The following is a 111,396-nucleotide window of genomic DNA, read 5'->3' on the forward strand; positions in this document are numbered from 1 at the left end:
TAAATAGAATAGAATATATTTTATTCTAGTAAACTTTTGCAAGTGCTTTTGAATAATTAAATCAATTTACCAATTTCTATCAATCGATAATTGCAATCTATCCTTTCCCCTCTAGCTAAACGTAAAAGTTGTTCTAGGATTAGGTAGTTTGAACCATACCTAACCTTTTGAATTTCAGTCTTTTACCTTTTACCATGAAGAGTTTTTAGTTTTTACTGACGCTTGTTAGATAGAAAACAAGCTGTCATCATCATCATCATAAACCAATAGACGTCCACTGCTGGACATAGATCTCTTGTAGGGACTTCCACGCGCCACGGTCTTGCGCCGCCTGGATCCAGCGGCTCCCTGCGACTCGTCTGATGTCGTCCGTCCGCCTAGTGGGGAGTCTTCCAACGCTGCGTCTTCCGGTCTTTTGGTCGCTAACTATGGGCCTCATAAGAAAGCTCAGAGTCACTCAGCGGGCGATGGAGAGAGCTATGCTTGGAATTTCTCTATGTGATCAAATCAGAAATGAGGAGATCTGTAGGAGAACTAGAGTAACCGACATAGCTCAACGGGTTGCGAAGCTGAAGTGGCAATGGGCAGGGCACATAGTTCGTACAACCGATAGACGTTGAGGTCCCAAGGTGCTGGAATGGCTGCCTCGCACCGGAAAACAAGCTGTAAAAAATATTAGGTTAATCCTATGTACATGTAAAAAGACTTGTTCTGAGTTACTGATCTACCTATCAACGCACGATTTTTGGAAATTCCACTTCTAAGGGGGTGAAAGGCTGTATAAAAGTTCGTCATTTTTCATTTATGTCGATGAAAATTGGTATTTAGGCTTTCTGTTAGTTTTTTTTTTTTTTTCACCATAAAGCACCATTATAAAATGGTAGCTTTATTGCTACTACCATCTAGCCTATGGGCTAATAAGTAATATTATTCTAGCTTAAACTTCTACTTATGATTAATTTTTAAATCTAATTTACAGTCCAGTAACTGTCCTTAGTTTATTATAACACGTACTTACAGTTCACTATGTTCTTGTGACCTATGCTTTCTGTTAGTAATGAAGAAATACGTCGTGGTTCAGGATTTTTGAAAATTTCAACTCTTCACCAATTTTCAAAAATTCAACTCAATTACATCCGGGGCGGGTCAGCTAGTAAGTAGTAAGTATTAAATAAAACTTAAAATTGTATTTATTTTCGAAAAATTTGAGATACGTGCCCGGGATCGAACATCTGGATCCCCAAATCTAAGGAGGCCGACGACGCGACGTCTTCCCTAATAGGCTATCACCGATTCTGCTAGTAGTACCGCTAGTCAAATAAATTAAAGCAAACAAATTGTTTAGTCCGTAAACAAGTAAATAATCGATATTGCATAGGAGCATCACTATAATGTTGTAACCGCACGCGCATGTTATGACAATCAGTAAGGTAACGACTGCCCGATTTATCGATATCGATTCGGAGCAAGGTCGACTACGATAGCCATCGGATGGATGAGAGCTTTTTAATTTAGGTACCTAATCAATAATTTAAAGCTTCAATAGCTCAACCGGTATAGGAGTGGACTGAAAACCGAAAGGTCGACGGTTCAAACCCCGCCCGTTGCACTATTGTCGTACCTACTCCTAGCACAAGCCTGACGCTTAATTGGAGAGGAAAGGGGAATATTAGTCATTTAACATGGCTAATATTCTTAAAAAATATATATATATGTACAGTGGCGTGCAGATCATAGAGGCATAAATGCACTGCTTACCCCAGTTGTAATAGCTCAATGCATATTTTTCATTATGACCTGCATGTAAACAGGTTCCTACCTAACTAATGCCTACCCTGGCTTCGAACACTGTGCACGCCACTGTATATGTATTAGTTTACTAGCTGATGCCCGCGACTTCGTTCGCGTGGATTTAGGGTTTTTAAATCCCCGGGGAACTCATTGATTTTCCGGGATAAAAAGTAGCCTATGTCACTCTCCAGGTCTTTAGCTATCCCCATGCAAAAAATCACGTCGATCCGTTGCTCCGTTGCGACGTGATTGAAAGACAAACCAACAAACAAACACACTTTCGCATTTAAAATAAGGGTACCTACTGATAATTGACTAGCTTATGCCCACCACTTCGTCCGCGTGGACCACACAAATTTCAAACCCCTATTTGTGAAATAGGGGGGTTTAGTATTGAAATTACAAAAAATATTTCTTAGCAGATGTCGACGTTATCTGCATGCCTTTTTTCAGCCCGATCCGTCCAGTAGTTTGAGCTGTGCGTTGATAGATCAGTCCAGTCAGTCAGTCACCTTTTCCCTTTATATAATATTTAGATACATCACATACGAATTGCTAAATTATAATTATTATTCTTACTTAATCAGTAAATCTAATTTTCTTTCTTTAGGAGACCCGTGCTCAGTAGTAAGCCGGCGATGGGTTGATCACGATGATCTGATAGATATCATTATATACATATAACATGGCTATCGGTCGGTTGTCGGTTTCTCAATCTTAAGTCGTGATGTGTCTCGGTGCGCCGCAAATAGCGATTAATTATTTTATATGCGCCACAAGGCATGAGAGTAGAGCGGTTTTATAGTAACTAGCTTATGCCCGTGACTTCGATCGTGTTGAGTAGGTACCTACACAAATTTCAAACATCTTAGGGGTTGAATTTTTAAAAATCTTTTCTTAGCATACATGTCTACGTTATAATTTATTTGCTTATAAAATGCTATTTGCATACAAAATTTAGGTTGAGCTGTTCGGAGCACACGCAACGGAGCAATGTAATGACGTGATTTTTGCATGGGTATTATAGAATATTGGGTATTTTTGCATGGAAAATTATAGAGTTCCCACGAATTTTACAAAAAATTAAGTATACGCGGACGAAGTTGCGAACATCATCTATAAATATATAAAAAGGAAAAGATCACTGAGATTCGCTGAAATTTGGCATGCAGATAGTTATATTATGACGTAGACATCCACTAAGAAAGAACGAACTGTCAGTTGTGACATGCTTCCCTTTATTGAAGGCGAAATTATTACGAAATTGGCAGAAATTGGTAGGACATTGCGTCGTCAGCACTTGGCAGTATCCTGTTTAGACGCGTATGAAACATGTCTACCTCTTTTAAGGCGTATTATCATAGGCTCGCCCACTCGGTTGCGCCCGCTACCGCGCTTGCACCCGCGTTTCGTCGTGAAAACGCCCATGACTTGTACCACACCCTAAACACCTACACAACGCAATTTTCCAAATGCACGAATTAGCTATCGGCTCAACGCTCCAAATTCATATCTAATGATAGCGGCATCGAAGCGTGCGCACATTTGCATTCCCAATAATATACCTATTACCTACCTATGTAGACGACCTCCGTGGCGAAGTGGTGGTGGATTTATAATATAGGTCTCGGGTTCAAAGACAAAACTAGCTTATGCTGACGACTTCGTCCGCGTGGACTACATAAATTTCAAACGCTTATTTCACCTCTTAGGGGTTGAATTTTCAAAAATCCTTTCTTAGCGGATGCCTACGTCATAATAGCTATCTGCGTGCCAAATTTCAGCCTGATCCGTCCAATAATATTTTGAGCTGTGCGTTGATAGATCAGTCAGTCAGTCAGGCACCTTTTTCTTTTATATTTTTAGATTATTAGAAATCAGTGATGCATTACCAGACACTTAGTGTAGTGGCAACCGCCCTGCCAGACGCCCTTAAACTTTAACAATTTATTAAACTTTAAGGGTGTCTGGCAGACAGCTTTTTGATTAATTATTATCAATTGTCGAATAATAATATGTGTTAAGATAATTTTAGATTAAAATCCACGTACTTAGAATGAAGACGTGGACATCTTCTATTTGGCCCAAAGATAGTTTACATCCTAGACACAGACCATCATCATCATCATGATCAACCCATCACCGGCTCACTACAGAGCGCGGGTCTCTTCTTATAGTGAGAAGGGTTTTGGCCATAGTCTACCACGCTGGCCATGTGCGGATTGGTAGACTTCAAACACCTTTGAGAACATTATGGAGAACTCTCAGGCATGCAGGTTTCCTCACGATGTTTTCCTTCACCGTTAAAGCAAGTGATATTTAATTAATTAAAACGCACATAATTCCGAAAAGTTAGAGGTGCGTGCCCGGGATCGAACCCCCGACCTCTGATTAGTAGGCGGACGTCCTAACCACTAGGCTATCACTGCTTTTACACAGATACAGGTTACTTTTTACCACGAACTTTATTTGGTACGAGGCTTCGGCCGTGGCTAGTTAACACCCTACCAGCAAAGCCGTGCCGCCAAGCGATTTAGCATTCTGGTACGATGACGTGTAGAAACCAAAGGGGCATGGGATTAAAAAATCTGCCATACCCCTTCCAGTTTAGCCCGCTTCCATCTTAGACTGCATCATCATTCATCACTTACCACCAGGTGAGATTGCAGTCAAGTTGCGGTGAACATCCATAAAAAAACCGACGAAAGTGTGTCTGTCTGACTGCTAGCTTTTTACGGCTCAACCGTTCAACCGATTTTACGAAATTTGGTACAGAGGTAGCTTGCATCCCGGGGAAGGACATAGGCTACTTTTGATCCCGAAAAATTAAAGAGTTCCCACAGGATTTTTAAAAACCTAAATCCACGCGTACGAAGTCGCGGGCATCAGCTAGTAATTAAATAAAAACTAAAATAAAAAGCCAATGGTTTTCAAAGTTCTTTATTTCGATATCTATTTGAATCACAGTCTACAGTAAGTATTTATTAGATCACAATACAATAATAATTATTAATATTTTATTTATTTATTTAAATAATACCGCAGTTTATAGACGTCTCTATTATAATTTATTTATTTAATACAAAATACAACAAAATGGTATAAAAAATAGGCAGACTCGGTACTGTTAGAGTGTCTTCACACGTGCGGTGACATCGCGGCGTTTTCAGTTTGATAAAAGATTTTAAATATAAAACGGTATCGAACTAGAACGAATATACTACTTATATGTTTCACTGAATACATCTATTCGTAATCTGAATAAAATTCGCATTCTGAATAAAAAATATAACTACCTACTTGTAAAAAAATCGTTACACTGTATTGTGGTATTAGTCCAATTTTGTAATGCTGTCTCTTTTTTGGCTAGAGCTTAATATGGTTGCCAAAAAGTGGCAGCATTAAAAATTTATTGCCCTTGTGCAAGTGGACCTAAGTTTAACGATTCAATAAAAAATGGTAAACTCACATATTTAAGTAAAGCAATAGGTAGTTTAGTCAAATTAGTTTCAAAAATATAATAAAATCATATTTTTTGTAATTACTGTGGTAGACATTATTGTTTTTTATTGTTTAAGATTTTAAAAAACATATAAATAAGCTGTCACTTTTCAATACAATAATAGATACTTATTGTTTTATGACAATATAATACAAAAAAGTTACATAAAAAGTTATACATACATTAAGAGAAGCAATATTTGATACATTTTATTCGGACCAGCCGATGTTTGAAAATACATAATATTATATTATTAAGTAGTAAATTTTATGTAGTTAACTTTTAACCGCGGCGTTTCTTGTCGCGTGTGAAGTGCTCTTACAAACTTAGTTAAACTAGCAACAGGAACTTGGTTTACTCGATGATTTTTACTTGTCTATCCGTCCGTATCACTTTGCTGAAAAGAAAAAGAAAATTTAATAGTCGCCTGATGACGTCCTCTCTACTAAATACTAATAGAAACTAGCTTATCCGCGTGGAGTACACAAATTTCGAGCTCCTATATTAATAGGGGCTCGACATTTGTGTAGGTACTCTACTCCCCCTCAGGGGTTGAATTTTTAAAAATCCTTTCTTAGCGGATGCCTACGCCATGCTAGCTATCTGCATGCAAAATTTAAGCCCAATCCGTCCAGTGGTTTGAGCTGTGCGTTGACAGATCAGTCAGTCAGTCAGTCACCTTTTCCTTTTATATATATAGAAAAACCGCCCAAGTGCGAGTCAGGCTCGCGCAACGAGGGTTCCGTACTACAGTCGTATTTTTTCGACATTTTGCACGATAATTCAAAAACTATGATGCATAAAAATAAATAAAATTCTGTTTTAGAATGTACAGGTGAAGACCTTTCATATGATATCCCACTTGACATAATTATATTTATTCGAAAATTGAAAATACTGATTATTAGTTTATGACCACAATTTTTTTTTTGTGTGATGTAACCACAAATTCACGGTTTTCAGATTTTTCGCCGAATGTCTGCTATAAGACCTACCTACCTACCTGCCGAATTTCATGATTCTAGGTCAACGGGAAGTACCCTGTTGGTTTCTTGACAGACAGACAACAAAGTGATCCTATAAGGGTTCCGTTTTTCCTTTTGAGGTACGGAACCCTTAAAAATTAATAGGAATACTCTTATTTTCGAAGTTAGTACTCTATACTTACTCGAGCCGGATAGACGAATGTCTTGACCTCCGTGCTGCCGAACAGGTTACTGGCGCGGCAAGTGAACTCGCCCATGTCGCTCCACAGCAGCGGCGAGATCACTAGCTCGCCTGAACGAAGCACCTGGAGAAGAAGAAGAACAATATTACTAGCCATACTTAATACCTCGGAGTTATGTTCATTTAAAGTTGCTTTACCGGTGAAGGAGAACATCGTGAGGAAACCTGCATGCCTGCACGGGTGTCCATGGACGCGGCAGGGCAACACTATGTTGTTGCCGATGGTGTCCTTTTATGAGACCAGTGGCCCTACCGCGGTTGTTTGACAGCTACAATGTCACGATCGCAATCATCTCTGATTGGTTATCGCTCGCTCACTATTGGCCACAATGCATTGTTGCAACAAGAATCGCACAAATTCAGCCAATCAGAACAATTGAGATTGTAATAATGATTGATGCAGGTTTTAGACAATCGCCCTACAAGATGCGTGGAGAGGGAGATTAGCTTGACCTTGTACTTGCGCAATGGTGATGACGTGTGAATAGAATAGAATAGAATAGAATAGAATAGGATAGGAGAGGATAGGATAGGATAGGATAGGATAGGATAGGATAGGATAGGATAGGATAGGATAGGACAGGACAGGACAGGACAGGACAGGACAGGATAGGATAGCATAGAATAGATTAGAATAGAATAGAATAGAATAGAATAGAATAGAATAGAATAGAATAGAATAGAATAGAATAGAATAGAATAGAATAGAATAGAATAGAATAGAATAGAATAGAATAGAATAGAATAGAATAGAATAGAATAGAATAGAATAGAATAGAATAGAATAGAATAGAATAGAATAGAATAGAATAGAATAGAATAGAATAGAATAGAATAGAATAGAATAGAATAGAATAGAATAGAATAGAATAGAATAGAATAGAATAGATTAGAATAGAATAGAATAGAATAGAATAGAATAGAATAGAATAGAATAGAATAGAATAGAATAGAATAGAATAGAATAGAATAGAATAGAATAGAATAGAATAGAATAGAATAGAATAGAATAGAATAGAATAGAATAGAATAGAATAGAATAGAATAGAATAGAATAGAATAGAATAGAATAGAATAGAATAGAATAGAATAGAATAGAATAGAATAGAATAGAATAGAATAGAATAGAATAGAATAGAATACAATAGAATAGAATAGAATAGAATAGAATAGAATAGAATAGAATAGAATAGAATAGAATAGAATAGAATAGAATAGAATAGAATAGAATAGAATAGAATAGAATAGAATAGAATAGAATAGAATAGAATAGAATAGAATAGAATAGAATAGAATAGAATAGAATAGAATAGAATAGAATAGAATAGAATAGAAAGAATAGAATAGAATAGAATAGAATAGAATATGTTTTTATTCAAGTAGACTTTTTACAAGCGCTTTCGAATAGTCGGGTAGTTTTAATTTACCACTGGTTTGGAATGCCGTTCCCACCGAGAAGAACCAGCAAGAAACTCGGCGGTTGCTCTTTTTAAAGAGCAACCGCCAAGCGGCGGTTGTGAGGATGGGTATCTATGCTGCCGCGCGATTAGTTTGCATAGGAGCAATACTGTTGTTAAGCCCAATGATCAAATCCATTCGAACTTAAAATAGGACTTAGTGCTCTGTAGAGAAAACTTTGATAGCGTGACAGAGGATGCATGGTGAGACCTTGTGGCGACATCTAGCTTGTGGGATGTAATTTACTTCAAGGCTGCACAACCCTTTGAAGTTCGAATAGCGTCATCTAGTGTCTGTATATGGAGACCGCATCAGATTCATCAGTCGTGGTAATACCCTCACCTTCATCCTGGGCTCGTTGGTCACGTCGAGGCCACCGTTGGTCTGCCAGGTGACGTTGGGTCGCGGGTGTCCCCGGACGCGGCAGGGCAACACTACGTTGTTGCCGATGGTGTCCACGAACACCTTATAGGAGACCAGGATGCGAGGCGAGAGAGGGACCAGCTTGGAGCGTTCCGAGGTGTCTGTGCTGCCATCTGTTGACGACAAAAGAAGTTATAGGCGTCGTCGAAGCTTCACCTACAGTTGTCAGGCGTCAAAAATGTTATAGTCCGTACAAAATGACTCCGCACGCGCCATTTTAGCTTTATGGGTCAACTGTCATGTCAATAGAACTTTTCACCTCATAGATAAAGAAATTAGAAAGTAATAATAAATTCTTATTACATCAAGAATTAGTAGGTACCTACTTAAAATTTGTTTGGTCCACTACTCATACTTACCTACATTTGGAGCTAGGTAGGCTATGATGCTTTACAGCGATCACGCACTCATATTTATTATGTCATAAGCTACCATGTAAATCAAAAAGGAACGTATTTTCATGGACTCGGATCGGATGAGTGCGTAATCGCCGTTACGGGGAGACGAAATGCGTTTTATGAAGTGAAAATTCGCCATGCTTTCAGGTATAGAATGAGGCAGTAAAGAGTTACGGCTTCCGCCTCAACATTCACAGGGAAAAGCTAACTAAATAAACGGAATTGTGTCAAGTAAGCAAGGTTATATTGTAGGGAAATCCTTTGTTATAATAATAATAACCCACTGTAGTAATGTTTTATGATGCGCCTCCGTGATAAAACTTGTTTACTTCCTTGTATGCTTATTTGCTAGCAGAATTTTATAGGCGCTACATTTTCTATAAATTCCGCAAATTGCTAATGCGCGTGGCCGCCATTTTAGTGACGTCAGCACTACACTGAAGTACGGGCGGCGGCACGCGCAGTCACAGCCGCGGCGCGTGCTCGAAATGACTCCCTTGAAAAAGGACCCCGGATGGGTTCGAAACTAGTCGGGCTAACGTCGACTAGACACGTGAGTACAGCCGGGACAGATATTATTTATAATGGAAATCACTGACGGTAGTTTAAACGCTAAAATAGACTGAAGTTCCGAGCTGATGGTATATTTTTACTTAAATACACGTCAAATGACGTCAAAATGACGTCATTTCAATGATAATGAGGCATGGTTCCAGCGCAATAGCAATTTGCGGGACTTATAATTAGCTATTAGTTCGTTAAAGTTCATATAGAGTCTAGTGTTTGTAATGTGGAGACCGAGACATAGAGTTCGCGACAGGTCGAGATGCCAATCGGGGTGCGAGGCAGGGGGATTTCCCGCACACCCGCACAGCGCACGCGCTATCCCGCACGGGGTTAACGCTAGGGCTGTACCCCGATTGCGATCCCGACCTGTTACGTACTATACCGATCGAGTTGATAATAGGTTTGTCTTACCCGTGCTGTAGACGATGGTGCTAGCCCGAGCAGTGCCCTGCCCGGCCACCACCAGGCACGTGTACTGCGCGGGCCCGTCGGTTCGCGACACCAGTAGAGTTGATGACACTCGCGCCAGGGAGGACGGGTTAGAGTCTATGATCTCATTCGACTCTTTGTCGTACTGGAACGAAGAATGAAATGGGTTAATTTTAGTTTCTTGTTAGGCATAGACCACCACCTATAAACGCCTAAATCCTAATAGCCGAACACGCCCGCTCGCCAAGCTTAAGCACTTGCTTAGCATAAAAATCGGCCCACGCCCGTTCGGTACCCTCATTCCGCAAATTGTCTTGATTACGTGACTTTTAAGTCCACCAATCACAACAAAGCATTCTCCCCTGTCCCCCGCCAACATTTTACGATTTTCACGCAAAACCTTGTACATATATGCGTACTCTAGGAGTTGAATTCTCTGTGTTGTTAGGATAATCTCTGGATGCGTAACAGCGAGTGACAGAAAAACTTTTACTGACTTGAATCTTTTAACATTTATAGACACAAAACGTTGCTTAATCAGTACAATCTTTGAAAATGCGTACGTCGTAAACACGTCGATGTTAGAACGCCTTTGATGTCAGCAATATGAACCGCTTTGATATCAGTATCATAAACCGCGTGTCAGTATCATGAACCAAGTTGATGCCAGTGATATGAACCGCTTTGATGTGAGTGTCATGAACCACTTTGATGTCAGTGATATGAACCGTTTTAATGCCAGTGTTATGAACGGCTTTGTTGCTCTTACCTCATACACAGGCGCGTCGTTCTTGAACCAGTGCACGGAGGGCGCGGGTGCTGCTATCGCTTCGCAAGTCATCTCCAGCGTCGTACCCGGCCGGTGTGCGTTGCGCGCTGCGGGCCACCGCGTTAGCGTTATGAACCGCTTTGATGTCAGTGTTATGAACCGCTTTGGTGTTCTTACCTCATACACAGGCGCGTCGTTCTTGAACCAGTGCACGGAGGGCGCGGGTGCTGCTATCGCTTCGCAAGTTAACTCCAACGTCGTGCCCGGCCGGTGTGCGTTGCGCGCTGCGGGCCACCGCGTTAGCGTTATGAACCGCTTTGATGTCAGTGTTATGAACCGCTTTGGTGTTCTTACCTCATACACAGGCGCGTCGTTCTTGAACCAGTGCACGGAGGGCGCGGGTGCTGCTATCGCTTCGCAAGTTAACTCCAACGTCGTGCCCGGTCGGTGTGCGTTGCGCGCTGCGGGCCGCCGCGTTAGCGTTATGAACCGCTTTGATGATGGGGCTGCCACTGCTGGAAAGAGTTCAAGAAGTTAGAAAAGTCACCTATAGCACAGTATAAAGAGAGACACAGTATTTCGACGCCCTTGATCTCGTGGTAAATGACGACCTCATGCCATGACTTTGCCATATAGGTCCCGGAATTACTATAGGGCCATCTCGGGTCGCTCGCTTACCGCACGATTGCTCTGTCTAGATGGCTTCATATTCATAGAACCTTTGGTAGGTAATAAGTAACATAGGTACTATGATTGAAAATGGTTAACGCCTGATGAGATTTTCGTCGCTGTCATTTATATGGGATTACGTATAAGTCCAGCAAATTGCTAATGCTCGTGGCCACCATTTTAGTGACGTCAGCACTAGACTGAAGTTTCGAGCTGATGGTATATTTTTACTTAAATATACGTCATAAGACTCGAAGCGTTTCGTCGTATTTTCGAGCAGTCATAGCTTCGGTCTGAATGACGCTAGATTCTTATTTCGGCTGACGTCAAAATGACGTCATTTCGATATTAATGAAACATGGTTCCAGCGCAATAGCAATTTGCGGGACTTATAACAGAGAAACCGCTATAGTTGGATAGAGTATACCTTGTATCTCACCATTAGATTCTATATGGTTGTCAATTTCTGCGAGTAGTTTCAGGTGTCTGTTGACGTTGGCGCCGCCCGCTAGCGCCGCGGTGGCGAGGATGAGAACTAAATAATACATGCTTTGTACGGGATGAGATTCTTGGTTATACTGAAACAATGAGAACAATACTGTTATTACTAGACTTCCTCCCTGGCTTAGTTGTGAGCGCTGTGGTCTTATTAGTCGGAGGTCCCGGGTTCGATTCCTGGCAGGGGAAATTTAGAATTTTATATTTTCTAAATTTTCTCTGATTTGGTCTGGTGGGAGGCTTCGGCCGTGACTAGTTACCACCCTACCGGCAAAGCCATGCCGCCAAGCGATATAGCGTTCCGGTACGATGCCATGTAGAAACCAAAGTGGTTATGGGTTTAATGAAAACTGCCATACCCCTTCCACTTCCAGGTTAGCCCGCTTCAGGTTTTCATTTCATTCGATGTTGTTAAATTAAAGCATTCAAGCAGTAGGTAAGTACAGGTTTATAATATATTAAATGTTAATAATTATCTACTAATGAGTCATAACCATAACTTGGTTGTAATAAAGCGTTATTATTTATTGATAACGTGGTCTCTGTAAATAGAGATCGTGGAAATGGTTAAAGGTTGAAGGAAGCTTTCATTGTAAAAAGTCGTAGGTTTTATCAGTGAAATACCTCATAGGTCCTACATCAGACCTAAATTATTATTAACTAGCTTTTTCTCGGGCCATTCAGTCCACGTGGACTACACAAATTTCAAACCCCTATTTTACCCCCTTGGGGGTTGAATTTTCAAACATCATTTCTTAGCGGATGTCTACGTCATAATAGCTATCTGCATGCCGAATTTCAGAATGATCTGTCCACTGGTTTGAATAGATCAGTCAGTCAGTCAGTCACCTTTTCCTTTTATATAAAATAATCTATAGAGGTAAAAGTTGTAAGCAAGCTTAAATTTTTTACAATTAAGTGCGGATTTTTGCTAAAGAAACTCGTAGCAAGACTTTCAAATATTACTTTTCTTAGAGTAAAATAAAAATAACTAAGTCACTGTAGAAGCTCAAACAATTTTATCCCTAAATCAAATTATAAAAAATTCGCCTGAACTCTACATTTTTGATCCCACAATACCTACAACAAAAAATAAAGTCTACTGTTCTATTTATAAAATAGTAAATAACTTATACTTACTATAACTAATAACTAATACTTACTATACAATAATATACTTATATAAGCACCTTTTAATAATAGTTAAGTACAAAAAATTAAATTAGAAGAATTCATACAAAAAACACGTGGGATTTTTTTCTCTAAACCATAGAGATAGAATAGAAGGGCCTAGGTAACAGTAACTTTGGATTGCATCATCTTTTTTTACCGCTTAGGTAAACGTTCTAGAAACAACACATTTTGTCTTATAGAAAACATATTTGATTTAAAAGTAAATCAATATGATTATTTACTAAAACATTGCTTAATTTTTCTAAATATTACACTTAGGTAAGTACCTACCTGTTAAGATAAAGAAACAAAAATATTTAAAAGCTTAAAATATAAATTTAAAAAAATAGAAAAAAGAAATACCTTTTGAATTAACCGCGAAGGTTTTATTTTACGCGCGAAAAACTCCTTTACAAATCTACACTATAGGTTAGGTTATATACAATAATAAAAAATATATAACAAATATAATCACTGTACTTATGTGTAACCGAGCACGCACTTTTTATAGCAAAAAAAAAGAGATTACAAATCACAGATTCTAAATTTCTAAACGTAAATAAAAAAAATATAAATTCGTTCTAAAATCGGACACACTTTTTTAATTTAAGCGCGCACATACAGGAGCATTGGACGGGACTAAATGTGCTGCTTAGTATTGCCGCATATATATAGGCGTCGAAGTTCTTGAATTCCAAATTGAAAAATGCACGCATAGGACGCCATTTCACTGGGGAGTTGCGACACGAGGGCGATAAGACATATTATCGTGGTGTCGTATCGTAACCTATTCAAAAAGATTCAAATGCTAAAAGGGGCAGTTTTGCACTTACTGCTAACTTCACTATACCCTAATAGGTATTATAAAGGAAAGTTTGTGTGTATGTGTGTATGTTTGTTACTCTTTCACGCAAAAACTACTGAAAGGATTTGCCTGAACCTGAAATGGAGATGGATTATACCGATTAATGCATAGGCTACTTTTTATCCCGAAAAATCAACGAATTCACACGGGATTAAAAAAACCTATATCCACACGACCGTAGTCGTCTAGTAACTATAGTTGATTTATATCGCCAAAATTAGTAGGTACACTTATTATTAAGTTAGAGGGGGCTATTAGGATCCCGTAACTTGTTACCATTTATATATTATAACAATCATTTTTAATTTTAACGCAATAGCTATGTAATTAAGATACAAAAAATAAATTTAAAAGTAGCTCAAGGTTTTCTAAAAGTTGTATTTCTCTTTCAATAGATGGCGTTAGTAGTAATTTCAGTCGTGAAAAATAACTTCCTTAGGTGAAAAATGAAAATGCGCTGGTTTATCTGATGTAGAAACTGAATTTTAGTGTTATAGTCGACGCATTTTAAACTGAGTCGTCGAGTTATCTGTCTGTTTCGCTCGCACTTACCTACGATCTGTAAGCGCGAGCGAAACAGACAGATAACTCGACGATTCAGTTTAAAATGCGTCGACTATAGTATCTTTAGGCTGTGGAAAAGACAGAAGAATCTGCTCATATTTGGGAAAACTTAGAGGTGCCTGGAATTGTGGTAGATAAAAACGAATCGCCATGTGCAAAGGCCTCTTTAAATCCACGTGTGCGAGTCTAGGCCCAATCTGTTTTATCTTTCTATGCGTAATGATATCTAATCTTATCATTTTATTCGCCTTAGCTTCCGGCGTAAACTTTAGCGCGAATACTCAGTCTTGGGGGGATGTGTGCTCTAGTTGTGACAACGCTTATTATTTATCAATCGATTGAAACAATTGGCACCGATTCCGTTGTCTTTCTCTAAACTAAATTTAGAGTATCTGCATCCTTTTCTTTTTAACAATTCTAAAAAGGGACAGAACTCAACTGACTCTAAATTTAAGTGCACGCTACAAATTTAAACAGTAGGCTCGTGACTGTGCGCTAAAATCACGGGTTTTACCATCTAAAAATTTCTTTTTTCTCAAGAAAAAACCTACTTTGAAAATTTCAAGTTAATAATATCAACAATCAAAACTTTCCCATACAAACTTTCAACCCCTATTTTACCACCCCTATGGGCGAATTTTGGTATTTTTAAAGGTCGATGTACATTATTTTCTGCCGCCTACTGTATGGCTACATGCTTCAAAATTTTCGAAAATTCCACCCCTTGCTGATATTCAAAAACTCCGCTTAAGCGAAGCCGGGGCGGGTCAACTGGTAGTATGATAAATTCGCTGGTCCCGTGGCCACGAGACTCTCGTGGTGACGAGACCACAGGCGGGCTTGGTAACAGAAAGTTCGTTCACGTGGTAACGAGGCGCGATTGGTTGTGCAGCGCGCACAGTTGATCAATTGATCATTTATCAATCGTTTATCAACGTTGCAACGCTTTTATCCTTTTGCACTTCCGAGTGCGGTTGCTAACTGAGAATATTGTTAAGGAGCATCTACACACAACTGTCATCATCATCATCATGATCAACCCATCACCGGCTCCCTACAGAGCGCGGGTCTCCTCTCAGAGTGAGAAGGGTTTTGGCCATAGTCTACCACGCTGGCCATAGCGGATTGGTAGACTTCACACACCTTTGAGAACATTATGGAGAACTCTCAGGCATGCAGGTTTCCTCACGATGTTTTCCTTCACCGTTAAAGCAAGTGATATTTAATTAATTAAAACGCACATAATTCCGAAAAGTTAGAGGTTCGTGCCCGGGATCGAACCCCCGACCTCCGATTAGAAGGCGGACGTCCTAACCACTAGGCTATCACTGCTTTTTGCTTTTCACACAACTGTAAATGCATGTAACTCTAGTAGTTGTATACCGGGTGTAACCAGAATTCTAGCAAAAACTTAGCGTTTTGTTATACTATCTAAACACAATCCAATACCAATAACCATTTGCCTCATTTTGTAGTTTTAGTTAGTATTTTGATACGGAATAAAAATCGATGTAGCTATATGCATATAAAACTAATACGATACGTTTCCAGAAGCGAGGAATTATCATAAACAAATTGTAATAAATTCGCGTCAAACCCACAAGAAGATGCGCAGCTGTAGAAAGCTTGTATATTTGCAGAGGTAAATAAACTCCACCTTTTACTCACCTATGAGTATTTGAGGGCCTCTCAAGAGCTGGAACAAAGGAGGGTCAATTCCTGAATTTCAGAAATTGGGGCCGACCGCCAAATCAATGACATTGGGCCGAATTGAAATTTCAAACGATTTTTGGTATCACACTGTCACAAATATTACAGGGTGTAACCTGAACGCTGGCAAAAACGAAAACAGGTGATAGTCAGCGATATGATACCACCGAAAAAAAAACAGTAGGTACCCTTATTATATATGCGAAAGTGTGTTTGTTTGTTGGTTTGTTGGTTTGTCCTTCAATCACGTCGCAACGGTGCAACGGATTGACGTGATTGCATGGGTATAGATAGTGACATAGGCTACTTTTTATTTCGGAAAAGCAAAGAGTTCCCACGGGATTTTAAAAAACCTAATTCCACGCGGACAAAGTCGCGGGCATCACGATTCAAATTCACGATTGCAAATAAAACATCTGACTGATGCTAGAGGTCAACGAACGTTCCGGAAGTAGGCCACTCGGAGTCAATGCCACGTCGTAGGCGGGGCATTGACCCGAGTTTTGCACGCTATACATTGCGGGGTTGAAAAATACTAAATCGCTAAAACTACAAAATGAGACAAATGGTTATTGGTATTCCGTATTGCATTTGTGTTTAGATAGTATAACTTATTGTATATGCGAAAGTGTGTTTGTTTGTTGGTTTGTCCTTCAATCACGTCGCAACGGTGCAACGGATTGACGTGATTGCATGGGTATAGATAGTGACATAGACTATTTTTTATTCCGGAAAAGCAAAGAGTTCCCACGGGATTTTAAAAAACCTAATTCCACGCGGACAAAGTCGCGGGCATCACGATTCAAATTCACGATTGCAAATAAAACATCTGACTGATGCTAGAGGTCAACGAACATTCCGGAAGTAGGCCACTCGGAGTCAATGCCACGTCGTAGGCGGGGCATTGACCCGAGTTTTGCACGCTATACATTGCGGGGTTGAAAAATACTAAATCGCTAAAACTACAAAATGAGGCAAATGGTTATTGGTATTCCGTATTGGATTGTGTTTAGGTAGTATATAACAATAACGCTAAGTTTTTGCTAGCGTTCTGGTTACGTAAATCCACGCGGACGAAGTCGCGGGCATCATCTAGTAAGTTATATGTTCAGAATAAGTATTTTTTTAATGTAGCCGTAAGTGTTATTTTTGTAATGTAAGTAGCTGTAAGTTAACCTAATAAATAAAATAAAATTTATGATCAAACGAACTTACCTGTAAGTGAAGTTCGATCCAAATTATGCGAGCAAGCTTCATTCGACGCGATTTGGGGTTTTACTTATTGTAGCAACACTTTCTAGCCACCGGCCTTCACGTTATTTGTAGTAGGGAAAAAATAATTTACGTATGGTATCACTATTGTGTTCGCCATCTTGTAGACATCCCTGCATTGACTCATTAGTTTAAAGCTAGTTAGGTACCTGAAAATAAAATAATACCCTGGGGCAATACCTATTTATGATGTTATTATTTTTACATGACGTATGTAGGTATGTATGCATAGGGAGGGTCAAATACGATCATGCGTATTATATTTTATCATTACTAGATTAGGGTGGGTTCTCCCAAATCGCGTCGAATGAAGCTTGCTCGCATAATTTGGATCGAACTTCACTTACAGGTAAGTTCGTTTGATCATAAATTATGCTTCACAAGCTTCATTCTAGCGATTTGGGGTTTTACTTATTGTAGATGTTTATAGCTGTTCATAGTAAAAATAATACATTAAAGAAATAGGTAGGAACGACGGTCCCTGTGTGGTATAAAATGACACACTAAAAAGTATCTTATTATATATTATTTTTATTGATTTTCTTCATAGAAGTGAAATAATCATTGATTTTATGATCACAAAAAAAAAAAAAACCATGATAAAGTAAAGTTTCAGGTCTTATAACTACATTACAAACAGATTACCTACTTAATTTAATCACAATTATTATTATTGTTCGTAAGAGTGGATCGAGCAAATGAATTTTGATCGTTAACAATCTCCTTATTATAGAATTTTGCAAAAACTCCCGATGATTCACTCCAACCAGCTGTCTTTTTTATAACATCAACACTGACTCCAATTCTATTGGCAGATGAAGTAGATGCATGGCGAGTGCTATGCGCGCTGAAAATCGATATATCAACGCCACTTTTACCCAAAATGAACTTTATCCAATGACTTATAGTCTGAGATGAAACCTCCTGATGAGGTCTTTTATAACTTAAGAATAATCGTTCTTGGTTATTTACACGTAAAGGTGCAGTTTTATTCAAATAAGCAATGATGCTTAATGCTGGACAAATCTCAGGCTGGGGAGTGAAGAAAGGGAGTCTTAATACAGGTTGATTTGTGTTAAGTCCAGAAGTCTTTATAAGATCCGGTATTTTAATAATAACTTCACCACCCTGGTTTATAACAACATTACTGATTTTGATAAGGGAGATGGTCTGGACACGATGAGCTGTTACTAAAGCAATAAGTGTGACTGTTTTCTTTGACAAATCTTCTAAACTTAATGTATGGTTGGGCCAGAATTGGCTTAAATAATTTAAAACAATATTAGGTTCCCACACTATATCATATTTAGGTGTGGGAGGTCGTAACCTATATACTCCCTTCATGAATCTTTTTATCCTATTATCATCTATGGAATTTCCCATTAACAAACTAATTGCTGCTTTATGCGAGTTAATAGTGCCATATCGTACTCCCTGATCAAAAAGTTGACTAAGGTAATGTATTATTTCCGGAATAGATGCAGAATGATAGCATATGTTTTTAACCTCACAATACTTAATCCATGATTTAATACAGCCATCATATTGCTTGTACGTACTATCCGTCATTGATGATAGCATGATATCCACAGATCTTGAGGAAAGTTGTCGTCCTAGTAGTGTCTCCCTGACAATCTCACGGCAATCAGTTCTAGTGAACTGTGCAGATTGTGATGAATTCTGAAAGGAGATACGAGCAATTCTTTATTTGGGCGAAAGTATATTTCCTTAGAGATTTTGATCTTTTTATATAATGGATACCAAGGCTGTGTTTTCCAATTTGGTATTACAACAATACCTTCAGCTTTATCATCTATAATTTTTCGTATCATTTTTAATACCATGGAAAAAGGAGGAAAAGCATAAAAATTAAGATGAGTCCATGACAATGTGAAAGCATCAATTGCCCAAGCTTCAGGATCTGGCTTCCAGGAAACATAAATGGGACATTTTTTATTATTTCTAGAAGCAAACAAATCAATGCTAGGTTGTTTTAGTGACAGAATAATTTCCTGAAAGGCATAGTCTGCAAGTTCCCATTCTGTCTCTTGGAATTTCATTCTAGACATTGCGTCTGCTTCCACATTGTCTTTGGAGCTGATATATGATGCAAATATGAAAATTTTTCTATGTTCACACCATTGCCAAATTTGACGAGTAATTTTTTCCAGGTGTGCATACTGTACGCTACCCATCTTATTAATACATGCTATAGCTGTAGTATTATCTATACGTAAAAGAATCTCCGTATTAGTAAGATGTTTAGCATAGACCTTTAAAGCAAAGAAAGCTGCTTTAAGTTCTAATAAGTTTATATGTTGCATTCTTTCCTCCTCGGTCCAAAAACCATAGACTTTATTCTTATTACAGTATGCTCCCCATCCCGTAAGAGAGGCGTCTGAGAATATTTCACACCCATAATGATGAGTTCGTACTTTAGCATAATCGTTCATTATGTGTCTTAACCACCATAACAAATCCTCATGCAATGTATTTGGAAGTTTTACGATCTGATCATATGAAGGATTTTCCACTAAACATAAAAATTTAAATCTTTCAAAAATCTTGGTATATAACCAGGAATAATCTATAGCAGGGCAGACTGATATCAACATACCAACAAATCTAGCATAATTACGTAAACTACATATTTCTGTATTTAAGAATTTCAAAATTAATTTTTGAATCTTAAGCCTCTTCTCTTCGGGTAGTTTCAATACCATCTTTTGAGAGTTAAATATGAAACCTAAATATTTACATTCTCTTTTAGGTGTTAAGCAACTCTTTTCATAATTTATTATAAATCCCAGATTTTCGAGCGTGTTTTTAATAAATAAAATATTTTTATTGCACTCTAAATATGATTTACCAAAAATCATTATGTCATCTAGATAAATAACTGTTAGTATATTATTTGACCTGAAGTACTCCATTACTGGTTTCAATAATTTTGTAAAAACATAAGGTGCCGTCGCCAGCCCGAACGGTAAACAATTATATGCATAAAGTGTATCATTAAATTTGAACTTTAAATATTTTCTATATGATACATGAATCGGCAATAAGTAATAGGCATCTTTCAGGTCAATAGAAGCCATGAAACAACCTGGAAACATAATTTTGGTTGCAGTACGATAATCTTCTAATTTAAAATGTTCTGTTTTAATAAACTTATTTAAACATTTTAAATTCAAAATAAACCGTTTCTCTCCATTAGGTTTCGGCACTAAAAAGACACTAGAGACAAATTCCTCTTTCTCATGATTACATTCCGAAATTGCATTGATATTCAATAATTTTTGTATACATTTATTAAATTCCAGTAATTCCTGGTTTGAATGTGAAATAGTATACGGTATATCACCACGACTAGGCGTAGAAATAAATGGAATTTCATAACCGTCTAACCAGCCTAATATAAGCGGGTCGCTAGTTATATTTTCCCACTGTTGAGAGAAGCAAGACAATCGCCCTGCATAACGTACCTCGTAGTTACTGTTCAATAGCGCTGCTGTCTCTGACGTCGAGGGGGCGGCGGCGGGCTGCGGCGGTAGTGTCGCTGGCGGCTGCTTGTTGCCACCGTTGCTGGTGCTGCACGATCCTGCAGTCGTTGTTTCCCCATATAAGAACGTGCAGCTGTTTTCCGATACGGGGTCCTCTGGTTTAAAGACTTGACATTGCTAGGTGTAGCTGTCATAGTATTCTTGTTTGAATTAGAGAAGGGTGTCTTATTTGGTATGACCTTTAAAATCTGCCCAGATCTATTAATACCCTGGGCTGTCTTGAGTTTTTCTGATATATTGTCACCAAAAAGATACTTCCCTGGTACTGTGTCCATAACTATGTCTTTCATCTTATTATTTATTGAATTTATGATATGTGTTCTTCTCCTCTTGGTTTCAAGTTGATATAAGTCGCATAAAATGCGACAGGCATCGCTAATCGGTCTTAATAAGGCTGATTTTATTTCAATATTTTGTAAATTCTTATCGGGATCGTTTACTATCGAGTCTACCGATTTGCCAAGAGCAGACAATGCTATCCCGGTCTGCTTCTGTCTGTGAAATATAGCGAAATCTCGTTTCACTAGAGGCTCTGTTAATGCTGCCTTTACTTCGGGATTTAGGATTGGCGGTATCAATATTTCTAAATTATTAGGTATAGGATATAATTTGATTAGGTCTTTTTTAATGTCTTCTTTTAAACCCTTCTGCAAAATCTCCTGCCACCTAGTGGCAATATCCCTATGTATAGGTAGTCCTAATTCACTATTATTCTCAGGGGCGTCACCCAACAATGAAAGAATTGAACCATCTAGTTCAGGGTCAGTACTTCCCTCCAGACCTGCGACTGCAGAATCGGCACCACCGTCTTGCAAAACTGTCGTTTCGACAGCTGTTCCAGGTAATGCCGTCGCTGACACGATATCTGGACGTTCATCGTCATGTACGGCCGTGGTGTCAAAATAAACCGACAAAGGATCACATAATGCGTCATTCTCCGACTGATTGACATCTGAAAAAACGTACGAAACGTTTTCTATTTCTTCTTTTGTTAAAACCAAAAGTAAGGTGGGTACCCACTTCAAATGAAAAATAAAAATTATTATGAAGTGGGTAAGTAAATAAAGTAAGAGCTTGTAAAACTTAAATTTGATGGAGCAAACCCAAGGTGGAATCTCGCATCATAGTATTCATAAAAGGCGTAAAAATGAAGGAGTAAACCCATAGCGGAGTCTCGCATCATATTATAGTGTAATGGCGTAATTATGAAGGAGTAAACCCATAGCGGAGTCTCGCATCATATTCATAAAGGTGTAAAAATGAAGGAGAAAACCCAAAGCGGAGTCTCGCATCATAGTATTGTTTAATGTCGCAATTATTGCGAATGATACTTACCGTTGTTTTCGTCACTTGAGCTGGAAGGTAAACGCATTATACGTCTTCTTGTTGGTGCCAATTTCTTTTCCAATTTTCTTATTTTCTTCCTAATTTTTGCCTCCTCTTCCTGTGCTTTCCGTTTTCCCATGATGAAACTTCTTTATAATCTTGAAAAACTGCTTCAAAAACCCTAATATTATAATATAAATTTTGAAAAATAATTCTGCGTGCGAAGGCCTCGAGCACGAAAATGTTAATGAGTCAATGCAGGGATGTCTACAAGATGGCGAACACAATAGTGATACCATACGTAAATTATTTTTTCCCTACTACAAATAACGTGAAGGCCGGTGGCTAGAAAGTGTTGCTACAATAAGTAAAACCCCAAATCGCTAGAATGAAGCTTGTGAAGCATAATAAAACTTAACAGAATCTTTGCAGTGTGGACCGCGGAAAGACAGAGCTTGGCGTCGCCCCTGAGCTTTCTTATGAAGCCCATTGAGTTAGCGACTATGTCTCGGATTTTCCTTTCACAGAACACTGAAAATAATCCGTTCCCTCAGGGTGGGATAATCCATTTTCCTTAAGAGCGCAGACAGATTTTTCTCTATATTTAAAACAGTTCCAATAATTCTTCAAGGATGCGGAGTCTGCATACACGAGGATAAGTAAAAAAAATGGAAAAATGTGGCCTGAATCGATTTCAAAATGTCATTGAATTTCAGATCAATGAGAATTAATCGATTCAGTCATTCAGAATTTCACTGTAAAAATCGATTTCTTGGAAATCGGGTTTCTTGTTTGAATAAAACAATTTAGAATTAAGTGGGTGACCGTTTATTACTTAATTGTGATTTTTTTTCGTTTACTAATAATTAAATATACTAGCAGGAAAGCTCAGCTCATCAGCTTTTGCTGTCAGGAAAATTTAGATAATCTATAGATTATAGATATATAAAATTCAAAGTCCTGACTAACTGACTGACTGACTTATATACCTAATATCAAAGACATGAAATTTGGAGGGTACCTAGGTATGTCCTTTGTAAAGAGTAGGTGTCCACTGAGAAAGGATTTTTTCGAAATTCTACGTTGACTACCTAACTTGACTCTGTCACACATGTTTATATGACGTTTTGTCGGTCTCAACGACAGAGACAATGCTCTACAAATCTGCTATCTCCTTATAAAGGTCGATATACATTACTTTCTGCCGTCTACTACTACTAGAACTACTTTGTATCCCGGAAAGTCAAATAGATTCCACAGGATATTTGAAAACCTAAATCGAACGAAATTGTGGGCATTATCTAGTTTATAATAAGTAGTGATTAGAATTCTCAGCCCATGTAACAACTTGGAGAAATATCGAGAAAATCTATGTCGAAGAAGAATTATTAAAGAAGACATTAAGTAAAATCGATTCAAATATATTCATTCCGATATCCGATTACTCGCTGCGATCTGATATGAAATTACAATACTATCTTTTGTTGCGAAATACATTCTACTAGGTATTGTATAGTCCGCGACAGGTCGAGATGGCAATCGGGGCATGAGGCGGGGGGACGCCCCGCACACCCGCACGTCACCCGTGCTCGCCTGCACCGCGTTAGCACGGGGGCTATGCGGGTGTGCGGTGCGCCTGTCTGTCTGTCTGCTAGCTTTTCGTGGCCCATCTATTCAACCGATTTTGATGAAATTTGGTACAGAGATAGCTTGCATCCCGGAAAAGGACATAGGCTACTCTTTATCCCGGAAAATCAAAGAGTTCCCACGGGATTTTCAAAAACCGAAATCAAAGCGGACGCAGTCGCGGGAATCATCTAGTCTAGTATAAGTTTTTTTAACCGCTTTTAAATAACAGAAGCCGTGCGTCGTGAACGTGATAGCTTAGTGCTTAAGACGTCCGTTTCCTATTCGGGAGGTTGGGGGTTCGATCCCGGGCACGCATCTCTAACTTTTCGCATTTATGTGCATATTAAGCAATTAAATAACACTTGCTGGAAAACATCGTGAGGAAACCTGCATGCGTGAGAGTTCTCCACAATATTCTCAAAGGTGTGTGAAATCTGCCAATCCGCACTTGGCAAGCGTGGTAGACTATGACCTAACCCTTCAACCAATCATGAAATGCGGTCAAATCATGATCAACCTTCCAAAGGGTTGATCATGATGGTGCACAGATAACATCAAACGAGTCTCAAGGAGTCGCTGGATGTCGGCAGCCCAAGACCGTGGCGCATGGAAGTCCATACAAGAGACCTATGTCCAGCAGTGGACGTCTATTGGTTGATGAAGATGATGATGATGATGAAATCTAAAATTGTACGTGGAAAAATTCATTCAAAATCATGTAGGTACACGTTTAGGTATACCCAAGAACTAATCTAATCACTAAATCAAGTCGTTAGTTTCGTTTACAATATCTTTCAACGGTGCATGCGTATTTTCCGGTTCAATGTAAACAAAATGTTAACAATTAGTGTAAATATTTTAGTTTTTAAGAAAAATAGAGTAAGCGCGTTGAAAGATCTGCGATATGTCTGCGGGGGCCATGTTAAACAACATTCATTTGGCATTTTTTTGGAATTGGGGCCACGAAACTGGCGAGCGTAGATAGCATCGTCATTTTGGAACCCTCGTAGCTTTAGTTTTAAGTTTGCGTTATAATTATCACCACTATATCTTACAAATCTAACACCATACCAGACCATCAATAAGAGTAATTTATTACCTATTTTGAATAAATCATTTGACTTTGACTTTGACTTTGACTTATTCTAATCTAATCTAAATCAGCCTGTGCTGTCCCACGTCTGGGCAAAGGCCTCCCTCCGATCCTTCCACAATTTTCTATTTCGTGCCTCTTTAGGCCACGTAACTGTAAATTTATCTAATTCATCACGCCAACGTCGCCTCGGCCGACCACGCTGGCGTTGATGATTCTGGGGCGTCCAAAAAGTTTGACTTATTCCTTATTTTTTTTTTTATTTAAGGGAAACCTCAAAAGAAAATAAGGCACCCTTATAGGACCACTTTGTTGTCTGTCTGTCTTTTATGTCTATCAAAAAACCTATAGGGTAGGTACCTACTTTCCGATGACCTGGAATCATGAAATTTGGCGAGTAGACAGGTCTTACAGTACATACACATAAGGGAAAAATCTGAAACCCGTGAATTTGTGGATATGTATCTGAATTTAAAAAAAAAAACAATATATATATAATATATATATATTTAAAAAAAAAATTAAAATGTATTCATGAACAAATAATTAGTGTTTTCCGTTTTTAAGTCAAGATTAGTATACCAAGTGGGGTATTTAAAACAGATTTTTATTTATATTTATGCATACCTAATAGTTTTTGATAAGATTGTGCAAAAAGTCGTAAAAATACGACTGTAGTACGGAACCCTCGGTGCGTGACTCGAAAATGATGTTTTTCTTCCTTTTCTTATGCTTATGCTAGCTTATGCTAGTTGCACTATTGTCGTACTCCTTGTACGTGGTGGGGTTTGACCTGCCAACCTTTCGGATTTCAGTCGACTCTTTTAACCGTTGAGCTATTGAGGCTCTGATCGCCAGCCTGTAGAGATGTACAGTTGAATACTTATAAGCACATACTCATCATACCAAACAAGTTGTAATTAATAGTAGATTATTCAACATGGGGGTAATGTAATGTCTTACGTCACGGGCACCGGGATAAATCCCAAGCATAACGAGGGAGTCCAGAGTAGCTCCCGAGCGTAGCGAGGGTGTACTGCATCTAAAATCCTGAGTGAAGCATGGGGTTTAGGGGCGCCCAAGAGGTTTAGACTAGCAAGAACTTCTTGCAAGTTATTCTGCAAGTACTTGCAGAACTGTTTACACTACGAGCAATATTGTAAATGTACATACATTTGTGTCTTGCGGCAAGTCCAGCAAGTTACAAAACTTGCGGAAGTGATTGTTTACACAGTAGAAATAACTTGCGAAAGTCAACTTCTGCAAGTTTTGTTGCTAATCTTGCTTAATACAATCCCCAAGTTCAAAACTCTACTTTTCACACCTCGCAAGACAATAAAACCAAAATCTTCGTATTCGTAATTTGGCATAATATAAAGGACCTAAGGATACCTATTATTATCTAAGATTAAAACAAGATGACATGGAAATTTGTCGTTTTTTACAAGACTTTTTACAAGATCGCTACTTTCATAGCCCTATGCAATCCGAGGAAAGTTAAAGTTTCCATTGAGTTTGTAATTATTCTAAATCAAGAGTTTTGCGGTCACGTTACTGTTCAGATTATGGCCTAAGAGCCAGCGCGTGCCAGACCTTCCTTATTTTATAAAAGCTGAAAGTTTCTCTGCGTTTTGTCCCCAACACTGGGAGGAACGTTTGTTCGGATGTTTGTTTGAATCATGGCTGGTGGCTTTGCGAGATAACAGATAATAAAGGCGTTAAAAATATTACGTTTTTTTTTATTTATTCAGATACAAGTTAGCCCTTGACTGCAATCTCACCTGGTGGTAAGTGATGATGCAGTCTAAGATGATAGCGGGCTAACCTGGAAGGGGTATAGCAGTTTTTATTAAACCCATACCCCTTTGGTTTCTACACGGCATCGTACCGGAACGCTAAATCGCTTGGCGGCACGTCAAAGTGTAAAGTCTATTTTTTTCTTTAGGATAGATTAGAAATGACGTCATGCATTGCCAGACACTTGTACGACGGCAACCGACTGCCATACGTCTTCATTTTAACGTTTAAGAGTGTCTGGTAGGGGTTTCCTCTACACAGTCTACACTGTGTCTGGCAATTCATATCGTGATTTCAAATACTACTCCAAAGAAACTATAAAAAACTAGCTGATGCCCGCGACTTCGTTCGCGTGGAATTAGGTCTTTAAAAAATTCCGTGGGAACTCTTTGATTTTCCGGGATAAAAAGTAGCCTATGTCCTTCCCCGGGATGCAAGCTATCTCTGTACCAAATTTCGTCAAAATCGGTTAAACGGTTAAGCCGTGAAAGCTAGCAGACAGACAGACAGACAGACACACTTTCGCATTTATAATATTAGTATGGATTGACTTTATACTTTGACGTAAGACTTTTTACATCTTTATTACCTGTTATCTCCCAAAGCCACCATTATCCATACAAACATCCAAACAAACGTTCCTCCCAGTAGTCTTAGTGTTGGGGACAATACGCAGATAAACTTTCAGCTTTTATAAAATAAGGAAGGTCTGGCACGCGCTGCCTCTTTCTCTATTATGGAAAGCACCGTTGAGCGAAAGATTTACGCTTCGTCGAAAGGTGCGGGAGAAATTTAGTTGTTTTAAATATGTATGTTCGGAATTCGGGAGTTTACCAATGCAAAAAACCGGCCAAGTGCGAGTCAGACTAGCGCACTGAGAGTTCCGTACTACAATCGTATTTTATCGACATTTTGCACGATAAGTCAAAAACTATTATACCTAAAAATAAATAAAAATCTGTTTTGGAATGTACAAGTGAAGCCCTTTCATATGATACCCCACTTGATATAGTTATCTTACTTTGAAAATTGAAAATACTAATTATTAATTCATGACCGCAATTTTTTTTTTGTGTGATCTAATCCTAAGTTCACGGTTTTCAGATTTTTCCCCAAATGTCAGCTATAAGATCTACCTACCTGCCAAATTTCATGATTCTAGGTAGGGGGAACGGGAAGGTACAGACCGACAGATTGACAGACAGACAGACATACCGACAGATAGACAGACAACAAAGTGATCCTATAAGGGTTCCGTTTTTTCCTTTTGAGGTACGGAACCCTAAAAAGCAGATAGTTAGCCCTTGACTGATATCTCCACCTGCTGGTATGTGACGATGCAGTCTAAGATGGAAAGGGGTATGGCAGTTTTTAATAATGCCCCTTTGGTTTTTATATGGCGACGTATCGGAACGCTAAATCGTTTGGGGACATAACTTTATTTTTATTTTTATTCATTATAGGCGCACGCTTGACCACGATCACACCTGATGGGAAGTGATGATGTGGCCTAAGATGGGACGCGTTTGCCTAGAAGGTGCCTATTCACTCTTGTTTTAAAGATACCCGGATCATAATTGACAGGAAACACTGATCTAGGAAGAGTATCCCAGACCCTAGCAATGCGTATAAGGAATGATGACGCAAAGCGTTTCGTACGCGAAGATGGAATATTGACATTTTGAGAGTTTGAGAGTTGACATAGGGGTAGAAACTCGCCCGGTGTCTTGCGGTACGGTGGTAGAAAGGTGAGGGAGGGACAAGATCGAACAGCTCCTGAGCACACTCTCCGAAATATATCCTGTAGAACACCGATAGGCCGGCAACTTTTCGGCGATGATCAAGACTCTGAAGCTTCCCCAAAAGTGGTGAATCTTCGCCTATAAGTCTCAAATGTGTGCAAAGGAGAAAGCTCGAATATCTGGGCCATGTTATGCGCAACCCAAAATACGATCTACTGCAGCTTATAATACAGGGCAAGATAAAAGGCAGACGTAGACCTGGCCGTAGACGAATATCCTGGCTCAAGAACCTTCGCCAGTGGTTTAACATGAGTACAAGATCACTGTTTAGGGCAGCAGTAAACAAGATCCAGATAGCCTTCATGATTGCCAACCTCCGGTAGGAGATGGCACTTGAAGAAGAAGATAAGTCTCCTGGCTCGACGATGAACGGCGTCTAAACTACCTACGAACTTTGCTCTCTTGGGAATGAGAATTGGGTTCCTCTTTGTAAATGACCACATTCACAGTAAGTAATGCGTTCCGTGAACCCTTTTTTTAATCCCACCACAGTTGGTTAAGAATATTGAATATTCAACCTTTATGTAATGAGTAAAGGTTGAATATGACATATATCGCCTGAGTGGTCCCCTGAAGAGGCCCCTATTTTGTCTATGAATTCCAGTGTAAATATAATATTAAACTAATTTCAGGGTTTTTTTTTATTTTTATTTAGATACAAGTTAGCCCTTGACTGCAATCTCACCTGGTGGTAAGTGATGATGCAGTCTAAGATGATAGCGGGCTAACCTGGAAGGGGTATGGCAGTTTTTATTAAACCCATACCCCTTTGGTTTCTACACGGCATCGTACCGGAACGCTAAATCGCTTGGCGGCACGGCTTTGTCGGTAGGGTGGTAACTAGTCACGGCCGAAGCCTCCCACCAGACCAGACCAGAAATTTAGAAATTATAAAATTCCAAACCCCTGCCAGGAATCGAACCCGGGACCTCATTAAGACCACAGCGCTCACCACTGCCCCAGGGAGGTCGTCAAAGGGTGATCTGATTTTATTGCACGGTATAGTTTAAATTTTAAATAATTCATATTTTTAGTGCAAATGTTTTAATGTAAATGTCGGATCTCTCTAAGTTTAGAAGTCATTTCATTTGTACTAAACATTTTTAGAATTCGTATTAAGGGTACTCAGGACGATGCTTTCTTCATACAAACGTAGGAGGGTAATTACTACATTACTTGATACTGTACGCTCAAAACTAAGTATTATATCGATTAATCTCGTCATTATCTAGGTTTATTGATATATAAAACATTGAAAAAAATATTGATCTTAAAGTTACGAGGGTCAAAAGTTTCCTATTTTAACACTAAATTTATGACAACTTTGGGCGTAAATAAATAAGATTAGGGGTATGAAAATTCTAAAGAAATTTAACATTGGACATAGTTTATTTATTCATTAGTTGAAATAACTATACTTTGCAAACATAAACTTAGTAGTTTTTTCTCAAAAATATTTTTCCTAAACCCTTGATTTCGGTGAAAATCATCGTGCCTCTCACCTTTCTCATACAATGTCAAGTGAAAAGCAAACAGGTTCGGTCGGGCGTACTGCGTCACCTTAAGTGTAAAATTAATTTGTTAATGTTTGAGGTCTTGTCAAACGAAGGCACGCGTACGACAGAATAAGTTTAATGCTAACGATCTGATGAAATAAACTAATAAGCTAAATAAGCTAATAAGCTAAGAAGGAATGTTATTAAGTCACTCGACACCTTCCTGATTACCTATTCCTGGCGCCAGGTACGAGTAATCCCGCACTAAAATAGAAAGCTATGCGATATTTTGAAAACAAAATCCGCAAATTGAAACGTTACTATTCAATGGGGAATTCGATTGTTTACTAGTTAGGTCATGAGTCCTAAAAGTCGCTCAGCGTGCTATGGAGCGAGCTATGTTGGGTATCACTCTCAGGGATAAAATCCGGAACGAGGAAATTCGCAGAAGAACAAAAGCGACCGACATAGCTCAAAGGATTAGCGCGCTGAAGTGGCAATGGGCAGGCCATGTCTGTCGCAGAACCGATGGCCGATGGGGCAGACGTGTTCTGGAGTGGAGACCTCGTACCGGTAAGCGCAGTGTAGGACGACCCCCCGACCCCCCGCCCGCTGGACCGATGACCTGAAGAAGGTGGTGGGGAGCGGTTGGATGAGGAAGGCGGAGGACCGTGTTTGGTGGCGCGCTCTTGGAAAGGCCTATGTCCAGCAGTGGACGCAAACAGGCTGATGGATGGATGGATGGATAGGTCATGAGATTTCGAATAATCGGTTTAAAGATTCAGAGCATTTCAGAGGCTGTTATATTCTATGAACTTCATAAAAAGGCTTCTAAGATCATTCAGCGGGCGATGGAGAGGGCTATGCTCGGAGTTTCTCTACGACGCGACTATGTGATCCTATCCATTTTGGGCAGATCACACCTACCTAGTACAGTGACGAGTCAGTGTCCTCGGCCGAGTACTCGGTTGGTGGTACACTTTAACGAGTGAGACGGAAAAAAGTGGCTGTGACATACATCCAGACAGACAGACAGGCAGACAGACATGACGAATCTTTAAGGGTTCCGTTTTTTGCCATTCGGCTACGGAACCCTAAAAAGTGTTATTTCTTGTACGATGGTATGGAACCTGTGTACAGAACCTTCGTGTGAGAGTCCGACTCGCATTTGACTGAGTTTTTGCAGTTAAAAGATTTTTTAATAATTTGCTGCGTAGCTTTGACCTAAAAATCTCAAGCCTCAATAGCTCAACGGTTAGAGGAGTGGACTGAAAATCGGAAGGTTGCCGGTTCAAACTCCACCCGTTGCACTATTGTCGTACCTACTCCTAGCACAAGTTTGACGCTTAGTTGGAGAGGAAAGGGGAATATTATTCATCATTGGCTAATATTCTTTAAAAAAAAAAAAAAAACCCAAAAATCCTCCACAATAAATATTTAAGTACTTAGCATAATAAAAAGTTGTTTTACATAGTATGTACTTATCTTCTTCAGGATGAAGGCCGAATCATTTGCTTATACAACGGTTTTTTTTAACCTTGATTTGTTAAACAAATACCGCTGTCAAGGAGTTCTAGAAAAGTCCATATCTTAGAACTCATACAATCAATTTTTTTTAACCATAATAATATTATCGCTTATGGGCAGATTACACCTACCGAGTAGTGAAGCGAGACAGTAAAATGTCACTCGGCCGAGACAGTGCTGTGGCTGAGAAATTGCGGCGAAATTGCACTTGTTAAAGTGTTTATACCAACCGAGTACTCGGCCGAGGACACTGACTCGCCACTGTACTCGGTAGGTGTAATCTGCCCATGAGAAAGAATATGGCGGCTCAACCAATAAATCTAGAGGTGCTACCACGGCCTTGTGCAAAAAACCTTGCAAAAAAACTGGTGCGCGAATGCCGCAGAATGACAGCTACAATGCGACAGCGTTCAAGTCAAGAAGCTTCGAGATGTCTTCTTGTCCAAAATTCCTCAGTGCTTGAAGACCAAAGTCTTCGAACAGTGCGTGTTGCCAGTGATGACGTATGGACCCGAGACATGGTCGCTAATTATGGGCCTCATAAGAAAGCTCAGATTCACTCAGCGGGCGATAGAGAGAGTTTCCTTACGTGATCAAATCAGAAATGAGGAGATCCGTAGGAGAACTAGAGTAACCGACATAGCTCAACGGGTTGCGAAGCTGAAGTGGCAATGAGCAGGGCACATAGTTCGTACAACCGATAGACGTTGGGGTCCCAAGGTGCTGGAATGGCGACCTCGCACCGGAAGACGCAGCGTTGGAAGAACCTCCACTAGGTGGACGGACGACATCAGACGAGTCGCAGGTAGCCGCTGGATTCAGGCGGCGCAAGACCGTGGCGTGTGGAAGTCCCTACAAGAGACCTATGTCCAGCAGTGGACGTCTATTGGTTGATGATGATGATATTATAAGTGGAAAGGAATACTGATGCCGGAAGGGCGTTCCATATCCCAGCGATTCGGATTACAAACGAGATCGGATTACCTATACTAGTGTTGTAACGAATGTCATATTTTGGACATTCGCGGATTCCGCAGTAATTTCGCGAATGCGAAAGCGAATATGCAAAAAGATGCGAATATCCGCGAACACGAATGCGAATATTCGTTACATCACTAGTACCTACGTGGAATGTCAACTACGTATGGACCTTGACGATGTCTTGCCTATATAATAAGCCTATAGAATTTAAAAAAAAGGAAACTCAAACTCAAACTCAAATTAGTTATTCAGAATAGGTAACATTTTACGCTTCCTGATTGTCATTTTTTTTTTTTTTTAATATTATAATATTCCCCTTTCCTCTCCAAATAAGCGTCATGCTTGTGCTAGGAGTAGGTACGACAATAGTGCAACGGGCGGTGTTTGATGACTTTGAACCGTCGACCTTTCGGTTTTCAGTCCACTCCTTTACCGGTTGAGCTATTGAGGCTCATTTTTAAGATGATTTAGTGGTGATAATTAATACGTACTTAAAACTAAAGCTACGAGGGTTCCAAACGCGCCCAGGTCTGAGAAGAGCCCACAACAAACTCAAAACATAATTATGTTGCGTCGCGGGTATGGTTGTACCTAAAAATCGGACCGTCTACTTGGAGTCTGCAGCTGTCCTGCCGCGGCGCGTGGCGCCAACAACATAGTCATATTCTATGTTTGTAGTATAGGTATCTAGTTTACATATGGATCATGGAATACTACGAGATCGCGTACTATGACAGAGAGACAAAACATTGTAAAAAACCGGTCAAGTGCGAGTCGGGCTCGTGCACCGAGGGTTCCGTAATTTGGAAGGCTATGACGTGTAATTATTTTGTTGTTTAAATTAACCTCAACTGCAAATGAATCGCCAAAAATTATTATATTAAAATACTAATTACTAGCTGACCCGGCGAAATTCGTACCGCCTAAAAGTAGATTCTTTAATTTTTTTTATACTTCAAATTTTTCTCTCCGTAAGAACCATCCTCTTACTTCAAGGAATATTATGAAAAAAGAATTAGCGAAATCGGTTCAGCTGTTCTTAAGATTTGCGATTAGCAACATTTCGATTAGATAGGTTTCATAATAAGTAGCTACACCTAGGTATCATTCTTGCGTATAAATAAATGTACACGAGATTTTTTTTCTTCGAGATTTCTGAACAGTTTGAATTTTTTTTCTTTTGAGGCGCGGCGGCGGCGCCCTAAAAATTGAGGTATATTTGCATTCCATAACATTCCATCAAAACATTTCAAAAAATGTCTATTTTGGCTAATGTTATGGGTCACAGTCTACAGACAATAACACTGAAAAAATTTATAAATAATTTTGACAAAATGTTTTATTTATAAACGATTTTTTTCGATGTTCTTGTGTTATGATTTTTTCTCTAAAACTGTTACATCAGTAATTAAGTAGATATTTTTAACCGACTTCCAAAAAAGGAGGTGGTTCTCAATTCGGCTCGTTTTTTTATGTATGTTCACCGCAACTTGACTGCAATCTCACCTGGTGGTAAGTGATGAATGATGATGCAGTCTAAGATGGAAGCGGGCTAAACTGGAAGGGGTATGGCAGTTTTTTTAATCCCATGCCCCTTTGGTTTCTACACGGCATCGTATCAGAATGCTAAATCGCTTGGCGGCACGGCTTTGCCGGTAGGGTGGTAACTAGCCACAGCCGAAACCTCCCACCAGAAAATTCCTTCTAAACTAACGCTTTGAAGCTTTGAACTATGAATAACTAATAATATGTCACTGTGCCAATTATTATTTTAAGAAGACTTCCCTAAAAGCACTTTAACAAAATGCCTATCTCTTCATCAATCCATTAACCTAAAAAAACTTAGCCCAAAATGCCCAAAAATCCAATTTTTTCCAAAAATCTCGGAAATAGTAAATCCCCATGCCCACGCCTAGCAACTGATAAGGAATAGTTTTTTTACCTGCTTGGACGAAATAAACGGGAATGGGTAACGACATTGAAGGAAAAAACTGGCGGCCTAGATCTTGTAGTTAGGCGGGTTTCCATTGTCGCATGGCAACAGACTTTCACTTTTTACCCGACCACGGGAGGGTATAGTCTAATCCAAATATATAAAAGAAAAATCTAAATATATAAAAGGAAAAGATGATTGACTGACTGACTGATCTATCAACGCACATCTCAAACTACTGGACGGATCGGGCTGAAAGGAGGATCGCCCGTGAACGGGCCCTCTTTTATGGCGTCGTGTCAAAACTTATTTTTTTTTTTAAATGTGTTATTATTTTTTATGAAAACATAATCGTAAAAAAAATAACACATTTAAAAAAAAATAACGTCTTTTTTTCACTCTATTATTGAAAATATCCACAATTACAGTTAGAATCGTAAACATGCATTTATTTAGAAGAAGTATTAATTAAATATAACCTCAATATCAGCAATATAAAAAATAAGATTTCTTTATAACCAGGGTGAATAAATAGAAATCGTTTGCAGAATATAAAGAGTTAATTATTTGTCTACAAAATAAAATAAAAACCATGGTGACATAACAATTATATTAGGGGGGGCCCAAAGCTCCTAAGAAAATGGGCAATGTCTTTTTGCACGTAGATTTTTGAAAATTTCATCCCCAAGGGGGTAAAATAGGCGATTGAGATTTGTGTAGTCGCGAACATAGTATACGTAGAACGTAGTATAGGTATACTTACTCAAAAGTGTTTGAATCATAAACAAAGCTTATTATAAAAAGAGCTTTGAAGCTCTGAAGATCTGAATTCTGAAGTAGTTCTTTATAGTTTACAATAAAATTCTAAAAGCGATTAGAGAAGTATCCAGATGGCCACAAGTGGTTCTTTGATAGTAAAAAATATCCACAATTAGTTAGTCAGTTAAAAACAAAAAAGATTCAACTGCAAGCTTTCAAAATTTGTTCCCTAATGCAAACCACAACTTGTGATATTTCGGCTTTGTAGAGCGTTGTCTCTGTCACTCATACCTATATGACGTTTTGTCGGTCTCATCGACAGAGACAATGCTCTACAAATCCGCTATCTCCTTCTAAAGGTCAATGTACATTATTTCCTGCCACGTACTGTAATAATATATACCTAGTAGACGAATCTTTAAATTTTAAACAACAGTGTAATTTTAGTACAAATTCTGCGTGCCTGTTTTGCAAGGAGAAACGTTTCTACTGAAAACACTGTGTAACGTTGTAAGAAATGTATCTACAATTTATTTGTATAGGAATATGTAGAATTGAAGTTAAATTCTATGATCTCATTCGGATTGCAGTCCGCTACTAAAATGTCCTATACATGATATTACTTCATTCTTAAATTGATCTTCCGAAATAAAACCGTTAAACTCGGAATATCGTGCCGTATATAACAATGGAAATGCTTCATTTTTTCGGTTTACGTGACACACTGCACGGACAGACGATCGGACGACAAGTCAATTAACGTGTAACACGAACAAATAAATCCAGACTCTATTTGTTTGTCATTAAAGCTGAAAATCGGTTAAGGTGCTTTCGTGAGCACTTGCATAGGTTTTTTCCTGCGTCTAATTTTGATGAAGCGATGACTTTAAAGTACATTTGTACGTTTTAAATGAGTCAGTCTTTAAAGATGATTGACTTCGGACTAGGATGATGTGATGGAAGATATTGCATTTTATTAGTACCTTTTTTTTCAGATACAAGTTAGCCCTTGACTGCAATCTCACCTGGTGGTAAGTGACGATGCAGTCTAAGATGAAAGCGAGCTAATCTGGAAGGGGTATGGCAGTTTTTAATAAACCCATGCCCCTTTGATTTCAACACGGCATCGTACCGGAACGCTAAATCGCTTGGCGGCACGGCTTTGTCGGTAGGGTGGTAACTAGCCACAGCCGAAGCCTCCCACCAGACCAGACCAGAAAGGAGATTGCCCATTTTCTTAGGAGCTTTGGGCCCCCTCTAGTATAATTGTTATGTCACCATGGTTTTATTTTTATTTTGTAGACAAATAATTACCTTTTTATATTCTGCGAACCATTTCCATTTATTCACCCTGGTTATAAAGAAATCTTTTTTTATGCTGCTGATATTGAGGTTATTTTTAATTAATTCTTCTTCAAAATAAATTGATGTTTACTGTAATTATGGATATTTTCAATAATAGAGTGAACGAAAGTCGTAATAAAATATATAATCGTAAAAAAATAACACATTTTTAAAAATTAATTTAAGTCTTGACACGACGCCACAAAAGAGGGCCCGTTTACGGGCGATCTCCTTTAGAAATTATAAAATTCCAAATCCCTGCCAGGAATTGAACCCGGGACCTCCCACTAATAAGACTACAGCGCTTACCACTGCGCCGGGGAGGTTGTACCTACAGTACAAGATGGCAATCGAGGTATGGGGCGGGGGACGCGGATGCTCCGCACACCCGCACGGGCGTCTCCACCACGATTGCCATGTCGACCTGTCGCGTATAAAAACTGCCATATAGGTATCCAAACGGGTATTGGTTTAATAAAATCTGCCATACCCCTTCCAGGTTAGCCCGCTTTCATCTTAGATTGAATCATCACTTACCACCAGGTGAGATTGCAGGCAAGGGCTAACTTTTTTTTTTTTTAATTACCAACATAAAGAATGTTTAACAAATCCATATTAGACACAGCAAAAAACCACGAAGGTTTATAAAGTGTGTCATTCCGTCTACTTCTTAATACATAATAATAATAATAGTGTTTCTATAAACAATATAAATTGTTTATAGAAACCCTCATTACATTACATTTCATACAAAAATGGGGATCATTACAATTTGTTAATATAATAGGATTTTAGCTTATATTTTAAATTAAATCTAGTTAGTTCATTTCTAAACTTGTTATCTAAAGTATTTATTAGGCGAGGGATTATGTATGCACTGGTGCGCTCACCGTATTTGTTTTTTTGAAGGTACGGTTATTAGTTTGTTTTGCGTAACTTTGCGCGTCTGCATTTTGTTTTGAACTTGTAATGGAATAAATACGAGCGGACATAGGAACATAACCTTCGTTAGTGGGTTGGGTACCTAGGTATTTGGTTAGCCAGGTGATTGCCCCGTGGAAGATAAGATCATCTTGTAAGTAGTAGGTAATGATAAAACTACAGATATCCTCAATGAATCATCGATATAAATGACAAAGATATGGTCAAGCGAACAAAGTTTTTCACGGTTTTGGAACCAAATAAATCAGTGCCACCTCTTAGGCGCCGTCCTATTGTCATCGTTCGCGCGATGATGCGATGTGATTTCATCGTGCGTTGCATTACAATATGAACGCATCGCATGATCGCGCGATCTTCAATAGGATATTTTAGTAGAACGCGCGATCATTTTCGTCGAACGCACGCATCGTACAGCGCCTTAGATACTAATGAACGAACCGTTTGAAATCCAGACGTCACTGAGGTTGCATTAATGCTAAAGCACCACTGAGTCGGTGCAATTTTGTTTGTTCTATCCCTGTCCTTACGAAGTAATGTATAAGTCAATGCTATGAATGCCACTTTTTGATCATGTATGTAACAGCTACATTAGTGACATTGTTGTGCATATAGGGTTGGTACAAGCTCGATAGAGAACTTTTAAATATTATTGTTTTTAACTAGCTGGCTTCGCTTGGTGTAGATTCTGAAAATGCATTAAAAATCTAGAGTAAAAATTAGCCGTTGGAGGGTGTGTTCTTTGTAAAGACCATTGAAATGACTTATCCAAATTCTACCACTAGGTGGGCTAAATGGGGATTTTATTTTATTTTATTTTGTTTATTGGAAAGTAATCAACGGCGTACCTAATTACATAATTTTTATTTAAATCTAAATCTAGTTTGAACAGAAGGCCACAAGAGATTACTTAAAATTGATAAAATTATAATTAAAACTAAGATTTGTACTCCACGCGGACGAAGTCGCGAGCATAAGCTAGTTATCTATATGTGTATATGTATATATAAAAAAGAAAAGCTGACTGACTGACTGACTGATTTATCAACGCACAGCTCAAACTACTGCACGGCTCGGGCTGAAATTTGACATGCAGATAGCTATTTTGACGTAGACGTCTGCTAAGAAAGTGTGGCGGTTACCACAATAGAAACTAGATGGCGCTGTTCAATCGATGACGTAGTCCCGAACAAATGTACCGCCGATAGCAATCGCACTAACGGAGTTTTCTGCAATCTGGACTATATATAGAAGTTTCAAGACATAACCGTCGGCCCAGCTGGCGCTACCGAGCACAACCAACCGCTCGGTGGGAGATCTCCCCTTTGGTACGGTCGAGCCTGCACACCGCTCCCGTACAATTTAATCATGACCGGTCGGCCCAGCTGGCGCTACCGAGCACAACCAACCGCTCGGTGGGAGATCTCCCCTTTGGTACGGTCGAGCCTGCACACCGCTCCCGTACATTGGTGACCCCGACGTGATCAAGAACGGTCGCACACCTCAACAACCGACGAAATCAAGAATGGTCGCACACTACAACAGCCGACGTCATCGAAGATAAACCGCACACCGCCGCACTCCGCACTGGCGCATACGTGATCAAGGGTGATCGCATACATCGCAACACCTTTGGATCACACACCGCAAGCCCGACGTCTCCTCCAAACTCCAAGTCTACAAGCAGCAACAGCAAGCACATCGAGGCCTGTAAGACGGATGTAGCCACAGCTTCGGGGCACAATGGCCCTGCACTCCATCACCAGCTACAAGCGTCCTGGTCCACCGCTTCTCTGGTTGGTTAGCAGCCATTGCCCTTCCTTCACACGCCTTCACGCTACAACGCCACCTCTCTTCACTGCTTCACACTACGCGTTCGTCTCGGAGGGGAGTGATGTGGCGGTTACCACAATAGAAACTAGATGGCGCTGTTCAATCGATGACGTAGTCCCGAACAAATGTACCGCCGATAGCAATCGCACTAACGGAGTTTTCTGCAATCTGGACTATATATAGAAGTTTCAAGACATAACCGTCGGCCCAGCTGGCGCTACCGAGCACAACCAACCGCTCGGTGGGAGATCTCCCCTTTGGTACGGTCGAGCCTGCACACCGCTCCCGTACAAAAGTATTTTTGAAAATTCAATCTCTAAAGGGGTAAAACAGGGGTTTGAAATTTGTGTAGTCCACGCGGATGACGTCGCGGGTATAAGCTAGTGTATCTATAAAATTTTCTAAACATATTTTTCATTTTCATTTCACTATTAGCAAGCTGAAGTGGCAGTGGGCAGGTCATGCCAGTGGTAGAGCCGGAAAGTCCTTGAGTGGAGACCGCGTTTAAGCAAGCGTAGTGTGGGACGCCCTCCAGCACGATGGACCGACGATATAAAGAGGCTGGCGGGAAGTGGCTGGATGAGGAAGGCTGAGGACCGGGTGTGGTGGCGCTCTTTAGGGAAGGCCTATGTCCAACAGTGGACGTCCACAGGCTGATGATGATGATGATGATGATTTTTCATAGGGGTTGCATTTTCAAAAATCCTTTCTTAGCGGATGCCTAGGTCATAATACCTATCTGAATTCTGCATGCCAAATTTCAACCCGATCCGTCCAGTAGTTTGAGCTATGTATTTATAGATCAGTCAGTCAGTCAGTCGAATTTTTCTTTTATATAAGTATTTAGATTACAGGTGCTATCTTATTTTATTTTATTATCTTATTAGGCTCTCACGTTATAACGTGAACGTTGGCAGCCCTGGCCATTATGCGTGATTATCACAATCATATCGTGGTGAAGGTATATCCTTTCACGAACACGTGTAGTGTGCTACGTGCTACGTAATATCATAGTATACCCACCTATTATACTATGTTATACAAGCAGTGGCGTGCACAGGGTTTAAAGCCAGGGTAGGCATTAGTTAGGTAGGAACCTGTTTAATGGCAGGTCATTATGAAAAATATGCATTGAGCTATTACAACTGGGGTAAGCAGTGCATTTATGCCTCTATGACCTGCACGCCACTGTATACAAGATACGTATATTATTCGTCCGCGTGGATTTGGTATTTCAAGTCGTAGGTACCTAGTACCTACCCAGTGGCGTGCAGTTCATAGAGGCATAAAAGTATTGCTTACCCTAGTTGTAAGGACCAGTGCTCATTTTTCTTTAGGACCTGCCATTCTATAGGTCTATATAAGGTGTATCTAAGGTCTATCTTACTAATGCTTACCCTGGCTTCGAACTCTGTGCGCGCTACTGTATCTACCTATAGTATCACTTTTATTTACAGACTGCCTAGAAAAAAAGAGTAACGCGGCAGAAAATAATGTAAATCGACCTTTAGAAGGAGATAGCGGATTTGTAGAGCATTGTCTCTGTCGTTGAGACCGACAAAACGATAGATAGAAATAGATAGATAGAAATACTTTATTGCACACAAAAAAAAATTTACATAACTATTACAAAAAAACTAAAACTAAAAAATAATTGTATGCAAAGGCGGCCTTATTGCTCATACGATATAGGTATGAGAAACAGAGACAACGCTCTACAAAGCCGAAATGACATTCTAAAGGCCGATGTACATTACTTTCTGCCGCGTACCGTCAAGGGCGGATCCAAGGGGGGGGGTCACGGGGGTCATGACCCCCCCCTGGGCTGCGTCCAGGACCTAGGTGGACCACTAATTAAAATTGTTAAAAATAATGTTTTTTATATTTTTATATACCTAGATTTTATGTAAGTTCCTTCAATACTTAATCAATTTAATATAATATTTTGTATGATGGCAAAAACATTATGTTCTTGCGAACAAACGCATCCAAAATTTGAATTTTACCGCGCCACCGCTACCTTTCATCGAGATGTCACATTTCGTGTGTCGTTCTTCAATTATTGAAGAACATCACACGGCACTTGCCCAGGGCCCACGATCGATTGGGGCCCAGTAGTCCCTGCCAGATCACCAAACTATAACAGACCAACCGATATTTTAATACCCAAAAACATATTTATTTCGATAAAATCAACGGTCAAAAAAGCCATCTCAAACAAAGGACCGTAGAGATTGTTAAATAGTCTTATATCCGATCTTTATTGCCTTTACGCAAATGATAGAATATTTCATTCTTTTTCACACTTTTTAAAAAATTCCCGACAGTAAAAACCTCTAAAAGTAAAAAATAATATGTATTATATACCTATAATGTATTGGTCGGATTGGTCCTTTACGTTTATTATTTATAGTAAAGTTTTTATTATCCAAGCGATCGTTGCATCTGGGGACCCCTAAAGATAATAGAACTATTCTTTATACAACAGATGACTTTATAGTTTTTAGTACAAAATTTTTGGCATTTATCTATATCGTAATACAATATTTCTGACATTTATCTTTTCTTTTTTGTAAATAATGTCATAAATTTTGCGCTCGCTTCGCTCGCACGTACGGTTCACTACGATTAAAAATCCCTTCCGAGATGCAAGCTATCACTGAGTAGTACCTACCTACCTACATTTGGCCGTGAAAAAGTACCTAACAAGATGATAGACAGACAGAAAATTTCGCGCTCGCTTCGCTCGCGCTTTTGCTCTGTATTAGTTGTTGCCCGCCCGCAACCTTGTCCGCATTGATTTAGGTTTTCAAAAAACCGTAGGAACTCTTTGATTTTCCGCATAAAAAGTGTATGCAGGTTTCCGGGACGAAAGCTTTCTCTGTGTAGTACCTGGTCAAAAAGATAGATCGTCAAATGGTAAAAGATAAGTAGATAGACACGCTTTCTCATTTATAATATTAGTAGCTACCTTATGATTTTTTCGTAAATATATGAAAAATTTCGCGCTCGCTTCGCTCGCGCTTTTACTTTATATTGGTTAATGCCCGCAACTTCGTCCACATAGACTTAATTTTTTAAAATTTCCGTGAGAACCCTTTAATTTTCCGGGATAAAAAGCCGTTTCCGAGTGTTAACTATCTCTGAATAGTACCAAATTTTGATTTAGAATATGGACTTTGAAAAGGTAACAGATAGATAGAAACATTCGCATTTATAATACGTCTTGAACGTGACTTATCTGCTTTCTTTGCCTATTCCAAGAAAATAGTACCTACTCTGTCAAGATCATAGGGGCCCCGTTATTCTAATGTGCCCAGGGCCTCCAATAGGTTAAAGACGGCCCTGCGTGCGGGTGTGCGGGGCGTTGCGGACGAGCGGGGGTTGGGGGGGGGGGGGGCAACCCCCGCTCGTCATACCCCGATTACCAACTCGACCTGTCGCAAGAGGTCGAGATGTTGTGACTTGACCACGACTATGTGACCCCCCCCTGGCACCAAAGCTGGATCCGCCCTTGCGTACCGTACAGTGATAGCTTGGAACTGGAAACGGACATTAGGTTAGTTTTCTCCCGGAAAATTTAAGTGTATCCACGCGAACGAACACACGCGCATCATATTCATTTAAAAGTCCAAGATCAGTTTTTGTAATACGATTCATGTCTATTAGAAACATAGCTACTTACCTACTGAGTTATAAATTGTAACCTGTATAGTACGTGACAGGTCAAGGTGGCAATCGAGGCATGAGGCGGGGGAACGCCCCGCACACCAGTATGTCACCCGCGCTATCCCACACCGGATGAGCGTGGGGTCTGTGCGGGTATGCGGTTCGATCCCATCCCGATTGCCATCTCGACCTGTCGCGTACTATAGGTATAGTGATAAGCAACCGCGCCCCTTATCCTTATCACTTATCAGTGTCAAGTACTCGTGTGTGCCTGTAGGTAGAGTGTAACTGCGAGGCTCGCGCGGGGAGGACTTACTACGTCGAACGATCGTACGATGTTGCCACGTGTTTCCTGTACGTAGGTCGACCATCATCCATGCTAGAAGCGGGACAGTCCCGAGAACTCGAATTCATTTATCTTCTTCTTCGACGTATCACTCTTGGCAGAGTGGTCGTTGTCATCACGAAGCAATGTCTTTGAGGGCAGATGTTATATGCCTCACGAGCATTCGCTACTTCTCTCTGCTGGCTGACAGCCTGGTACACTCGTGCAAAGGACCGCCCACAGCAGGCTTAATTTGGTCGGTCCATCGCATGGGTGACCTTCATCGACCTCTGGTGCCCTCCACCCTGCCCTGCACGACAAGATGCTCGATGGAGTCACTCTCACGCCGGGAGACGTGTACGAAGAATTTTAATATTATGCGACTCTGTACTAACGCTGAAAGTAGTTTTTTAATGCCGAGTTCTTGGAGTATAGAGATTTGATACGAAATTCGGTCTATGAGACTCCTAGCATTCGCCTCCAGCACCACATCTCCAGAGCATCAATCTTCTTCTTCTCTGTCTAACACTTGTCTACTTTTCAGTTTTCAGAGAGCGTCCGCAAATATTTCCAGTAAGTACATTTACTTACTCAAATGTACCTAATCTAAATATATAAAAGGAAAAGGTGACTGACTGACTGACTGATCTATTAATGCACAGCTCAAACTACTGCACGGGCTGAAATTTGACATGCAGATAGCTACTATGACGCAGGCATCCGCTAATATAGGATTTTTGAAAATTCAATCCCTAAGGGGGTGAAATAGGGGTGACGAAAGGAATAACGAAAGCACGTGATTAGACAACATACACAATACATACGAATAATACACAAATATATGTAAATATATATACCTATACATATATTTTTAATATACTACATAATGCTGTTTTACATAGATAAATAATAGTTCTTCAAACGATTTTGGAAGGTGTTTAAGGATTTCGCCTGACGTATTTCAGCGGGGAGAGAATTCCAGAGTTTGACACAGTTATTGGTGAAGTTAGTGATAGTCATCATCATCAATCAATAGACGTCCACTGCTGGACATAGGTCTCTTGTAGGGACTTCCACACGCCACGGTAGTGCGCCGCCTGAATCCAGCGGCTCCTTGCGACTCGTCTGATGTCGTCCGTCCACCTAGTGGGGGGTCTTCCAACGCTGCGTCTTCCGGTGCGAGGTCACCATTCCAGCACCTTGGGACCCCAACGTCTATCGGTTGTACGAGCTATGTACCCTGCCTGTGATGGTGGTTTATCCTAATTTCCCATAACATATGGTCACCATCGGTCATTCATAGAACGCCCAACGGAATGCGGCCGCTTCCTACATACGTCACAATGACGATAACATTCTTCCTGTCGTCCAAAAGGGCCCTACAGTTTTTGTTACAGTGTCTAGACGTTATAAATCGCTAGATAATACCCGGCGGGTTTGCTCAGGTTTCTTTGTCACAGTTATAATGCACCTAACACGTTACATTCCTATTTGTCGATGGAATAGGTACTTACCTTTTATATAATTAATAATTTTAATTTTAAATACACATCAAACAGGCGCGATCCCAGGAGACGCGGGTTCGCAATTTTTGATGTGTATTTAAAATTATTTAGAAATTTCCTTCAAGTGTAGGTAAAAACACTATAAAAATATAATATACCTAGCTTATGCTCGCGACTTCGTCTGCTTGGACTACATAAAGGCAGAGCAATTTCGAAAAATCCTTTCTTAGTGGATACCTACTCTTTACAAAGTACACACCCTCCAAACATGTCTCTAGGACCAGCGTCATTAGTATTTTTCAAACCCGCAATGTATAGCATGAAAAACTCGGGTCAATGCCTCGTCTAGGACCGTGGCATTGAATCCAACTGGCCTACTTTCGCAACGTTCGTTTACCTCTAGCGTCAGACGGATGTTTTATTTGCAATATATCGTAAACTTTCACAAAAGTATAGGATTTTATATATTTTTTTTGCATTGTTTTGTGGTATCATATCACTGATCATCAGTACTATCACCTGTCTTCGTTTTTGCCAGCGTTCTGGATACACCCTGTATAAAAATTTGATGTGATGGCCCGCGGGGTGATTACGTATCTCGCGACAGGCTTGCGACAGGCGTAAATCTCGCGATCAATGCTGTCAAACCAGTGGCTAGAGAGAGACAGCAATAGGCACAAAGCAAAATAAGAAGAAGAAGAAGAGAGACAGCAAATGAACTGTCGCATTGCTACTGCTGTCGCGTTGCTGTCGCTACTGCAACGTTTTACGTTATCACCCCGCCGGGGTTGAGCCCCGGACCCGCTGATTAGGAGGCCAAAGTCTTAACCACTAGGCTATCATCTCAATCTAGTGACTGACTCACTACAACGGAAAACGGGGTTTTGATTTTAATTATCGTCTAGACGTTTAATTATGTGTAATTAATACTCGGAAAGAGCCTATATATGATTATTATATCAGGCCCGATACATCATGATCACTGTCAAAAGATAGGTCTCTTCTAGTGTTGTTGCGGATGCCAATATTTTGACATCCGCGGATGTGGATGCGGATTATTAGAAGTTTATCTGCAAGCTTCATGCGATGCGCTTCGAGTTCAGATGTGATTATTAAAATTGCGGATGTCTGAATTAATGCGGTTGTTCCGCATTTGTGGATGCGGATGCGAATATCCGTAACACCCCTATTGGGTATTTTCCACCAGTTTGCCACTGGGTTCCTCTTCGGCAGGCTATGTAATTGAAACTAATATTCACTGGAGCCAAATTTATTAATTACAATTCGCTTTAAAGTAGTCTTACAACGTACCTCTCCTGTGTGTCGTCATGCAGTGCATTTTATACAGATCGGCGAAATGCACTGCATGCACACATATGTTGTGCGTGTGTGTGCGCTACAGGTATTGTACACTTTTTGATTGGTCACTTAGCGAACGAAGATATCAACTAGCAATCGCGCAAGGCTCGCGCCATTCTGGCCCCGCCCACTTTCTTTGCAAGCAAATAATATGAATCCGCGTCCGCAAAAGCTCCGCATTAATTGATGCGGATGCGGATATCCGTAACACCCCTGGTCTCTTCTAGCGACTTCCACATGACACCACGGTCTTGCGCCACCGCCATCCAGCGGCTCTCTTCAAGGAAGTTCACATTTTTTTTTTTTTTTTTATTCAGATACAAGAATTCGCGAATAGAAGAAGATTCGCGGAATGTTCCGCATTTGCGGATTCGTTTGCGAATATCTGTAATACTCCTGTTGAGTTATGAGTACCATTGTACACATTTTTGATTGGTCAATTTCAGAGCCTCAATAGCTCAACGGTTAAGGAGCGGACTGAATTCCGAAAGATCCGCGCTGGTTCAAATCCCAACCGTTGCACTATTGTCGTACCCACTAATAGCACAAGCCTGACGCTTAGTTGGAGGGGAAAGGGGAATGTTCTTTATTAAAAAAAAATAGCAAATGAAGGGTGACCGATCAATTCACAAAAAACAAATAACAAAGTTTCATTCCACAAACAAATTCTGGCAAAATTGTGAATCATTTTATCATCGTTATACCTACAACTTTTGGTTCTACAAATAATTCACTTGATAAACAAATTACCAGACAAATAGTCATTTCTTAAAATACCATTTGACAAACAGTTCATTTCTTAATCGTGTTAATTAGTAAAACAACAAATAACATATTATTATCTTCTCTATTTATATAAAAATGAATCGCTGAATGTGTTGCTGATCGCAAATCTCGAGAACAGCTGAACCGATTTCCCTAATTCTTTTTTCATTATATTCCTTGAAGTACGAGGATGGTTCTTACGGAGAGAAAAATTTAAAAAAAATCACGAAAAAGAATCGACTGTTAGGCGGTAGGTACGAAGTTCGCCGTGGCACAGGCACAGAGAACTTAGGCTGCAAGAGCGAGCGAAGCGAGTTCGGGACTCGGGGCACTCTGACTCGGATGGGTTAGGTTAGAAGGGGATGGCGGGGTCTGTAAAACCCCGCCATCCCCTTCGTTGTTATTTCTTTTTAAACCACCCAGAAAAAGGAGCCCCGCTGACCGGGGCTCCGTCGACCTGGCCTCCATCGCAGTGGGGGGTTCTCTTCCCTCCCCCTCCACTCACTCCCCCATAAATGAAGTTTACGATAAATGAAAATACAGTCACAGAGAACTTATGATGCAAGAGCGAGCGAAAACTCGGGTTATTGTAGTTCCATAGTAATATTTTTGGAGCCGGTGCCAATTAGCCGCACGAACCGTCTATCTTAGTTTTCATATTGTTTTGTGTGCCACATGGCACCTCATTGGCACCGACTCCAAAAAATATCACTACAGAACTACAATAACTCTTGTCTACATAAATATTGGGTAATAAATTAAATTATTTCTTACTTTTTATTGTTTGTGGTTATTGAAGTCGGTTTTTTTTTTCTTGAAATTCTTTTATGTTTTCAATGTGTTGATGTAATTTATTGTAGTTTGTAGTAGTATCATGGATGTGATTGTACCTACATAGCTGTACAACCTTTAGGCTGTGAGCACACGATGCGTTGCGGCGCCGCACCGCAAAGATTTCACCATATCAGCGGGTACACGAGCGGTGCGGCGCCGCAACGTTGTTATGTCGCAACGGCGCCGTAGCAGCGTTGGACAGTGACGCATAAACAACTGAGCGGTGCCGCTCCGACGTCGCAACGCATTCACCCCTGCCCGCCTCGTGTCGGTGGTTGCAAGTCCGGTGCGGCGCCGGAGCGCATCGTGTGACATGCCACAGATATTTCTATGTAAGACAACGCAGCGACACCGCACCGCCGCGCCGCCGCAACGCATCGTGTGCCCCCGCTCTAACTTTCAGTAAATTGTGCGTAGTATGTCATTTAGATTTCCGTAAGTGTCGAATTGCAGTAGGTACCTACATCGTGGGGCGTAGGTATAGTCCGCGACAGGTTGAGATGACAATCAGAGTAAGAGGTGGGGACATACCGCGCACACCCGCACGTCACCCGCGCTCGCCCGCACCGGGTTAGCGCTGGGGCCGCACGGGTGTGCGGGGCCTCCCCACGCCGATTGCCATTTCAAGCTGTCACAAAGTACATACAAGAATGCTGACGTGCTCTAAATCAGATTGCATCATGCATTGCGACAGCATCGTATGATCGGACGACGTGACGCGTGTTGCACATTAGGTGCTTTTCTTTTATAGGTTACACTAGCTGATGCCCGCGTCTTTGCCGCTTTGTTAAATATCCCGTGGGCACTCTTTGATTTTCCGGAATAAAAATAGCTTATCTCACTCTCAGGTCTGCAAGAATCACGTCGATTTGTTGCATCCCTCGCGCCTCTCTACCCGCCTTCTCCACTCCTGACCTGCTGGCACGTTAGGTAGGTATGTGAAGATTTTTGGTCTTTTCTTTTTTAACATTTCTTTAGGCTTAAACTTTGAGGAACATCAGTCATCACCATAATTATAAGCACATTAAATAAAAAGTCCAACCAGGTGTGCCTACCAAATAATTATACCATCAAATTTTTTTTAAGTATGCTCTAATAGAAAAAAAACCGGCCCAGTGCGAGCCAGGCCCGCGCACCGAGGATTCCGTACTACAGTCGTATTTTTTCGACATTTTGCACGATAATTCAAAACTATGATGCATAAAAATAACTAAAAATCTGTTTTAGAATCCACAGGTGAAGCCCTTTCATATGATATCCCACTTGATATTGTTATCTTACTTTGATAATTGAAAATACTAATTATTAGTTCAAGACCACAATTTAATTTTTTTTTGTGTGATGTAACCACAAGTTCATTGTTTTTAGATTTTTCCCCTAATGTCATGTATAAGACCTACCTACCTGCCAAATTTCATGATTCTAGGTCAACGGGACCTGTAGGTTTCTTGACAGACAGACAGACGGACAGACAGACAGACAAAAAAGTGATCCTATATGGGTTCCGTTTTTCCTTTTGAGGTACGGAACCCTAAAAACCTTAGGGTCAGTCATTAAATTAAAAAAGCTACTCATCGACTAAGAAATTTATGTGTTTTTCTTGCTTATCAAATTCCAACTCTATTGCTGTATTGATAAAGTATATTTTTAGTTTCAGTTTTAAGTTGTTACATTGTTAGCTTAATGGTGATAGTAAGAACTTAAGGAAATAAACCTAGTAATTATAGTAGGCTTCGAAATTATCCTTAGTGACGTGCTATATTACAAGTTATCGATAAAAAATAATTAAAAAAATTAAATTAACTATAATAATATTAGGTTATACTATATGCCCGCGACTACATCCGTGTGGACTACACAAATTTCAAACCCCTATTTTAAACCGTTAGGGGTTGATTTTTCAAATATTCTTTTAGAGCAGATGTCTACGTCAGGATATGTGCATGCCAAATTTCAACTTGATTTGTACAATAGTTTGAGCTGTGCGTTGATAGATCAGTCAGTCAGACAGTTAGTCAGTCAGTCACCTTTTGCTTTTACATAATATTTAGATGATAAGTGATGATTGCTAATAACATCATTGGTCAGCGACTTCGTCTGCGTGGATTGTTTTTTTTTATAATTCCCGTAGGAACAAATGATTTTCTGGATTAAGAAGAAGTCTATGTTATTTTCCAGGTCTTTAACTGTACACATGCAAAAAATCACGTCAATCCGTTGCTCCATTGTGGCATGATTTAAGAACAAATCTACAAACAAAGAAAAGAGCGTGGTGGCTATCATTTAGTGTTAGACTAAGTTAGCGAATCAGCAGGCAGTTTGGAGTTATACCACTAACATTAGGTATATCCTAGAATTTACATAGTTTTGTGCTTTTACAATAACATCATCATCATCATCATCATCATCAGCCTGTGGACGTCCACTGTTGGACATAGGCCTTTCCTAAAAAGTGCCACCACACCCGGTCCTCAGTCTTCCTCACCCAGCCACTTCCCGCCAGCCTCTTTACATCGTCGGTCCATCGTGCTGGAGGGCGTCCCACACTACGCTTGCTTAAACGCGGTCACTCAAGGACTTTCTGGCTCCAACGGCCATCGCCTCTACGACAGGCATGACCTGCCCACTGCCACTTCAGCTTGCTAATAGTTTGGGCTATGTCAGTGACCTTGGTTCTCCCGCGGATCTCCTCGTTTCGGATCTTATCCCTCAGGGAAACTCCTAACATAATATCCCTCTCCATAGCTCGCTGAGCGACTTTAAAACATATCACATTACAATAACATATCGATAAACAATCAGTACATCGTACATCACTACTCTCCACGTTCCTAAGCAATTATAGCTAAATTTTCTCTTCAAACAATAGGCTACTTGACTCATATCTAATTTCGTCCAATAAATGATTATTTATTATAGTATTTTGCTTAAGACAACGAAATATATCAATAACAATTATTAAAAACGCAGGATGGATATATAAATCTAATTTTAAAAAAGACAGTTTTTATTTTTATTTGAAACGCAGAAAACGCTGTCAGCCATGATGTGACGTCATTAAATATGTAAACAAAGAAATGTCATCCCTATGTCACGGAAGTTTATGCTGTTGTTTACAAATGCATGACGTCAGAGCACAGATAATCAATAGGCCAAACATGGCCGACAGTGTTTTCAGCTGTCTATGAAAAATATATTTTTAAATTAAAGTTTTACGGTTTTTAGGGCGCAAAAAAATATAGTGTTAATTTTTTTGATCTAATAGGACAAATATTAACCATTTAAGACCTACTTAAAAAAAGTGTCAAGTAGCCTATTCTGTTAGTTTCTGCGTATCGTTTAAATTAAATAGTATTATTCTAATAGTTATTTTCATAAAACAAAGAAATCCTTGTTCCGTGGCTGATTGTTTTATCGGAAATTCTAATTTCTCTGGAGTAAAAGAGTTTACACAAGAAACAATAGGTATGCCTTAATTACATTTCTAAATTTATACGTTTTCATCAAAATCAAAGTTATCCTTAAATACCGATATTGATTGAGTTACGTAGGTAATTTAATTAAGACCAATTTTTCAAATGGCATGTAGTTTTCCTCACGATGTTTTTCTTCATAGTTTTAATTAATAAAAACACACATAACTCCGAAAAGTTAGAGGTGTGTGCCCGGGATCGAATCGAACCCCCGACCTCCGATTAGAAGGCGGACGTCCTAACCACTAGGCTATCACAGCTTCAAGTAAGTACTCGTAAGTAATACGTGGCAGGAAATACGATCTACATAAATTACCTCTGCCTAATATTTTTTTTAATAATAATTTAACTATCTTCGTAGATCTTGTTAAAAAAATGTATCGCTGACTCAAATTGATTATGACACTTTTATAATTTTTTATAATATTAATTTACATAAGAAATTAAATAGTTAGCGAATGAATTAATTCTGAAAAAAACCGGCCAAGTGCGAGTCAGGCTCGCGCAATGAGGGTTCCGTATTACAGTCGTATTTTTTCGACATTTTTTTTTGTGTGATGTAACCACAAATTCACGGTTTTCAGATTTTTCCCCAAATATCAGCTATAAGATCTACCTACCTGCCAAATTTCATGATTCTAGGTCAACGGGAAGTACCCTGTAGGTTTCTTGACTGACAGACAGACAGACAACAAAGTGATCCTATAAGGGTTTCGTTTTTCCTTTTGAGGTAAGGAACCCTAAAAAACATTGCGGATAGCAAAAAACGTGGCAAAAACGAGACAGCAGGTGTGTTCCGAAGGACGAATGCCGATGAAAGTCGTTTTGGCGATATTAAAAAGTTAGAGATACCTAAACGTGATGTAGAAACCTTCCTGCCGTCCTATAGACATCACATGATCAACCCCTCGTCGGCTCACTACAGAGCACGGGTCTCCTCTCAGAGTGAGAAGGGTTTGGCCATAGTAGATTGGTAGACTTCACACACCTTTGAGAACATTATGGAGAACTCTCAGGCATGCAGGTTTCCCTCACGATGTTTTCCTTCACCGTTAAAGCAAGTGATATTTAATAGACTTCACACACCTTTGAAAATATTATGGAGAACTCTCAGGCTCCGCCAAAGACACGCTCCGTATCAGGAAGACCCAAAAGTCGTTGTGGGAATCGGTATAATCTTTTATAGCAAAATTGCGCAATCAATTTTGGACTAGCCTTTACGCAAATTTAAAAATCTATTAAAAATTATATGCTCCTGAAAGTCCATACTAATATTATAAATGCGAAAGTGTGTCTGTCTGTCTGCTAGCTTTTCACGGCCCAACCGTTCAACCGATTTTGATGAAATTTGGTACAGAGTTAGCTTATATCCCGGGGAAGGATATATCTACATTTTATCCCGGAAAATTGAAGATTTCCCACGGGATTTCAAAAACCTAAATCCACGCGGACGAAGTCGCGGGCACCATCTAGTATCTCAATATTTGCTGTAATAGCGGCAATAGAAATACATCATCTGTGAAAATTTCAACTGTCTAACTATCACGGTTCATGAGATACAGCCTGGTGACAGACGGACAGCGGAGTGTTAGTAATAGGGTCCCGTTTTGCCCTTTGGGTGCGGAACCCTAAAACACTCTCATTCCCTCATTCTACAACTATAGGTATAGTACGCGACAAGTCGAGATAGCAATCGGGGTGGGGACGCCCCGCACACCCGCACAGCTAGGGTTGCCAGGCGTCCGGATAAAGCCGGACATAGGTAGGCTTTTTGATTGAGTGTCCGGCCAAAATAAACAGTGGGGCCAATTCTCTGGTACACAATCTCTAAACTAAACTAAAACAACACGTCTAAATCTATTGCTATCCCTTTCATAATGTTGCTTGCGGAAAAGGATAGCACTAGATTTAGACCTGTTAATTTAGTTTAGTTTAGAGATTGTGTACAAGAGAATCGGCCCCAATGTCCGGCTTGTCCGACTTTTGTTAGGCTTTTTACATTTCGCAAACGAGCGTGGCCGAGCGCAGGCGAGTCGACTGTCCGTCGCTTCCGCACGCGGCAGTGCCGCCTAACAACAAGATTTATGAGAATAATAAAAAAGCTTGATTTTACATACAATTTTTTTGTCGTACCTATTAATACTAATTCGCAGAAGAACAAAAGCGACCGACATAGCTCAAAGGATTAGCGCGCTGAAGTGGCAATGGGCAGGCCATGTCTGTCGCAGAACCGATGGCCGATGGGGCAGACGTGTTCTGGAGTGGAGACCGCGTACCGGTAAGCGCAGTGTAGGACGACCCCCCGACCCCCCGCCCGCTGGACCGATGACCTGAAGAAGGTGGTGGGGAGCGGTTGGATGAGGAAGGCGGAGGACCGTGTGTTTCGTCCGCGGTTCGCGGAGCCAGATAAATCCAAAATAAACCCGATTATAGTGTAAATCAGTTGCTAGTATTACCTTGTAAGGTGTTCTGCTCCTCGTAAGATGAACGTCGGGCCCGACTCTTGCTTGTACTCTTTGCACTTCACTTTTGTTTAGTGGTGGAATGTTCGTGTAATGTGGTATTGCCGAAATATAGCCGAAAGAATTAAAACTATACCGAGATGTGGCGGCGAGCAGCGGCCGATCCAACCGAAAAAGTGTAGTGTCCTTGACAGTGACAACGTCACTGTCAGAAAATAAACGAAAACTGACTGTTTGACGTGTGGAGTTACCAGTTAACAATTAATTACCAAACACCGTGTTTGGTGGCGCGCTCTTGGAAAGGCCTATGTCCAGCAGTGGACGCAAACAGGCTGATGGATGGATGATTAATACTAAGACACAAAATCCTCAATAATGTAGGGTGTCCGGCCTTTCTACCCAAATGTCCGGCCAAATTTTCTGGTCTGTCTGGTTATTAGGTTTGGTGACCTGGCAACCCTACGCACAGCCCTCGCACTAACCGGCGCGGGGCTGATTACGTATCTCGCGACAGGCTTGCGACAGACGTAAATCTCGCGCTCATTGCTGTCAAACGTCCGGCTAGAGAGAGACAGCAATAGCCACAAAGCAAAATAAGAAGAAGAAGAAGAGAGACAGCAAATGAACTGTCGCATTGCTACTGCTATCGCTACTGCAACGTTTTACCGGTGTGTGATACCGCGAGTGAGATGCGGGTGTACGGGGCGTCCCCCGCTTCATACTTCGATTGCTATCTCGACCTGTCGCGTACTATACTTAGATACCTTTTTTACTATCCTAACCTAATTTACTAGCGACCCGCCCCGGCTTCGCATGGGTGCAACGTAGATACTAAAGTGGTGTCATTGAGGTGTCATTGCCTCGGAAACTCTCAAATGAGAGGATTTTTCCGACCTAATTCACATTACTTCAATTTCTCTAGGGATCTCTAATTTTTTGAGAATTAAACTATAGCTATAAACCTTCCTCTTGAATCACTCTATCTATTGGTGAAAACCGCATTAAAATCCGTTGCGCAGTTTAAAAGATCTACGCGTTCATACATACATACATACAGACGCGGGAAGCGGGAAGCGACTTTATTTTATACTATGTAGAGATATCTCAAGTTGGTTAATTTATTTTGTAAAAAAATTTATTACTCAATTCACGGAACCCATTTTCACATAAAGCTTATTACATTTAAACTTTTATGACAGCGGTCCAGCGCGATTTTATTTGCATACGTTATTAAACGATTTTAATATTTAATGCAGAAAGTATTAAAGGTGGTTTTTCTTTAACAAAAAGTATTTAACCATTGGTCTGTTCCAAAAAAAAAAAACGTTGAAAGCATTTCTTTCGAGCGTCAATTCATTTCTTGCAAAAAAACTACCAAAAAGAACTACAAAAAGTTCTGTGGTGTAATATGACGTAAGCCTTAAAACTGGTTTCGATTTGACCTTCTCTTTTCGAATATTTTGGTATTTACATACAATGTTGAAAATATGTATGTCTGTTTGCATTTTGCAACAAAGTTTTTTTTTTTTAACTTTTGTTTGCGAATTATAGCGGAGGCTATGCTAGGAGTTTCCCTATGGCCTTTTATTAGGTTACCGTTAAACTAAAAAAAATCTAGATACCTACATATTTGGAGCAGTTTTCAAATTTTTTAACGAGGCAAATGTATCCAATCGTGTTTGTGTTATATTCATTTCAAGTTCATTATTAATGAAGACTCATAAGCACGCCATTTTGAAATATCAATAGTTATTAGTTTTCAAATAAAAAGCTTCCTTAAGTCGCAAAATTTTTCGAGCGGGTTTTTAACTGCAAGTTTTATAACTAATTTCTTGACTTTAGAGCTTTTCGCAATTAGTGCAACTGCTTTTGTATGGATGAAAAATCTTTGACCAAAGTTCCAGGACTCGAATATAACTCCATTACCTTGATATTGACCCTCTTTTTACATTTTTTTGCGGTAACCCGACACCGGCCGACTCAAAAACCGCTTCAGACATCGCAACTTCATGAGCAACACGCATAAAAGAAGGCCAGGACATTTTGGTTTTTATTTTATGCTGTGCTTGTATAAGTCTATGTATAATTTCTGACTTACTGTAATCTGCTGTAATCCACTGAAACAGGTCGAATCTGTATGATGCAACTTGCAGCATGCGAAATGCACCGCCCGCCCTCCCACTGCTAACCATGCACGAAAAGCAGCCACTCGGCAAGCAATACGCACCACCACACAAATCCCAAAACACACTCGACGCACGTTTCGCCCCGACACCGGATTCGACCTGTTTCAGCCGATTCCAGCAAATTAAGCCTTTGGTTCATTGTATAAGGTAACGCCTGCTTCTATACAACATAGAAAAGGTGACTGACTGATCTATCAACGCACAGCTCAAACTACTGGATGGATCGGGCTGAAATTTGACATGCAGATAGCTATTATGATGTAGGCATCCGTTAAGAAAGGATTTTTGAAAATTCAATCCCTAAAGGGGTAAAATAGTAGTTTTAAATTTGTGTAGTTCATGCGCACGAAGTCGGCAGCATAAGATTATTTAACTTAAGTTACTTAAATATTCAACCACAGTTACAGTTGTAAAATGTGTACGGCTCATCACACATTAATTTACCTGCTTTTATTGAATAAATAAATCATTCATTCATTCAGGGGGCCTACCACCGTAGTTTGGCTGAGCTTTCTTATGAGGTCCATAGCTAACGACCATGTCTGAGATCCATATGCCATCATTGGCGACACGCACTGTTCGGAGACTTTGGTCTTCAAGCACTGAAAGATTTTGGACGAAAACACATCTTGAAGCTTCCCTAACACTGTCCAGCTGTGTAGAATTTGGTGACTACCTAACCTCTTTCTCTAAATTGGACCTACTCTATTAGGAATATGATTTAATGAAACACTCTTTTCAGGTCCATCAGCTTCAATCTTAGACTGCATCGTCTACTGCAATTGCATTTAAAGGTTTGATCGCAACCAAAGACTAACTAATAAACAGTTAAAAAATAACAATTTCCTCAGTCATTCATTTTTTGTAGGAGGAATTATTGCAACTCAATAGTCTACTCTAATCCTATCCAACATCAATGACTCTAATAGCTAGTTTATCCGCACATTTTAAGAGAAAAAACAGTATATCAGTAAATAACTTAAGCATACCTACTTCAATACCACCCCCACATTTTTTTTGACCCAGTGGTCCAGTAATTTTCCTAAAAGAGAAGTTTCCAATATCTCCTCTCAACGAAGCTTTGCATTGCTTTAAGAACCATCGCCAGGAGGAAAAAAAGCTTCGATGATGTAACGAAATATGACGTCATTTCCGACATTTTTGCTAAGCGATAATCCTTTTTACCGTGAGCGTTTTTTGTGTAATTTTTTACTTACGAAATAAGTAATGAATGTAATTTTTTACGTGAAAACTTTTTGCCTTTTTTGGGTGAGTCATCTTTTACTTTGTATAGAAAAGTGTTACCTACTGGATATGGCAAAATCAGCTTTGCATGTATCATACCCAGTACATATCAGTACCCTTATTATAAATGCGAAAGTGTGTTTGTTTGTTGGTTTTTAGTTTGTTGGTTTATCCTTCAATCACGTCGCAACGGAGCAACGGATTGATTAAAAATTTTCATTCATTCATTCATGAATAAACTAGCTTATACTCGCGACTTCGTCCGCGTGGACTACATAATCTTCAAACTCCCATTTAACCAACTTAGGGGAAGAATTTCGAAAATCCTTTCTTAGTGGGGTACATACTCTTTACAAAGAACACACTCTCCGAATTTCATGTCTCTAGGACCAACGGTTTAGGCTGTGCGTTGATAAGACCCTTCACCCTTCCAGCATCAGTTTCCCCCTCCAACTATAGTACCTTCATGTCAAGAGTGAATAGGCATCTTCTAGGCAAGCGCGCTCCATCTTAGGCTGCATCATCACTTGCCACCAGGTCTGATTGCAGCCAAGCGCTAGTCTATAAAAAAAGTCATTATATATAACATATTTGTATAGCCGTAAAAATATATTATATATAATGGAAATCACTCACGATAGTTTAAACGCTAAAAAAAAAGTCAGTCAGTCAGTCAGTCAGGACTTTGAATTTTATATTATACAGATACTGTTCTACGTAGGTTTTGTAATTCAAATAGAATTCCATAAAAGGCAATACATGCAATAGAAAGTGCTAAAGGATTTATTTATTAATCCAATGACGTAAATGCCTCCAGCATGGCAACGCGCAACGCGGCAACTAGGTCACTTGTGCGTTCGTGGCGGCGCTTTGCATTTGCGTCAGAGGAGCTTCTTATACAGTCACTTAAAAAACTAAGGGTTTAGGAGGCTCTTAACTTAGTGCTTAGACTCTCTGATCGAAAGAGTTTCTTGCTGGTTCTTCTCGGTAGGAAAGGCATTCCGAACCAGTGGTAGATGCCTCTGACGATTCAAAAATACTTGTAAAAGTTTAATTGAATAAACAATATTTTTATTTTATTTAAGAAACTAGCTTATGCTCGCGACTTCGTCCGCGTGGACTAAACAAATTTTAAACCCCTATTTTACCCCCTTAGGGTTTGAATTTTCAGAAACCCTTTCTTAGCGGATACCTACGTCATAATAGCTATCTGCATGCCAAATTTCAGCCCGATCCGTCCAGTAGTTTGAGCTGTGCGTTGTGCTATAAGACCTACCTACCTGCCTACCAAACTTCATGATTCTAGGTCAACGGCAAGAGTATCCTTTAGGCTTTCTTGACAGACACGACGGACAGACAGACAGACAACAAAGTGTTTAAGTGTTCCTTTTTTCCTTTTGAGGTACGGAACTCTAAAAAGGGGTATTTGAATTTTGATTTTTTTCTAGTAGTCCTAAGTCCAAACTCAGCGTGATATCAGTTTATCATAGAATACAATTAACACATATGAGGCTCTGTTATCACTCAGTGATAAGGATTATTTAAGCAGGTGAAACTGTACAGTGTGTACTCAGACTTGGATTATCTAGATGGCGCATGTTGATGACCTCCCTGGCGCAGTGGTAAGCGCCGTGGTCTTATTAGTGAGAGGTCCCGGGTTCGATTTAGGATTTATTATTTTCTAAAATGTGTCTGGTCTGGTCTGGTGGGAGGTTTCGGCCGTGGCTAGTTACCACCCTACCGGCAAAACCGTGCCACCAGGCGATTTAGCGTTCTGGTCTGGCATTAAAGGCCCATCCGTTTAACCGATTCATATGAAATTCGGTACAGAGGTAGCTTGCATCCTGGAAATTGACATAGGCAACTTTTATCCCGGAAAATCTAAGAGTTCCCATGGGATTTTTAAAATCTAAATCCACGCGGACGTAGTCGCGGGCATCCTCTATACTCTGATTTTTAACTCGGTGGAATTCTGACGTAGTCATTTTTATACATCAGGGGAGTTGTTTGTATGAAAAACAGTGTGACCAGCACCTGAAGTTCGATTTTACCCCAAATTACATTAAATCCCTATCAATATAAAAAGTCCTAAGACATAACTTCGCACTAAAATAGGGTGTATGTTAAACATTTCTAAGTTTATTTTTAGTTCCTTTTAATTTTAATCATCTTGATGTGCCTAAAGTACACGCTTAGATTATGATTCAGGATTTTTAAAGAAATTCTTACACAAAAACCTTGTTCTTTACGAAAACAACAAAAAATCGACCAAATCGGTTGATTTGTTCTCAAGTGATGATCTTACATACATGCGGCAATTGATTTATGTACATTTACCTATGTAAGTACCTACAATATTTAAAGTTTTCTTCTTTGTGGGAATTGTTTTATCTCTGGTAACATTAAGAAACGTCAGAGTTCCACGGAATTAAAAATCAGACTATAGTAATTTAATGTATCATCGTTACTGTGTGCTAGTACCTATAGTTACTTTGTTTCAAATGGCTCGATACCTCGGATCAACCGTACATGATGCATCACACGTCCGCCATTGACGTTGCAGCTCTCAATGAATAGCCTAATTAATGGCATGTGCCCCCATTAAAGCATTGGTTAGCGGGAATACAGTAATTCCCATACGATGAGATTATTCAGTCAGTAGATACCTACCTACCAGGAAAATTTTTGCCTTTATAAGTCTCGCAAATTGCTAATGCCCGTGGCCGCCATTTTAGTGACGTCAGCACTAGACTGAAGTTTCGAGCTTATGGTATATTCTTATTTCAGCTGACGTCAAAATGACGAGACATGGTCCGGCGCAATAGGTAGCGATTTGCGGGCCTTATAGTAGGTACGTTAGTACTGTGGCCCTACCGCGGTTGTTTGACAGCTACAATGTCACGATCGCAATCATCTCTGATTGGTTAATGCTCGCTCACTATTGGCCACAATGCATTGTTGCAAGAAGAATCGCAAAAATTCAACCAATGAGAACAATTGAGATTGTAATAATGATTGATGCAGGTTTTCTAAAGTTTACCTAACTTTAGTAAAGGTAAAAAATTACCTGGTGGTGCAGGAACCTTTTTAGGGCTCCGCAGTCCGTACCCAAAGGGTTCCAACGACCCTATTACTAAGCCTCCATTGTCCATCCGTCCATTCGTCTGTCTGTCAGCGGGCTGTATCTCGTGAACCGTAATCGTTAAGAGTTAGAATTTTCACAGAATATGTCATGTCATGATCAACCCATCACCGGCTCACTACAGAGCACGAGTCTCCTCTCAGAGTGAGAAGGGTTTTGGCCATAGTCTACCACGCTGGCCATGTGCGGATTGGTAGACTTCACACACCTTTGAGAACATTATGGAGAACTCTCAGGCAAGCAGGTTTCCTCACGATGTTTTCCTTCACCGTTAAAGCAAGTGATATTTAATTAATTAAAACGCATATAACTCCGAAAAGTTAGAGGTACGTGCCCGGGATCGAACCCCCGACCTCCGATTAGAAGGCGGACGTCCTGCTTGTATTTATACCAGAATATGTATTTCTATTAAAAATAATAAATATTTCAAAATGGCTGCCAAGAAAAATAAAAAAATGAGTACCCATATTATAAACGCTTATTATTTGACGCCCTCCCTGGCGCAGTGGTAAGCGCTGTGGTCTTATTAGTGGGAGGTCCCGGGTTCGATTCCTGGCAGGGATTTGGAATTTTATAATTTCTAAATTTCTGGTCTGGCCTGGTGGGAGGCCTCGGCCGTGGCTAGTTAACCACCCTACCGGCAAAGCCGTGCCGACAAGCGATTTAGCGTTCCTGTACGATGCCGTGTAGAAACCAAAGGTGTATGGGTTTAATAAAAACTGCCATACTCCTTCCAGGTTAACCCGCTCCCATCTTAGACTGCATCTTCACTTACCATCAGGTGAGGTTGCAGTCAAGGGCTAATTTGTATCTGAATAAAAAAAAATGAAAAAAAAAACTAGCTGATGCCCGCGACTTCGTCCGCGTGGAATTAGTTTACACTAGCTTATGCCCGCGACTTCGTCCGCGTGGACTACACAAATTTTAAACCCCTATTTTACACCCTTAGGTTTGATCTTTAACTATGAGATTTTAACATGAGCTTAATAAAATATGTCATGTACTGCTAATTGCAAAAATACAAAACTGCTTCAAAACTGACAGACTTTCATACAATCTTCAAACCTATATTTTACCCCTTTGGGGGTTGCATTTTGAAGAATCCTTTCTTAGCGGACGCCTACGTTATAATAGCTTTCTGCATGCCGAATTTCAGCGTGATCCGTCCAGTAGTTTGAGCTGTGCGTTGATAGATCAGTCAGTCAGTCAGTCAGTCAGTCAGTCAGTCACCTTGTCCTTTTATATATTTACACTAGATGATCCCCGCGGCTTCGCCCGCGTAGATTTAGGTTTTTAAAGATCCCGTATAGCCTATGTCACTCAGGAATAATGTAGCTTTCTACTGGTGAAAGAATTTTTAAAATCGGTTCAGTAGTTCTAAAGATTACCCCCTACAAACAAACTTAACGACATTTCCTCTTTATATAATACAACGGGCCGTGCAGCAGAAATCGTAATATTTTAATTTCGCCATAACTTCAAAACCAAACGTCCAATTTTAATCATTCAAAGACCAAATATTATCTCCATAAACTGTTCTTAGTGATGAAATCATTTATTTTGATAAGGATTAATAGCATGAGTAAAATAAACGCGTTTAAATGTAGTCCAAAAAAAAAATCAAGATTTTTAAATAAAAAAATGGTTGCTGTGCCTCACTCGACATAGATGGGTATAGTGTGTCGCGGACTTTTTTGTAGATATTTATAAGATCTACAATTAATTAGAACATTTTATGGTTCTATCTTTTATAGTTTAGGCAGCGTACGCAAAATAAGTAACTTTTCTGGTTGATTTTTTACACCTTGTGTCCGAAAAACCCAAATATCTTACGGAACCCTATTTTTTTCCAAAATAAAATATAGCCTATGTTACTCGTGGATAATGTGGCTTTCGAATGGTGAAAGAATTTTTAAAATCGGTCCAGTAGTTTTTGAGCCTATTCAGTACAAACAAACAAACAAACAAACAAACAAACAAACAAACAAAGTTTTCCTCTTTATAATATTATAAAATAAAATATAAAATATAAAATAAAATATAAAATATAAAATAAAATAAAATATAAAATAAAACAAATATATATATAATATTATATATTAGTGTAGATGTAGATTACAAAGTTGCATGCGCTGTGATGCAACGCTTCAAAGTCCATCGAATGATCGCAGGCACTACAATCTAGTGTCGCCATGCAGTCTCTTGGAGACCATTTGTTGCACTTGCGCTGCACAGAGTACACTCACCGCAGAGACATCCATTAACAGGGCACTCTGGGCACGTGACCCACGATTAATTAGGGGCCACTATTGTACCAAATCTGCAATATTCTCAATAAATAATAATAATTGAAGTGAATATAAATAAAAATATTTTTTATTTATTTATTAATTTATTTAATTTACCTATACAACATTATTTAATTACAGTTAGATTTTACTCACTTTCTTACTTACCCCTACACATTTACACTCACTTACACACATACGCACACACACAAACACACAAACACAAACACAAACACACACAAACACAGACTACACACACACAAAGACACACTACACAAACGCAAACACACCACTCACTGTGCACTATAGTTTTCCTTCACAACTATCTAGGTTCATAAATCATACGTTTATTTAAGTGCAAAAACGTTAAAGAACAGCAACCTTCTGTAATAACTGATTTGTGCTTGTGCACTCATGTTTTTATTTATTTTTAGTTAACCGAGGGAGAGGGCTGGCTATCCTTAACACAGATCTAAAAATCTAGCTAGGATAGCCAGTTCTTGATCTTGTACCATTTTTAATATTGTATATGCTTATGTCAACAAGCACGCAAATTTTGTTCAAGATCAGATCCATGTATGTGTGTAACTAGATGATTGAAAAATAAACGTTTTATTTATTTTTATTTTACTATTCCTCGCCAATCACCAAACTATAACCGACCGACCGATATTTTATTACCGAAAAACATATTTATTTCGATAAAATCAATGGTAAAAAAGATCCTCTCAAACAAAGGACCATAGACATGCTATAATCCATGTAAATCTGTGAGCCGTGTGAAGTATATCAACACTTTTCTAGTTTTCTTATTAGAATACCAAGAGTGGTTAAATTACTTATTGACCAATACAATATATTAGTAGGTATCTAGATCATAGAGGCCCCATTATTATAATGGTCCCAGGGCCTCCAAAAGGTTAAAGACGGTCCTGTCCATTGCCACTTCAGCTTCGCAACCCGTTGAGCTATGTCGATAACTCTAGTTCTCCTACGGATCTCCTCATTTTGAGAAACTCCAAGTATAGCTCTCTCCACCGCCCGCTGAGTGACTCTGAGCTTTCTTATGAGTAAAGAGTAAATAAGTAATATTACATAATAGATAAACTATGTACCTAGTTTGATCCTTGAAATCAATTCGGTCCATTCAATGTCAAAGAATTTTAATGAAATTAGTAACGCCATATCTGATACGGTATGTGGTACTCATTATACTTACGATGGAAACTGGAATGCAACGAATACTATAATGTTTAGGTAGGCTTTAAAAGTATGTTCCTGTAAAATCATGAACGGAACTGCAATTAGGTACTTTTACACGTAATGACATAGTATTATTGTAAATCGAATACATGTCTGAAAAGAGCAACCGCCGAGTTTTTTGATGGCTCTTCTGGATAGGAAAGGCATTTCGAACCACTGGTAGATATACATATTTAACGATTCAAAAGTAGGTACCTATTTGTAAAAGTTTATTTGAATCTTGAAAATCTTCCTATTTCTACTTCTATAATACAGCTATACATAAGATAAAGCCTTTAAAATAATTTATTATATCAACCAACAAAAGACAATTCTATTAAATTAACTTGCAAATAAATTTTAGATTTTTCCCCTCATGTCTGCTATAAAACCTACCTTCTTGCCAAATTTCATGATTCTAGGTCAATGGGAACTACCCTATAGGTTTCTTGACAGACAGACAGAAAGACAGACAGACAGCCAGACAACCCTACGGTACAGAACTCTAAAAAAACACAATTCAAAATTCCCACGGCAGTGAAACCGCGGGCGGTTCCTAGCGAATCTGTCGCCTCTGAGGCACAATTTAGTCTGCGCGTGTGATTGGCATATACACGCCGCTCGGTGGTCCTATTGATTAGCGCAAATTGCTTTCATTGGTTGCTCATTGCGCGCCAACTGTCCACTGACATTGGTTAAGGGCGCAGGGCTGGTGATCCCGCAACTGTTAAGATCATCATCATCATGATCATCCCATCGCCGGCTCACTACAGAGTACGGGTCTCCTCTCAGAGTGAGAAGGGTTTTGGCCATATGACCACTGACATTGGTTAAGGGCGCAGGGCTGCTGATCCCGCAACTGTTAAGATCATCATCATCATGATCATCCCATCGCCGGCTCACTACAGAGTACGGGTCTCCTCTCAGAGTGAGAAGGGTTTTGGCCATATGACCACTGACATTGGTTAAGGGCGCAGGGCTGCTGATCCCGCAACTGTTAAGATCATCATCATCATGATCATCCCATCGCCGGCTCACTACAGAGTACGGGTCTCCTCTCAGAGTGAGAAGGGTTTTGGCCATATGACCACTGACATTGGTTAAGGGCGCAGGGCTGCTGATCCCGCAACTGTTAAGATCATCATCATCATGATCATCCCATCGCCGGCTCACTACAGAGTACGGGTCTCCTCTCAGAGTGAGAAGGGTTTTGGCCATATGACCACTGACATTGGTTAAGGGCGCAGGGCTGCTGATCCCGCAACTGTTAAGATCATCATCATCATGATCATCCCATCGCCGGCTCACTACAGAGTACGGGTCTCCTCTCAGAGTGAGAAGGGTTTTGGCCATATGACCACTGACATTGGTTAAGGGCGCAGGGCTGCTGATCCCGCAACTGTTAAGATCATCATCATCATGATCATCCCATCGCCGGCTCACTACAGAGTACGGGTCTCCTCTCAGAGTGAGAAGGGTTTTGGCCATATGACCACTGACATTGGTTAAGGGCGCAGGGCTGCTGATCCCGCAACTGTTAAGATCATCATCATCATGATCATCCCATCGCCGGCTCACTACAGAGTACGGGTCTCCTCTCAGAGTGAGAAGGGTTTTGGCCATATGACCACTGACATTGGTTAAGGGCGCAGGGCTGCTGATCCCGCAACTGTTAAGATCATCATCATCATGATCATCCCATCGCCGGCTCACTACAGAGTACGGGTCTCCTCTCAGAGTGAGAAGGGTTTTGGCCATATGACCACTGACATTGGTTAAGGGCGCAGGGCTGCTGATCCCGCAACTGTTAAGATCATCATCATCATGATCATCCCATCGCCGGCTCACTACAGAGTACGGGTCTCCTCTCAGAGTGAGAAGGGTTTTGGCCATATGACCACTGACATTGGTTAAGGGCGCAGGGCTGCTGATCCCGCAACTGTTAAGATCATCATCATCATGATCATCCCATCGCCGGCTCACTACAGAGTACGGGTCTCCTCTCAGAGTGAGAAGGGTTTTGGCCATATGACCACTGACATTGGTTAAGGGCGCAGGGCTGCTGATCCCGCAACTGTTAAGATCATCATCATCATGATCATCCCATCGCCGGCTCACTACAGAGTACGGGTCTCCTCTCAGAGTGAGAAGGGTTTTGGCCATATGACCACTGACATTGGTTAAGGGCGCAGGGCTGCTGATCCCGCAACTGTTAAGATCATCATCATCATGATCATCCCATCGCCGGCTCACTACAGAGTACGGGTCTCCTCTCAGAGTGAGAAGGGTTTTGGCCATATGACCACTGACATTGGTTAAGGGCGCAGGGCTGCTGATCCCGCAACTGTTAAGATCATCATCATCATGATCATCCCATCGCCGGCTCACTACAGAGTACGGGTCTCCTCTCAGAGTGAGAAGGGTTTTGGCCATATGACCACTGACATTGGTTAAGGGCGCAGGGCTGGTGATCCCGCAACTGTCTTAAAGAAAGACAGGAAAGTAAGATCATCATCATCATGATCAACCCATCGCCGGCTGACTACAGAGTACGGGTCTCCTCTCAGAGTGAGAAGGGTTTTGGCCATATGACCACTGACATTGGTTAAGGGCGCAGGGCTGGTGATCCCGCAACTGTCTTAAAGAAAGACAGGAAAGTAAGATCATCATCATCATGATCAACCCATCGCCGGCTCACTACAGAGTACGGGTCTCCTCTCAGGGTGAGAAGGGTTTTGGCCATATGACCACTGACATTGGTTAAGGGCGCAGGGCTGCTGATCCCGCAACTGTTAAGATCATCATCATCATGATCATCCCATCGCCGGCTCACTACAGAGTACGGGTCTCCTCTCAGAGTGAGAAGGGTTTTGGCCATATGACCACTGACATTGGTTAAGGGCGCAGGGCTGGTGATCCCGCAACTGTCTTAAAGAAAGACAGGAAAGTAAGATCATCATCATCATGATCAACCCATCGCCGGCTGACTACAGAGTACGGGTCTCCTCTCAGAGTGAGAAGGGTTTTGGCCATATGACCACTGACATTGGTTAAGGGCGCAGGGCTGGTGATCCCGCAACTGTCTTAAAGAAAGACAGGAAAGTAAGATCATCATCATGATCATCCCATCGCCGGCTCACTACAGAGTACGGGTCTCCTCTCAGAGTGAGAAGGGTTTTGGCCATATGACCACTGACATTGGTTAAGGGCGCAGGGCTGCTGATCCCGCAACTGTTAAGATCATCATCATCATGATCATCCCATCGCCGGCTCACTACAGAGTACGGGTCTCCTCTCAGAGTGAGAAGGGTTTTGGCCATATGACCACTGACATTGGTTAAGGGCGCAGGGCTGGTGATCCCGCAACTGTCTTAAAGAAAGACAGGAAAGTAAGATCATCATCATCATGATCAACCCATCGCCGGCTGACTACAGAGTACGGGTCTCCTCTCAGAGTGAGAAGGGTTTTGGCCATATGACCACTGACATTGGTTAAGGGCGCAGGGCTGGTGATCCCGCAACTGTCTTAAAGAAAGACAGGAAAGTAAGATCATCATCATCATGATCAACCCATCGCCGGCTCACTACAGAGTACGGGTCTCCTCTCAGGGTGAGAAGGGTTTTGGCCATATGACCACTGACATTGGTTAAGGGCGCAGGGCTGCTGATCCCGCAACTGTTAAGATCATCATCATCATGATCATCCTATCGCCGGCTCACTACAGAGTACGGGTCTCCTCTCAGAGTGAGAAGGGTTTTGGCCATATGACCACTGACATTGGTTAAGGGCGCAGGGCTGGTGATACCGCAACTGTCTTAAAGAAAGACAGGAAAGTAAGATCATCATCATGATCAACCCATCGCCGCTGACTCACTACAGAGAACGAGTCTCCTCTCAGAGTGAGAAGGGTTTTGGCCATAGTCTACCACGATTGCCAAGTGCGGATTGGCAGACTTCATACACCTTTGAGAACATTATGGAGAACTGTCACGCATGCAAGTTTCCTCACGATGTTTTCCTTCACCGCCGAAAAGTTAGAAGTGCGTGCCCGGGATCGAACCCGCTAACTGACTGATCTATCAACGCACAGCTCAAACTACTGGACGGATCGAACTGAAATTTGTCACCCAGACAGCTATTATGACGTAGACATCCGCTAAGAAAGGATTTTGAAAATTCAATCCCTAAACGGGTAAAACAACAGGGGTCTGAAATTTGTGTAGTCCACGCGGACCAAGTCGCGGGCTTATGCTACTTCGATAATAATCGTTAAGTCGAAATCAGTCGAGCAAAGAGATCACGACCCTCAGCAATTCATGCAGAAAGGAATTTTTTATAGTAACCAATAACGAATGTGTTAAAATTCTGGAAAAATCCGGAAAGAGTAAGATTTCAAGAGGTCATTCCTAAAAACGATAACCGTACTCAACGAAGATTGGTCAAGTGCGTGTTAGAACACGCATAATCTAGGGTTCCGTAGTCAAGTTAGTGAGTTGCTAATAACTTTGGCGATCCTTATTTAGCTAACGGTATTTATTTTTCTGAAAACTGTCTAAAAAACCTCAGATTTTTTCCACGCACATGCAAACTGTGGAATCAAGTCCCTTCGGCGGTGTTCCTATTAGATTTCAACATAGGGTTATTCAAGGGGCGGCTGACTGACTGACTGATATCAACGCCTACTGGACGGATCGGGCAGAAATTTGGCATGCAGGTGGCTATTATGTAGTAACTAGACATCCACTAACTAAAGATTTTTGAAAATTGGACACCTAAGCGGGTAAAATGGGGGTTTGAAATTTTTGCAAAAAATGAAATGTCACTGGCATAAGCTAGTTCATCAAATAACTGTAACACAGAGACAGACAAACAGACAAACAACGGACTGGGTGAAACTATAAGGTTTCCTTGTTTTACTGCGGATCCCTAATAAAAGAAATTCGTCATCTAATGCGTATGTAACATATATTATATATGTCGGGGACATCATCTGCGTCATAGTGACACAACGTTGAATCAATTGATTACATATTGACGTATCATCTCTGTAATCTAAATATATATAAAACGAGGAGCTGACTGACTGACTGACTGACTGACTGATCTATCAACGCATAGTTCAAATTACTGGACGGATCGGGCTGAAAGTTTGCATGCAGATAGCTATTATGACGTAGGCACCCTCTAAAAAAGGATTTTTGAAAATTCAACTTCTAAGGAGATGAAAAAGGGGTTTGAAGTTTGTGTAATCTACGCGGACGAAGTCGCGAGCATAAGCTAGTCTAAATATATATAAAAAGAGGAGCTGACTGACTGACTGACTGATCTATCAACGCACAGCTCTAAATACTGGACGGATCGAGCTGAATTTGGCACGCAGATAGCTATTATGACGTAGGCGTCCGCTAAGAAAGGATTTTTGAAAATTCAACCCTTAAGGGGGTGAAATAGGGGTTTGAAGTTTGTGTAGTCCACACGACTTCAATCAATCAAACCTTATCTATTCAGTTATCAAACCAGAAGTTGGTATACAGGCTGTAACCAGAATGCTAGCAAAAACTTAGCGTTATTGTTATACCTACTACCTAAACACAATTCAATACCAATAACCATTTGCCTTATTTTGTAGTTTTAGTGATTTAGTATTTTTCAAACCCATTGCGGGTATAGCGTGCAAATCTCGGGTCAATGCCCAGCTTACGACACAGCATCGACTCCGAGTGACCTACTAATGTAACGTTCATTGACCTCTGGCGTCAGTCAGATGTTTTATTTGCAATATATCGTAAACTTTTACAAAACTATAGGATTTTTAAATTCATTTTTTTTATTTTTTTGTGCTATCATATTATCAGTAATCATCAGTAGGTACTGTCACCAGTCTTCGTTTTTGTCAGGCGTTCTGGTTACACCATGTATATTATATTTTTTTACATTTTTCAATTTATAATACATAATATATTATGTATACAGTACGCGACAGTTTCGATAACTGCAAAGTGTCGCTACTAGATGGCATTAACAGTCGCTTCAGCACTGAGTGAACATACATATCACAGATTTCGTCTCTGGCAGCAAGCGAACCGTGGCCTAGCGGTCAAGGCGCGAACCCAGAAGACGTAGGTTCGTATCCTGCCAGTCCGCAAGTAAAACTCTAAAAAAATTATAAAGTATAGTACGCGACAGGTCGAGATGACAATCGGGCTATGAGACGGGGGGACGTCTCGCAGACCCAAACGTCACCCGCGCTATCCCGCACTAGGTTAGCGTGGGGGGGGGGGGGTTTACGGGGAGTCCCTACCCCGATTGCCATGTCGCGTACTATCTACACGTAAAATACATGAAACCTAAAAAACATTAGGTCCACTCCTTTTTTTTGGGCAATCGTTAAAAAATACGTGTTTTAGGATTTTACCCCATCCCATTGGGTTTCCATCCAAATTTCGATGTTCATAATTATGTACATATAGTTAAGATGACACAACTCCTCCTTTTTCGAAAAAAGTCGGTTAAAAAAGTAGCCTATGTTACTCTCTGGTTAATTCTCTACTTGTCTGTGAAAGTCCCGTCAAAATAGGTTCAGCTGTTCCGAAGATTAGCCCATTCAAACAGACAGACAGACAAAAAATTTAAAAACGTTTGATTCAGTTATGGTACACTTCAAATAATCATATGAGATAGTTAGTTCGAAATTACAGACAGACACTTAAATTTTATTTATTAGTATAGATATACATAATACGAGTAGGTAGATATAGATTTTCAGATTATTTTTTTTTAAAAGAATATTAGCCATATTTAATGACTAATATTCCCCTTTCCTCTCCAATTAAGCGTCAGGCTTGTGCTAGGAGTAGGTACGACAATAGTGCAACGGGCGGGGTTTGAACCGTCGACCTTTCGGTTTTCAGTCCACTCCTATACCGGTTGAGCTATTGAGGCTCTAAATAAATTGCACCCAACTAAAGCGGAGTTGGTCAGTTAGTTACTAGGATAAAGCTGTTGAAATCATGATCTTATCTTTTCCTCTGTCTGGTATACACCAGTGCCAATTTCTCAAATCGCAGCGACCTGGTTTACAGCAGAGATGGACCCTTCCACAGATAATTCCTAACTCCATTCTTAAATCCACGCGTGCGAAGCCGCAGGCATTAATAATTAGACTTTTGACTATTATAATTTAGTCGATTTTAGTTCTGTGTTCCATAAGTTTACCTACCTAGTTAGTTTTAAATACTCTGTGCCTAGTTTTCATACGCGTACTATGCCCGTGTGTTGTGGCCATAATTTTTATTATAATAAGTGTTAATTTCTCATTGGAGACTGCTTTGGTTTAAGTGTTTTTATATATATACTATCTATTTATCAAATTGTAACAGTTTGTCTCTACAAAATAAAATAAATTAAATTAAATAATTTCTTAGACTTCTAGGTATCTGGTATCTAGAAGTCAGTATCAGTATTGTAGAAGTGTGATGGTGAACAAGATTTATTATAACAGCTGCTTCCCCATCCGGCACCGCGGCCTTGCACATAACAATGAGGTGGCAACTACCAACTACTTATCTATCTAGTATCTACCTAAGGTAATGTATAATGAAAGGAGACCGACCAGTTTTGGGCCCAGTCTTAGGTACAGTCTCAGAGCCTCAATAGCTCAATTGGTAAAGGAGTGGACTGAAAACCGAAAGGTCGACGGTTCAAACCCCGCCCGTTGCACTATTGTCGTACCTACTCCTAGCACAAGCTTCACGCTTAGTTGGAGAGGAAAAAGGGGAATATTAGTCATTTAACATAGCTAATGTTCTTTAATTTAAAAAAAGTCTTGTTACAGAAAAAAATAATTTTTTCCTACCATAAAGCACCATTATAAAATGGCAGCTTTAATGCTACTACCATCTAGCCTATGGGCTAATAAGTAATATGAATTTTTAAATCTAATTTACAGTCCAATAACTGTCATTAGTTTAGCTCGTTCCAGCAACGCACAAGACTGCAAATACAATTTTATACATGGCATAATCTTGTACCTATATCAAATATTTGAAAAGAGCAACCGCCGAGTTTCTTGCTCGTTCTTCTTAAAAGTTTATACGAATAAAAAAAGATTTTTATTTTATTCTAACACGTACTTACAATTCACTATGTCCTTGTGACCTAGAGAAAAAAAATATTGAATAAATTCTTTATTTTATGATAAACCAAAATCACAAAACTAATAATGTTGTTGGTAAAGGTTTATTGTTAACTAGCTTATGCTCGCGATGGACTATACAAATTTCAAACCCCTATTTCACCCCTTCATATATTGGGGTGGATATTTCAAAAATCCTTTCTGAAGAAGCTGATGCCTACGTCATAATAGCTATCTGTATGCCGAATTTCAGCACGATCCGTCCAGTAGTGTGAGATGTGCGTTGATAGATCAGTCAGTCAGTCAGTCACCTTTTCCTTTTATTATATATAGATATAAGCCTCAATAGCTCAACGGGTAAAGGAGTGGACTGAAAACCGAAAGGTCGACGGTTCAAACCCCGCCCGTTGCACAATTGTCGTACCTACTCCTAGCACAAGCCTGACGCTTAGTTGGAGAGGAAAGGGGAATATTAGTCATTTAACATGGCTAATATTCTTTAAAAAAAAAAAAGATATCACAAAAAGTATGATAGAACATTGATTTTATTTTTTCTGTGAAATATACATAAAAGTGTATATTTTAAACCAAAAAGATAGACTAGACTTGAGGTAGGTGCAGGATAGGTATTTGTAAACTGATATCTAACCTAGCCTAGCTTGCGTCACGTTATTAGATACCTAGATAATCTAGGTAATGCTGCAGGTCATAACATGTTCGAAAATCACATGATCTTTTCGCTTAGTCGGTGAATTCTAGTTAGGTATGTGGTTCCAAGAACCTAACCTGACATAATTGTGACCTACTTTGTTTGTGACCTAGGCATGTACATTTGTATCTTGTAAACATTTTTTTATGATTTTTATAGTAATTAGATAAGGCTAGCTTTAAGTTTTATTGTAATACTACCTTACGCTCGCGATTTCGTCCACGTAGACTACACAAATTTCAACCCCCTATTTCACCCCCTTTAGGGGCTGAATTTTCAAAAATCCTTTTTTAGCGGACGCCTACGTCATAATAGCTATCTGCATGCCAAATTGCAGCCCGATCCGTCCAGTACTTAGTTTGAGCTCAGTCAGTCATATATTTAGATTTTCATTTTAAAAAGTTTATCTTAAAAATTAAATAAAAAAATTGTAGTTGAGATGTCACGTTCGTGTCATCATCATCATGTTCAACTCATCGTCAGCTTATAAGTCCCGTAAATTGCTAATGCGCGTGGCCGCCAGCACTAGACTTAAGTTTCGAGCTGATGGTATATTTTTATTTAAATATACGTCAAACGACGTCATTTCGATGTTAATGAGACATGGTTCCAGCGCAATAGCATTTTGCGGGACTTATACGACTGAGCACGGGTCTCCTCTCAGAATAAGAAGTGTACCTACTAGGCCATAGTCTTCTATGCAGGCCAAGTGTAGACTGACACCCTTCTACACATTTGAGAACATTATGGAGAACTGTTAGGCATGAAGGTTTCCCTACAATGGTTTAAAGACCGTGGCGTGTGGAAGTCCCTCCTAGAGATCTATGTCCAGCTGTGGACGCCCCATCATCATCATCATCATGATTAACCCATCGCCGGCTCACTACAGAGCACGGGGCTCCTCTCAGTGTGAGAAGGGCTTTTGCCATAGTCTAACACGCCGGCCAAGTACAGATTGACAGACTTCACACCCATTATGGACTTCTATCGTTTGATAACGATGATGCATCGAATAAAAAAATATTTTGCAAATCGGTCCATAAACCTCGAAAAAATCGATGTAGGTACCTACATACATAAAAAAACGGGCTGAATTGAGAAGCACCTCATTTTTGGAAGTCGGTTAAAAAACAATGGCGATTCGACACGCGTTGCATTCATTCATACATAGGAAAAAAATTAGCCATGATATTTATTTATGCCTATTTTACATTATATGATATTCATTACTACGACTCGATTTACCAATACTACGTTGTAAGCATTTGCTTACAGGACAATATTTTACTACGCATTACTTAATAAATTAATCAGTACCCGTAGTATAAGATTTTACGTCTCACCAAACGTTGCTAGAATTCGAGAATCGAAACACTTCCGCGTTATAGTAAACTGGACCTTAACTGCCTTGTTTTAAAGCTCAAGTTTGTCTACACATCTACAGCCAGCGCTCCAAGCGGAAACGTTGCGAAATTAAAATCAGTGGCATTGAATTTTTGACTTAAATTCAAGACAGTTTAGGTCCATTTTACTTTGATGTTATTGTGTTTCGACTCTCGAATTCTAGCGACGTTTGGTGAGACGTAAAATCTCATACTACGGGTACAGTACCCTTATTATTATAAATGCGAAAGTGTGTTTGTTTGTTGGTTTGTCCTTCAATCACGGCGCAACGGAGCAACGGATTGACGTGATTTTTTGCATGGGTATAGTCAAAGACCTGGAGAGTGACATAGGCTGCTTTTTATCCCGGAAAATCAAAGAGTTCCCACGGTATTTTCAAAACGTAAATCCACGCGTATGAAGTCGCGGGCATCAGCTAGTGTATTCATAAAAGCCAAAAAGTCAAATCCTTTATTCAAATTGGGTACTATAGTACATTTTCTGATGGTCACAATACAAACTCAAACTAAAGTTACGAGGGTTCCAAACGCGCCCAGGTCTGAGAAGAGCCCAAAAAAAACTCAGCCGGGTATTCTTTAATTAAAAAATATACTACCTAAAAATCTTTCGTTATAAAAGTAGACAAACATTTTAACCACTCAAAATAGATTTGAAATATCTACTATAAAAATATATTTAACCTTTTTATTTATTCTTGTGTTCGAAATCTCGGAGAGTGGTGGTTTAATAAATAAAATAAATGTTATTCTTAAATAGAAATCGTTGGTTATTCTGTAAATTAAGAATTAAAATTCAGATCACGTGCTCGACGAGATGTTAGTATTTTGCAAATCACGGATTTTAATTTGTAACCATTGATACACTTAGCTTAGTATCCTAGTGGTTAGGACGTCCGCCTTCTAATCGGAGGTCGGGGCTACGATTCCGGGCACGCACCTCTAACTTTTCGGAATTATGTGCGTTTAAATTAATTAAATATCACTTGCTTTAACGGTGAAGGAAAACATCGTGAGGAAACCTGCATGCCTGAGAGTTCTCCATAATGTTCTCAAAGGTGTGTGAAGTCTACCAATCCGCACATGGTCAGCGTGGTAGACTATGGCCAAAACCTTCTCACTCTGAGAGGAGATCTAGGGTGTGACAGCCCTAGCCTAAAACTGTAAAGGGCGTTGCCCGTTTGACTGTAGGAATGAGTTCAAGGCCACATCTGACTGCCACATGCCTTTAACGACCCGTTAATTGAGGACGAAATACAAGAACCTCGCTGTTAAGCGCAGTGTAAGAAGATTCGGTGTGAGACGGTAGCGTGTGAAACTCCCTACAAGAGACCCATGTCCAGCAATGGACGTCTATCGGTTGGCGATGATTATAATGACTGCAACTTTAGTGGATACCTATTAAACAAATGACAGTTCTCCGCGTCAGTTATATAGGTAACTCTTTGCCATATCAAAATTAATGGAACTAGGGTGTGACAGCCCAGACCTAAAACTGTAAAGGTCGTTGCCCGTTTGACTGTAGGAATGAGTTCAAGGCCACATCTGACTGCCACATGCCTTTAACGACCCGTTAAATGAGGGAGTTTTGAGTATATCCTATTACTTACTTAGATACTAGCTCAGCAGGTTGCGAAGCTGAAGTGGCAATGGATGAGGTACATAGTTCGAAGAACGAAAGACGTTGGGCTGCCAAGCAGCTCAAATGGCGACCTCGCTGGAAAGCGCAGCGTTAGAAAATTCGGCGCAAGACGGAAGCGTGTGGAACTCCCTAAAAGAAACTCATGTCCAGCAATGGACGTCAATTGGGTGACGATGATGATAATGACTGCAACTTTAGTGGATACCTATTAAACAAATGACAGTTCTCCGCGTCAGTTATATAGGTAACTCTTTGCCATATCAAAATTAATGGAACTAGGCCCTAGCCTAAAACTGTAAAGGTCGTTGCCCGTTTGACTGTAGGAATGAGTTCAAGGCCACATCTGACTGCCACATGCCTTTGAGCGGCCACGGGGTGTTCATAACCTACCTCTTCGCAATAGGGAAAGCGCCTACTGAAAATTGCTACTTTTGCGGTGACTAAGATACCCCGAGACACGCGATTTTCGAGTGTCCCGCGTGCGCGGATCTTAGAGAAGCAGCACAGTGAGCAAGTCACAGTGTCGACACCCAAAATCTGGTAGCCCGTATGGTGTCAAGCGAGGATGAGTGGCACAGATACGGTCAGATGCTGAGGGCCATAATGATAATGATGAGAAGGGAAGACACAGAAAAGCAAGAATAAAAGGAGAGAGAGCAACCAGAGGGTCAGCACGAAGTAATGTAATTCGGTTCCGTGCTGATCGCAGAGGGGAGGTCTTTTAGTCCGTGCGAGTCGGACACACCCTGTCGATAGACAGAAGTCCGTTAGGGATTTTCACTCCTCCTAGAAAAAAAAGGGTGTGACAGCACTAGCCTAAAACTGTAAAGGTCGTTGCCCGTTTGCCTGTAGGAATGAGTTCAAGGCCACATCTGACTGCCACATGCCTTTAACGGCCCGTTAATTGAGGAAAGAATTAAGTGACCTTAGTGTTGCTACAATTCGTTATTTCGTTCCAAGCGTTGATAGCCTGGTGATTAAAACGTCGATCTTCTATTCGACAGATCGAGTGTCCGATCCCGGGCATGCAGCTTTTCGGAGTTTTGTGCGTTTTAAGCAACTAAATATCACTTGCTTTAACGGTGAAGGAAACTATGGTGAGGTCTTCCAACGCTGCGCCTTCCGGTGCGAGGTCGCCTTTCCAGCACGTGCATATCTTATACTAGCTGATGCCCGCGACTTCGTACGCGTGGGCTTAGGTTTTTAAAAATCCTGTGGGGACTCTTAAAATTTCCGGGATAAAAAGTAGCCTATGTCCTTCCCCGGGTTGCAAGCTACCTCTGTACCAAATTTCGTCATAATCGGTTGAACGGTTGAGCCGTGAAAAGCTAGCAGACAGACAGACAGACAGACAGACAGACACACTTTCGCATTTATAATATTAGTATGGATATGGATTATAGGTAAGTAGTTATATTCATAGAAAAGAGGCGCCAACCTTATCTATATGTAATTTGTACAGTTCCTTATACTGTAGATAGATAGATAGATAGATAGATAGATAGATAGATAGATAGATAGATAGAAGACTTTATTGGACACGAAACAAGATTGTAGATAGGTATTACACCCATTATGAAATCAAACCGTTAGATTATTATAAAACGATTAGCTTATGCCCGCGACTTCGTCCGCGTGGGCTACATAAATTTCAAACCACCATTTAACCCACTTCGGGGAGGAATTTCGAAAAATCCTTTCTTAGTGGATATCTACTCTTTACAAAGAACACACCCTCTAAATTTCATGTCTCTAGGACCATTGGTTTAGGCTGTGCGTTGATATATACCTATACGTCAGCCATTCAGGACTTTGAATTTTATATAGGTATATACAGATCCACGTGGATGGCCTAATTTAAATACAATACAAGGTTACTTATGAAAAAAACGTTTTGTACAAATAAAATATACATTTAGTATTATTTAGTGAACAAATACTAAAATTTTTACGTCAAAAACGAAACACAAAAACCGATCTTATCACAATAAGATAAATCCGAAATTAGCATAGATAAATAGCGTCGACTTACCTATTATTAAAACTCCTTCACACTCGATGCACCTAGTTAGGTCCTTTATAAAGTTTACTTTATGGCAAAAAACAAATAATATTGTATTTTGGACACATTTAACATAATTATTTTTGTTTTAGAGAAAAGTGTGTAATACTAAAAAGCACCCACGTGGCTACAGAGTGTATCTGACACAGAACGCGCGAAAGTTAATAAAAAAACCAAGATGGCGATAAGTTTGAAAATCGAACGCGAGATGCCGGCAAAGAAAATAGTGACGCGTACACCCCAAAAACTAGGGATATCGATAAAATTATTTATTTAAATTCCGTTTAATAAAAAATAGACGTCTATAATTCGCGAGCGCGCAAAATTGAATGCGTAGTCATGGCCTGACCGGGAAGGTACTTTATCAGTAGTTTAAATAGCTTTATAAAGAATGTAATATCGACATTATTGACAGTAGTGTAGCACAGTTCATGCCTTATCGATTTTTCGATTATTCAGCGTTATTAGAATTCGATTGCGACTTAGTAATTGATATATTAATCCGTTTTATAATATTGAACGAAACCGTTTGTAATCGCCGACGAGAGTGATCAAGCTTCGAGAAAACTTGTTTCGGTGAGCAAATAATATATTTTTATTTTTTAAGGTTACTGTTATGCATTATAAAAATATAAATTGCGATTTGCGGGCGATTTTATATATTCTTTTTATGACCATAATTTTGGAATTTTATTCGTTTCGGGCGCTTTCTGTTCGATTTAAGTATAGTTAAAATTTTATTACAATATTAAGCTTCGGAATTAAAGTAAAATACCTACAATTTTTTGTATTCTCTCAAACAGTGGGTTTAAAAATTTTCATGCAATTTCCAATTTAATCTTTCAAATTAAACGAGCTTTTATTCCGTGAGGACTCTATGATTTCCGGGATCAAAAGTAGCCATGTGTTAATTGGGTATTTGACTGTAGTGTAATTATATTATAGAACATGAGGGTATATCAAAAATAAATTATTTCTCAGTGATTATTAAATACTTATAACATAACTAGCTGATGCCCGCGACTTTGTACGTGTGGATTTAGGTTTTTAAAAAATCCCGTGGGAACTCTTTGATTTCCCGGGATAAAAAAGTAGCCTATATCACTCTCCAGGTCTTTACCCATGCAAAAAATCACGTTTATCCGTTGCTCCGCTGCGACGTGATTGAAGGACAAACCAACAAACAAACACACTTTCGCATTTATAATAATATGGGTACTGATATTGTGTTATACTTTTGCGAAAAGATTCTGGTCATTCCCCTCACTAGCAGCTGTATTCCATACCAAAGAACATTTATATTATAAACTAAGAACAGCTAAAATGTCTTTCTGTCATAACATCGTGAGATCGCGGGAAATATAATATTATAATTACATATGTTTTTAACATAGATAATTAAGACTTACAGCCGTGTTAAAACGAGACAGAACTATTTATTTATTAATTTATTTTTATTTTTCATGTACCAAAATTGTAGTTACAAAGTAATAATAAATTAAGTTACATTGGAAATGCTTATCTCTAAACAGAGATTTCTTCCAACTATATCTCTGACATAAATCTGTCTCGTTTTAACTCAATCTTAAGTAACGATTACCGACTCTGAGTACCGCGGTTAGTTAAATAGTGTAGAGAAGTACCTACAATACGCGGCAGAAAGTAATGTACATCGTTAGGTTAGTGTCGTCGACTTCGTGAGATAGGTTTTTAAAAATCCCGCGGGAACTCTTTGATTTTCCGGGATTAAAAGTAGCCTATGTTATTCTCCAGGTCTTTAACTATACCCATGCAATAAATCACGTCAATCCGTTGCACCATTGCGACGTGATTGAAGGATAAACCAACAATCTAAATATATAAAAGGAAAAGGTGACTGACTGACTGACTGACTGACTGACTGACTGATCTATCAACGCACAGCTCAAACTACTGGACGGATCGGGCTGAAATTTGGCATGCAGACAGCTAATATGACGTAGGCGTCCGCTAAGAAAGGATTTTGGAAAATTCAACCCTAAGGGGGTGAAATAGGGGTTTGAAATTTGTGTAGTCCACGCGGACGAAGTCGCGAGCATAAGCTAGTTAACCAATAAACCAATAAACAAACACACTTTCGCATTTATAATAAGTATACCTAGGTACTAATAAAACACCAGTCACATAAAAATATCTACTAATACCTGAAATTTTACATGTATTTTGAAAAAAATCGTGAAAAAAATATGTATACCTACTATACTGCTTATAATCACAAATAACATAAAATTCATATCCAAAAATATTTATTACTTAACGCTAAGACTCTACCACCCGTTTCGGAAAGTAGTTTTTACTGAGAAGAGCCAGCAAGAATCCCATCAGTTACTCTTTTAGAAAGGCTAACTTTCCCGTCTACTATACTCAAAACATTATGCTTAATTGGTTAATATTGTATTAAAACTACGTTTGTATGGAGAGCCTGGGGAGCGCTACTCGGGCGCTCCTAGTCCTAGTGGTACTTCTAATAAGTCGGCCTCCTAGTCGGGGGGGCCGGTCGTTTAATCCCGGGCACCTCAACTTTTAGGAGAAAATATCAAAAAATATCGCTTTAACGGTGAAAAAAAAACATCGTGAGGAAACCTGCACACCTGAGTTTTTTTTAAAGAATATTAGCAAAGTTAATTGCTGACTAATATTCCCCTTTCCCTTCCAATTAAGCGTAAAGCTTGTGCTAGGAGTAGGTACGACAATAGTGCAACAGGTGGGATTTGAACCGGCGACCTTTCGGTTTTCAGTCCGCTCCTTTAACCGTTGAGCTATCGAGGCTCCATAATGTTCTCAAAAGTGTGTGAAGTCTGTCCATCTGCACATCGCCAGCGTGGTAGACTATGGCCAAACCTTTCTCATTGTAAGAGGAGACCCATGCTCAGTAGTGAGCCAGCGATGGGTTGATAATAATGATGATGATGATACGTATATATATTTTTATAACAAATGTCTCTCTGTCTCAACAGTTTAAGTTCTTAAAATATGTTACAATACATTGTTACAACAATGTAACATCCATTATACAACATTGTCACTGAAATGGACATACTCGTATGATACAATAGTACGCTGGAATAGGTATGCCACACTGATCTAATACGCCAGTCTAATACCGGGTATTAGATCTGTGCTCCCTTAGTTACGCAGAGGGGAAAATGGGCAACCTTTATTTTTCCACTCTAAGGAGTGGAAAAATAAAGGTTGCCGAGTTATATTCTTTCAGCTGATGCTTGAATGTCATAAATTACTAATCAGGGAAGTTGATCCATAAAATTTAATTGAATAACAGTTATTTTTTGAGTCGATTCGAAGCGCCCCACCGAGCGTACCTACCGGGAATCAAAATTGACACTTTGTCATATAGTCTTTGTATTGATCTATGTATGTTAACAGAATATGTCTCATCGCATCACTAACATTTAGTTCCGATTATACTTTCATAATATTATTATTATGACGTTCGCTCACTGCTACTATAAGCGCCAAAATGGCGAAAATCAAGTTTCTTCAAAAACGGCTGTTCGATTGCGGGAGAATTACAGCTACAATGTCACGATCGCTATCATCTCTGATTGGTTAACGCTCGCTCACTATTGGCTACAATGCATTGTCGCAACAAGAATCGCACAAATTCAGCCAATCAGAACAATTGAGATTGTAATAATGATTGATGCAGGTTTTAGACAATCGTCCTACTGGTCAGTAACCGCAGGTCCAGCGTACTTTATTAGCAGAGGTCATTGTACATTGCAAACAGCTAAATGCAAAGCCGATGGCTTCCCTGGAACTTTGTGATAATGACATAATTACAAATGGCGGAAATACGTATCTAACCTTCCTCTTTTTGTCAGTCAGTTAAGTCCAGGAAACGAAATGAAGGTAAAATTGCAATAAGTATGAAGTTAAATGCCACTAGTGAATTACCGTAATAGGTCAGTAGCCCATGTACATTACAATATAATTTTTAGGGTTCAGTAATCAAACAAGAAAACCTTCTTTTATTTATTACTAGACTAGGCTTATGCCCGTGACTTCGTCCGCATGGAATACACATATTTTAAACCCCTATTTTAACCCCTTAGGGGAGGAATTTTCAAAAATCCTTTCATAGCGGATGCCTACGTCATAATAGCTACCTGCATGCAAAATTTCAGCCCGATCTGTCCAGTAGTTTGAGCTGTGCGTTGATAGATCAGTCAGTCAGTCAGTCACCTTTTCCTTTTATTTATATTCAGATCCGCGTGGATTTAAGTTTTTGAAATCCCGTGGGAACTCTTTGATTTTTAGGGTTCCGTACCTCAAAAGGAAAAACGGAACCCTTATAGAATCACTTTGTTGTCTGTCTGTCTGTCTGTCTAGCAAGAAAATAATTTAAATTGTGGTCATGAACTAATAATTAGTATTTTCAACTTTCGAAGTGAGTGACTATATCAAGTGGGGTATCATATGAAAGGTCACCTGTACATTCTAAACCAGATTTTTATTTATTTTTACGCATCATAGTTTTTGAATTATCGTGCAAAATGTCGAAAAAATACGACTGTAGTACGGAACCCTCATTGCCCGAGCCTGACTCGCACTTGGCCGGTTTTTTGGGATAAAAATAGTCTATACCCGTCTCCATGATCCTATCTCTGTACCAAGTACTTATCTAGATGATGCTGTTCGTCTATGTGAGAAACTAACTTATGCCCGCGACTTCGTCCGCGTGGAATACACACATTTCAAACCGCTATCTGGCGGGTCCCGGGGTAACTGCTCAATGCGTTGGCCCTCTTCAGTGGTGGTAATGCCACCTGCAACTATAGGCGGGTCGCGGGGTGTGACCACTGGTCATTAGGTGTCAAACCCGCGGGGTGATTATCTAAAACGTTGCAGTAGCGACAGCAATAGCAATCCGACAGTTAATTTGCTGACTCTCTTCTTCTTCTTCTTATTTTGCTTTATGGCTATTGCTGTCTCTCACTAGCCAGACGTTTGACAGTAATGATCGCGAGATTTACGCGTGTCGCAAGCCTGTCGCGAGATACGTGCGCCGGTTGTTACGCACTGCGGAATTTTGAATGACAGAAGCTCGGAAGAATCGAGTGGCAACTCGAGTCTTTACCGGTCTACTTGGTGCGCGAGTCTGACTCGCACTTGGCCGGTTTTTTGACATTTCGTATAAAGATAGCTTGCATTCCAGGGAAGGTCAAAAGCTACTTTGGTCCCGGGAAATCAAAGGGATGGGATTAAAAACCCAAATGAAATCGCGGGCATTATCTACTTTTTAGGGTTCCGTACACGAAGGGGGCAACGGAGACCCTATTACTAAACCTCCGCTGTCCGTCCGTCTATCTGTCTGTAGAATAGAATAGAATAGAATAGAATATGTTTTTATTCAAGTAGACTTTTTACAAGCGCTTTCGAATAGTCGGGTAGTTTTAATTTACCACTGGTTCGGAATACCGTTCCTACCGAGAAGAACCAGCAAGAAACTCGGCGGTTGCTCTTTTTAATTTTACAATTTACAATGTTATTATGCCATACTATACAAGCCATTGCAGCCCCGTGCATTGCTGGAGCGAGTCAAATCCAAGCTTTTTTATATTTAAGGTTAATTAGTAAGGCCTTTTATAATATTAATGAGTATTTTTATGAAAATTATTGATGTAAGTATAGTATGTAAGTACCTAGGTAGTTTTTTTAGTTTAGTAAACAAAATAGTTAAAAATTGTAATATTTAAAAAATATTGTATGTAACCAGTATTGCACGCCACAAAGTGGCAAACTGTTAGAACTTTATAACAAGTATAACACCTAATGTACCTACACAGTTAATGCAATAAAATTTATTCTATTCTATTCTATTCTATCATTTACATATAGTCTTCGACTGTATAATATGCTTTTTTTAGGAGCATACTTTTAACACATTTTTTAAACTTGTGAAATGGCAAGTCTGAAATTGTTTGTGGAATTTTATTATATCTGTCTGTCAGCGAGTTGTTTCTCGTATATCATAATAGGTAGAAAATAAAATTTTCAAAGACTATGTATTTATATTGCCGCTATAACAAATAATAAAATTTCAAAATGGCCGCCATAAAAATACAAAAGATTTTGAAAGTGTTATTTCTTGTACGGTGGACGTGGTTTTTTGCACGGATATAGTTGACCTGGAGAGTGACATAGGCTTCTTTTTACCCCGAAAATCAAAGTTTTTTTTTTTAAACTTAACTCCACGCGGATGAAGTTGCGGGCATCAGCTAATAGTCATCGATAGGCCGCCCCACACTATAGCGGGCTCGCCTCATGTGGGTGTGTCATGACGTCACTGTGTACTTGAAATTTATCTCCACAGATAGCAACTAACTGTTAGGGCTAGCGCGCATTTACTAACGGCTGAAACCAGTACCATTATTATAAATGTGAAAGTGTGTTTGTTTGTTGGTTTGTTGGTTTGCCCTTCAATCACATTAAAACGGAGCAAAGGATCGACGTGATTTTTTAGCACGGGTACAGTTAAAGACCTGCCCAATTGTGTAAGAATAACCATTTCATGGCTATCGCAATCGTCAAGAAATTCTGCCCTTTGATTGGCTGTGAAAAAATGTAAACAGCGAATCGACCAATCAAAGGGCAGAATTTCTTGACGATTGCGATAGCGATGAAATGGTTATTCTTACACAATCGGGGGGCTAGAGAGTGATATAGGCTACTTTTTATCCCCGAAAATAACACCCCTGTAGGGTAAGTACCATTGTACACTTTCGGATTGTTAGGGAACGAAAGCAAACACGCGCGAGGAACGCGCCCACTTTCTTTTGCAGGTCGTTATTCGTTACTTGTTGCAAATATGAATCGACATCCGTAAAAGCTCCGCATTAACCGATGCGGATGCGGAAGTCTGAATTAATGCGAATGTTCCGCATTTGCGGATGCGGATGCGAATATCCGTAACACCCCTGACACTGACTATACTTAAATTAAAATATCAAACCTGCAGTGCCAACCCGCAACCGTAGTCGGATTTCCTAAGAACTTTTGAATTACTTGTGTAGGTACATATCTACTTAATATAATTGGCATCAGGTAGATATGTATAATTAAATTCAAATTCCCAAGTTATAATAAGTATAATAAGTATAATAAAAAAAACAAAAGAATATGCGCGCCAAGCTTAAACTCGTGTACTAGTTAGGTATCGAAAGAAATAAGCACGCATGTCGACTTATGGACCTCATTGTCGTTCATTTAAAGTATCTACTCAAGATCTACTCTTATAAGTCCCGCAAATTGCTAAGGCGCGTGGCCGCCATTTTAGTGACGTCAGCACTAGACTAAAGTTTCGAGCTGATGGTATATTTTTACTCAAATAATATAGGTACGTCAAATGACATCAAAATGACGACATGGTTCCAGCGCAATAGCAATTTGCGGACCTTATACCTAATCTTAATTTGTTCAAAGTCAAAGTCAAATGATTTATTCAAAATAGATAATAAATTTCTCTTTTCGATAGTCTGTTGTTGGATTTGTAAGATATAGTGGTGATTATTACGCCAACTTAAAACTAAAGCTACGAGGGTTCCAAACGCGCCCAGTTCTGAGAAGAGCCCACAACAAACTCAGCCGGGTATTCTTTTTATTATCACAACTTTACAAAATAACTTAAACTTATTAGAACGAACACAAAGCTGTTAAGCAACTCATTCCCAAGCTTTCCTATTATTCAAATAATCCTTTACATTGTAATAGGATTTTTCGATAAGTTTACATTTTATGAAAACTTTGAACTGGTTGCGAGACATCTCCAATTGGAAGCTTATTATAAAAACGTATAGAATTACGAACAAATGAATTGCTAACTTTACTTAGCCTAGAGGCGGGCATTACAAATTTATTTTTATTTCTATAGTAACTCAAGTCTAGTTAACTTTATAAACTAAGTTATTTCACAAATAAATGGTATCCATTAAAATATACCGAAGCAGCTGGCCACATCTAGTATTTAAATTAAGCAATATTTAATACTGAAATATTATATTTAATTATATACCCTGCCATTGATATGTAAAACCAAAGATCTCTACTCAGTATCAACTCACTAGCTTACGGCCTTGATAGGATATTATTGTCAACGATTTTTAATAAAGAACTCGCGCATACCTACAGAAATGATAGGGATCTTGCCGACTAATCATATCGTAACTTTCTTAGTGTGAAAGCTTTTATGGTATAGTGAAATATGACGTCGTAATTGTTTGACGTACTTGTTTAGTTTAATCAATGGCGCCGATTCTGTTGTCTCTCTCTAAACTAAATTTAGAGTATCTGCATCTTTTTTTTAATATTGCTAAAAAAGGACAGAACATGAATTTTACATTAAAAGACTCTAAATTGTAGTGCACGCTACAAATTTAAACAATAGGCTCGCGACTGGCAGCTAAAGTCACGAAGTTTGACATCTCTAATTTTATTTAATTTAAAACTCTCACACTGTGTCTGCCCTTTTCATATTACATTTTTAAGAAGAGGATGCGAACACTCTAAAATGTAGGTGTGCTCAGAATCAGTACCAATATTTTATAATGGTTCACTAAGCTCAGAGAGGACGAGGATTTTACGTATTTTGGAAGACCCACTATTTAATAATCACTAAGAGTTATTTTTGTCATGGACACCATCCCTATTTGAAAGCACTATCTCTAGTAAGCAACTCAATGTAAATTAAACTGTAAAGCGATGCAAATAAGTCTGTTTTCATTTCACAATAATGCAAGTCATTAGTGCAATGACACAAAATGGCAGGTCTTATCATGAGGCTATCCCTTTCATAATGCTTCCCGCGGAAAAGGATAGCACTAGATTTAGACTTGTCACTATAGTTTAGTTTAGAGATTCTGTACAACAGAATTAGTCACATAGTTAACGCAATAATATATTAGAACAGGCTAAAAATTAAAGATTTTAAGATACATTTTAAAGGTACAGTGTGGCTAATTCCGTTATAAACAATCTCTAAACTAAACTAAAATGACACGTCTATTATATATCTATTGCTATCCCTTTCATAATGTTGCTGGCGGAAAAGGATAGCACTAGATTTAGACCTGTTAATTTAGTTTAGTTTAGAGATTGTGTACAAGAGAATCGCCCCATTATTATACTCTTGCTAAACAAAATAATTTCAATTTTTTTAAAGGAACTGCGTATCTTTAGTTCGCTTGTACCTATATCAGTGTATTGAAATATTATATTTAATTATATACCCAAGTAAAATATATCGATAGGGCTCATTCGTATATATTTAGGGGCGTGGTCGATAGATGTGTATCGATATTGAAATATCGATATAGTGACGTTTATTGATAGCGAAATGATACCTAATAGCTCCTAATAGTGTAGGCGGGACCTAACGTATCAATTTTGAAAACTACCTTGTTTGTCTAGTGGTTAGCCTTTCGGCTGAGGGTCATGAGGTCTGGGGTTCAATTCTTGAGTCGGGTCCAAAATAGTTAGGAGAAATTCTCAGTCGGTACTCGTATATAGCTTTACACACCTTTGAAAACATTATGGAGGGAGAAGGAGAACTCCCAAGTCTCAAGCATGCAGGGAAACCTGTTCGCGATGTTTAACGCACATAACTCCGAAAAGTTAGAGGTCTCGGGATCGAACTGCGGACTATTAGACTTCCAAATTGGTAGGCCGACGTCTTCACCTTACAGGCTACTAGCGACCCGCCCCAAGGGGACGTCCAACCCGCTGGACTGACGACCTTAAGAAGGCAGCGGGAAGTGCAGTGGCGGATTTGCAGTCTTAGCCCCAGGCCCCAGACCATGTAATAAACAGGTACCAGCCGCCCCTTTCTCAGCACTTATGATAATAGACTACATACTTAACGATTTTTTTATTGCCAACTTTTATCATAACATTAGTCAAAATCAAAGTCAAAACGATTATTCATAGTAGGTAAAAATAAAGTAAAGTAAAGTAAAAGTAAAATATGCTTTATTGTACACCAAAACAAAAACAATAGACATATTATTATAACAAATACAGCATGTACAATAGGCGGCCTTATCGCTAAAATAGCGATCTCTTCCAGGCAACCTTAGGGTAGAGGATATTATAAAAATTAAAGAAAGCGGAAGGGGTGTACTAATTAAATAAAGTAAATACAAATAATATACGTATGTATATATATATATATATATATATATATATATATATATATATATATATATATATATATATATATATATATATATATATATATATGAAAATACAACAGTAAATAAGAGAGGAATAGACGCTTTTTGATAGTCGGTTTGCATTTGTAAGATGATGTGGTAGTGGTGATAATTTTCAGTGAATTTTTAGTCACGATTGGCCGCTCCTAGTGGCTGCCCTAGGCCCGGGCCTACTGGGCCTTAGGGCAAATCCGCCACTGGGGAAGTGGGTGGATGAGGAAGCCGGAGGATATATGATGCGACTTCACATTCCAGTATTTCATAGAATCTCGCATACTAAGCGCGCGTTTTGACGTTTGATAAAAAGTCACTGATTTGACTAGATGTCAAATAAAAACGCATGTAACTCCGAAGTTTTTTTTACATAAAAATGCGGAGCAAACGAGCAGACGGGTCACCTGATGTTAAGTGATTACCGCCGCCCATAAACATTTGCAGTACCAGAGGAACCACCAATGCGTTGCCGGCCTTTCAGGAATTTGTTGGTCCGCCCCTTGAATAACCCCATGTTGTAATCTAGTTGGAACGCCGCCGAAGGGAATTGATTCCACAGTTTACATGTGCGTGGAAAAAAGGATCTGGCACAACGGGTGGTCGAAGTGCTCCAGACACCCAGGTGGTGAGGGTGGAATTGTTTGCGGTGGCGTGCGGTGCGATTGTAGAAAAAGGAGGGAGGGAAAAAGTTCGAGGTGCGTGCCCGGTATCGAAAGCCCGATCTCGCCAATAGGTTCGACCTCTTATTTACTAGGATATCACCGCCTTTCAAGTAATTACTTCGTGATAAAATTTCCCAAAACCTCAGTAGCCTGCTTAGCACGTTTCATCTCGAATCCTATATTTAATTAAGGGGATAATCTTTACCCAATCAGGGAGATAATGCCAGCACATTGATTGGCTAAACATAGCCTCTACCACTTATTAGTCTATTCAAGCTATAATTATTACATTAATCTTCGGCCTACGTAAGCCTGGAAATACTGTAATAAGGCTGATCGAGGACGCAGATAAACTTTGCGATATGCAACCACGACACAAGTGTCGCACGATTGTTTTTATGGTTGCCTGTTTGTCTGTCTGTCGTGGCTGTCAAGACCCGTTATGGGAATCAAAACTTGAAGGGAACTGAAGGGTCCTAGAATCATGAAATTTGGTAGGTAGCAAAGTCAAGAAAAAATTGCGATAGCCAAGTGGTTAGGGAGTCCGTCTTCTAATCGGAAGTTCGATCCCAGGCACGCACTTCTAACTTTTCGGAGTTATGTGCGTTTTTAATTTATTAAATGTATCTTGCTTTAACGGTGAAGGAAAACATCGTGAGGAAACCTGCATGGCTGAGAGTTCTCCATAATGTTCTCAAAGGTGTGTGAAGTCTACCAATCCGCACATGGCCTGCGTGGTAAACTATGGCCAAAACCCTTCTCACTCTGAGGGAAGACCAGTGCTCTGTAGTGAGCCGGCGATGACTGATCATGATGATGATGATGATGATGATGATGATGATGATGATGATGATAAAAAAAAATATTCTTGTACAATAATGTTATTTCTTGTACAATAGTACGGAACCCTTCGTGTGTGAGTCCGACTCGCACTTGAATAGTTTTTTTATTCGATTACCAGTAAGACCTTAACTGCAATTTCACCTGGTGCTACGTAATAATGCAGTCTAAGATGAAAGCAGGCTAACTTGGAAAGGGTATGGCAGTTTCATTAATCCCAAACGCCTTGTCTAATTATTCTTCGGCAAAGGCCGATATTCCGAGCAAAGGCTAGACAAAAATGTCTGAAGATTGCAATTGCTAGTCTGCAGTAAGACTTAAGGGAAAGGGCTTATCTTTTCCTCTAATTATGTAAAAGTAAAAGGGCAAATCAGTTATGAGATACTTGTTAACACTCGCGACTTTGTCTCTTTAAAAAAAAATATTACTGATGTTTCTCCTATTTTTGACTGAATGACATATCAACCTAGTAACTTGAGATTTAAACTCCCACTAAGAAAGGATTTTAAGAAGTTCTAGTAAAATTAAGCAAGTTTCGCCGAATTTCTTGCGGGTTCTTCATAAGGTTCTTATTCAAAACTAGCTAAGAAATTTAACTATTTAAATACGATTTCTACTCTATTATATATTTTGCATGCCTGAGAGTTCTCCATAATGTTCTCAAAGGTTTGTGAAGTCTGGCAATCTGCACTGGAACAGCTGACTATGGCCCTCATCATCATGATCATGATCAACCCATCACTGGCTCACTACAGAGCACGGGTCTCCTCTCATAGTGAGAACGGTTTTGGCCATAGTCTACCACGCTGGCCATGTGCGGATTGGTAGACTTCACACACCTTTGAGAACATTATGGAGAACTCTCAGGCATGCAGGTTTCCTCACGATGTTTTCCTTCACCGTTAAAGCAAGTGATATTTAATTATTTAAAACGCACATAACTCCGAAAAGTTAGAGGTGCGTGCCCGGGATCAAACCCCCGACCTCCGATTAGAAGGCTGACGGTCCTATCGACTAGGCTATCACAGCTTCACTATGACTATGGCAAACTGTACCAAATTTCATCCGAATCGGTTAAACTGTTGGGCCGTGAAAAGCTAGCAGACAGACAGACAGACACACTTTCTCATTTAAAATATTAGTATGGAAGTATGGATTCTATTATTTTTATCAAGAAATTGTCAATAATTGTTTACTGTTAGTGACGCAATGGGAGGTAATAGAGTAAATAAATTTGAGTTGCTTCATTAGAAGTTGTTTAGCCAATAACACCACTAGGGGGGGTAATATTAAGCTATTTGGCATCAGATTAAAGTGATGGATTGACGCTGGTTCCCTGGGAACGGGGACGGGCGCTAATGTGGGACGCAACTTGCGTTGACACATTGGCCCCGTGTCATATCAGGAAGACAGCATCAAGACCGGGAGCCGCAGCAGAAACAGCTGAAAACGGCAAGCGGCGCAAGTATGCCTCTCTTATAGAGAGTTACATTTTTGTGCCGTTTGCCGTGGAGACCCTGGGGCCATGGAGTCTTAGTGCTAAAAATTTTTTACGAGACATTTCACCGCGATTAATAGCCTCAACTGGTGACAGAAGGGCTGGCTCATTTTTTGCGCAGCGGATCAGCCTGGCTGTCCAGCGCGGAAATGCAGCCAGTATTCTTGGCACCATTCCACGCGGTCATGATTTATATAGTAATTAGATAAGGCTAGCTTTAAGTTTTATTGTATTAAAAAAAAAAATTAATATAATTATGTGTACTACTATAAAAAAAAGATTAAAGTGTCATTTCTCATCTCTGATATAGGTACCTACCTACTTTATCACTACGTATGGCTTGTTGCAGAAAAAGCTTTTCACCTCATTCCACCCTTCTTTTTCTACAACCGCACCGAGCGCCACCGTAAGGAATTTCACCCTCACCACCTGGGTGTTTGGTGCACTTCGACCGTCCGCTGTGCCAGATCCTTCTTTCCACGCACGTGCAAACTGTGAAACCAACTCCCATCGGCGGTATTCCCACTAGATTACAACATGGGGTTATTCAAGGGGTGAACCAACAAATTCCTGAAGGGCCGGCAACGCATCGGCGGTCCCTCTGGTGGTGCAAACTGCAAATGTTCATGGGCGGCGGTAATCACTTAACATCAGGTGACCCGCCTGCTCGTTTGCTCGCTGTCTCTATTGAAAAAAAATGACACAATACTAATGATGCCCGCGATTTTATCCGCTGGATTTTTAATCCTCTAGGTTTTGAAATAATACGGTATTTGACGACTAGTCAAATCAGTAAATTTTTATCAAACGTCAAAACGTGCACTTAGTATGCGATGTTCTATGAAATACTGGAATGTGACGTCACATTATAATCACGTACTTTTTCGTATAATCGATAATTTAACATGGTTATTACACTTAAAACTAACAAAGGACGTGGATATTAAGTATTTTGGAAAGAGCCTCTATTTAATCATCACTGAGAAATAATTTATTTTTGATGTAGTCAAATACCCAATTCAGTGGGAACTCATTGATTTTTCAAACTTACCTCTTATTTTTCAGTTACGTGCCTTAACAATTAAATATCACTGTTATACTTAATAGCTTTAACGGTGAAGGAAAGCATTGTGAGGAAATCTGCTTGCCTGAGAGTTTTCTATAATTTCTCAAAGATGTGTGGCACTTGACCAGCGTGGTAGACTATGGCCTCAACCCTCATTCTAAAGAGGGACTGATGATATTGTAGAGTCAATTTCTCGTGCAATTTTAGCTTCATATTTTTTAAAAATAAAAATAGCGAGCAAACTATTTTACGAGGACCATTACTACCGCCACCCATAACAAAAAAAAATTTAAAAAAATCCTTGTAAAAATAATCACTACTATTATAAATGCGAAAGTGTGTTTGTTTGTCCTTCAATCACGTCGCAACGGAGCAACGGATCGACGTGATTTTTTGCATGGGTATAGTTCAAGACCTGGAGAGTGACATAGGCTACTTTTTATCCTGGAAAATCAAAGAGTTCCACGGGATTTTTAAAAACCTAAATCCACGCGTACAAAGTCGCGGGCATCAGCCAGTACAATAATATTTTATCCTTTCGAGAAAACGGGAAAATTTTGTAAAAAAATACGTAAATTGCATTGCATGTGGGAAGTCACAAAGAGAAACCTATTGTTGTAAAAAGTTTGAAAGTCACGACTAATTTTCTGTGAAAGCTTCCAAAGTTTAACTTCTTAACGATTTAAGTTATAAGAAAGTTAAGAAAGAATGTTAAGAAGGAATTTATTTTTGAATCGTTAACTTAAGTTTTACAGTAATTAGCACCCTCATGATCATCATCATGATCATCGTTATTTATCGATAGACGTCATAGGTCTTTTCTAGAGACCCCACGCCACGGTCTTCCGCCGCTTGAATCCAGCGGCTCCCTGCGACTCGTATGATGTCGTCTGTCCACATAGTGGAGGGTCTACCAACGCATGCGCATTCCGATGTGAGGTCGCTATTCTAGCATCTTGGGGCCTCCCTGGCGCAGTGGTAAGCACTGTGGTCTTATTAGTGGGAGGTTCCGGGTTCGATTCCCGGCAGGGGTTTGGAATTTTATAATTTCTAAATTTCTGGCCTGGTCTGGTGGGAGCCTTCGGCCGTGGCTAGTTACCACCCTACTGGCAAAGTCGTGCCGCCAAGCGATTCAGCGTTCCGGTACGATGCCGTGTAGAAACCAAAGGGTTTAATAAAAACTGCCCTACCCTTCCAGGTTCGCCCGCTTCCATCTTAGACTGCATCATCACTTACTATCAGGTGAGATTTCAGTCAAAGTTTATCTTGTCCTGGTACTTACCCTTATTATAAATGCGAAAGTGTGTTTGTTTGTTAGTTTGTCCTTCGAACACGGCGCAACGGTTCAACAGATTGACGTGATTTTTTGCATGGGTATAGATAAAGACCTGGAGAGTGACATAGGGTTTTATCCCGGAAAATCAAAGAGTTCCCACGGGATTTAAAAAAAATTAATTCCACGCAGACAAAGTCGCGGGCATCAGCTAGTATCTGAATAAACAAAAAGATTGTTAAAAGTAAACAAATAGGTATTTTCATTTTTTTTTAAATGTCCTTGACATTGAGTTGTGTGATAATCTGGATTCTCAGATTATCACACAGTTTTGTTTCACATTAAGGATCTTTCGTACCACACTAGGTGATTTTGGGTCGTATATTTTAGAAACGGAATCTTTGCTAAAACATGTTGGTAGCTTATGCTCGCGACTTTGTCCGGGTGGACTACACAAAATTGATATCCCCATTTTACCCCTTCAGGGGTTGAATTTTCAAAAATCCTTTCTTAGCGCATGTCTACGTCATACACCTATTTGCATGCCAAATTTCAGCTAGATCAGTTAGAGTTGTAACATTATTGCTGATAGCAATTAATTATGTGCAATAATAATGCTTGGAGTTTCTCTACGTGATCAAATCAGAAATGAGGAGATCCGTAGGAGAACTAGAGTAACCGACATAGAGCTCAACGGATTGCGAAGCTGAAGTGGCAATGGGCAGGGCACATAGTTCGGAAAACCGATAGACGTTAGGGTGCTGGAATGGCGACCTCGCAACGTTGAAAGACCCCCCTACTAGGTAGATGGACGACATCCGAAGAATCGCAGGGAGATGCTGGATTCAGGTCGCGCAAGACTGTGGCATGTGGAAGTCTCTACAAGAGACCTATGTCCAGCTGTGGACGTCTATCGGTTGATGATGATGATAACGATGTGCAATAATGTCTGTAAAAACTGCATATTGGTAAAACCAAAGCAAGCGGCAGTTTTGAGAAATGAAGCGACTGACATCTGGTACTCTCGTACCTATCATGATAACTTCCAGACAAAATAATAACATTACTTATTAGGATTCTTTGAATTAAACACGTACCATACTGTCTATAGGAATACAGTGTATTTTTTTAACGTGGACAATATGGGGAAATCCGAAACCATAGGAGGTACGGGAAAACTGTCGTAGAAACTATGTATTTGCTCTTTTTTTGTGAAAACAATTTTGGCATAGTCAATTTTTAGGGTTCCGTACCTCAAAAGGAAAAACGGAACCCTTATAGGATCACTTTGTTGTCTGTCTGTCGGTCTGTCAAGAAACCTACAGGGTACTTCCCGTTGACCTAGAATCATGAAATTTGACAGGTAGGTAGGTCTTAAAGCAGACAGCAGGAAAAATCTGAAAACCGTGCATTTGTGATTACATCACACAAAAAAATTAAATTGTAGTCATAATCTATGGATCATCTATGGATCTATGAATGGTCTGAAATAAACGTTTATTTATTTATTTATTTATTTATAAACTAAAAATTAGTATTTTCAATTTTCGAAGTAAGATAACTATATCAAATAGGGTATCATATGAAAGGTATTCACCTCTGCATTCTAAAATAGATTTTTATTTATTTTTATGCATAATAGTTTTTGAATTACAGTGCAAAGTGTTGAAAAAATACGACTATAGTACGGAACCCTCGTGGCGCGAGCCTGACTCGCACTTGGCCAGTTTTTTTGGTCAATCGTGAGTTGTCCATAAAAATCAATGTAATTGACAATTTTTTTTATAATGCTGATCGACTCAGTTTCATCAGTACCCATATTATTATAAATGCGAAAGTGTGTTTGTTTGATGGTTTGTTTGTTTGTTGGTTTGTCCTTCAATCACGTCGCAACGGAGCAACGGATGGACATGTTTTTCGCATGGATATGCTTAGTTAAAGACCTGGAGACTGACACAGGCTACTTTTTATCTCGAGAAATCAATGAGTTCCCGCAGGATTTTTAAAAACCTAAATCCACGCGTACGAAGTCGCGGGCATCCGCTAGTGTAAGAATAAATTCATTGTATGGAAAGAAAAAGCAGGACAGCAGAAATTGGTCAGAAAATACTTTTTCAAATATTTTTCATACTTATTTCCCCATACTGTCAAAGTTAAAAAAACACACTGTATAATGTCTTTGAGTTAAATACAGAACTTATGCAAAATCTGAAGTTTATAGATCCAGCAGTTTCAGCTGTACGATGATAGCACGCACAGTCAGTCAGTTTTTTCTTGAATTATGCCCGTAGTTTTGTCCGCGTGGATTTAAGTTTCTAAAATCCTGTGAACTCTTTGATTTTCCCGAAAAAAAATTAGTCTATAGGTATCACTCTCCCGGTCTTTGAGTACCTACTTATATTCATGCAAAAAATCACGCTGATCCGTTGCGGTGTGATTGAATGACAAACCAACTAACAAACACACTTTCGCGTATAATATAAACTTTAATATGGGTGATATAGATTTCTCGCAAATCACTTCTTAGAATACACTAAACGAAATTTTGGCGACTACCGGACGATTTTGGCTTGCAAAATTCCTAACGAAAAAGTCCGAACAGCATATTTTCATGGGTTCTAAAATCTAATAATCATTTTTGTACTCCTCCAGCAAGTCATTTGAGACTTTATGACTTAGAAAATAGAGATTGAAATCGGTTGAATTTTTAAATGCTTCAAATTTTTTTTTGATGACAGTTGACAAAATCGTTCTCGGAAATGTGCGTCAAACGCACGTGCCCGTTGGGACGTAGTTACGAATAAGCGAATAAATGAAGACATGTCACTTTTAGGGTTCCGTACCTCAAAAGCAAAACGGAACCCTTATAGGATCACTTTGTTGTCTGTCTGTCTGTCTGTCTGTCAAGAAACCTACAGGGTACTTCCCGTTGACCTAGAATCATGAAATATATATAATGGGGTATCATATGAAAGGTCTTGACCTGTACATTCTAAAACAGATTTTTATTTATTTTTTGCATCATGGTTTTTAATTATCGTGCAAAATGTCGAAAAAATACGACTGTAGTACGGAACTCTCATTGCGCGAGCCTGACTCGCACTTGGCCGGTTTTTTTTAAACTCATATCTCATATTATGATTTAATGTGAATGGTTTTTAAATCATTGACAGACGGTGCGTTACCTTGTGAGTGGTTAAGGTATTTGAAGTTGATTACGTGACGTATGGCCAAGGTAAGCAACGTTGACCCGAGTCGGTGAATGGACGGGTGCCCGATTTTGGAGGTTGAAATTTAGCCCTTTTGTTTTCGCCGTGCTGAAGAAAGCACGAAGTCGTCGGTCCCGGCTATCACCTTCATTTGATATCAATCGCCAGACTTTTCAGAACGAAAAATTGTTTCAGTTGAGTAATTAATGTTCTTCGGAAATTAATAGAGAGATATGGAATAATTATAAATAACTAACATTGATTTTGCAAAAGTCAAAATTAAAATAATATTCATTTTACATCAATTTAAAATAAGTACCTACCTACCTAGTACCTACCTACTATAATATTTGACCACTTATAATTTATAATTATTATTTACTAGGTGATGCCTGCCACTTCGTCCGCGTGGAATTAGGTTTTTGAAAATCCCGTAGGAACTCTTTGATTTTCCGGGATAAAATATGTCCTTCCCGGGGATGCAAGCTACCTCTGTACCAAATTTTGTCAAAATAGGTTGAACCGATGGGCCGTGAAAAGCTAGCAGACAGACAAACAGACAGACAGGCAGACATCGCATTGGATTTATTTTATTTTTATTTTAGTTGGAAAACCAACAGCTTAATTAAACTAACTAATCTTAATATTAAGTAACTTAGAGCTAATAAAATTAATTATTACGATTTTTTTCTACTAATGAGTGGTTTAAAAAAAACAATGGACCGTTTTATTAAGATGATTTTTTTCTATTACTTAGATTAGATACCTTCAATCACGTCGCATGTCGCAACGTGCATGTGTATAGTTAAAGACCTGAAGAATGACATAGGCTACTTTTTATTCCGGAAAATCAAAGAGTTCTTGCGGAATTCTTAAAAACCTAAATCCACGCGGACGAAGTCGCGAGCGTCAGCTAGTTAATTAATAGATTAATTAAATAATAATTACTCAGAGATCTCTTATCTGATAAAATAGTAATGACGAAAAACCAATCCGTGTGAACCGACCGCCTCCGAGTATAAAAGGGATGAAATTCATCGAACCAACGTATTCTAATGATAACTTTATCCCTGAACACATCTAGGATAGACTTATTATTGCACTAGTTAAATAATAGAGCAAAGTATTAAACAAAGTACGTGATCGTAATAATATAAGTGATCGTTTAAGTGCTTGATAGAAGTTATTAAGTGATTATAGTCATTAAGGTACGTAAAAGTTTTTCGATTTTTCATTTTGCAGTAACGAAAGTTTTCTTTATAATTTTACTTTATATTTATTTTATTTATAAGGATAGCTATACTTTCAGCTAGTTCTAGGATGTAGATAAATAATTAGGTACAGGAGAAAATTATAGGCTTATAGCTAATTGCAAATTTTTACATGTCAAGTAACGAAAAACAGCTGTTCTTCCTAGATATTTATTCTTGTACTTTCTTATTTTCCTTTATTTTTTTCAATGTATTTCTGTAATAAGGTCCCTTGTAATTATACTTAACTTTTTAATGGATTAGTATAGAAATAAGTACCTATCTATATCTATACCTGCTAATATTAAAACGAGATAAAGTTTGTAAGTTTGTTTGTAGGGGGTAATCTCTGGAACTGCTGAACCCATTTTGAAAATTCTTTCACCAGTAGAAAGCTAAAGTATTTTTAAGTAACATAGGCTATTTTATTTTAAAAAAAAATAGTGATTCCTTCGAAGCTAGCTACCCGTGCGAAGAAAATAAAATAGATTAATTTATTCGCTAGAAAGTAGAAAATATGAAAATTCTTTGTGTGTCTATTTCCTTAATAAATCACTACCCATATAATAAATGCTAAATGTTGAAAATACAAAAGTTGAAAATACTAATTATTAGTTCATGACCACAATTTTTTTTTTGTGTGATCTAACCCTAAATGAAGTCTAGTACCTTCTCTCCTTGCCTGCCTTGACATTTAATTTAATTTTTATTTATTAATTATTTTATGTATTGGTATTTTAATTTTATTAATTTCAAAGTTATTATGGGTATGTTAACCTGAAATAAATCAATTTTTTTTTTTTTTTTTAATTTAAATTCACGGTTTTCAGATTTTTCCCCAAATGTCAGGTATAAGATCTACCTACCTGCCAAATTTCATCATTCTAGGTCAACAAGAAGTACCCTGTAGGTTTCTTGACAGACAGACAGACAGACAACAAAGTGATCCTATAAGGGTTCTGTTTTTCCTTTTGAGGTACGGAACCCTAAAAATTAGCACTCAATGGGGAGCGAACGCCACACACAACCGCACAGCCCCCGCTCTAACCCGGTGCGGGCGAGCACGGTGACGTGCGGGTGTGCGAAGCGTCCTCCCGCCTCATGCCCCGATTGCTATCTCAACCTGTCGCGGACTATAGTTCCATGGCTTCGTATAAAGTTTACGAATTTGACCTCCTATCAAACTCACGTCCAAAGAATCATCATCTCAACCCATCGTGGGCCCACTTCTGAGCACAGGTCTCCTCTTAGAATGAGAAATTCTTAGGCCATAGTCTACCACACTGGCCAAATGCGGATTGGCCAAACTTCACATATCTTTGAAAACATTATGGAGAACTCTCAGGCATATATTGGACATAATGTTTTCTTTCACCGTTAAAGCAAGAGTTAGGACCTATTCGATTTAAGACGCGAATACCTACCTACCGAAAAGTTAGAGGTGCGTGCCCGGTGCCAGAGATCAAAATATCCCTGACGGAGCCTACTAAGAGGCCGACACCTTAAGCACTTATCGACCTGCTATATTCAACTTTTATTTTTTAATTTCGTGTAACCTTGTAAAAATTTCCTTGTCTAGAATTTCACCGTAAATTATTTTGTTTCAGGTTCATTTTTGTTACGCACACTAACGCCATCTATCAAAAGTAGAGATGATCAACTTAATACCGCTACTCGCCGCCGCGGCGCTAGTCTCGCTGCAATGCTTGTCGGCATACGCACGGATCGACGACGCAAAACTCGAACTAGATAACAGACTATTACCCAATGGTAACATTTCTTTATTTTATCTTTAACTTTAATATAGTTTATAAACTAGGTATTTTTATACTATTAATAAGGAACACCTATTTATGAGAGATAAATAAAACACAGCTGCCGCTGATATTCAAGTAGACGGCGTAAACTCTTTGTTGGTACTGTAAAAAAACAAATATAGGTATAAGTCCCGCAATTCCTAATGGGCGTGGCTGCCTTTTTAGTGACGTCAGCACTAGACTGACGTTACGAGCTGATAGTATATTTTTATTTCGGCTGACGTCAAAATGACGTCATTTCGATGTTAATGAGACATGGTTCCAGCGCAATAGCAATTTGCGGGACTTATATCTACAGTCACTTCAAGCGTCTCAATTTCTAAGTCTTATTGAAGCATCTATAGCCCCATACCACCATAGTTACGACTTCCCTGGCATAGTTATGAGCGCTGTGGTTTTATAAGCGGATTGTGCCGGGTTCAATTCCCGGTACGGGCAATTTGGGGATTTATAATTTTTAAATTGTTTCTGGTCTGATCTGGTCGGAGGTTATGCCGTAGCTAGTTACCACCCTACGGGCAAAGCCGTGCTGCCAAGCGATTTAGCGTTCTGATACCGTGTACCGATAACGGGTATGCGTTTAATGAAACTGCCATACCTTCTTTTTATTCAGATTCAAGTTAGCCCTTGACTGCAATCTCACCTGATGGTAAGTGACGATGTAGTCCAAGGTGGGAGCGGGCTAATCTGGAAGGAGTATGGCAGTTTTTATTAAACCCATACACCTTTGGTTTCTACACGGCATCGTACCGGAACGCTAAATTGCTTGGCGGCACGGCTTTGCCGGTAGGGAGGTAACTAGCCACGGCCGAGGCCTCCCATTAGACAAAACCTCAGACCTCATCCAAGTTAGCGCGCTGCCATCGTAGACTGCATCATCACTTACCACCAGGTGAGTTCTCAGTCAAGGGCAAGCTTGTAATGGAATAAAAAACAGTTATATCATCAATTGTTTCAGACAAAGATTTATTCGTATCAGCTGAAACAGCGCTATTGAAATTCATGACTTCCTTGTATGAATCGTAAATTATTGTAATTCATATCTAGGTATACCCAGTTTATTAATACATAATCTATATAAATATATTTAGAAAAATCCTGATTCACTCACTCACTGACTCATCTACACCCATACCACTACACCACCCACAAACACTTGGACCTAGAACTAAGTAAATATTCTAAGCATAAACAATTCATCAGAGTCACAGATCAGTTGGCGTCTGTTCAGCAGTCTGCTTACCTCTGGCAAAGGCCTTTTTTTTCGTGAGGAAAATCCGTCATGGATACCACCAACCACGGGGAGCACAGTGGTTATGTCGAACTTCTACCGACTAAAAACCTTACGAAGTTCCATTCCACCGCTGATGGAGCACAAGGGACCAACAATGCCTCGTTACTCCGCCAGCGGATGTCCGCCGCAGCAGACCCACCAGTGGGGCACTACGTGCTCCCAAACACCGTTAGAGACATGCCGGAACCACAGCACGCTAGCCAACCCGAGGACCACACTGAGTGATAGACCGCCCCGTGTCCATCATCCACAGATCCTCACAAGGGCTCACAAGGCTCGCGGGGAGGGCCCTCTCCACGTTCCCCATCCTCAACATCTACCTCGCCCGTCACCAAACTGGACAGGCGAGAGACCGCTGGGGCAGCCAGTGATTGTTGGGTGGGTGATGACTTATGATACACTCATCACCAACCACCCACCACAGCCAAACCCTCCGCTCCTACGTCTACTGCGCCCTCTGCTCGGGACACTCAGAGTGATGCGCGGACAACACCCCCTCCCTGCCAGATCAATCAGCCATGGCTAACAATATCCCATGAAGAGAATTTGTTAACCATGTTACCATGGTACACCGGCCCAAGCGCTGCTTGAAGGGACCCGCAACACTCAGGCACACGGGGAGGTTATCTGGCTGGTACCGCATCTCTAGTAAAGGCCTCCTCTAACTCCTCCCATACATCTTTTCCTTTGCTTTCCTTCAGGCGGCAGGCCTGTCCTAAAATCTGTAAAATTCGGTCACCTTTAATAGTAGTGCTAAATAAAATGGATTAAATAAATACGTGATATATTATTCAGAATAAATTGGCCATCTGGTGTGCCGCTATTGAATTTCAAACTCCCAGACTTGGCTGAAAGGACAATCATAAAGTATAATGCACGTTTTCGCGGAAAAAAAGTCGAATTCATGTTAGAATATTTACTAGAAATCTATTCAAATCAGGTTGATTATGTAGATACCTGCAACTATTTTACCAACTTTGCCTTGGGTTTCTCCCGGGTCCGATTCCTGGCAGGGGTTTGGAATTTAATAACTTCTAAACATCTAGTCTGGGCTGGTGGGAGACTTCAGACCTAGCTAGCAGTTAGACTGCATCATCACTTACCACCAGATGAGTCAAGGGCTAACTTGTATCTGAATAAAATAAAAAAAGACTTAATTAATACGAGTTTGCTTCAGGACGGAATTCAATTAAAAGTTAAATTCCAGGAAGATTTTATCAGTTACTACTTCATACCTCGAGTCCCTACGTAATGTCTATAAAGATGCATATAAATATGATAATTTTCCAAACAAAATGCGTAACGTAGCGTAAGTAGATGGCGCTGTTCAATCGATGACGTAGTCCCGAACAAATGTACCGCCGATAGTAATCGCACTAACGGAGTTTTCTGCAATCTGGACTATATATAGAAGTTTCAAGACATAACCGTCGGCCCAGCTGGCGCTACCGAGCACAACCAACCGCTCGGTGGGAGATCTCCCCTTTGGTACGGTCGAGCCTGCACACCGCTCTCGTTCAAATGTAATAAAATATTAAAAAACTTTTTATTAGAAAAGTGCTACCATGCCATAAATGATTTTCTAAACGACGCAAATAAAATAAATAATAATATGGGTCTCCCTACTAAGGTCTACTGTTCAGACCAAATTGCGACACCCAAACTAGGTATCCATAATCCTACTTTGTATTTACATAGTTTATGGAATCGCAATAAATTGAAATTGAAATATTTTCTCTTTATTCCAGAAATACCAGCCGCCATACCGAGTCCCAAACGTCGTACAGTGGGGAAATACGTGAAGATTTCCGTCCCTCCTCCGGAAACGGCCCGGTTCGTTCCCGGCACGACTCTCGTACTGGAGTGCGAGATCATGGGCAACCCGGCCCCTTTTGCTGGATGGCTGAAGAATGGGATACCAGTTTCTGATGTGAGTAGACAGTAAATCTATTTGAGTTAGTAAATCGGTTCTTCTCAGTAGGAACGGCATTTCGAATCAGTGGCAAATTATTTTGACGATTCAAAAGCAATTTGAATAAAAATATTTTTTCTGTTCTATTCCGATAACAGTAGGTAAATGTACCCTACTAAGTAAATGCTTGCAGCTTACAAGCCTTTTATCGTCTTGCGTTTTTAGGCGAAAGCTCTGGTGAATATATTAGTGAAAGATCAATAATCATCGCTTTTTTATTTATCTAATATTTTATCTAAATATATGTAGTAAAATGAAAAGCTGACTGTCTGATCTATCAAACGCACTGCTCAAACTACTGGACGAATCGGGCTGAAATTTGACATGCAGATAGCTGTTATGATGTAGGCATCCGCTAAGAAAGGATTTTTGAAAATTCAACCCCAATAGGGAGTGAAATAGGGGTTTGAAATTTGTGTCGTCCACGCGGACGAAGTCGCAACCATAAGCTAGTTTATAATATTATCTAATCAAATAGCGGCACAGATCAAAAAAAAATTTAAAATCCTCAATTTTAACAATATATGCCCTTTACAATGTTATGTAGTCATTAGTTGCTAAGGACCGATAGAGGGTAGGTGGTTATTCGAGGAGTTCGATCAACTTTAACTTTAACGGCTTTAACAGTGAAGGGAAACATCGTGAGAAAACCTGCATGCCTGTGAGCTCTCCATTATGTTCTCAAAGGTGTGTAAGGCTACCATCCGCACTTAGTCAGCATGGTGGACTTCAGCCTGACTTTACACATTACAAGAATTACAGTTATAGATAGCAAAATACTTAATTAATTGATATTCTTCCAGTTTGAAGAAGACACCAACGAGATCTTCTCCACCAACTCCCTCAGCCCCGCTCGGCTGACCAGCAAGTTCGTGATCCGCACAGCTTCCAATGGCGATGTCTTCACTTGCGTCGCCAGCTCCGGACTTAGGGAGAATAGCGCGTCCACCACGGTTTATGTTGAAGGTATGTAACTATAGTAAATAAGTTATATTATAGTGAAGAAGACACTACCGAGATCATCTCCATCAACCCCCTCAGCCCCGCTCGGCTGACCAGACAGGTATCATATCAGGACATATCTGAAGGTATGCAAATATACAGTAATAGGTTACAAGCTGTTTTACTGGTTGTTGTCCGCATCATACCGATATTATAAATGCAAAAGCGTGTTTGCTTGCTGGTTTATTGGTTTGTCCTTTAATCACGTCGCAACGGAGCAAAAGATCGATGTGATTTTTTGCAGGGGTATAGTTTAAGACCTGGAGAGGGACATAGGCTACTTTTTATCCCAAAAAATCAAAGAGACGGGATTTTAAAAACTTAAATCCACGCGTACAAAGTCGCAGCCATCAGCTAGACTTAATTAAATAAAATTCATAAAAAATCAAAATGGCGGATATAATGCGCTTTAATATGTGTTTTAAAAAAGATGCAGTGCAGTCGGGGATTTTCTAAAAAAAATTAAGAATTCATCATCATCAACCGATAAACGTCCACTGCTGGACATAGGTCTCTTGTAGGGACTTCCACACGCCACGGTCTTGCGCCACCTTAATCCAGCAGTTCCCTTATAAATTACTTTTTCTTAACTTCTAATTTTCTTTGTCTAGGCCCCGGATCGGATTCCATCCTCAACGAGATAATGCCGTCGAAGCCGATCATCACGACGTTCTACAGCGACCTGTTCCAGCTGGTCGGTACCAGCGCCACGCTACCCTGTCGGGCGTTCAGCCCTACCAAGACTCAGGTGCTGTGGATGGACAACAATGAGAATGTTGTGTACGGGAGCAATCGATTGAGGGTGAGGATTTTATGATATTTTATGTCAAAGGGTCACGTTAAAATAAATAAAATTTTTATTTGTTTTACATTGCTCTAATTAACTTTCTTTTTATATCTGTGATGGTCAATAACACCTTTGTTTTATTTGTATGCAGGTTCTACCATCTGGAGACCTGCACATCTCGGGCATCAGCTGGGACGACATGGGCGGCTGGACGTGTGCCATCAAGAACGCGTACGGAAGAGATGCTGTGGAAACATTCCTCTATCCGCTCGTGGCACGTTGAACATAGGTAATGCTTATTCATCATCATCATGATCAACCCGGTCGCCGGCTCACTACTGAGCACGGGTCTCCTCTCAGAGTGAGAAGGGTTTGGCCATAGTCTACCACGCTGGCCATGTGCGGATTGGTAGATTTCACACACCTTTGAGAACATTATGGAGAACTCTCAGGCATGTAGGTTTCCTCACGATGTTTTCCTTCACCGTAAAAGCAAGTGATGTTTAATTATTAAATTATTAAAAACGCACATAGCTCCGAAAAGTATGTTTATCTCTAAGTCTCTCTGTCTCTATCTAAGTTTCTTTGTAAGTCTACTTGTCTCTATTTAAGTCTTTCTGTAAGTCTATCCGTCTCTATTTAAGTCTTTCTGTAAGTCTATCTGTCCCTATCTAAGTCTGTCTGTAAGCCTATCAGTCTCTACCTAAATCTCTCTGTAAGTCTATCTGTCTCTAAGGCTGTCTGTAAGTCTATCTGTCTCTATCTAAGTCTCTCTGTAAGTCTATCTGTCTCTATCTAAGTATCTCTATCTATCTGTCTGTTTGTTGGCTTTTCGCAGCCTATCCGTTTAACCTATATATAGCTTATATCCCAGGGACAGACAAAAGTTACTTTTGTCCCGGAAAATTAAAGCATTCCCACCTTACCCACAAATACCTACTTAAACCCACGCAGACGGAAATTAAAAACATTATTTTGCTTTCGTTTCAGATTAAAAATGAAACTTGCAACCAACCGAGCAGCTGAGCTACCCGCCGACGATATTTTGATGTTCCTACTTTATAATTTTAAGGGCCAAATTCACCAACGTCAAATAAGTCGTATCCGACAGTAGATTTGATATTTTTTTTATTTTTTTTATTCAGATACAAGTTAGCCCTTGACTGCAATCTCACCTGGTGGTAAGTGATGATGCAGTCTAAGATGATAGCGGGCTAACCTGGAAGGGGCAGTTTTTATTAAACCCATACCCCTTTGGTTTCTACACGGCATCGTACTGGAACGCTAAATCGCTTTGCGGCACGGCTTTGCCGGTAGGGTGGTAACTAGCCACGGCCGAAGCCTCCCACCAGACCAGACCAGAAATTTAGAAATTACCAGACCAGAAATTTAGAAATTAAAATTATATGGCAGGTTTTCTGTACAAAAACTGTCAATACGCCCAATTTATTAGGTACCTACTCGGTTAAACGTCACTCGACGTTGGTGAAATCGGTACTTAGTAAAAGATTAAATATAAAAATAAATTATTGTTATTAATAGAATTAAGATTGATCTGTATTAAGCTGTGCTCACGAAAGGTATTTTTTAAGGGAAAATATGTACTTAATTTATTTATTATTTCGTTTTAGGTTTGATTTGTGACATTTTTAATAATAGTTCTATTCTATGGCACTAGATAGATACGCATACAAATATGTAAATATTTTTTAATATTAAACTATTTGTTCAGCGCCATCTATTGGCGAAACGTAAAATATCTACTCGCCAATAGATGGCGCTTGAAGTACGTACAACATTTTGTTAAAGTTTTGTATTTATTATTTTTAAGAGATTTTGTTTATTTTACTTAATAAGGTGTAATTAAACTTAATCCGTTTTTATATTTTTAAGCGTGTAAATAGTTTCCCAAAACTCATTCTCTCATTTTTCTCAAAACAATTTCTTATTTTTTAAATAAAAAATCTGGACATTTACCTGTCCTGTACCTAGATTTTTTATTCAGATCTTATTATTTTATAATTATTCCTATCTTATTATTACATTTTATTCATATCTTATCATCATATTTTTTTTTGTTAATATCTTAAGTTAAAAAAAAAACATTGTTTTTGTGCTTCCATAGCCATAAAAAAAAATTGTGGTAAGTAACATTTATTTTATAAATTAAGTTACTGTTGTATTGAACTTAGATACTTTATATAAGCTTTATATTTTTTACGATTTACCCAAACAATCGATTTTCATTCCTACCTACCTTTTTTAATCTGACTGAAAAATATTTGTATTTTACATAAAAAATTTAATTTTTTTGACAATGTAAAAGTTCGTGAGTCATCAATGAAGGCCAGTTATTACTTGTTATTATAAAAATGAATTATAAATTATTATGAATCAGAGTAAATAAAATGTTTTGAAATACAAACATACTTTGTGTCTTTTTATTTAACTATGCAAAAAAACTTAATTGCCTATTTTCGGAATCGAGCCCGTGCGTTTTAACTCACATATTCTAATACCTAAACACAATAGCGAGAGAGCCAGCGCCTGTGAGATTTTCGTTATTTTATAAAAGCTGAAAAATTCGATGCGACTATGAAGTTTGGATCATGGTGGCTTTGGGAGAAAACGGGTAATGAAGGTGAAAAAGTCTCAACTCAAGTTTTGCACGCTATACATTGCGGGTTTGAAAAATACAGGGCCGGTTGTATCAAACCATTGCACACGTCCGTCCGACATGAACGTCATTGTTATTTTGGTCGCGAAACTAACCCTAACAATTAACTTACTTCTTCGTATCCTTTTTTTATTTCATTTTAAGTATATTAAATTATATACATAGTTATTAATATTGCTACTTCGCATTTTAAACACTTTTTCTTTCTTACAAATTCTCTTTCATCTTCAAAAAAACTTCCATTAAAAGCTTTTTTTTTTTTTTTTTTTTTTTTTTTTTTTTTAATACAATAAAACTTAAAGCTAGCCTTATCTAATTACTAATCATGACCGCGTGGAATGGTGCCAAGAATACTGGCTGCATTTCCGCGCTGGACAGCCAGGCTGATCCGCTGCGCAAAAAATGAGCCAGCCCTTCTGTCACCAGTTGAGGCTATTAATCGCGGTGAAATGTCTCGTAAATTTTTTTTTAAATTTTTAAAAATTAAACTTCAATGCTAAAGTGTCGCTGGCGAAGACATGTGTTTTTGCTTTTGTGTGTCCCCGGCTGAGATTAAGAGCATAACTAGGTTTTGCGCAGTATTTTATTTATTTATTTAATAATCAATTTATTTTACAAAGCTTTTGTTGTTATAAAAAACCCTCGGATTCGAACCTGTGACCTATTTAAAAGGATCCACATACCATCACGATTTGGAATAATAATATAATAGGTCTATTAGATACAGCATAAATGATTTCCATAAATTAGATAGACCTCGTTTTCTTAGAATAGTACTTGAATTGACACCACTCAAAATTGCATCGAAATTATTGTAAATTCAGCAAGTTTTGGAATTATTATCCTTAAATATGACTGTAATAACCAATAATAGGAACACGAGCTTAAAATATAGACGTGTAAATTATTACTGACTAATTTTTTTTACAAATTTGAACCTTATTTTAATAGTAACAAAGCATAGTTACATATTCGATAGAATTTAATAGTAGAGCATACTTGAGTTAACTTGATATTGGATTTTGAACTTTCAATGTATAGAAATAAGAGTCATAAGTTTGGATGTGGTTAGTACGCGATAAACTTAACCTTTGTCAAATGTTAACCGGTCGAATGGAAGCGCATGCTTTAGAAATAGGAAAGGAATGGAGTCGACATTATTTTTTCTCAATAAAATAATACTTAGTTACAGATGTTCTATTTCACGAAGATAGTTTGTCTATGTTTGTGTGGTACCTACTGGTATGATACCACAAAAAAAACGCGAATAAATTTCGTATATTTTGTAAAAGTTCACGATAATACATTGCAAATAAAACATCTTACTGAGGCTAGAGGTCAACGAACGTTGCATAAGTAGGTCACTCGGAGTAAATGCCGCGTTGTAAGGGGGGGGGGGGGGGGGATTAACCCCAGTTTTGCACGCTATACATTGCGGGGTTGAAAGATACCAAATCACTAACACTACAAAATGAGGCAAATGGTTATTGGTAGGTATTATGTAGTCCTGAAAATTATAGGTGCGTACCCGGGAACGCGTCCCGACCCGGGAGGCTGACGTCCTATAGGCTGTGACTGCTTTATTTAATTTAATTACTTAACTAGATGATGCCCGCGACTTCGTCCGCGTGGATTTAGGTTTTTAAAAATCCTGTGGGAACTTTTAACTTTCCGGCATAAAAAGTAGCCTATGTCCTTCCCCGGGATGCAAGCTATCTCTGTACCAAATTTCGTCCAAGTCGGTTGAGCGGTTGAGCCGTGAAAAGCTAGCAGCCAGACAGACAGACACACTTTCGCATTTATAATATTAGAATGGATTTTGTTAATGTCGACTCCACGCCTCTCTTGTTCTAGGAACATAGTACAGATAGTGAGCGTCGCCTTGAGCTGATGTATCGCGGTGCCTTTTCACCTGTGTTTCTCATTTAGGCCTATTCACCTAACTGCGGCGAATCCGAGACTAAAACTTTTTAATGCCAGCCTCTTTTGTTGATGTCGACTCCACGCCTCTGTTGTTCTAGTAACATAGTACAGATAGTGAGCGTCGCCTTGAGCTGATGTATCGCGATGCCTTTTCACCTGTGTTCCTCATTTAGGCCTATTCACCTAACTGCGGCGAATCCGAGACTAAAACTTTTTAATGCCAGCCTCTTTTGTTGATGTCGACTCCACGCCTCTGTTGTTCTAGTAACATAGTACAGATAGTGAGCGTCGCCTTGAGCTGATGTATCGCGATGCCTTTTCACCTGTGTTCCTCATTTAGGCCTATTCACCTAACTGCGGCGAATCCGAGACTAAAACTTTTTAATGCCAGCCTCTTTTGTTGATGTCGACTCCACGCCTCTGTTGTTCTAGTAACATAGTACAGATAGTGAGCGTCGCCTTGAGCTGATGTATCGCGATGCCTTTTCACCTGTGTTCCTCATTTAGGCCTATTCACCTAACTGCGGCGAATCCGAGACTAAAACTTTTTAATGCCAGCCTCTTTTGTTGATGTCGACTCCACGCCTCTGTTGTTCTAGTAACATAGTACAGATAGTGAGCGTCGCCTTGAGCTGATGTATCGCGGTGCCTTTTCACCTGTGTTCCTCATTTAGGCCTATTCACCTAACTGCGGCGAATCCGAGACTAAAACTTATCAACGCCAGCCTCTTTTGGACTACATAAAGTCAGCGGCGGCTGCTTTTCTACCAGAGATGTTATCATCATCATGATCAACCCATCGCCGGCTCACTACAGAGCACGGCTCTCCTCTCCGAGTGAGAACGGTTTTGGCCATAGTCCACCATGTTGGCAAGTGCGGATTGGCAGACTTCACACACAGTGATATTTAATTACTTAGAACGCACATAACTCCGAAAAGTTAGAGGTGAAAAGAGAGGCGTGCCCGGGATCGAACCCCCGACCTCCGATTAGGAGGCGGACGTCCTAACTACTAGGCTATCACAGCAGCAGGAGAGTGACATAGGCTACTTTTTATCCCGAAAAATCCCACAAACCTAAATTCACGCTTATGAAGATGCAGGCTTCAGCTAGTTTGTAAATAATTATTTATAACAATATATTTATTGTTATATAGTTATTACTAACCTTGTGTTTAGGGGAACAAAAACACAGGTACATGATCTAAAAACGTCTGTACCATCTCAGCGCCTGCCGCCTACACAGTACGCTCTCCGTGATATGTCGAACCTTGGTGTGAAATATCAAATAACATCTCATTTAGAGCAAGATCCCAGTGCCGCCAGACCTTCCTTATGTACTGAGAAACAAAATATTGTGTGCGATAGACTAGGTAGTGTTAGAGTGTGTACTATTAAAATGCGCATATTTGCTAGCTTGTGACGTGGCCCAAATTTATAGGTGTCAGCTACTTAAAGTACTTAAAAAACTTACTCACTTTCTTAAAGTCTGACTGTCAAAGTCAAAGTCAAATATTTTATTCAAAATAAGTAATAAACTTACACTTTTTGATGGTCGGTTGTTGCATTTGTAAGATAGTGGTGATAATGTTTTCGCGAACTTAAAACTAAAGCTACGAGGGTTCCAAACGTGCCCAGCTCTGAGAAGAGCCTACAAAAAACTCAGCCGGGAATGCTGATTTTCATGTATGTTTCACAGAATATTAGTACTCTTATTATAAATGCGAAAGTGTGTTTGTTTGTTGGTTTGTCCTTCAATCACGACGCAACGGATTGACGTGATTTTTGTGCGAACAACTTTGTCCGCGAGGATTTAGGTTTTTAAAAATCCCGTGGGAACTCTTTGGTTTTTCGGGATAGAAAGTAGTTTATGTCACTTTCAAGGTTCTAAACTATACCCATGCAAAAAATCACGTCGATCCATTGTTGGGTTGCGACGTGATTGAAGAACAAACCAACAAACGCATATATAATATGGGTAGTGATTAAAAGTACACACTAGCACTACTCTATCCCACACTTATTATTTTTCACAAAACAAGGAACGTCTGGCGGCAGTGGGATCTTGGACCAATTTATATTATTCAC

General features: G+C 39.6%; 3 protein-coding genes across 9 annotated transcripts; 1 reads left to right on the top strand and 2 right to left on the bottom strand.

The window, feature by feature from the left end:
- Nucleotides 1-4,715: 4,715 nt before the first annotated feature.
- LOC117993847 (neural/ectodermal development factor IMP-L2-like) lies at nt 4,716-78,118 on the bottom strand. 5 transcript variants are annotated; one of them, XM_069507242.1, is made up of 7 exons: nt 77,751-78,118; nt 11,661-11,811; nt 10,742-11,079; nt 9,778-9,940; nt 8,321-8,514; nt 6,462-6,584; nt 4,716-5,690 (listed from the first exon to the last, which is right to left on the bottom strand). In XM_069507242.1, the coding sequence occupies exons 2-7, from the start codon at nt 11,779-11,781 to the stop codon at nt 5,670-5,672; spliced, it is 960 nt and encodes a 319-aa protein (XP_069363343.1). In that variant the 5' UTR covers nt 11,782-11,811; nt 77,751-78,118; the 3' UTR covers nt 4,716-5,669. The 5 variants fall into 5 exon arrangements, with proteins under 5 accessions (XP_069363343.1, XP_069363346.1, XP_069363344.1 ...); XM_069507245.1 differs by lacking the exon at nt 77,751-78,118 and adding an exon at nt 13,268-13,559 and having other exon boundaries at nt 10,742-11,076; nt 11,673-11,811; XM_069507243.1 differs by lacking the exon at nt 77,751-78,118 and adding an exon at nt 13,268-13,559 and having other exon boundaries at nt 10,742-11,076.
- On the bottom strand, nt 20,815-22,567 carry LOC117993949 (uncharacterized). The gene is made up of 2 exons (XM_034981827.2): nt 22,214-22,567; nt 20,815-21,830 (listed from the first exon to the last, which is right to left on the bottom strand). Exons 1-2 carry the CDS (start codon nt 22,341-22,343, stop codon nt 20,815-20,817), a joined length of 1,146 nt encoding a protein of 381 aa, XP_034837718.1. The 5' UTR covers nt 22,344-22,567.
- An 89-nt stretch (nt 78,119-78,207) lies between the features above and the next one.
- LOC117993864 (neural/ectodermal development factor IMP-L2-like) lies at nt 78,208-105,827 on the top strand. Of its 3 annotated transcripts, none has more exons than XM_034981738.2 (7): nt 78,208-78,356; nt 99,445-99,607; nt 102,697-102,878; nt 103,724-103,886; nt 104,534-104,724; nt 104,861-104,998; nt 105,700-105,827. In XM_034981738.2, the coding sequence occupies exons 2-6, from the start codon at nt 99,490-99,492 to the stop codon at nt 104,990-104,992; spliced, it is 786 nt and encodes a 261-aa protein (XP_034837629.1). In that variant the 5' UTR covers nt 78,208-78,356; nt 99,445-99,489; the 3' UTR covers nt 104,993-104,998; nt 105,700-105,827. The 3 variants fall into 3 exon arrangements, with proteins under 3 accessions (XP_034837629.1, XP_069363361.1, XP_069363360.1); XM_069507260.1 differs by lacking the exon at nt 78,208-78,356 and adding an exon at nt 93,329-93,347; XM_069507259.1 differs by lacking the exon at nt 78,208-78,356 and adding an exon at nt 97,641-97,795.
- Nucleotides 105,828-111,396: the final 5,569 nt, after the last annotated feature.

Source organism: Maniola hyperantus, chromosome 25, assembly GCF_902806685.2.
Source record: "Maniola hyperantus chromosome 25, iAphHyp1.2, whole genome shotgun sequence".
Lineage (NCBI taxonomy): Eukaryota > Metazoa > Arthropoda > Insecta > Lepidoptera > Nymphalidae > Maniola > Maniola hyperantus.

Bases quoted from the DNA above. Each gene is read 5' to 3' on its own strand.
- LOC117993847 (XM_069507242.1), bottom strand. From the start codon at position 11,781: ATGTATTATTTAGTTCTCATCCTCGCCACCGCGGCGCTAGCGGGCGGC. The intron at 11,080-11,660 runs GTATACTCTATC...AACTCTTTCCAG, and splicing joins ATCTAATGGTGAGATACAAG to CAGTGGCAGCCCCATCATCA. The intron at 6,585-8,320 runs GTGAGGGTATTA...CTTCTTCTCCAG, and splicing joins CCAACGAGCCCAGGATGAAG to GTGCTTCGTTCAGGCGAGCT.
- LOC117993949 (XM_034981827.2), bottom strand. From the start codon at position 22,343: ATGGGAAAACGGAAAGCACAGGAAGAGGAGGCAAAAATTAGGAAGAAA. The intron at 21,831-22,213 runs GTAAGTATCATT...ACGTTTTTTCAG, and splicing joins CTCAAGTGACGAAAACAACG to ATGTCAATCAGTCGGAGAAT.
- LOC117993864 (XM_034981738.2), top strand. From the start codon at position 99,490: ATGATCAACTTAATACCGCTACTCGCCGCCGCGGCGCTAGTCTCGCTG. The intron at 103,887-104,533 runs GTATGTAACTAT...TTCTTTGTCTAG, and splicing joins CACCACGGTTTATGTTGAAG to GCCCCGGATCGGATTCCATC. The intron at 104,725-104,860 runs GTGAGGATTTTA...ATTTGTATGCAG, and splicing joins ACGGGAGCAATCGATTGAGG to GTTCTACCATCTGGAGACCT.